Source organism: Siphateles boraxobius, unplaced genomic scaffold, assembly GCF_051911475.1.
Source record: "Siphateles boraxobius isolate OS27281-9 unplaced genomic scaffold, OSU_SipBor_1 46, whole genome shotgun sequence".
Classification (NCBI taxonomy): domain Eukaryota; kingdom Metazoa; phylum Chordata; class Actinopteri; order Cypriniformes; family Leuciscidae; genus Siphateles; species Siphateles boraxobius.
The window spans coordinates 6,503,386-6,630,416 of NW_027509097.1; the positions used below are offsets into that span (position 1 = coordinate 6,503,386).

Here is a 127,031-nt window from a genome sequence, read left to right on the forward strand (position 1 = left end):
TGGCATAAAACTGTGTTTGTAGGCATCCAGTGTGAAATGTTGACTACAAACAAGTTTTTCAGATTTTCTGTAGCGGTGTTCTCTCCATATTTACAATTCTCTGTAGCCTTTCAGCCACGTTAAGTAACTTTTATTTACAAGTACAAAGTGCTGGATCCTTCACTGCGAACAAAAACTAACGCATTCCCGCTAAAATTTTAGACCGGGAACCAGTCGACACCACTATGACTTAAAAGTTAAGAAGTAAAGACTTAAAATAAGAATTAGCCTATTTCCTACCAAAACAAAGTGCGATTTGACTCCGGGTGCAACATGGGTGTTGGAAGTTCCCTTTCGAGAGGTCTCTCCTATTGCGTAAGTAGCTTACGCTATGGGAAAACTCCTTTTCTCGAGAATATTGAAGTCTTTATGTAAAACGCATTGCAGCTGCACAGCTGACAGCAATGAACGAAGGAAGCTCGGTCAATGGCTGTGCTGCGGCAACTTGCTCGAACCAATGACGGGGTGACTCTGAATGCGCGACCAATGTGCACGCGTCAGAGCCCGCCAAGATGGGCGTGGCCAAGAGCTATTTATTGGGCGCCCCGTCATGAGAGTTCTTTAGATTTAGTCTCCTTCAGCGAACACCTTCTTCGCTGGATCCTTCGGATTATTGAAGCCTTCGCCGCCCTCGAAAAGCATACCAGCGGGATTGCTACGAGGACGTCGGCACCTTCAGCCGCCTTCGAACGCCATCCTACTGAGACATCCGGCGTGCCACACACGCAAGTATCTTTACATCTGTTCGCCCCGTGACACTTGTAAAAGAGCAATTTTCTGAGGCGTTGTTTCAAATGCCTTCCTGTGCGTCGTGCAGAGACCTTCTCCCGGACGGGGATCGTCACATCATCTGCGCTCGCTGCCTGGGCCGGGACCACGCAGAAGCTGCTTTGACCAAGGGCGGATGCCCGGAATGTGATGACCTGGGTCTCTCCGCACTGCGGGCTCGCCTCGCCGCTTTCGCCGTGAGCGAGCCCATCGCCGCCACCCCTCTGTTTGAGCCGCGCACTAAGAAAAAGCGCCGCTCACAGAGGCTTCCTGAACCGGAGCTCAGTGACGTCACGCCGAGCCAGTCTCCGCGTGCTTCACCGCCGCTCTTGCCTTCCCCACCGCCGGTTCAGTTCACCCAGCCGGACCCACACCCCTCTAGCAGAGCGGTGGGCCTTGTGACTTTCGGCGCGTCCGAGGACGATGGGGGAATGGATGACAGCTTGTCCATCGACGCTGCATCGGACGACTGGCCGGGCTCCACTCTCTACCCCGCCCCGTCGACGCTAGCTAGCACGAGCGGGGGCTCCACCATGGATACGGAGATTATCCGCGTCCTCTCGAAGGCCGTAGAGGACCTCGGGCTCGATTGGTCTTCTCCCGAAGAACCAACCCGAAGCCGACTGGATGAGTGGTTTCTGCAGGGGCGCCAGCAGGCCCCTCGGCAAAGGCCTTCTCCCTTCTTCCCGGAAGTTCATGACGAACTCACCAAGTCATGGAAAGCCCCCCACTCTGCGCGTCTGAAGCCTTCTTTTTCTTCGTCGCTCTCCTCTGTGGACGGCGCGAAGGAAAGAGGCTACGAAGGAACGCCGCCCCTCGAGGAGGCCGTGGCCAATCATCTCTGCCCGCCCTCCACCACCGGATGGAAAGCCAAAGCTTCCCACCCCTCGAAACCCTGCCGCACTACTTCTGCTCTCGCAGGTCGCGCCTACGCCGCCGCCGGCCAAGCTGCATCAGCGCTTCACTCAATGGCGGTACTTCAAGTGTTCCAAGCTAAGCTTCTCCGCTCTATGGACGAGTCTGGCCCCGAACCCGAAGCCTTTAAGGACCTACGCAGCGCAACTAATATAGCTCTGCGAGCCACGAAGGCCACCGCCCAGTTAGCCATGGCTAATTTGACTGTTCTCGAGCGCCATCTGTGGCTGACTCTGACGGAGATGAAGGACGCGGATAAGGCGCCGTTTCTCGACGCGCCTATCTCCACCAGCGGGCTGTTTGGACCGGCGGTTAAAGGTTTCGCCGAACGCTTCACTGAGGCCCAGAACGCTTCACAAGCTATGCGCCATTTCCTGCCCAAGCGCTCCAGCTCATTGCAGAGCAGACAGAGACTGCCACAGCCGCAGCGGGCTAGAACAGCTCCCACCGCCTCTCACCCCGCACCTCAGGCTGACGCTCGACGCTGCTCACGCTCCCACAACCGCAAGCCGCCTCCTGAGCGACGGGGTCCTCGGCCCAAGATTGGGCTGAACCCTGAGCCTCGAAAGCCATCCTAGCCACAGGAATGAGAAGAGAGAGTGCGTGTCTCGCAAAGCCGGACCACTCTGCAAACGCTCAAACATTACCCAGTCCCCTTACAGGCGGCTGGAAATGTCCATACAGCAGTCAATGGGCCAGTCACAGAGCTCGCTCACCTGCAAACAAACACCGTTTTTACGGCGACGCACAGAAAACACAAAAAGAGTCTTTTTCTGCCTGTGTCACTAAGGGTTCACATGTCCACAAAGTGTGCATTCCCAGATACTGTCAAAACAGTGCCAAATTCATTCCCAGCTCAGGCTGCGCGCCCCATGAATGTAGATCACGTGCCTACGGTCATGTACGCACCACTACACACAAGCACTGTTCACACAGTTATGAATTCATCCCCAGTAAAAGCGGGAAACATTATAAAAGTGACACGTGTGCCTACCACTGTTTATGCACCCCCACTTATAAACACTGTCCTTACAGTGTCAAACACAACCCCAGCTCAGGCTGCGAGTTTTACAGACATAGCGCCCGCTGTTGTAAGCACACACGCGCCCATTCACTCAGCTGCTCAGCGCGCGCCCGCGCCTCTGAGAGCTACGAGCTCAGGCGATTCGCTGGCCGGGTCCCTACGTCAGAGCGGCCCGCCCCTAGCCTGTATTCAGCCCATATCTGTACACGCAGCGGCATGGGAAAACATTCCAGATATGCCAAAATGGGTATTGAATATAGTAAAGCACGGATACTTGCTCCAGTTCGCTCGCAGACCACCACGTTTTACGACTGTGGTCGAGACGAAAGTGAGAAAGGAGTGTTCACATGTTCTACGCACCGAGGTGCGCAAACTAATAGAAAAGGGCGCTGTGGAAACTGTTCCCCCCTCTATGAGCGAGGCAGGTTTTTACAGCCACTATTTTCTCGTCCCGAAAAAGGATGGCGGTCTCCGCCCCATCCTAGATCTCAGACACCTGAACAAAGCACTAATGATTCGCTCGTTCAGAATGTTAACAACCAAGCATATCCTCGTGCAAGTACGCCCAGGAGATTGGTTTCTCTCAGTGGATCTGAAAGATGCTTACTTTTGCTTACTTACATTCAAATAGCGCCTCATCACAGGCCGTTTCTGAGATTCGCTTTCGAGGGACAGTCTTACCAGTACACAGTACTTCCGTTCGGCCTGTCCCTGGCTCCCCGTACATTCACGAAATGTATGGACGCAGCACTTTCCCCCTTGAGACGAAGGGGAGTGCGAATACTGAATTATCTCGACGATTGGCTGGTCCTAGCACAATCAGAGAGTCAGTTAATAACACACAGATCTTGGATTATCAGCCATTTAGAATGCCTGGGTCTAAGAATCAATTTTAGAAAAAGCATACTATCTCCCAGCCAGAGGATTTCTTTCCTGGGAATAGTTCTAGACTCGATGCAAATGACAGCGCGTCTCTCATCAGAGCGCGCGCTCACCATCCGGCGCCTTGCAACATCATTCAGGGCGTCAAGCGGTTTCAGAGGATGCTCGGTCTCATGGCCTCAGCATCGGCCGTACTCCAGCTAGGATTGTTGCATATGCGCCCTCTCCAACGCTGGCTCAAGAGCCGCGGCCCTACTCACGCGTGGCGTTCGGGCCACTTTTTAATCAGAGCGAACCACGGCTGTATAAAAGCCCTGACGCACTGGAAAGCCGCCGACTGGTACCAGTCAGGCGTGAGTCTGGGTGTGAACACAAGGAGAAAGATAACGACAGATGCCTCCAAAATAGGTTGGGGGGGCCCTTTACGAGGGCAGGCCTGTCTCCGGCTTTTGGTCAAACCCGGAGAAGCGCCCACACATAAACTGTCTGGAGATGAAAGCGGTCGCTTTGGCTCTCAGAGCCCTGCTTCCACATCTAAAAAACGAACACGTCCTGGTCCGAACGGACAACATGACGGTAGTGTCGTACATAAATCGCCAGGGTGGACTCAGGTCGAGCTCCATGCATTCAATGGCCAGGAGACTCATTTTATGGTCCCAGCACAACTTGCGCTCGCTGAGAGCAGCGCATGTGCCAGGCGCCCTGAACCAGGGGGCAGACATGCTATCCAGAGACAAGATTCTCCCAGGAGAATGGGCTCTCAACCCGCTGACGATTCAGTGGTTATGGAAAACCTTTGGCAAAGCGGAGATCGACCTCTTCGCCTCCAAGGAGAACGCGCACTGCTCTCTTTTCTTCACGAAGAGCACGGACGCGCTCGCCCAGAGCTGGCCGAGCCGCCCCTTATATGCCTTTCCCCCGATCGCGATGCTGCCACAGGTCATCAGTCGGGTCAGAGAGGAGAAAAACGCATTGCTTCTGATAGCCCCACTCTGGAAGAACCAAACATGGTTTCCAGATCTGATGCAAATGCAATCTGCACCACGGCCGATTCCACTGAGGCCAGACCTCCTCAGTCAGGCCAGCGGGATGATATTTCATCCCCGCCCCGATCTGTGGGCCCTTCATGCATGGCCCCTCAACGGGTTCCCAGGAACCTCACGAGCGGAGCGCTAAAAACCATCGCTGAGGCGCGGGCGCCCTCCACGAGACGCTTATATGCCCAGAAATGGAAAGTGTTCAGTGACTGGTGTAATGCCAAGGGCCTGAACCCTGAGACATGCGAGATTACGAACGTACTCGCTTTTCTACAAGGGCTTCTGGAGGCGGGCCGCACCCCCTCCACGCTCAAAGTATATGTGGCGGCCATCACAGCGTCACACAACCCTGTAATGGAACGTCCATTGGGAAGAAACGACCTAATTATTGTTTCCTAAGGGGCGCTAGGAGGATGAACCCTTCACGCCCCCCCTCAGTGCCGATCTGGGACCTAGCTACTGTCCTAGACGCTCTTAAAGGGCCCCCGTTCGAACCACTCCGAACCGTGCACCTTAAACAGCTCTCGCTCAAGACTGCGCTCTTGCTGGCACTCGCCTCGGTCAAGAGAGTGGGCGACCTGCACGCGCTTTCGACAAGCGCTGCCTGCCTAGAATTCGGACCTAACGACTGCAGGGTCGTCCTTAGACCGAAACATGGGTATATTCCTAAAGTGCTCACCACTCCCTTCAGAGCACAGGTTATCTCCCTAACTGCGCTATCGTCTCCAGCAGACGAACACGACGGTAATCTACTCTGCCCCGTTAGGGCTCTCAGAGTGTATTTGGAGCGTTCTGCCCTATTCAGACAGACAGAACAACTGTTTGTATGCTTTGGCGGCCGTACGAAAGGTTCCGCCGTTTCAAAGCAGAGAATCTCTCACTGGATAGTTGAGGCTATAGCGCTGGCTTATGAAGCTAAGGGACTTCAATGCCCCTGGGGAGTCAAAGCACACTCCACCAGGAGTGTGGCTTCTTCCTGGGCATGGTCGAGCGGGATACCGACCGAGGATATTTGTGCGGCGGCAGGCTGGGCCTCACCGTCCACATTTATCAGGTTCTACAACCTACAGGTCCCGACATTGCATTCCAATGTACTATCAGCATGATACTAGTTGAACTACGAGTTCGTATCTAGATTATGTATGTGCTTGTGTCACACTGAGCGCCTTCTAGCCGCTCTGTATTTTTCCCACATATAAAGCTCGCCTCTGCCGGCTAGTTGGACGATAACTTTGCTTTTCAGCTCAGGCAACTGCCTCTGGCTATCATAAGGCGAAGTTCAGCACGCACAGCGTTTTGCATGGTGTTCCCATAGCGTAAGCTACTTACGCAATAGGAGAGACGTCTCGAAAGGGAACGACTCGGTTACTAACGTAATCTCGGTTCCCTGAGAGGAGGGAACGAGTATTGCGTAAGCTGCCGTGCTTGTGCTTGGTTAGTTCGCTTCAGTCGTTTTAACCTAAAGAACTCTCATGACGGGGCGCCCAATAAATAGCTCTTGGCCACGCCCATCTTGGTGGGCTCTGACGCGCGCGGGCGCGAAGCACGCTCATTGGTCGCGCATTCAGAGTCGCCCCGTCATTGGTTCGAGCAAGTTGCCGCAGCACAGCCAATGACCGAGCTTCCTTCGTTCATTGATGTCAGCTGTGCAGCTGCAATGCGTTTTACATAAAGACTTCAATATTCTCGAGAAAAGGAGTTTTCCCATAGCGTAAGCTACTTAAGCAATACTCGTTCCCTCCTCTCAGGGAACCGAGGTTACGTTAGTAACCGAGTCGTTTTTCCTACCATTTGACAATAGGGAAGACAACAGCCTTTTTTCCCTCTGTTTTCTTTAATCAGGTAGCACAGATTTCGAAGAAGAAAAAGCGAAAAAAGCCTTTCTACTGCATAGGCAGCCAAGTTTTATTGAAAGCCCATTTTGCCAGCGGTGAAGTACCACATTAAGAAACCACACAAATTAAAAGCATGGAGAAATAAAAAAATAATTCATAAAATAAAATTTAAAAAAAAGTTTTTTGTAAAGTAACTTTTTTTATTGTAAGCACAAGGCTACATAGCAATGGTGAAATAAACTTGACAGCTTTAAACCTTTTCGTCACCCTGTTTACTTTAGCACAAAGTATATTTTGACAATAAAAAATAAAACAACCTATATGTTTAAATATTTACAGCATTGATAAATTAGCATTTAAGAGTTATCTCTCAATTATCAGTGCATATAAAGTAAAACAAAAAAAGTTTTTTCGGGGGGGGGGGGGGGGGGGCTTCATGAGTTAATTTAACCAATAAATTTAATGTGGTAAAATACAAAACATAGTAAAAAATAAACTCTCAAGTCAGTAGTTTAATTTTTGACATCATTCCATAAACATGAACCAAACTTGCTGAAATGTTTTTGGATTTCAGTCGTTCAAGGCCACCTATGAGATCAGTGAACAATGGAAATGTCCTGATATTTTAAATAAAACTTTTTAAACTAAATAAACAGCATAAAATAAACAGATATTTTCATTTCATGTTCATGAATAAGAAGGACTCAACTTCAGGTTTTAGGACAGTATTACATGGAGTAGGACTGAAAGACAAACTTTGGCAAAATGTGAAAAAATTTCTAGCCAACAAAAAAATGATAAATATGACAGCAGATCAGAAATTATTAGAAAAACAGAAAGATAGTCTCAAACAAAACAAGGCCAAACTCCAAGATATTTACAGTACATAGCAGTGTAAAAATAGGTGCACAATTAGCATTTTATATGTATCAAAGCACAGAAAGGAACGGTCATGTCTTCAGCAAGCTTAGAAAAGGTCAATAAGACGCCACATTCAGTCAGACCTGCTGATTTGAGATGATAATGTACGTGAGTGCACGGTAGGCTCGTTCGTTCATGAGATTTAAATGTATAAATGCCAGACAACCTCCCAGAAAGCCAACTGCACTGACAACCTTCAAAACTCAAGGTCATTCCTGAGATAAAAATCGCTCCAATCCAGCGTCATGGCTTCCGTTTATCATTCGCCCCTTTTCAGGTCCATGTCTAAACATCCTCTTTGCGGCCTTGAAGCGGAGATCCATCCATGCAGCCTTGAGCGGTTCTACTGTCTCTTCAAAGATGATGCTTTCTTCTTCCTGGCAGCAAGCATGTCATAGAAAGGGTCCCTGCTTATGGCAGCTCTGGAGAGAATGAGAAAGGGAGAAAAGGAACATTTTGGTTAAAGGGTTAGTTCACCCAAAAATGAAAATTCTGTCAGTAATCACTCACCCTCATGTTGTTCCAACCCCGTAAGACCTTCGTTCATCTTCGGAACACGAATTAAGATATTTTTGATTAAAGTTTATCAAGCGACGAGAATACTTTTTGTGCGCAAAAACAAACAAAAATAACAACTTTAATTCAACTATTCATTACCTTCTTTATGGGCCTCTAGTCAGTTAACGTAGTGTGATTGCGTAGAGCTACGTCACACGTAGGCTCACTATTGGCCGACGCTGGTCATGTGTGTGATGCGTGTGACGTACAACAACAGAAGCACTACGCTATTACACTAGTGAACTGACTCAAGGCCCACAGAGAAGGACATGAATAGTTGAAATTAAGTCGTTATTTTTGTTTTTTTTGCGCACAAAAAGAATTCTCGTCGCTTGATAAACTTAAGATTGAGCCACTGTAGTCACTTGGACTATTTTAACAATGTCATTAATAACTTTTCGGGGCTGGCAAGTTTCAATCCCTTAGAAGCCTATGGAAGAGTGATCCAGCTCTCAGATTTCATAAAAAATATCTTAATTCGTGTTCCGAAGATGAACGAAGGTCTTACGGGGTTGGAACAACACGAGGGTGTGTGATTACTGACAGAATTTTCATTTTTGGGTGAACTATCCCTTTAACCTCAAAAAAGCCTGCTCACTACTGCGCTATCTAGGAAATTTCCACCATTACAAACTTTTTGCTATTATATCACGTGCACAAAATTATAAGAATTAAGTGCTATTTTAGTATTATTTATACATTATTATAGTATTTATTAATATTTTGAATTGTTTGTTTTTTTAAGTTTTGTACACTTGTGATTGTTGTTCGTTGTTTTAAATACTTCTTTTTAGCTTTTCATTTTTTTCTTTTTTCTATTTAGCTGTATTTTTAGTTCAGTTTTTTTATATTTTATATTTAGCTGTATTTTTAGATCAGTTTTAGTAACGTTAGTACTTTTATTTCAATTAGTTCAAACAATGTATTCAGGTTTTTCCATCTAATATGTATATCTTATTTTATTTCAGCTTTACTTCAAATAACGAAAGGATTTTAAGTTTAGGTTCAGACCTTGTATCTTTTGTATTTGATGTTCATTATTGATGCACTAAAAATCAATCAATAGATTCAGCTGAAGTATCTGACATAAATGGACAGCAATGTGTTTTATATAGTAACAAAAACAACAACAATATGCACTCATAAAGATAAAAACATGCCACTAAAGATCAGTTTTAGTGTTCAGGAATGTTAACGTTTCTTGAACTTTATTTCAAGCCTTCGAATTTAAGTTGCAACTGGGTTTAGGACCAATCTGTGTCAAAATGATAACCCTGTGCATTTTAAAAACTCTGTCAGAGCAAGATGAGAGGAGGACTTACTTGATGCTTTTGATCCAATCTTCTTTCTCCTCTGTTGTTGGCGCTGAGATGCGGTAGAATGTGTGGTTTCCTTCCACAACCCGTCCATCTGCTTCAGTCTTGCATGCTTTGATGACCTGATCCTTGTTGTCTGGGATGAAGAGTTCAAAGCAGTTCTGTGTGTAGAAAGCTACTTTAGAAGAAGCTTTTATATTTTACTGGAGCAAACCGAGGTTACAAGAACAGTGGCGCCAGTGTATGACAGTGATTTTAGCAACCTGTAACCTTTGTGCTAATTACATACATACATACATACATACATACATACATACGTACGTACGTATATGTGGTTGGTTGTAATTAGCACTATATATATATATATATATATATATATATATATATAGTATAAAAATATTAACATCAAAACAAAATAAAACATACATAAAAAAGCAGATGCTAAACAAAGTGATTCTATTATATAGTTAATACTGTAATTAATGTTAGTAAAAATATTAACAACAAAACAATTTAAAAGTATAGAACAAACTGAATAAAATAAGAAATTAATTGATAAATAAATAACAGAAATAACAATAAAACTTAAAAGGGTTATTGTATTAATCAAAATATAAAATAAATAATAGCACAGCATGCTAATTAAACCACTGTTGCAAAAAATATATAAAATAATTAATAACTACAGTTAATAATAAAACTTAAAAGCAAGAATAAAAATTAAACAAAGTAAAAAAAAAAAAAATGAATACTAGTCAGCCTCACTAATCAACTTCTCCTCCACCATGACTAATACAAAGTAACTTAAACGTGATGAAATATAGATGGAAAAGCAAGTGAAAGCTTACTGGCTTCTTGGAGTCATCCACTTCCCTAATACTGAGATTTTCCAGAGGAATAATCCCTCTTGGCTCTTTATCCTGAACACAGAGGCAGAAGAGGAAACACATGTGACCACAGTAGAGCACAACCGATGAGTTATATTACCACTGGATCATTCAATCATTGAACTTCAGTGAAGCAGGTTTACGTACAGTGGTGTATTCAAAATAATACAGACAGTTGTCAGTCAAGATGAACCATCTCCTTTTCCAAGTCTTCACCCGTCCACCTGTGGATCAAACAGTATATTAAGAATACCGTTGTCACTGAGGTCTGTATGAGTAAAGAATAATTGTGGTGAGCAGCAGAGACACATGGCAAGTTGAGGACTGAGGCACAGCAGACACACACATGAATGGGAACTCACATTAGCAGATGGACAGCTGAAATGGCTCGAAGCCTCATCAAAAATACACAGTTAGCCCAAAACCACTGAATCAGGCACAAGCTTAAGGTGTTAGTGACCAAATTAGTAAGAGAATGTGTTATCAAATGAGCCTTATATAAAATAAATCTCAGAATGTAGGAATGGATGCAAGTCTGTCTTTTCTGAAGCACAGGATCAGACTATGAGGACTAACTTTATGAAAAACCAGAGATCTACAATAGCAGTCATTAATATCATAAATGCTGTAAATAACTAACTTACAATATTTAAAAAAAATTTAAAAAAAGAGTAAACTATTCCTTCAGAATGGTATGTTGGTATGGAATGGAATGGTATAAAATGGCATTCAAATCTAAAACTGGTAATAATCAGAATAATAAAAAAATATATTTTATTCTTATTTCTTATTATCAATAATAATAAAAATTAAAAGTATGGATATAGCAAAACAATATATAAATATAAAAAAATATACAGCATGTTAATCAAAGCTCTAAAATAATAATAATATTAATCAAACTTAAAAAATAATCATATTATTTTTATAATAGAACTTAAAAGTGATAAAACTACAAATAAAAAACAAAAATATGAAAAAGTACAGCATGTTAATCAAACAACTAAATAATAATAATAATAAAACTTAAAAAAATACTAGTAATTAAGTGATAAAACAAAAAATACAAATATAATAAGTACCGCATGTTAATCAAATGTTAATCAAAGCATGTTAACTAAATAATAATAATAAAACTTAAAATAAAAAATGATCTGACTAATGAACTACTCAACCATCATGACTTTTTCTATTTTTATTCTCACTTCCATCATTTTACATGCAATTATAAGCAGCACATATATCAGCTGAAAATCATCTCCTATAATTCCTGTGCTTTCCCTGTTGTAGGCAGACACACAGTGTATGCAGCATGTAGCATTCACACAACAGCATGTGAAGACTGCAGAGCCGGCAGTACTTCAACTGACCACATGCGCGCAGTAGAGACCAATAGACATCTAATGTTTAACAGACAAGTTGATCTCCAAGAAGATGGAGAAAGCTGGCTGAGTCTCACAAGCCCATCATGAGCACGGCACAACACCAGTTTAAACTCAAATAAAGCAAATTACATTTTGATGAAATGAAAAATGAGTTAAATAAAATAAAGACGACAAAAAAGGAGTAAATGAAAGCACAAAGCAAAGCATAGCTTAATGGGCTAGCTAAGAAAACCAGTACATACCTCCTGAAGAAACACAACAAATGTGGAAAGAAAGAAAACAATGAAATTAACCATGAAAATCTGAAAAATATCGTAACAAAAGGCTATAATAAAATACTTGTGTGTTTCAGCCTGGTGTAAAATCCAGGCTGAGCTGAAATATGAGCAGCATGCAGATAAATAAGGAGGTTGCATCAGCTATTTTAGATTAGCTTTGGAATATAATGCATTTGGCCCCGTGCTTCTTGGCTATTACGTTACACAATGGAAGACTTTCAATTCACAGCTCTGATTAAATAAATAAATCTACTTTTGAAGTTCATGAGACACTGGGGCATGACAAAAATACACTGCCTGGCCAAAAAAAAAAAAAAAAAAAAGATTTAGATTTAAATAGAAAAATGCTTAAGAGTCCATGTTTGGATCATCATTGCTGTGATTATAATGTTTCTAGCATGTTATATGTTTGGCAACAGTTCCTCTATTCCTAACTGATGGAGTGTGTAGCTTTTCATTTCTTAAACAACCATGTAGGAAGACACATGATGGCCATATTCCAGGATGACAATGTCAAGATTCATCAGGCTCAAACTGTGAAAGAACGGTTTGGAGAGAGCATGAAGAATCATTTTCACACATGAATCGGCACCTCTGAGTCCATATCTTAAATTCATTGAAAGTCTTTTGGATGTGCTGGAGGTAGGGCTGTAATCTCCCAGTCGACTTATTGGTCGATACGTTCTGGCTCGACCAAAATTCTGATTGGTCGATTTTTTGCCGTCTTAATTTCATCAGGTGAAAAGCACTAATTGCTAATAGGGGTGTTTTCAGAGCACCCCTGTTTCACAGGTAACAGTCTGTCTTCAGAAAACCCCCCTTGTTTTCACTTTTTTTGGATTAGCCCAACCCACTGGAGACAGACTGAAGAAAGTACTAGAAGGCCTTGGTCTGATGGTTTGCTGAATGTTTATTTAATTGTGAGCGCTTCATTTACAGTCAGTCCTCCTTTACCATGTCAAAGACATCAGCAGTGTGGCAGCATTTTACAAAAATAGGTAACGGAAAAAAAGTCGAATGCAAAGTTTGCAAGCAACAGTTTGCATATCACAGCTCGACTACAGACATGGCATCACCTAAAAACGGTAAGCTAACTTGTCTGCGTTAGGTTGCCACGTCTGTTTTGAGTAGGGTATATGAACATATCAGAATATGGCACATGTTTTAGTCTAATACTCGTTTTATAACTGCAGGCGCACCCGCCCGCAACGACGGTAGCATCCCCCAGACACACCCAGGCCACGCTGGATGTTAAGCCCCCTCTATCATCCAAACGCAAAAATAATATCACGGAAGGAATTGTCGACTTTTTTTATTTAAGTGGACGTGCCTTGTGTGTTTAAGAGTAAAAGCTTTAAGTTAATAGTCTATTGATGTCTCAGCCGCGAAGCTGAGTTTCAGCCTGTCCTCGCACAGAGCGTCTGAAATGATAGTGTCTGTCAGTTATTATAACATATGACAAAAACAATTGTCTACGTTGTTGCATATTCCTCAACAGTTCTTGTGCTGATAGCACTAGTTGACATAGTACTATTTTCGGAAATCATAGGCTATGATATTGCGCAGGTGCACGCGAGTCATTTCAGTGCAAAATAATAAACGTTAGGTCAAAAACGATTTAATATACTGCAAATAGCCTCCTAGTTTTTATGTTTATTTATAATTTATTTAGGCGGACAAGGCTACCAAGTACTGCGCAACTAATTAATCTAACGTTTTTTTAATCTAAGCCCCCCAAAGTCGATTTTTAGTCGAAATGTCAGGACTTCAGTTGACCAAGATTTTCTTTGGTTGATTACAGCCCTAGCTGGAGGAGACTATGTGCTTTGTGAAGAGTGCTTGGTTCTTTCATTGTCAATATAAGAACTTGACCAAAAATGAATGCTCCTCTTAATGGATATAACATCAAAACATTTTTTATTTAATTTTTTATCATGAGGTGCATAAATTTTTGGTCAAGATCTTGTAACATAATAATCACTGCAATAATGATACAATCATAGACTCTTAAGCATTTGCCTATTTAAATCCATATAGCCACTTTTTTTTGGCCGAGCAGTGTATATAGGGCCTGTTAAGGGCTATATATCGTTCAGACTTATTTCTTTATCTTCCGGACAGACAAACACACACTCACTCACCCAGTTTTAGCAGCCAGCCCTCGCGGTCTGGGTTAAAGAACGTGTGTGTGAGGTCGTTGCCGTCGTCTTCAGGTATCTTGAAGGGCTCATTCTTAATGCTCTCGTACAGGTTCTGCAGGAGTGTTTAATTTGAGTTCTAGTACTTCAAACACTTCAGCATTACAAGCGTAAATTTTAACAACAAAACATTGAAAAATAAATGCCTTAAATCTGTCAATGATCAGTCAAACAAGCAGTTAAAATAAAATTTGAACACACACACATACATATACATATATACATACATATATACACACATATATATATATATATATATATATATATATATATATATACATATATATATATATATATACATATATGTTATTAAAATAAATCTCTTATGCTCATCAAGCCTGTATTTGATAAAAAATACAGAAACAGTAATATTGTTAAATATTATTGCAATTCAACATCATGGTTTTCTATTTTAATATACTTTGAAATATTATTTATTTCTGTGATGCAAAGCTGAATTTTCATCAGCCATTAATCAGAATGATCTCTGAAGGATCATGTGACACTGAAGACTGGAGTAATGGCTGATGAAAATTCAGCTTTGCACCAGAGATATAAATTATATTTTAAGTACTATTTTAAAATAATGGATTTCTTTTTTAATATAATGATATTTCACAATATATTTGTTTAAATAAATGCAGCCTTGGTGAGCACAAGAGACTTCTTTTAAAAACATAAAGGCAATGTTTCCAAACTTTTGACCAGTACTATATCTATATACACTCACCTAAAGGATTATTAGGAACACCATACTAATACTGTGTTTGACCCCCTTTCGCCTTCAGAACATTTTGAATGATTCGAGCTTTGTGACATGGTGCATTATCCAGCTGGAAGTAGCCATCAGAGAATGGGTACATGGTGGCCATAAAGGGATGGACATGGTCAGAAACAATGCTCAGGTAGGCCGTGGCGTTTAAACGATGCCCAATTGGCACTAAGGGGCCTAAAGTGTGCCAAGAAAACGTCCCCCACACCATTACACCACCACCACCAGCCTGCACAGTGGTAACAAGGCATGATGGATCCATGTTCTCATTCTGTTTACGACAAATTCTGACTCTACCATCTGAATGTCTCAACAGAAATCGAGACTCATCAGACCAGGCAACATTTTTCCAGTCTTCAACTGTCACATTTTGGTGAGCTCTTGCAAATTGTAGCCTCTTTTTCCTATTTGAAGTGGAGATGAGTGGTACCCGGTGGGGTCTTCTGCTGTTGTAGCCCATCCGCCTCAAGGTTGTGCGTGTTGTGGCTTCACAAATGCTTTGCTGTATACCTCAGTTGTAACGAGTGGTTATTTCAGTCAAAGTTGCTCTTCTATCAGCTTGAATCAGTCGGCCCATTCTCCTCTGACCTCTAGCATCAACAAGGCATTTTTTCCCGCAGTACTGCCGCATACTGGATGTTTTTCCCTTTTCACACCATTCTTTGTAAACCCTAGAAATGGTTGTGCGTGAAAATCCCAGTAACTGAGCAGATTGTGAAATACTCAGACCGGCCCGTCTGGCACCAGCAACCATGCCACGCTCAAAATTGCTTAAATCAACTTTTTTTCCGATTCTGATATTCAGTTTGGAGTTCAGGAGATTGTCTTGACCAGGACCACACCCCTAAATGCATTGAAGCAACTGCCATGTGATTGGTTGATTAGATAATTGCATTAATGAGACATTGAACAGGTGTTCCTAATAATCCTTTAGTGGAGCTTTAATTTTTATTGTGCATAGGCGTAATTTATGGGTGGAACATGTCCCCACCACTTTTTCTCAGGGTCGATATTGTCCCCCACCACTTTATGAAACATTTCGAGGCACGGATGTACCTAATACAAATGAATAAAACATCTCCAGCTAACTAGTAGAGCATTAATTTAGTTAGTTTTTAAATAAGAGACAATCTAGCGCAAAAATGTGTTGTTTTTTAAATCAAGCTGAGCGCTCCTTTGCCGCGATCCTTTAGTTCCTAATAGTCCTTGAGTGTATGTGTATATATATATATATATATATATATAAATAAGTTAACAGTATAATAATACTAATAATTATAATAATAATGGAAACCTAAAAGTGAAAAATAATTATATATTTAAAATATGAATATATATTTGATATATAATATTTTATATATTAAAATATATAAAAAGCAACGACAACAACAACAAAAAACCAGGGTGTGGGACACTGACCCTGAGCAGGTCTTCTGGCAGATCTCCTCCATCATTGATGCCTCTGTTCATGCAAAAGAATCGATCTGCAGACGGCTTGTCCTTCACGTTAGGGTTGTGCAGACTCGTGTTCAACATGATGATTGCGAATGAAAGCACATAACATGTATCTGCAAAGGAAATTGAGAAACCTCAGCATTCAAATTTTTAAATGAGGTTTTTTTCTACCAACACTCAAGACAAAAATTCTCAGCTGTTTTGTGACAAACACAAGGCTTGTGTGAGATATATTTAATCTGAATAATAATCAGAGTTTACATGGAGGAACTGGCCCAAATGTAGTGAATTAATTGATGTCCAAATGAAGGAGCTATGCTATTGTTCTTGTACAGACATCATGCTGAGAAACAATTAGCGTCCAAATAGTGCTTGACCAAATGTTGCTTGCATTTCTAATCCTCTCACAGGCCCTAAAAAGTAAGTGGGTGTGGGTGTAGGGAAATTATAGAGGGACTCTGGGGTAAAAAGCAGTTTTGGTTTGAGACAAAGTTGTCATTTTCTGCAATCTGTTATATAGTTGAAAAATAAAAAATAAAATCTATTATTCATGATGACTACGCCAATAATTAAAGTTTTAAGAATTTAAAGAGATTTGCTTAATTGAGAAATACTTGAAGGCTACACCCAAATATTTAATTATTATTATTAATATATAAACAAAACATCATATTATTTTTTGCTTTGGTGTTGAAAATTATGAGAGTTCACAGGTATTTTGGATATTGTTAACACCCTATTGCAAAGCAATCAGATTACCACACACACACACACACACACACACACACACACACACACACACACACACACACACACACACACACACACACACACACCTGTGGATTGAAAGACACCAGGATTGCATTGACAGTAACGCTGGGCAAAAGCCTCCATCATTCGATCAATTTTCTGAGCTTCACCCGGTAACCGGAAACTCCATAAGAACTGTCTGCATGGAGCACGGGAAGAAATGAACTCAATTAATGAGATCACAATGACATGAGGATATCAAATAAATTTGCTGCATAATCTACAGATCTATATTTTGTCACCTGAGTGCCTGAACCAGGTTGAGGTCTGTAAATTCATGAAGCTCCACAAAGGCATGAAGAACCTGAATATTGAATTCATCCCTGGAAAAAAAGATTAAAATTAATGAAATCAACAGGAGATTCATTCTTAGATCAACAGCAATGATGTTACAGTGACATCTATAGAAAAGACTCAATCAGATTTGTATTGAGACGTTTGAGCTAAATTAATTACAGAAATTTGTTAAGAAAAGGCAGATAAAAAGCAGACGTGCCACTGAAAATCATGTCTACTGTTGTAAAACATGCAGTGTTCACAGTGTGAACGGAATTACAGCTGTGATCCTCCTCTCAGACATCTCCAATGGGCATTAAATCCCACAGGGGGATTACGGCTGGGATTACCGTCCGTGTGTAACTAGCTCTTTCTTCAATGAGGAAATGGGACATGTCGATAATATCAATGAGCTGTGAATGCATTAACCCACTTTGGGGGTCTGTCCATTAAGCTCTATACTCTTACACTCCTTCATCCTGCTCTGCACTGCCGTGACCACACTTCAGAGATGAACCATTCATTTTCCTCAGGTGACAGAGAAAATAATGCGTTTGCATTTATGCGAGTGTGCATTTGGAGAAATAGTGTTATTGACTGATTAAAGAATATTGGACTGAGAGCTAAGACAGCTTACAAAACAGATGATGTACAAAAAAACAAAAAAATTTCTCTCAAAATAAAGAATACTTTACCCTAGGGTTGTCAAACATACTGAAACAAACCGCTACAGGTAGTGCCGAGTACTTGGTATATTCAGTACCCGCTTATTGACACTTCTTTCAAACGCTCTTGTTCGTGTTTGTTTGAGCACTCTCTGAGCATCAAAACTTTCTATTTACAGTGTTTTTACAAGCGTTGAGCATTGTAATCAATCATATCTTTTGAGCATGTGAATGCAATTGCCTATCAGAGATGCTAGTCAGCAAGTTAGTCAGAATCTGCTTAACACCGCTGAAAACGCACAAGGGTTTATTTTCTTCAACAAGAGCCTTCTTCAATGCTTGCGAATCCACCATTTTAACCAACAGTGTAAACAAGATGTAAATAAGAGATTCATTAAGCAATTAAGACGGCTTTTTTTATTATAACAGAAGTTTTTGCGAGAGTGCGGAACTCAGCGATTATAATGGGAGGATCTTCTCTTGCTTTCTGTTTATTACCCATTCACAATCTGAATACAAGTTTAGATTTTTCGGTACACTGCAACGTTTCTGGATTGACAATCGTATTAAATGCATGACTTATTTGGAAACTGCATTGATTGACAGTGAAAACAACAGACAAGATTTTTTTTTTAAGTACTTAATTCAACAGTTTTTGCTCTGGTACTGAAATTGGTAGGGAAAACCCACAACATTTTACTGGTATAGGTACAGACTAGAAATGTTGGTTCTGTGACAATCCTAGTTCACCTAAAATATTAAAATTCTATCATTATTATTCATGAAATGAGGATGAGGATGAGTAAATAAATGGCAGAATGTTCATTTTTAGGTGAACTACCCCTCAAATTTTGTGCAATCGTGCATATATATAATTACACTGAGAGAGGAAAATAATCCTCCCCATGCAGACACACACAAACTATATACCTTTCCTTCCTGCTCTGATAGGTCCCTGATGACCTGGCACTGACATTGAATTTCAGTCCATCAATAAATGCGTAAGCTGACCCTTACTGCAAAACAGCACTTTCATATGGGCACAGGCCATCTTGATGCAGTAAATAATGGCCTTTGACAGACTACTGCGGTCAGTGGGGACCAGCTCACGATCGGTGATGTCATCCTCCCTTGAGCTCCGATTAGAGATATAGCAAATTCAGAACCTTAGCCAAAAATCGGTTTAACTTCTGCTAACCTAGTTACGCTCAATGCTAATTATGTCTATTAGGTCTATTAAGGCCATGTAGGTGTATATACAGTGGTTAAATTGGGCCGGGGCTCTCCGGGGCTCAGCCCCGGCACATAAGCCTGCTCGTTTGCAGTCAGTTGCCTACTGGAAATTATGTCACATACAATTTGATGAAAGTGATGCTTTTGAAAACATATTTCTGACAATAAATGAAAGATTTTTGAAATGGCATGTCTATTTTGTCTCGGCGGAGCTGAGATGAGAAAAATCGGAACACGGCCGTATTTTTGTTCAGCTGCTTAATCTCGTTGTCAGTCGACCATGATCGCGCACCGCTCGCGCATGCGCATCTGACACGGATAAATGTACGCAGCAATAATGAATGTTCCTGGGAGACCGTGGTTGCGCGGGATGTGGATGTTCCAGAAATGTCAAAAAAGTGCCCTCGCCTTGAATGACAAGGTAAGAAAAATAAGACTAAATCAAAATTAAATAACCAGGACTAGGTTGACCATGTGATTTTTCTCAGGAGATGTTTTGAGCATTTTACTTCAGATACCGGATTATCAGCAAACTGCCAAGAGAATTGCTAATTTAACGTTAGCTGGCTACTTAAAATAAACTAGCAATCTATTCAGTCAGCATATTTGTATTTGATCTGTGTGAATTACCATCTCTGTTCGAAATCTGCAATTGCAGTTATTCGCGGAATTATCAACTTTACGTGGGTTGTGTAATGATAGCAATGATAGCAATGATATGATAATGCAATGATATAGCAAATATAGCAATGAGGCAACCACTGGAGCCAGAAATCAAAACTTTGCCTTTTTATGTGTGTGTGTGTGTGTGTGTGTGTGTGTGTGTGTGTGTGTGTGTGTGTGTGTTGTCGTAGTAAAGAGAGAGAATGGGAGAAGGAAGTTTGTATGAGGTGGACATGGTCACCACAGACCCAAATCTTCTCAGCTGTTGCTACTGTCATATGCTGCACTGTCTCTCCATGTGGCACATTATGTTTGGCACATTGTATGGGTCACTATATCATAACAAGGTATTACAACGTGTAATCAAGTGATGACTGATTAGCAGTAATGTAAATGCTAAATGTCCTAATACCTGTTGCAAAGTAAATGCTCTTAACCTTGCAGTTTTTCACATATCATGTAATACTCAATTTCTCCATTTCTTTGCACAAAACTCTCCAGAAAGTGCTATTTAATGGTTTATTTTTCAAAAAAAAATTCACGGGGGGCATGCCCCCGGACCCCCCTAGGGAGAGCACCCCCACATAATAAATCCCAATTTAACCCCTGTGTATATATATATATATATATATATGTGTGTGTATATATATATATATATATATAAAATTTAAATTGCTATTTATTATTTTAATATATTACACATTTAGTTTATTCCTGTGATGGCAAAGCTTAATTTTCAGCATTATTACTCCAGTCTTCAGTGTCACATGATCCTTCAGAAATGTGATATGCTGATTTGGTGCTCAAGAAACATATCATATTATCAATGTTGGAAACTGTGATAGAAACTGTGATTCTTTGACAAATAGAAAGTAAAAACAAAACAAACGAAAAAACAGTATTTATTTGAAATTGAAATCTTTTGTAACATTATAAATGTCCCACTTTCGATCGATGCATCAAAAGTAACAGACGTTTAATGCATCCTTGCTGAATAAAAGTATTAATTCCTTTAAAAAATATATATATATAATATATATATACACATCTTCCTGACCCCAGATATCATGGATATCTAGACTTCAGGAGTTCTGTTTTTATGAACCAGCAACATTTTTCAGAGCAGAACCCATCAGCAGAAGTTCTTACCTTTCACCCAGATAATCTCCGATGGCTGTCTTGTTGAGGCCCTCACCCTTGTAGAGGAATTGAGCAATATCTTCACAAGTGTTCTTCAGCAATTCATTCTCTATGAGGAACTGAATACCCTGAGAAAAATACAACATTCAGCATAAAGAACATCCTACATGCACGCATTATAATTGCAGTTTCCTGTTGGTAAAGTACATTAAAAATATCTTTCCTGTACTCTTTTCCTGCTCTCTGAACTTTAGCCTATGAGTTTGGATTCTGCTGGATCTATGGAAATGAATTGGAAATGGTGTGGTTGCATAATGCTTGGTGACAAAACTTGTGTGATTATGATAATTTGTGCATCCACACAAGATCAAAGGTTTAAAAAATGCAAAATGGAAGTGCCTTTTATGTAATGGAGATCATCATCTTTGTCAAAGCATATAAGGTAATCTCTATGATTTAGAAAACTTCAAAATATTTCAATAGACGCTTCATGCATTTCACCCCAATGCTTATTTACCTTTTTGGGATCCATGTTAAATTTCTTGCGGCCCATAGCAATCTGTTTACTCCGCTGCATGTTTATTCTGCAAACACAGAAAGACAAGGGCTTTATTAGGTTCTTTCGACATCTGTAAACTCAAGCTAAATGGAGGGGAATGGAGAATGGGAATGGAGTTGTACAACACCTACAACTCACACGCCGTGTCAGGGCTTCATAATGACATCATTACTATCCACTTAGCCAAATGCACTCTTGGATGGTGGTGTGAAATGCAAAATTAGAAGCCACAGCCTATAAAGGGGCCACACACTACTGTACTTTCCATTGTGGCCACATGACATGACTTAAGGGGGAGGAGGAACAAAGAACGACGAATTTCATAAAAGGAGGGGAACGGCTTTCTTCCATCACAATGGCTCTCATGTGAATCAAAGTGGGCATTCCTGTGAAGTGTTCGGTGGGATCCCAGTGGGATCACGCGTCATCTATTATGAATGGGCCTGAAAGGCTGATTCAGTTTGATGTATATTCTAAGAGCAATTCTGTTTGGTCTGAGAATATGGGTCAATGCAGTCAGAGTATAAGGGGTCATTCACAGAATGCGGTTTTGCATTAAGACAAGGGCAGTGGAATTTCAAGTTCTCAAGACACGTTTTTTAATGTTACCACAAAATCAAAATTGACAAAAAAAAATTATGGAATATTACTGTATTTGTTTTAAATTATTTGTATATGTTGCTAATACAATGCAAAATCAGATATATGTACAATAACAATTTTAGAAAAAAATAACATTACGATGTCTAGAAATCAATTTCGATAGTAACGTTACATTGGGTTTAATTAGTCTTTTAATGAGATCTAGCTACTAATATTGTTAGTACAGAGAATTTTCTCATGAATAAATGCATAGATCAGCGATTTTGGATGTGTGCCTTAATGGTCTTGTGTTTAAAACTTCTGGGTTCTAATCCACCCACATATAGATTTTTTTTTTCTCATCAAAACCGAATATGTTCATGAGTGGTTACAGTAGATATCAAGCAGGGACACGTTTTTGTGCATTTTGTTTTGTGATTTCAGCGGAAGAATAGAGTCTCCGCAGACTGAAGCGCGTGTCCGAGTGAAGACTACGCGAGCCACAAGAGAACACTGTATCCATGCAACTAATAGCACTCAGCTTGAGCGCGGCAACGAGCGCTCAGCTTGATTTAAAAAACAACACATTTTAGCGCTAGATTGTCTCTTATTTAAAAACTAACTAAATTAATGCTCTACTAGTTAACTGGAGATGTTTTATTTATTTGTATTAGGTACATCCGTGCCTCGAAATGTTTCATAAAGTGGTGGGGGACAATATCGACCCTGAGAAAAAGTGGTGGGGACATGTTCCACCCATAAATTACGCCTACGCACAATAAAAATTAAAGCTCCACTTTCACATGAATGCTTTACTTTGCGTGTCAGAATGTTTGAATCCATGTGCTAACACACTATCACTGTAAAAATGCTTCGAGTCAAACAAATCTTTATGGTAAAAAGCGCTACATAAATAAAGGTGACTTGACCATCATATATTCTGCTATAAACAGCATAAAATAAATAGAGCACCATTTACTTGCCTCAAAAAAGTCTGGTACTGTTATTATTATTTATTGCTACACTTCAACATATGTGAATTATTCCATCAGAAAATTAACACTTTTAGCGTTGTCAGATTTTAAAACAACTGAGCTGCGCACTTTTTCGTGTTTTGAAAGGTTTATGATTGATGTTTTGACTCCTAAACAATTTTCCACATTAAAAATTGTCTTTTTATTTGGGCTAGTAAAATTCATTTCGGGCTACCTGTCCCTGCTCTTGCAACGTCATCTCTTCTCTGAGGACGTGTTTACAAGCGTGAGGACGGGACAAACTGTCACTCACATGAGATCATAGCAATAGCAAATGACAATAATCCAATCAATTCCCGATGGACAAAATCAAGTGGCGCTCTACATTTTCTCTCGTTCAAGAAGCCGCTTCACTCTGATATAAGCCACAATAGGGAAGAAAAGACTATCGCAACTTCCATTTTATGCCGACTTTAAAAGTTTAAGTCTTTTAACTTGAGCGCCCCGTTTTTAGGCCAGCATGGTGTGTGAGACCCTGCAAAAGACGCAAACGCAACAGTCAAAACACTAGTGCGTGTTTATATAGAAAAACAATTGAAAAGCAGTGCAACTCAGTCCTCTCAGACTGCATTAAAATGCTTTTCCTTTATGAAGGAAACTCAGTGAACATACTGTATGACCATAATGCACTGTTCAGACATTCTTGCAAAGTGCTGAGCACATCTCAGTCAATTTGCACAAAATTACACCCCCTTTTACCAAAAGAGCCGTACATAATTCACCAGCCTCCCCTCCCGCAGGGGGCACTGTTATTAAATATTCAAACAGGGGGCGGGAGTAAATGGAGAATGTGTGTTTGTGAGTGTCTGTGTGTGTGTGTGTGTGTAAATATGGCAGAATCAGATAGCAAACACCAGTTGAAGGCGGATATTTCCTTTAGCATTAACACAAACCAGCTTTTGCAAACCATTTTTCTTAGATAGTGTAACATATTTCCAAATGAAACAAGATCTGATTGGCAAATTGATCATTATCCATCAAACAAAAATAAAGAAAAAGAAGAGAAAATACATAAAAACACATTTTGATTTAATGTTGACTAAAATAAAATTTTTTAAAAAACCACCCATCTTACCTTTCTTGAGTGGAGCCAAGACTTTCGATCTCATTCGTCACCTTTGCTATCTCATCTTTGAGCCGCTATACAAAAAAAAAAAGAGAGAAGGAAAACATGGTTGAGTTAAAGGAGAACTGAAGGTGGGGCTGCCCTCTGACGGTCCTCTAAAAGTCAGCCTGCCACAGGAAGTGATGGAGAGCCCTGAATCTAATAAAATGAACACACAGAGGATCATAAATATCTAAAATGATTATCAAGAGTATGAAACATTCAATCATAGCACAGTATGACACCTGCATTAGATATCAAGATGAAGTAGCGTTTGTTAGGGGGAAGGGAAGGGGAGAGAGATAAAAGATGACAAAGAGATCAAGAGGGTATATGAGCAATAGTTTGTTGTGGTGTGTGTGTGTGTGTGTGTGTGTGTGTGTGTGTGTGTGTGTGTGTGTGTGTGTGTGTGTGTGTGTGTGTGTGTGTGTGTGTGTGTGTGTGTGTGTGTGTGTGTGTGTGTCTGCGCGCATCTATCTATCCATCCATCTATTCATCCATCTATCTATCCTAAATATACTCGTTCCGGTGATCAGATTCAGGTGACTAATTGGAACAGTGTTTTGAATGCAGGTGAGCCGATGTATTATAGTGAATGCACTTTTTTGTCTTTATGAAGTGAATTATAGTGCACTAGTATCCACATGCAAGACTAAGTGTGTGTACTCTAAGCATATATAGTCAGTGTGTGTCATAACAGTAATCCATCTTCCTGAAGAAGCTCAGGCACAGATCAATAAGACTCATATTACCAGTCCACCAAGGGTACGTGCGTGCACACACACTTGCCCTTTCGATGCATTCTGCATTAACACTTCATCCCTCTCGAGCTATAGCACTTGGTAAGGTCAAGTACGTACGCTTTTAACATCTGACCTTCCTTCGCTATACATTTTCAGAGTGTGTGCATGACCCGAAACCTCACTAAAGGACTGCGGAGCCTGACCCAGATAAGTGCTCTTGGTGCTCCATAAAGCAATGTGTCAAAGGGTTAGATCACGCAAAAACATAAATTCTGTCATTAATTCCTCACCCTCATGTCGTTCCAAACCCGTAAGACTTTCATTCATCTTCGGAACACAAATGTAGATCCTTTTGATGAAATCTGAGAGCTTTCCATCCCTCTATTGACAGCTACACAACTACCATTTTATGCTTCAAAAAGTTCATAAAGACATCTTAAAACTAATCCATATGAATTGAGCAGTTTAGTCCAAATTTTCTGAAAAGACACGATCACTTTATATGATGAACAGATTGAATTTTGGCTTTGTTACATGTAAACATTAATCAACTCACACATCAGTTGTGTTAAACAGAAGCTCAAGCATGTTCGCTTGATGTGCAAGAACCAGTGAGGTTCATTCTCGTGTTACGCAGCACGTTTGAGCTTCAGCAAGAACCAATGAGGTTTGTTCTTGCACGTCAAGCAAGTACGGTTGAGCTTCCGTCTATGTTCACTGATCAATCTTTATATGTGGAAAACTACAGGTCTGTTCATCATATAAAACAATCGTGTCTCTTCAGAAAATTTGGACTAAACCGCTCATATGGATTAGTTTTACGATCTCTTTATGAACTTTTTGAAGCGTCAAAGTGGTAGTTGCATGGAATGTCAATGGAGGGACAGAAATCTCTGAGATTTCATTAAAAATTTCTTAATTTGTCTTCCGAAGATGAACGAGTCTTATAGGTTTGGAACGACATGAGAGTGAGTAAATGATGACTTTTTGGGGGGGGGGGGGGGGGGGGGGGGGTTGAACTAACCCTTTTAGGAAATCACTGAGTTATAGAGAAGACAATCTGGAGACCAAGAAATCATGCTATTAATCTGGTCCACCACAAATCTGTGAAGGGGTGTTTAAGTCATGTAAAAAGTCTAAAAATGTCTCCAGAAAGAGATGGAAAGTCACGACAAATAGTCCAGTGAAATTGACTAAAAGTTTCTCTGAACTCCAACTCAGAGCAGGGAAGATGTCAGTGGGCACAAAGATGGATTAAAGTGGTCATGATAATGATGTTCTATCTGAATGTTGCTAGGCAACAGCTGCCATATAAATGTAACATGTAAACAAATGCCACAAGTTGTCAGCCCACACTTTTCCATTCGTTTTATCCTTATCCAGTGCATTTAATGTCTTCCTCTGTCTCTTGGCAACAGCCAGAATTTTCCAGCTGGACCGAGAGTGAACCAGGATTGTCCTGCATGACTCTATGGAGACAGAGAGGTTGAGCGTGGCATTTGAGTCACTTTAATCGAGCACTTCATCTCCATTAGACAAATATTACATGAGCAATTTACTTATTGTCCCACTGGTATAAGGGAGGACTCCTGGGACCATTTGGTTAATCACTACATTTTATTTAGTATATTAAATACCTTTTTATACCCATTATCATATCCAATTTTTAATAGACACAAAGTTATACACATCTCCCACCACTTGCGGTTTCATTTACAAAATATTTTGGCGAATGCCTTCATGCTTTTAATAAGAGTGTAATACTCTTAGGTCTGTTTAACACATTACTTTTTTTCCATATTTTCTCCCCTAAAAAAACTGTAGGAAAATGTAAAAATAAATAAATAAATAATAAAAATAATAATAATAATAATCAGAAGATTCTGCTGGGCCTATAAAGCGCAACAATTAAGCCAAACTGTATTAGGAAAAATCATAATACAAACATAAATGGTTTAAAAAAGACAACAACATAAGATCGCTATGTCATTGAGTCAAATTGTATTAGGAAAAAATATATAAAATCTGTTTAAAAAAAGATCACAATAGAGTTAACTGAATCAAATTATATAAAAATGTGTTTCAAAAAAAAAAATGTGATCACTAAAAAGGGTGTTGGTAACCAGACAGTTGACGGTAGCCATTGAATTCCATAGTAAAAAAAATAAAATACTGTGGCGGTCAATGGCTACCGTGAATTGTTTGGTTACCAACATTCTTCAAAATATCTTCTTTTGTGTTCAACAGAAGAAAGGAACTCATACAGATTTGGAACGACTTGAGGGTGAGTAAATGATGACAAAAAAGCCTTGCAGTACAAGTGGATCAGCTAATGTATACGTTTGCTCGTTTTTTTTTTTTTTTTTCAGTTTGTTTGCTGGATTCCATTGCTCTCCACTAACTGGCAAACCGGGGTGTCGAAATACTATTGTATAATCAACTGGCAGTGGGCGGAGTCACAAAGTCCAAAACAAAAACAGACATTTCAAATTAGAATAACTGGCTATAGTATTATTTTTCAGAGAAACAAGAATTTGAACTTAGCATGTTTCCTACAACTTTGCAAGCATCCAGTATTATGGTATTTTTATGCTTTAATTCAGTCGAAATAAAATACACAGCTTTCAACAGAGCCAAACTGTAATAAGAAAAAAATACATAAAAAGTGTTTTTTTGTTGCTGTTGTTGTTGTTGTTTTAACACCTTAAATAAATGAAAATGACATGAACAGAAAAGAACAAACCACTAATATTTCTAACCACTGCTTTTAACCTTATTTCCCAACAGCCAATACTCCAAATTCAAGAGCTGCAAACGTCAGACAACCTTAAAATCCCGAGACGTGCTATCACACACACACAGCATCGATCAGCTCCAGCTAACCCTAATTGGACTGACATAGACGACAGTATCATCAATAACCGCACAAGGCCTTCGGTGCCGAACACGAAAGACAGAGCCAGATTGGATCTGCTGAATGTCTGAACACATCTGGTTCAGTGAGCGCGAACAAAAACCATTTAGTTCAGACAGCCTAACATCGATTTTCAAACTCACTGGTTATTGTAGTGAAAATCAGAAGCACTCTGGGAAATAACAGATGTTTACTTATACATGAAAGCTAAAGTTCTGTCTTGTCTCTTTCACTTGAGAGGACTAATAATACTGCATAGCTGACCTGATTCAGATCAGACCATAACTTAGTATGTGAGAGAAAGGGTGTAAACTAATTACTGAAAAAAAGAAGAAAAAATTATTATTACAAAAATTATTATTACATGTTAATCAACAGCATATTCGGTATCTATTCGGATACCATATGCATTGGTATCAAAAACCATGAAATTTCATTTTGGTATTGACTACTGAAATCTTGGTATGGTGACCCATCGTGAATGCTGTACTGCCCCGAAGGAAGACTTGTGTGTTCCAGGTCAGAGGGACGGTCTGCTGGCAGGCAGCATCACATGGCTCCTTCATTAAGAGTGTAAGAGGGTCTAGAGGTGGTCTGCTATATTGAGCTGATTCAATCAGTTCTCTCTGATCATGACCCATCACAACCTCCATTCATGTGAAGGTCTTATAACGCTCCAGTTAACTCATCTTCTACTGTCTGTCTCTCCACACAGGACAAATCCTCTGCTACATGTTCATCATGACACTCCCAGGAATCTTACTCAGCCAGACACATTTTTCAACAATGAAATAAAAAATGAATAAAGCTGAGCTTTTACTGACTCTGTTATGGCACCTCAAATGCTCAGCAGAGAGTGAAACTTATTATTTTGTATAAATACACTACACTACACACACATGCATGTTTATATTTAAGAAATGTTTTTTATTTATATATAAAATATTTATATATATAATATAAATTATAAATATATATACAGTATATACATGCAAATATTTCTTAAATGTATAAATGCATGTGTGTGTATTTATATACACAAAATAATTATACACACACATATGTAAACACAAATTTTGGATGCGAGTAATCGTTGCACAGCCCTACTTTAAAATATAATAATAAAAAAAAGGTTTTGAACAGTACTTTTCACAAATATGTTGACAAAATACTGTTCAATAGTTTGGGGTCATTAAGATTTCTTTTAAATGAATACTTTAATTTAGCAAAGATGCATTACACTGATCAAAAGTGAGAATAAAGACATTTATAACGTTACAAAAGATTTCGGTTTCAAATAAATGCTGTTCTTTTGAACTTTCTATCCATCAAATAATCAGGAAAAAATATATAAGCAGCACAACCGTTTTCAACACTGATAATAAGAAGAAATGTTTCTTGAACACCAAATCAGCATATAAGAATAATTTCAGAAGTATCATGTGACACTGAAGACTGGAGTAATGATGCTGAAAATTCAGCTTTGCATCACGGGAATAAATTACATTTTAAAATATATTACAATAGAGAACATTTATTTTAAATTGTAATAATATTTCAAAATATAAGTGCGTTACTGTATGTTTGATGTAAAAAAAATGCAGCCTTGGTTATAATAAAATGTTTTTTTCAAAAGACCCAAAACTTTTGAACGGTAGAGTGTATAATGTAGTAGACTAAGCAAAAATAAAGATAGTGTCAGAAATGTGTTACTTTGTTTTATTGCCAAAAATGATGGCATTCTTGATTCTAAGTAAAGAAAAAAACACACAAAATAGAACAAACAAAATAAAATCCTAATTTTAGAAAATAAATACACGTCTAATTTGAGAAGAGTAAAGATATGACTATTCTAAAAGAGAGAGACTGTTCCTCTTCTGATGGCAGTCATGCTGTTCAAGGGCAATCAGGAAATAGCAGGGGACTGGAATGGAACTGGCAGTTAGTAGCAAAGATGAATGCCAAATATATGCCAACAAACTTCATTTGAAGGTTTACATGATTGATTAAGTCATTTAGGACAGTGTTTGGCAGGAGGGGCATCAATGGTTGATATTCCAATTGCGTAATAGAATCAGCATAATTGAATTCGGTAAACTTGGCTTGCACCATCTGCTCCAAAGCGTACCGCCCCTTCACGAGCCAGCTGTTACAGTCTATATCCCAGGGTGGGACATCCCATCAATCCTGTACTCTAGAACTGTACAGCCAGGGTCATGGAAGCCCTTTCCCTGATCCAATTCCTATTCTCTACAGATCCACCTCATTCCAGCTGCCTTGCCCAGGGCCAAGAGAGAGGGGCATAAGGTTGATTTGGTAGTATTAATTAGTATAATTAATGAGACATCAGGCAGTTCAAAGAGCAAACTCACTCAAAACTACATTGGATTCAAATTACTTTTGAGGCAGAAAAAGGAGCCGCTTCAGAGAAATGATCTGAAGTTATTACCTGTATGTCCTCTAGCAGCTCCTGTTTACGTCTCCTAATGTTCTCCAGCTCCTGCTTCTCCTCTGGCGTCAGGTCGTCCGGTACTTTGTAAGGAAACAAAAAAGGCAAACAATGAGCATTCAGATGAACAAAAGTGAAAAAAACACAAATATGCAAATGGTCAAGCTGCGTTCTCTTTACTCAAACATTTTTGTAAATTTCTAAAAGGTTACATGGGCTAACAAAAAAAAAATGCTTTTCCCTTAAACTAAAAGCCATTTAGAAGAATTTGTAGTTGCCAGCCAGGACACGTCACACAAACTAACCATTTCAGTCTATATTTGCCAAATGGGTTATGGGAAAAATAAAATAGTTATCTCCACATACTCTCACACCAAGAACTAATATCTTTAGTTACATTTTCACATATTACATATTATAAAATGTATTATTTAAATATTTTCTTTCTATTTTTATTTTTATTAACAAAAAAGTTCAGTGTACAAAGAAGTCCAATTCAGAATCAAAAGAAACATGTCAGTAAACGATTGCAATATATACATTATTTTTATTTAATGCAATACTTTCATAACATGACCCAGATATTGATATAATATATTGCCAGGACTCTGCTGATTCCCAACCTTGGCAAACCAGCCAAAGACCATCAGAAAAAAGCCATTCGGCTCAGCAGTTCTGATGCGCTCTAGAGAGGTCTGATGTTGAAATTTGCAGACCTCAAAAAATTAATATGAACCTTGCATCCATAAACCTAAAGATTTCTCTGAAGCAATTGAGTTTAAGTGCTTTGTTCAAGAGCACTAAAGTCAGTCAGTTCAATACCGGGCTGAGGGCCAACATCCCCCTGATTCTGCTTGGTTGAATCTGCTGATGCCAGTCAGAGAAAGACTGCTTTATCTGTGTGCATTATATTAATACAACATACATGAACTTAGGGGTTAGGTTAAATTGAAGTACTTCTCAAAAGTGACTTTTTTTTTTAATACTTGGGTTAATGAAGGAAATTTAATTTAGAATAAATAAATAAAACCCAATAGTAAAAATGTGTTAGATTGTTAGCTATATGCCACCAAAAAAATATATGGTGAAAATTTACATTAGTTTTCATATTTTTAAAAGTATTAAACTATATTACATTTTTGATATAAAAGGTATTGAGGTATTTTTAAATTGTGCATTATTCATTATTATCATTATCAGTGTAATGCATTACAACCTTGCGTTACTCCCTAAAAACTAACTAATTGCGTTACTTTTTATCGAACGTAATTAGTTACACTACTTTTGCATTACTTTTTCTCATCTGGGCTGGGCTTGTTTTTTGATAAAAAAAAGTTCTATTTTTGGTCACACCAAAAGTGAAATGACTAAGCTTCAGGCTGAAAGAAATGCAGATCCACACCTGTACAGTAAAGGGCGCTTCTCAAACAAACCTTTCAGCTGCGATTATAGAAGAATGAGGGAGGGGAACTAAGTAACAAATGTGATGTTTTTCTAAAGTCATTTTTGCTAATTAGTATGGTTGAATTGGATCATCAAAGGTCAGCAACAAAGACATTAAATAGAGTGATATTTATGTATGAACAGTACATAAAGTATACTTGCAAAGGAAAAAGTAATCCAATTACATAACTCACGTTACCTGTAATGCGTTACCCCAACACTGATTATCATTATTATCACTACATAATTTTTTAGAATATACAGTGAATCAGTCCCTGCATGACAAATTTCTGTTATCGATAACGTGTGAAAAATAATTGGCAGTGGAGATGAATGGCCTCATGTCATTTTTAGACAGAGGTCATTTGTCAAGATACAGCCTCTTTAATGGACGGGAGTCTAAAAACAACATGGGGCATTTAAGGCCATAAAAACAACACCACAAAATTCCTTTGGTATTGAAAAACTTATATATAACAAAAGTATGTTAAGACAAAGGCATTTAAAAAGTCAACCCTGACCTTACCTAGCCATATGATCAGCTGACCTCCCAGTAAAAATAAAGACACTCAGTTATATGATATGACGACCCTCACCTTTCATGTGACCTCATTAAATCCCTTCCTGGTGGCCCGTATGGCAGCCTGACCCTGCAGGGGACCTACAGAGACCCTACTAGTGGCCCGTGGAGATCTGGAGGACTAATTGATTCCTTGTTCCATTTACACCGTCACATAAAAGTGAGGTTGTCATGGTTATCTCATGCTGCCATAGCAACAGTTCCCAAACCACCAGGTCCTGACATTACAGCACCATTAGCAGATGAGAACATCACCATTGTGATAGACACCTCCTCCTCCAAACCTACAGCCTGCCCACCGATCGCCCTCACTGATCACATGGATAGCCATGTTTCTGAACGACTTTTTGTTGCCATAGTAATGCACTGCATGCATTTCCTTGCTAAACTCCAGCTGGGATGTTTGACAGGCAGTCTGGGAGCAGAAATCCCATCCAGAAAGCAGCCCACCCCCTCATTTTGTAGAAATTGGTATTGCAACCTCCAGAAGAAATCCATTAGTCACGCCTCAGGTGAGGCTGGAGTTTACACACAATACATGTGTTCCTGGAGTCGATATCACATTCGGGAAAAGTTCACTCAGGAGAGGAGAAGTAGGAGTGTGTGGGCAGCTGTATTAGTGGACATTTATTTCAGAGGAACTCAGATAAGACGTCACACACATTAATCACATGGACTGCGTGGAGTTTCAACACACAGCCAACTACATAAGCTAAATTTGCATTACAAGCATTTTTCCCAGAATAAATGAGCATCACTTGTTTGGATATGGATTTACATCTATGGAAAAAGTAGCCCAGAGGACAAGGCTAACTTACAGAGTCTTAAAGAGACAGGAAAGCCAAAACAAATAAATAATACTCACCTTTATGTAATTACAAACCTATGTGACTTCTGTCGAAAGACATGATTGTGAGGAAATAATAACTACACTTAAATTTAGGGATGAACTATTTCTGGAGGGGCGGATGGACCGTTCAAAAGTTTGGGGTCATTAAGACTTTTCAATGTTTTTGAAAGGAGTCTCATGCTCACCAAGACTGCATTTATTTGATCAAATGCATCCATTACTCCAGTCTTCAGCGTCACAACCTTCAGAAATCATTCTAATATGCTGATTTGCTGCTCGAGAAAAAAATCTGATTATCAATGTTGAAAACAGTTTTACTGCTTAATATTTTGTGGAAACAGTTTTCAAGATTTTTTTAATAAATAGGAAGATCAAAAGAACCACATATATTTGATATTATTAAAGTTTTTACTGTCACTTTTGAAAAAAAACATGACACATATTTCATATACCACAGGCCCAAAATCAACTCCCATCTGAATAGGAAAAGGTTAACTGTGACTTTCTAGCTGGAACTGCACATGCTGAATCATATGAATACAGAAAGAATGTCTTGAATGACTTGGTATTTAGGGCATCCAAACTGAACAGACAACACAAGACAGTGAAGTTTAAATCACCAACCAAAGCTAAAATATCATTTCTAAATCATAGCTGGCTGCTTAAATTGTGTAGCTCGGGGGCCACTTATTAAAATGAGGGGTGAACGAGGTCCGTTCAATTAAATTAATGACACTTCATTTTCATTTGGCTTTGTAATGTGCGGTAACCAATGACAACGACTGTTTTAGACCTGATTTATATTTTCAATCATCTTACTATTTAAAGGCTAGTCAAGTGCACAGAACTCAGGGTTAATATTATTTACACACAAATTCATTTGTAGCTTCTCAACACAAACCATTGCTGCTAAATAGAACGTTAACAGTTGTAGGTTTGACAAACTGTTACTTCCTATCAAGCGCTGACTTGAATATTTTGATGTATTTCTTTTAAATAATTGTGAAGCAAAGCAACAATGATTTATGAATTTTTTTCTGAATAATTCAGATAACTCTACCAATTACTGTATATGTAAACTAAACATGTTTACGCCCTGTCTGCACTGAAGCTATGTGACATGCTGCGTGACAAAGCTGGAGGAGCCCAATTATAATAAACAAATCTGTTGTTTATATGGCATTATAATCGACAGTTGCTTGCAGCATAGACTGCATTATTAACAGGATCTTTTTGGTTTGTCGCAAGTAGTACTCTCAAATAAAATGTGGTCAGCGGGCTACCGATAAACACAGATCATTTCACAGCAAGTCGAAGTTTGAGTATCTTCATGCATACACATGATCCTACAAATTGTACACACCGTGAGGCTCCTTATGCATCTGCACACGTTCAGGCAGTTATTAGCTTAATGCTCCCTCATCTGCTTCCCATTGAAAAGACAAAGCGCTCATGTTAAAGCTGCATTAGCATTTCACATTAGCACATTTCTAATGAATCACTAAAAGCCAAAATCCTAGTTTAAAGTCAGCATGAAACAAAAGTTGCTATTGTCTTTTCTTCGCTATTGTGCCGTAAAAATCTTCTCGAACAAGAAAAACGGTCATCAGAGATGTCAGATTACGTTGAATTAGATTACAGGGGCACACAAATTAAAAAGAAATGATGTCACTTTTGATTTTATTTGAATTCTTATGATGTTCATGTGTGCTGAGAGAACAAGTGAGATGGAGCTAATTAAAGATTTAGCGGCATAATTTGGGTGTAGAACATTCTCATGCTAAACTACAGATTGTATAAAAAAATCTGTAGTTTATGATGAGTCGATATTTTTAAGAAAGAAAGACTGCAAATTTTAAACATATCAGCTAAACCATGTCGACATTTAGGAGCATAAGCATATTAAGTATAAATGGCTTCAAAGCTAACAGACATAAACTTAAGACACAAAAATCACAATTGTCAAAATGATTAACGCACGTCAAACAGAGCAAAAGCATTCGATGAATGTAAATTAAGAGAGTGAATAAAAGCAGGCTGTAGCCAGGAAACATCACACCAGTTGCCAGTAGCTGGTTGGACACAAACATGTTTATTATAAATTCAATATTGCAGCTTCTTGCCTGGCTTTACTTAATCAAATTCATAAGCTGAAGCTGGATGTCAATGGTTCTATGTTGGGCCATGGCAACAAGGCAGTCGCACTGTTTTTATCCAAGCTGGAATGCCCTCAACCACGTGCAAGTTACCATTAATTTCCAAGTCAAATGTTGGTCCGAACTCGCAGGCAAGTGCCACAATAGTAGAGACACATGTCTGCCTTTGACATTGATATGAGCATACATCTTTATGGAGAAGGCACTCTAAATTGATGTCAAAGTGTCTGCCAGTCACGTGGCTGGAAGGTTGAGTTTTCTGGGACGTGGGGTGTCTCTTGTGAGCAACATTACTGTACAGGATTAATGCATAATGGTTTCTTTTCCATTAAGATCATTTAAATCTTGGTTGGCGCCTTATGATTGTGTAGCAATGTATAAAGGGGTTACATTATGAGGTCTAGGGCTATAACGATTCCTTGATTAAATTCGAGGGCCCAATTTTAAAAATGGCCAATATAGTGTATCAGAATCAGATGAAATGAAAGAAAGTACTTAAAAGTATATATGTCCAAGTACTTATAGTGTTAAATGAATCACTATATGGATTCTTAGCTGTATCATCACAGCCTTTAAGTGCCAGCTAAAACGAGATATAAAACTAGGGCGAGCTCTCCTGGGTAATGTGATCCAGCTCTGACTTAATGTCACCAGCGGTGGCACTTCTTGGCACACTCACAGAAGTGCATCACCCTGCAGTTATCTCACAGCGCAACCATGTGACTGTCAGAGCACAGAAGTTCTGGCAGGCTGTAATCACGCGAACTGTGAGCACGTTGTCACTGAATGACCATTCCGCAGAGTAAATGCTTGGTTTTTGTACACTTTATGAAAAAAACAGAAGACAGTCTATAAATGCCCATTTCCACACTAGGGATGGGACGATTACCGGTTTCACTATAAACCACGATAAAATGTACTGACGGTTAGTAATATCTTTTAAAATTCAATTATCATTAAAACCGTGTTTGATTATCGCGATTTTAATAACTCACTATAAATCCTGTCCAGCCAGCAACAGTCTGACGCAGGCGCGCAATGTTGGGGTTTTACTTTTTATTAGAGAAGGAATGGCGGAAGGCGGTGACCGTGTTCGGGAGATTTTTCAGCCTTTTAAGAGGAGCAAATCTGGGGTGTGGTCATATTTTGGCATTTACAAAAATCCTGAGGGAAACTTAATCGAGGATGGTCACTCTGTCTGCAGAACATGCACAAAAAAAGTCACTGCGATAGGGGTAAACACTTAATATCTGCCAAACCGTCCTGTGTGACCATCATCCACTGTTGTAGTGAACGCAAGGCAACGCAAGGAACGCAACTTTGATCTCAATACTAAAACTACGTCTGGGAAATAATTGGGCACAAAATGTTGTTTTGAGTTCAAATGTTTTATCTCACTCATTTGAAATAAACTTGAAGCTTCCGCGAAGAAAAGTTCGCAGCAAGTGGCTTTGAGCCAAAGACGAACGAACAAGTTCAAGGAAGACTATTAAGAAGAGTGACATTTAAGAGATAATAATGTATATTCATTGTACACTTATTACACCGATTTTTTTTACCACATAATTACGGGGACATATTGAATAGAGATTATGTCTCTATTCTTACCTGTTAAACCCATTTTGTACAGCGTACAAAACTCGTCCAGACAAGATGATCACGACAATATTATCAAATTCTGTAAACAATAAATCAACTCTGATTTCATTTTCAATACAATCAAAAACGGAGACGCAAGATGACAAGTTGTATTTGAATGAAATGAGAGCGCGCATCTGTGGTGATATACATAAATGTGCGCTGAGTTATAATGCGTTGCTATTGACGACGGTCATTATAAGGAACGAAATGCCACAGTACAGTAGGGCTGCAACTAACGATTATTTTGATAATCGATTAATCGGACGATTATTTTTTCGATTAATCGATTAATCGGATAGAAATTAAATTAGATTTTTTTTTTATTATAACTAAATAAAACCGTAAATCAGGGTATTTATGTGTAAAAGTGTACTTTAAAAAGTGCAAAAGCCACACATTGAGTTTTACTAATATCAATATTTGCATTGTTTTTAATGATAATTGCTGATGGCAAGTTGACAAACATGATTATTGTTAAAAAAAATGATATCCAACATATTATGTTTTAACACAATTTTTGTTAAAACAAATTTACACAGACATGTTGTTCAGATGTGAATATCTGAACTAAAAACAAACTAAAAACATCTAAAATATATAATTCATTTAATTTTTATTTAAAATTAATTATATATAAGGAATATAAGGATAAAGAATATAATATATATTATATATAATATATAAAAGAATAATATAAGGATAAATTGATTAAATAAATATAGAAAGACTGAAAACAATTGTGTGAACGTAGAGCCGCAGTAGATCGCGTTTGAAAAACAATTAAAACTTAGTAGACAAATGCTATAAAAAGAGAACGGAATGGAGGTAACATTACCCAGCAAGCTAACAGGCTTGAGTAAAGGACAGGAGAAATTATGCATTAGTGCACAAGCATTCGCTGAAAACCACTGAGTACAGTGACTAAAAAAACAATATTTTACTGCTGCTGTTATTAACTGCCTTTATATTTAGTGCTTCGCTTTGTAAAGACCGTTTTAATTTAACCTATTTCTGCGGTAGCGCTATTTTAATCCATCACTTACGTTGCGAGCGAACTGATTGCGCAACCTGATGCTCGAGACAAAATACAGACATCCCAAGATCCCGTAAGTCCCGGGAGTCTCCCGCATATTGATTGCGGCTCCCTGATGCCCGCGAATTAGTTCAAACTCCCGAAATCTTGAGCGCGCAAGCAAGAGCGCGCATGCGAGACTGCTCCAAACCGTGTAGCGCGCGCGCTCGGCAGAGCGCCTGAGGGAGAGAGACCTTGCGTGTGTGTGCGTACCAGTAAACGCTCCCCGTGACGTAAGCAGACCAACTAATCGATAATGACATTCGTTGACAACGATTTTCATAATCGATTATAATCGATTTTATCGATTAGTTGTTGCAGCCCTACAGTACAGAATCTTACTTTAAAAGGTGCATAGAGGCAGAGCTGCTCGTTTTATTTGTTGTTTGTTGATTCTCAAATATAAAACTTGTTGAAATGTTTTCAGTGTGAGCATCAGTTCTTTTTTAACACTTTCGTCTTGATTTAACAAAACCGTGATAATATTGATAATCACGATAATTTCGGTCACTATAATCGTGATATGAAATTTTCATACCGTCCCATCCCTATTCCACACTTAAAGTTGTAATAGCAGAAAAACATTCAAGAAACAAAATGGTGTTATGGTTGCTATTCAGTTGCTAAGGTGTTCTGAATGGCTTTTTGAACACAATCTCTATGATGTGTTAGTCCCTAGATATGGCCCAGGTCCCTCCAAAGCAACTCTATGGGATGTTATTTGCCCATTCTATCGTTATGCTGACATCAAGAGAACCACAGAGATTTTAAAAGACAGTTTTAATACTTCAAGAACTTTTCCACAGTGACCCACAGCGTGAGCAGGACACCATGCCTAACATACTCTCTCTGCTGACCAGGTCAATTCAACACCCTCACTAAATACCAGACACGTCACCCCTACAAACAAACACCACAGGGGCAGAAGAATGTGCCATCATCAATCAAGTCACTGGCTACATGCTGTCATTTGGACATTATAAAGGGCTGAAGAAAACGTGGAACCCAGAGGTTGTTTTCCAGAGAAAACGCTAACCAAACATTTCTCATTTGGCATGTCTGTATCCTTTGTGGAGCAGGCAATCCCATAAATACATTGTAACAAGTGAAAGAAAATGTATCCAAGATGGTGGATGGGACCAGAAAAATGTCAACTTTAAATTCATTATACATTCATTCAACATTGAAACATGCTTTAAAAGCAGTTATTTTCGCTATATAACTCGCTATAAAGATAATTAGCATAAACTATTACTGGACTATTAACTTTTAGCTCATCTACTGTCATGGCAGAGCAACAGTTGAATATAATTTTTCTAGTAAAGTTAACTATATATATATAAACATTCATTAACGCACATAAATTGAGCTCATCAAACATGTCCAACAGATGCTCAAAAGCACTTGCTTGACAAGCGAGAACCAAACTCATTGGTTGTCATGCATCAAGCAAGCATATTTGAGCTTCCGTTTATCATATTTGATGATATCTAGGTATTAGGGCTGCACAATATTGAAAAAAAAATGACATTGGGATATCTAGTTTTTCTGCGATATGAAAACAGTTTTACCAGATGAATAACTATTTGGGGGGGAAAAATGGAAAAATTCTAGAATGATTGGAGTCAGGGTCCGAAATTAGCACCCGCCAAGCGCCAAATGCGGGTAGATTTTCTGTTTGGCGAGTAAATCTCAAAAGGCTATCCGCCACACTGGCGGGTGGATGTTCCAGACATCCAAAGTCTTGCGGAAGTTTCGGGAGTCTCCCGCATATTGATAGCGGCTGCCTGATGCCCGCAAATTAGTTCAAATCTCCAGGAATCTAGAGCGAGCGAGAAAGAAAGAGCGCGCTCATACTGTGCTCCAAACCGTGTAGCGCGCGCACTGCAGAGAGCGAGAGACCTTGTGTGTGTGTGTGTGTGTGCCTCAAGAAGCGTGTGTGAACCTTCTCCACACCCAAAATAGACCAACACTAAATATATTATTTTAACTTAAAGAATTAACAAATTAAGATGACAAAAAGAAAACACTGAATCAGTTTGAAGCTTTGAAAAAACCGCTTTTTTTCATCAGACTACGTTTTTTCGTCAAATAAAAATAGCAGGCCTACCTCAATCCACAGCTTGTCTAGTTTTTACTTAAAAAAGTAATATGTCTACATGATGTGGGGTGAGTCTGGATCTCCGATGGCACAGATGTCCCGGGAATACAGAGATGACGTCTCGCTAGAGTGGCCAATTTCGGAAAGCGCCTTTCATTTGCTTGTGGATGTTTGCTTCGCCAGTGATATTGCATTGTACTTGCACTAGGCCTACTGCTATTTTAATACCACGTAGCATATTTTGCAAGTAACTTCGTCGCCCTTTCTGTCAAAATGGTCCCACACAGTAGCTACTTCTTTTCGCTTGCCTTGCTTCATTGTGCTTGCTCAGCGAAATATGTCTTTAGGCGCGTGTGGTTGCGCGTGTCGACGCACCCCATGATTTAACAAATACAGGGTATATATACTGTTGTTTTTTTTTACCATGCAGCAAACAAACAAAAAAGCTAAATGTGTGTGTGTGTGTGTGTGTGTGTGTGTGTGTATATATATATAATTTTAAAACATAATTTTATGTTTACTTTCGGTAAAGTATCTGATTTACAAAACCTTCAAATGTACTGTTATGAGCACTAGTTCCATGCTCACATCTTCCATGTCTTATATTTGTTGCTCTGATTTGACTTCTATGTACTCTTATTCATTCAACATAATACTTATCTCAATTAAATGTACTGAAATGAATGTATATGTGACACAAAAAGGCTGTTTATTATTTTGGCCGGTAAAAAATATGCTTGGCTGGTGGATTTTTTCATCTACCAGTCCCCGTGGCAGGTGAGCCAAAAAGTTAATTTCGGACCCTGATTGGAGTGATTTTGTAGGAGAGTGAATCTGCATAGAAAATAATAAACGAATTACAAACTTGTTACAAACAAAAATACAATAGAACAAAGATACAAATGAAGTGAACAGTGCCTTAGCCTATGTTTTTAATGTAAGTCTAACAATATTCAGGTACAGAAAGTGAATAATCAAAAATAACATTGCAAAGTCTTTACTGTACAAATTAAATATAATTAATCTACAAAAGTGATTTTCTCTTAAAATTTTGTGTGTGTGTTTGATTAACATGAATGACTCAGACAGTAGCGGGTATATTAGGCTGCTGTCACTTTAAGACCGAAGGCACAAATTCAATATAATGATATGCACCTGTTTTCTTTCTCAATTAATTACGTTCACGTAAGCAACTGTATTTACTGTGGACACTCTTTGACATAATTTTGCGTCTGTTCAAGCACAAATAGACGAGAAAGAGAAGCGTTTTAAGAGAATAGAGTTCTTTTCCACGTCTTTGTGCGCACAAATGGTTTAAAAAACCTAAAACACGTGCAAATTATAAACTTTCACTCTATGATGGTTAAGCACGTGCCTTTCGAACTGTGGTGCCTGTTACGTACGGATCCCGTATCAACTACAATCCCTATACAACCTGACATTGCACATCCTGCGATGTGACGGACGTGGATGCAATATTATGATTTTTGTTTCGAACAATGGAAAGACATTAGAGTGAGAATTATTAAATGAACTTACCCTTAAAACTATCAACATTTTTATAGCTACAACTAGCTATACCTGAACAAAAACATTCTGTTTAATGATGCTTCTGAAGCGAACTCTATCGCCTCGTATACACACTTGTGTACTTGCATAGCTCACTACCTTATAAGCCAATATACAGTACTATATCATGTTAATATGTGCACAAATGAAGAAAAAACTGCAGGAAAAAGGACAAAGCTGCAACAATCATCAAGTATCTTAGCTGAAACATCAGTTGATACAAGAACACCCACCACTTGCTCCTCCTAAGCATTGTCTCTGCAAACACACTGATAAGAAAGGCAGCTGAAGAACACAAGCCACAGATCAGAATTACAGCGTAATTAAGTCATCCTAGAAGCACATACAAAGCCTCCATCTATACAGGCTATATGTCCTGTGGCTGCCATGAGTTTCCTGATGTCATACTGACGCTCATTCTACAATGACTAGTGAAGGGAAAAGTCATCCACAAGCCTGCAAAAAAAAACTGTCATTGTGTTTGTCAAAGTGTGCAAACGATTTATTAGATGTAGATGTGACACACTGCTACATTTAGAAATAAGTGATGAATAATGACTATAAATGCATTAAAAAAAGGACAATGTACCTGAGTAAAATAATCCTGTCGCGCTGAATGACAGCTCTATGCCTTTACAATTCCAGCTTTCCAATTTTTGTTTCGATCCACTTAGCCAGATAAATACACATTCATGCGTTATTGCTACCCAGAAAAAGCAGCAGAAGCCAAACTCCCAAGATCTTCCAGTAATCTCCAGCGCTCCATATGTAAGTGGAAGTAATGCTACAGGGAAATGAGGCGGCCAGTTTGAGATCTCGACTGCTCTGCTCTCAACACAAACTCTGCTGTATCTGAAAATGACCCCTTCCTCTCTCCTTCATGTTCCTTCTCTTTATGGCTCTCCGTAACCCTCTCCTCTTGTCTCCTCCCCCGGCACACACACACTTATTTCAGCACACTCAAGCGCTCCACCCTGTGGCTGCACAGAATTTTGCCCCGTGGTATTTGTTAATATACAGTAACGCTCAAAAGTTTGGGGTCAGTACTAAGATTTTCTTTTTAAAGAAATTAAAACTTCTATTCAACAAGGACGAATTAAAATGAATCAAAATTGACAGTAAAGACATGCTTTAAAAGATTTGAGTCTAATAAATGCTGTTCTTTTGATGAACTTTCTATTCATCAAAAAATCCTGAAAATAAATGTATCACAGTTTTGACAAAAATATTAAGCAGCCCAAATTTTTTCAACACTGAGATAAGAAATGTTTCTTGAGCACCAAATCAGCATATTATAATGATTTCTGAAGGATCATGTGACATTGAAGAATTGAGTAATGAAGCCAAAAATCAAAGGGATTTCATGCAGACAAAAAAATATACATCGTGGCTATGAATTAAGAATTGTTTCACTTGTTTTATTTGAATCGTGGCCACGAACTAATAATTCTTTTGGAACACGTTGAACTTATTCATTCCCTGACCAACATTGCTACTGAACAAATTATTATAACTGACTTAAAACGAGGTAATAAAACAGTGTGACATATCAGTAAGTCGTGGGAACGAATTGTTAATTTGGGGCCACGATATATATATTTTTTGTCCGCATCTTGTGCAGGCATCCGTAGAAATTTATTATAATTTAAAATATACTGAACAAAATTATAAACGCAATACTTTTTTTTGCCCCTATTTTTCATGAGCTGAACTTAGACTTTTTCTATGTACACAAAAGGCCTATTTCTCTCAAATATTGTTCACAAATCTGCCTAAATTGTGTTAGTGAGCACTTCTTTGCCGAAATAATCCATCCACCTCATAGGTGTGACATATCAAGATGCTGATTAGACAATATGATTATTGCACAGGTGTGCCTTAGGCTGGCCACAATAAAAGGCCACTGTGCAGTTTTACTGTATTGGGGGGGTCCGAAAACCAGTCAGTATCTGGTGTGACCATTTGCCTCGCACAGTACAACACATCTCCTTCGCATAGAGTTGATCAGGTTGTTGATTGTGGCCTGTGGAATGTTGGTCCACTCCTCTTCAATGGCTGTGCAAAGTTCCTGGATATTGGCAGGACCTGGAACACGCTGACGTATACGCCGATCCAGAGCATCGCAAACATGCTCAATGGGTGACATGTCCAGTGAGTATGCAACAACTGGGATGTTTTCAGCTTCCAGGAATTGTGTACAGATCCTTGCAACATGGGCATTATCATGCTGCAACATGAGGTGATGGTCATGGAAGAATGGCACAACAATGGGCCTCAGGATCTTGCCACGGTATCTCTGTGCATTCAAAATACCATCAATAAAACGCACCTGTGTTCGTTGTCCATAACATACGCCTGCCCATACCATAACCCAACCGCCACCATGGGCCACTCGATCAACAACGTTGACATCATCAAACCTCTCACCCACACAACGCCATACACGCTGTCTGCCATCTGCCCTGTACAACCGGGATTCATCCGTGAAGAGAACACCTCTCCAAAGTGCCAGACGCCATAGAATGTGAGCATTTGCCCACTCAAGTCGGTTACAACAACGAACTGCAGTCAGGTCGAGACGCCGATGAGGACGACGAGCATGCAGATGAGCTTCCCTGAGATGGTTTCTGACAGTGTGTGCAGAAATTCTTTGGTTATGCTAACCGATTGTTGCAGCAGCTGTCCGGGTGGCTGGTCTCAGACGATCTTGGAGGTGAAGATGCTGGATGTGGAGGTCCTGGGCTGGTGTGGTTACACGTGGTCTGCAGTTGTGAGGCCGGTTGGATGTACTGTCAAATTCTCTGAAACGCCTTTGGAGGCGGCTTATGGTAGAGAAATTAATATTCAATTCATGGGCAACAGCTCTGGTGGACATTCCTGCAGTCAGCATGCCAATTGCACTCTCCCTCAAAACTTGCAACATCTGTGGCATTGTGCTGTGTGATAAAACTGCACATTTTAGAGTGGTCTTTTATTGTGGCCAGCCTAAGGCACACCTGTGCAATAATCATGTCTAATCAGCATCTTGATATGCCACACCTGTGAGGTGGATGGATTATCTCGGCTGCTCACTAACACAGATTTAGACAGATTTGTGAACAATATTTGAGAGAAATAGGCTAGGCCTTTTGTGTACATAGAAAAAGTCTTAGATCTTTGAGTTTAGCTCATGAAAAATGGGGGCAAAACAACAGTGTTGCGTTTATATCATTTTGTTCAGTTTATATTACAAAACAGTTATAGCCTATAGCCTACTTTAAACTGCAAAAATATTTCACAACTTCAGTAACTGAAACTACACATAAATCAATATCAGAAGCGTTAAAGACAAAACAAATACAGAAAGAGATGATTAAAAAGAGAGGAACAAAAAAGATAAAAGTGTACATGAAGGTGACCTTCCATTCTTCTGCTCAGTTTTTGTATTATTCTTATTCCATCCACAATAAAAAAGACAAAACAAACATACCTCTCGCGCACGGATGAGTTTGTATTTAGGCATGTTGCGGTTTTTGTCCTATACTGTCTGGGTTTCCCAACACAGTACTGGCTCAGTCCAGTTTAGCCTGTTTTCATAGCTCAAAAAATCAGGAAGGCATAAGCTTTGGTACTCTGACAAGAAAAAACATCTGATCTAGACGTGACCTGAATTCAGTCAGAATGTCATTAATGGGGGAAAAAAATCACTCGATCATACAGCAAAAACCTCTGAGCACATGGTTTACTTTGAGTAATAAAAATGCAGATCTTAAAAGAGAACCGGCTTGAGACAGGCCTTTCTTAATCTAGAGAACTTGATTTGGGGTCGCACCAAGTAAAGCCACTGCTGACATGGATATCCAGTGTAAGGAGGGTACGGATGGAAAGAGGATTGGTCTTAAACCACCCATTGCTAAATGCCCAGAGCCACAATGTAAGGACTTTAGGTCAACTAAAAAACATCACTAAACAACATTGCAATGGAGCTTTTGAAAGTCTAAATCCATGTAAATCCCACCCAAAAAAATCACCCCGAACTCCTAAAAAAAATTTTTTTTTTAAATAAATAAGTAAATAAATAAATAATGTTTCTTGTTCTTCTGTAACTGTCTGGCATTTGTTAAGACAAAAAAAAAATGTTTTACTAAAATTTATTTATTCAATGAAAATGTGACTAATACTGAGCAAACTATGTAACTAGATGGAAATAAAGTTGTATGGAAAACTGCAGCTGAAATGAAGCCCCCTTTAATTACTTCCATTCTTATCCAGAAATACTATACATTGGAATAGGAATAAAACATATATAAATGTATGATTAAAATGCTAAAGATAAAAATAAAGCAACGATTCCTGTAACAAACTGTTTTAGTTTGGGAGGCGACATATCAGGACAAGTTTTCATTTATCTCAAATTAGTCTATTACAGCAGTCAGTGGTGTCACTGTGCTATTTTCAGAACGGTCTATCTTATACGAGACTGAGGGGCTCTGTCTCAAAACATGCTTAACTCATCTGAATGAAAAAGGGGAGAGAAGCAAAGAGTAAAAACACATTTTAATCAAGCCTTATTAATCCCCTTTGCTATGGATGGATGGATGGACGGATGGACGGACGCCTATACCTAAAGTCGCTACTTCAAACTTTTATGAGCCCCTCCAGAAGCTTGCGCTCTGCACGTGAACTGCGCCTTGTGGTGTCATCCCAAAGAGACACAAAATCACTTTCAAGTGTTAATTATATACAAATATAGAAATGTTATCCATTTTACAGAAATATAAAATTCCTATAACTTCAAATGAATATGCTATTGTTTTCAATGCCATTCCCTTTGGAGTGTCTTCACTGTTGCAAGGGAATACATTTCCATAGCTAGTTTGCCAACAGAAACAATGCTCAGAAACGTATGCTTTTCTGTAGAGCAACAAAAAAATAACAATAAAATCAGAGCTCTCTTTCAGAGAGAGATAAAAAAATGTCTTGTGTAATAGCCTACAATATTGGAAGAATATTGCAGAGAATTTACCCTGGGAGAAAGTATGGTCTGTCACTTATGAGGCAAAACCAATAAAGTAATAGAAATAACATTTAAATGAATTAAATTAAATTTAAATTAACACAAATGTTACCCAACCAAAGCCTTTGACATTAATATGACATTTAAGTGAATTGCTGTTTATGTCACTCTTCTGAGGAAGAAGTCATTCACTTGTTTTGGCAATGCACACACACAGATAAATTATGGTCCGATTTATTACTGTTCATCCGATCTTATTTTTTAAGTGCCATTTCCTTCTGTTTTAAAGAGGTTTTCTTTGGATTGTTTGACAACTCAAAAGAAAATATAGGGAAATATTAAATAATAAATTTATAAACTAAATTTCACATACATTCATGTTTATAAACGTGTTTATTTGTTTATATGCTTGTAAACAAAAATGTACTGGCTATAAACCTCTCTTCTCTCTATTCATAGATAATCTAGACAAGTAACTAATTTCCATTTCCATCCCTTGTGTCTTCTGAAGGTGTAAATATATTAGTGTTATTGTTTTGTTTGTTACCCTGCCAATCCCTAATCTGTATCTGTGAATCTTACGGTCTTTTGTTTTTTTGTTTGTTACAGATATTATTGCCTTCATGCTTTTACGTATTGTACTGATTAATAAAAGCTGTTGACTCGAAAAACGCTAGGTCCGATTCAGCCCGATACGTAAACAAATCGTTCAGATTGGTTTTGTGAAACGGTTCAATCGATTCACTGATAAGTTCCGACTAAAACGAATGATTCGTTTACAAATTGGACATCCTTCCCTTCAGCTTCAGACAGCATGGATGGACCTGTTGCATATCGACCGTAACGGTTTCCATTCATATTCAACAATTCATATTCAACAATTCAAAAAGCAGGAGACAAAAACAAAGCCAAACCGATGATATTTTTAGACATCATTGGCCACAGCAAATGTGAAAACTTATTAGATCGACTCACCGATTCCATCTTCTGATTTCAGCACCATGATTGCAACGATTTACATATGCGCTGATCTTGTGATTCGGAGATATTACCTGCTGGTTGTTTGACAAAACCCAACACTTTAAGCTGTCAACTTGAAATTTAAAATGTACCGAAAACCACGTCTAAAAAATGAAACTGGAAAGAGTGTTTGAAAGTATTCGCGCAGTAACAGAAGAGACCGGATATCACTGCATGAAAACCTCATGCTCTGCAGACGGGGCGTGTCCTAAAGATGACTAACAACCAATCAGCGTGAAGCCTTGATTTTAGTTTTTTTAGTGTGCGTGCAGATACCCACAAACACACTTGTACATCTTACAAAGGAATGAGAATAGAGGCTAAAAAAAGTTTCAATATAACTACCACTCATGTGGCTTTTTTGATCGTTCTGAGAGCAGCTCATTCAGGGTGGTGGCAGCTAGGCTTGACTGACACTTGTGGGAGGAAAGTTTTATGCATTGGAAAAAAGAACTGCAAACCCATAAATTTGTCCTTTCTAAGTAACAGTAAAAACACTTCCCTACTCTATAAATAGCAAAACATTCATAATGGTATAAGTTTGTATTGCTTGGTTTCAGCTTGGCAGTCAACTGGCAAAACTCTCAAAATGCAATTATGCATATTTATTTTGCAGTTTGTGACAGTAAAGGCTTTTATACTGTTATAATATATATATATATATATATATATATATATATATATATATATATATATATATATATTATAACAGTATAACAGTAAAACATTTTTTTTAAATAAATGCTGCTCTTTGAAATTTTTATTCCTCAAAGAGTTAAATAAAAACTGTATCAGTTTCCACGAAACATATTAAGCAGCACAGCTGTTTTCAACATTGATTAGAAGATATGTCAGTGCAAGTTGTTTACAGTTAAGACAGCTCAAACATGGATTTTAGTAAGGGACTAGCTTAAGCCTGTGACACCAGCCAATGGGGTTTCATTAATAATCCAAACAAAAAACAACGATCAGGAATAAAGGGAGCACAGAAGGCAGGTACACACAAGAAACAACAAACATTGACTGACAAGGCCCAAGAGAAGCGCAAGGGCTATATACTGTATACACAAGGTGTAATAACTTATTGTTATTTATTACTAATAAGGCTAACAAGATAACGAGTTAAAAAGACACACATGGGAAAGACACTTAAGGGGGAAAACTATATACTACAAACATGGCAGAGAAACAGGAAATACCACAAAAGTCCAAACAAGTCAGAGAACACATAACAATTTAGTCCAAAACAGGAAATAATTTCCATACAAACTGCCTGAAAACTAAAAAGTGATACAGCTATTTAAAACTTTGCATGCAGCTTTGCACTGATATGAATTCTTGCAACCTAAAATAATCTGAAAGATAGAAAGCACACAGACAGAATACACTTAGAGCCTTATATGATGATCAAGGGGACATTATAATCAGCCTTCCATCTACTTTTATAAACAGAGGCTTCTTTTTTTCTTCTCGCCCCCAGGAGAATAGTAGTCACATCTCAACCGTGACCAATGGCTGATTATCCTCAACAGGGGATGACCGAGCATATGTGCACAAGTTCTTTGTTTGGGTGTTTACTGAACCTTTAAGATGGTTAAAGAACAAATGTGGAACCATCCTGATATTATAAAGGGCCAAGAAAAATACATCAAAGTTTTTTTTAATAAGTGTGAATCTAAGTTGAGCATCAGGCACAGTGTGATGGCAGCACCTGGAGTTGTGAAACCGATTCATTTTTAAGTTGTTATGGGAAACAGCACACATTTCTCTAAAACATCTCTTTCGGTATTCAAAATACATAAATCTGTTGCAAATATAGCCAGTGTCAACAGTGTTAGAAGCAGAAGGAATACACTGCGCGGCTCATGACGGTTTGTTTGTGTGTTATAAGAGAAGAGGGTGTGGATGGCAAACGGCACAGCATAGTGTTGAAATGACATAAAGCAGACTAAAAACCATAGAACAAACAAGGCGTCTTGCTCAAAGATAATCAACCAAAAAAATTAAGTAATTTTAAAATAAAATAAGTGGGAAAACACTGACGCTGCAGTCACACTCTTTGTGTCAGCAAGACATTTCCATGTTCAAAAGGTTTCGACTTGCTGACTTTTAGACATTTGTATGGTATGTCAAGGCAAACCAACAAGAGAAAACTGCAAGAGATATAGAGTATACACGAGTTTCTGAGATATATAGAAGTATGTTTCTTGACACTTTCTGTGACAAATCAAGACATATTCACAAGACAGCACTTGAGGAAATATCTTGCTGTTCTCAACCAGACTGACATAATGACACTCTTGTGCTTTCTTTGCTTCACCCAGTCACAACTCAATATGTTATTACTTAAATGTCAACGTACTGATGATTAACTGCAACAAGTCAGGGCCATTTTGATCTAACCATTGTTCAATGTTCAAATGAAAGTTTTTTATTTTATTATATTTTTAAGATCTGATGTACAAGAGAATCAAAGAGACTCATTTAAATGGAAATAAACAGTTTCTGGATTTAAAAAATAGATTATAAAATTCCTTTGCCATCACAGGAATAAATTACATTTAAATATGAAAATAGAATACAGCTTTTTTTTTTAAATTGTAATAATATTTCACAATATTAAAATAAATGTAGCCTTGTTAAGATTAAGATACTTGTTTAGTGATTGCAAGACTGAAAAATGTCTGATATTCAATACTGAGATGCTTTGATACATTTTGTAAAAAGTTTCAGTTGTCATGGCAATGAGTGCTTATTAAGTTTCCAATTCTATGCAAGATAATTTAGATGTGTGGGTAGATTCATAACTATACCAAGATCATGTACACACACACACACACACACACACACAAATATAAATGCCATAAAATCCTTCTAATAAAACAATATTACAATAGAAGCAAAATACCCAAGTGCATATTGAATAGAAGTCAAACAAAGTGTTTAAAGTTTGAATTTTAACTGTTTCTATGGCCTTCACTGGGAAGGGATTTCAAGATTTGAAGCATTTCCATAGGAACAATGGCTTCACTTTGGATTTCCTCTCTTACTTATTATTGTTTTATAGTGTGTGTGTGTGTGTGTGTGTGTGTGTGTGTGTGTGTGTGTGTGTGTGTGTGTGTGTGTGTGTGTGTGTGTGTGTGTGTGTGTGTGTGTGTGTGTGTGTGTGTGTGTGTGTGTGTGTGGAAGGGAATAGAATATACAGTTTATACAGTATAAAAATCATTATGTCAATGGAAAGTCCCCATAGAACATGAAAGCACAACCTGTCACGTTTGTGTTTGTATTCATGTCTCAAAACTTCCAAGTTGCCATTACTCTTGTGACCGCACTATAACTTATGTAAATATTTAATAATAAGCTTTCCTAATTAAACCTGTTAATAATTAATAGGCTAATTAAAGTATATTATAATGTGTACATTAATTTGTCACAGTTTCAATATTTGATCATGACACTGAAATGGTCCTTGCCAGCAATGTAGTCTAGAGCAAAGAGTTTCAGAAGAACTGGCCCTTAGCATGCTCTCACCTTTCCAAATAAATAAAGTGTCTCGGAAAAGTTTCCCTGCAGCGACTCCTGTAATTTCACCTTCATATGCACTTCTGGAGACAAATCGCGTACTCTACTGTTGAGCTAATACAGTACACACGTTTGACACACACATGCTCCCGTAATGTGTCACATCAGCATATGGTACAAAAACCATTACACTCTCTCTGACATCAGTGAGGGAGAACCCAAGCAAGTGATTGTGGAAGATGCAATATCTACAAATATCCCAAATATTACTGTGGCATGGAAAATTATTAAATATCTACCATGCAATGCAAGTCACAGATAAGATTTGTGGAATACTTTAAAATAGAAGAAATATTTCCCCAAATGTTGTCCAAACCAGCCAAAAAGAGCTGTTACAAACATTTCCATAATTAACCATTTTTTCTGACTTAAGGCTTTGTGAGCTCCTGCAGCATTAATAAATTATGCGTTTACTGTTATACGATTATTGTTTTGCATGTTTGTTGACCATTTTGTTGTTTTGGTCATCACCATTATTGAGGTCCATTTTCATCTATAAGACTGTTGCACATTTTATCTCTGCATTGCAAGACGTTTTCTTCCTCAGAAGAAATATTAGCAGAATATGCATTGTACTAACAAATGAAAATTTGATTATTTATTAAACAAGAAACTTTAGCTGCCCCAAATTTTTTAGCTGAGGAATATATTTTTGCATTTACAGAACAAACCAAACTCAAAATGGCTAAACAAAGCAGCATTTTTAGGACAAAAAAAATGCATCATGCATGATAGTGTACAACATAATAAGCAAGTCGTAGCATAATCATTCCACTAGAAGGCACTGCAATTAAACTTAACAACATTTTATTAGCCAATATTTTATCTGCATTTTAACCCAAAAAGCAGTACTGCTGTATAGTCCTTAAAGCGCAGCTGCTGACCGCAATTGTAAGCACTGAAAAATGACACACACAAAAAAAACTTTAATTGTATTCAGTAAACCTGGTGTTGGATTATAAAATAAGTAATTGTTTTTCTCGATGCTGGATTTTTATAGTGGCTAATGGCCAAATAATAATCTCTATAAATGTGCCGTTATCTTTTAATAAAGCTATTTTGGTAGAAAAGAATAGGAGAGAGAAAGTCAGGAGAGAGAAATAGAGAGTTGCTCATTCACAACCTAATTCAGAATAGAAACAGTAATGTTCTCTTCTCCCTCTCTGCACTGGAAAGCAGGGCAAAAAACAATACCAAACAAAAATAACACAATAACTGACTGTGGTAACATTAGTGCTCGTGCCATGTCATTTTTCAAAGGCCTCACATTTCCAGCAAATTCGGTTCATTCTCTTTTCCTCTGTAATTTTCTGTCACCTTATGTACTCTCTCCTCCTTCATGCTTTACAGAAACAGCAAACGGCTGATACTGAAAGACAGTGCAGAAGGAGACGGGGGAAACACATGAAAACGTGCAGATTATATTTATCGCATGGTCAAAAAGATAAGGCCGTGTTTAGGGTATAAACTAATAAGAGAAAAAATTAATTTACAAGCTTTATAAACAAATCAGCCAATACTATAACAGCACTCTCCATGTATGCCATTGGTCAATCAAACAGCTAGCCACGCCCCAAATCCACAGCACTGGTTGAGTCAGGCTCCGGAATCATATCTCTTGTGTTCTATATATTATGAATGTGAGTAGTTTGAGTGTAATCTGGACGTACTACATTAGCCATGCTGTCATTATCATGTGACCTACCAGCGTCAGTTACGTCGCTTCCCCGCCATTAATAAATCCTCTCCCGTGGCCTCATTGAACAGTAAAGTGTCTCAGAATCTCACCGGAAGAAATACTTCATCCGGGGACTTTTCGCCAACTCTTTTATGAGTACTGTGAATTCAGACATACTTCTTTTGTCACATATATAGGCCACTATTTTTCGCCCTACTCTAAAGTAGGGAAGTGGGTGATTTCAGATACAGCCTCTGTGTTTCACAGGTTGGGATGCTCAGTCAAACGGACCAATGTTTTGATTTCGCCACAGGGTTCATACTTTTTGGGGAAATCTTGGCTTTCTCATAGTTGTTTGCATTTAACTGGCAAAGGAGAAAGTATTTATCATGAAGAAAACCTGAGGATTTAACATTCAGGTGTTAAATCAATGATTGCAAAAATGATTATAGACTATAACTCTGCGACCCAGAAGAGAGATGGGAGAGTTCAGTACAACAGGTGCACTGAAAAGATTAAAAGTGTAGACATTTTTATTAAGATATGAAGTTAAAATATGTGTTTGTTGTTGGATCTGTGTACATAAGCAAAATAAATGTTGCCTTTGAGGTGAAAATATGTATTATCTGAGCTCTGATGTAGAACCACTACTCGCCGAAACTGCAGAAAACACATCTTCCGAACAAGAGACCAGTCGGGAGAAATGAAATGAGATGAGACTCCTCTGGGAAATGCAGGGCCTTTACTTGATACTGCTTTACCCAGCAGACACAGCTAAAATTCAGACAAGACTCCTCCGATTGACTATGCTGATTCTGTATTCTGATGTGTGTGTGTGTGTGTGTGTGTGTGTGTGTGTGTGTGTGTGTGTGTGTGTGTGTGTGTGTGTGTGTGTGTGTGTGTGTGTGTGTGTGTGTGTGTGTGTGTGTGTGTGTGTGTGAGCCAGTTCTAGCACACAGAGTCTTCTGTTTAACGCGAAGCAGATGTGAGACTTAATCACAATCCGTATAGCGAGATAGTCTGAATATATTTAAATATCATTTCCACCTTAAAACCTAACCCCTAAAATCACCCTGGCTAACTCTGTAATCCCGTAACTTTATCCCTAACAGATCTCTGTGCTGTGAATGAATTACATCAAAATACACAAAATATCAAAAGTAAGAAAACAACTGAAACAATGTATATCTATGGGCTTTTGATCAAAACAGTTTCTGCAAAACTGAAATGATCCATCAAAGAAGCCAATATTATCAGCCAAAGCAGAAACAATTGTAAAACCCAAAAAATGTTAACCACAGTTATAGAAATGAATAATTAGTTCTGGATGCTGATTGCTCTGGGATTTTCAGTGATTCTTACATAGTTTGGCCAGTAGGTGGTGACAAGTGACTGTCTTTATCAATTAGTCAATGAATCATTCATTCAAGCGATTCACTTAGAAAAGTATGGCTGGATCCGAAATCGCATACTTCCCTACTATATAGTAGGCAAAAAACAGTACAGTATGTGACAAAATAAGTATGTCTGAATTCACAGTACTCAGGCAAAAAGTACCCGGATGAACTACTTTTTCCGTTGAGATTCTGAAGTGTTCTTTCTCAGATGGCTGCCTATAAATTACTAAGCACCAGGGTTGAGCAAACAACGCAAGCTTTTATCTTTTAAAAGCTGTATTTAAATGTCAAATGAGACAGCCATCAGAGCATCTTATTAAAACTGCACAGTATTCAAGAATTGTGGGGTCAGTTCACATAGCTGTAGCTCAAAGTGTCAAGATGCTATATTCAATACATTCCTTTAAGGAGGATGTCGAGGGGGCAGAACACCAGGTGTTACTGCAGAGGAAGTGTTGCAAAGGCTGTGGTTGTAGAAACAAAAAGGTCATTCCATTTCAAACCATATTCTAACCCTAACCCCACTGTGTAGAGGTTATGACACATTCACAAACCTTTGAGTCCCCTATATCATTACACAATAATGTGATCAAGAAAGGCAATGTTTGAGAATGAAACAGAGGTGGTTTTTAAAACTCATTCACACAATACAATTTCAATAAAGTTTGGCATTAGCATGTTGCAAAGCTACTAATGTGATACTTAAATGTAAAAAACACACATTACACACTAAAACAGGGCAAAACAGTCCATTTTAATTAGATTCAGATATTTTAATTGATCAATGAAACATAAGTACTGACAGATCTTTTGTTCCATATTGTTGACATACATCAGAGTGAGGCGAAAAGAAAAAAAACGTAGGACTCTGCTTAATCCACCGGTTGTTGATTTGACAGAGGCAGATATGAATATGAGCTTGTAGTCGATTGGAAGAAAGGGGAGGAGTTTAAGCAGGCTAAATGATTGAAGAAGTCCGTCACACTTCACCAGAGAGAAGTCTGTCGTTTCACAAGAAGATCGAGTTATGACATTTTGATATAAAATATAGACCTAAAAACTAATTAGGTTAAAACAAATTTTTATGAAATAACACGCATTTAAGGAAAATATATATTTCATGCCTTCTTTAAGTATGAGAGTAATGTAAATTCACTCATTTCATCTGCCATTTCAGATGGATCTTTTTTCACTAAGCTTGTTACAGTGCATTATGGGATTGCATTCTCAGAAAAGGATACTTGCAATGCTACCTTTGAATCTGTCCAAAAAGTGTAGGCCTATGCCTAAAATGCTTTAAAGTGCCCCTATTATGCAATTTTAAAGGTTCTTAACGAATCAAACTCTTCCCGGCCTAAGCTACAACTACAGTGTTTGAAGGCGGGTCAAAGCAGACACTGTTCACGGGCAGCCGATGAACAGCATAGGGCTGGCATAATGCAAATGTGTTACAAACTCGCATAGGACTTTGCTGGAAGTAAGACTGGAATTACTGTCAAATCATTTCAGCTAGTTCACAATCGGTTCTTTCTTTTTGGGAGAAAATAACCGCATTTGTAGTGCACTTTGGTCTTTAAAACTTTGCAATTTTTTTACATTCACAGACAGTTATATTACACACTGCATGAAAGGTAATATCCGAAAAAGCCAAATAGGGACACTTTAAAACACTGCGGTTGCCAGCTCAATTTATAGTGGTTTTGGAGTTTTTGCTATATCCAAAATGCCTTTCCTGACTGTATAAAAGCTAACATACATCAAGGTTAAAGTCTGAAACGTTTTTGTAAATATTTCTGTACTAAACTAACCACTTTTAAAAAAAAATAGATTGCAGGGCTGCATGGATTGATATATATTTTAAGAATGAATTAGCAGTGTTGTCGCCAAGTGGTTTGAGTTCAAGGCATTTCAAGACTCTCTCTCTCTTTCTCTCTACACATCTCTGATTCCTTCGTTCCTTCTCTCACTTCTGTTTTCCCAGAACACGCTGTACTATGCAAAAGACACTCATTATCACCGCACACCTGTTTTAAAGCTGACAGAGAGAGGGAGCAGGTGAGTTGGTGCCGTAGAGGGCAAAGCAAAGATAATGATAAACTGCAGCAAAACTAAAATATGTGGTGTTTGTGAAGAGAGGCATTATCCTAATCTCTGTATATAGCCTATTGTTTATTTAATGGCTGATATGCGTATATTTAGACAGAAGAGCGGCTGATGGCCGATATAATGCAGATATACATTAAATAATACAATTTAATGAAAGCAAATGAGACGTACACACAAATTATCAAATTAAATCCAATTAAACTTAAATTCTCTCAAAAACATTTTTAATTCAGTAAATGTGCATTATGCAGGTTTCCAACAACTTTTGACTAATGCATTTTTATAAATTTTCAAGTTAGTTTATGATTAATGGACAATGAATTTTAAACATTTTATAGAAATATAACTCACAGAGAGCAATCAATTGCAAGTTAAATATTTTAGAGCCGAACATAATTAGAAAACAATCTTTATTCACCACAGAAATTTTTGATTTTAGACAGTTTTAAATTTTGATCCTTTCCATGAGTTGCAGTTCCATGATCACTATACCAAAATGATCTGGTATTTTTCATGACCAAAGTTTTTATCTAATGTTTTCTATGACTCTGTTTGTCATTGTCAGTACATTTAGTCTCTATCACAATGGAAATCTAGCATTCTATTACTTGGCTAAATGGACACAGTTCTCAAATGACCAAATACTTTAATATAATCAAATAATTGACCTGGTTTAGGCTGGCTGATATTTATCAGTTAAGACTAGTGTCCTTTTATTTTGTATCTGATTGTAAAGCTTTATAGTTAACTTAATCAGAAGCTCTTTAACCTTCAGCACATGAAACATGCAAGACAGGAATCTCTCACTCTACTGGTGTGAACGTACGGTTAACCAATTAAACACCACCATTCTGTGACACTACCAACTGAGAACAAACCACATTGGCTAGACAATCATCGTCAGCATCTAAGCTGTCCATGCGACACTATCTCTGAGAAGTGTCCAGTGAAGACCGAGGTCAGCGCAGTCATTTGCATCACGAGGGCCTGGTGGGCTGTTCTGTTTTCAGCACAGAATTAAAAGTCAGAGCAGCAGCTGCACGATTAAATAAGAAACCTGTTAAAATAGCCCTCTCAAAGAATTATGCTAATGCTCTCCATGTCATGATGAATGATTCAGAGCAAAATCCATTTCTATGGACACAGTATATGAAAGGAAATAACAGAAGCATAAATGTTGCTGAACAACTAGAGCCAAGCCGAGTCTGTCAACTGTGAAACTGAGGGGAAGACAATCGTATATAAATACATACGCATTAGAGGGTGTGTGTGTGGTAGATGGGATATAGAAATATGTAATTGTATTTTTTAAAAGAAGTGTCTTATGCTCATGAACGCTGCATTTATTTGATCGAACATTTAATTAAAAAAAATGTAATATTGTTAAACATTATTACAATTTAAAATATACATTTGTATATTTATATTTTTTCTGGATTTAACAGAAAGTTCAAAAGGACAGCATTTATTTGAAACAGAAATCTTTTGTTACATTATAAATCTCTTACTGTCACTTTTGATCACTTTAGTTTGGGGACCAATTCTCACTATAGAGTTGCTTATTATTGCACAAATGAATGCCTTATTCTGTATGTCCACATTCTACTTCTCTTAATCCTTCCTTTATACCTAAACTTAACCACTGCAACAATTACCTTACTAACTATTAATAAGCAGTAAATGAAGAGTTTGAGGCTAAAGGTAATAGAGAATATGTGTTCCCCAAACTAAAGTGTGACCAAACGTGTTAATTTTGTTTGTCTTTCTGGGATTTTGATAACTGCGATTCTAATTTTCTTCAATGCTACTGGCTCATTACAGTCTATGTGATGACATTTTAATAAAATAGGGGGAAAAAAACAGAAAAAAAACAATCTGAGGTTTTAAACATCGGCATAAGAGCAAAGTCAACAGTGAAGCTCCAAAAGCCATGGCAATAAATTCTTCTGAACTTACTTGGGAGTCTGATGTAACACTGCAATATATCTGTGACAGGGTGATGCATAAAACATCTCCCACATCTAATAAAACAGTATTATGAATAGTCTGTGTCAAAGTTTAGATACATTGACTTACATGTGGGAGACTGTATTCGCCCTCATTTTAAACATAATACAGTCATTGCCTGCAGGGCTATCGCAAGAACATACAGAATGACAAACCGAACTCGTATTTATTATAACTGATGTAGACCAAGTTCTATATTAAAACAACACTAAAACACAAGATAGTCCATCCTACAACTACACCCAAACTCATTTGCATTATGCCTACACTTAATAAACATGAGTCACAAAACCTCATCAATTCCACCAACAACACAATTAAAAAAAACTTAAGGATGAACCAATACCAGGCTAAGGTTAAGATGATGTGCTTCCCCTTTAAAAACACATTTCCTTGAAATACTTTCAAGTTTTGAGTCACCGCACGACCTACACATCTCAGCATAAACGCTCCCGATAAATGATTCATTATTAAAGTGTCTACGTTCACAAATCACTGTTAATTTGAACAGAAAAGCAAGCACAATGTATGCTGAATTTGGCATGGCAGAAAGCGTGTAAGAACCACTAAAAACCTGTCACTCATCGAAGTTCATTGCAATCTCACATAGTTCCGTTATAACCAATTAAGCTGACTGCACAATGAATTTCTTATTTACATAATTATTTGTTATAATGAGAGGATTTGCGAGCAAGCAGAACTTCAGAACCCACTCATCGCTCAAAACGCAGGAGTTTTTGTTAAACGCCTCTGATTGGCCACTGCTTGGGATGCTGACAGCCTGTTCCAATAAAGCCCATGTCTGGAGCAGAGCAGAGAAAGCATCAGACAGTGGCAGAAACCCCAGAGGCAGCCTCGGTTTATGATGTCATTACTCATTGCTTTGAAAGATGCAGCTCCAGAACTCAACTCCACATATTAGGGCACAAATGCACCATAGTCCTATGGCCTCTATAGCAGAAGTGGAAAGTGCTGATCCATTCAGGAGGGTGAATGAACTCAAACCAAAAACTAAAATTGACTCACAAGTATGAGTTTCTTTCTTCTGCGGAACGCAACAGGTTCATCTGAATAATATCCTGGCCACTCTTTAAAACGTATTTTCAATATAATGAAAATTAATCAGGATTGAGGTGTCAAGGTCCAAAAATTACAATAAAGCACCATAAACATATGACAAATATCAAGAGGTCAATTAAAGTACCGTATTCAAAGTTTGAAGCCATGAAAACCAAAACAGAAGTGTAAGTCTGATTGTTAAATGATTTTAAATTGTTTGATTCAGTTTACATAACCGGACTGAATTATTTTTTTGCCTAATGAAGTGAAAGATTATTACATAAACTAAATTCCAGTCCGTTTTTTTTTTTTTTTTTTTTACACAAAGCTTACTGTATAACTTAAAGCAATCAGAAGGCTTTGAAATTAAATGATGGAAGTGAATAATGACACAATTACACAATTTACACTTTATTTTAAGGTGAACTACTCCTTTAAGACTCTGAGAGAAGAGGCAACTTGTTAGGTGAAATTACTGCGTGTAGGTTTCCACTCTCCTCTGCTCATCCCTGATGGAGATCTGAGATGAGAGGATGTGAAAATGAGGGACCGATTTTAGGACAGGAGTTGGATATTAAGCAGATGCAATAAATGAGAGAGCCCAGGGATAATAGATTTAGGAGAGGCAATAACAGGCTCTGGAGAACTATTAAGAAAATGAAATTTAAGGATATAGAGATAAAAGCCCTGTTCCAAAACCTAGCAAATTGTAATCTCAACACAAACTCTATTTTGAAATCGATCTTGGAGTTGAGTCACCCAAACGCTCCAGAATAGATGCAAAATGCTATTTGTATGAATCCCTGAAAAGTGTCAAAACTCGCTCAGCTGAGGTCTCATTCTGCTGTCACAGAAAGCAGCTGCCTGTGTAGGCAGATAGCTCATTAGGTTCTGGAAAAGAGCTAGAAAGAGAGATGTAAATAAGATTTGTTTTGTCCTTCACTGTTTATAATCACAGACGGTGACTCCCTCAGAAGAACTGGTGGGCCACCACACCAACATCATGGGAGATCCATGAGTGGGCAGCACTGACTTGCTTCCAGCATGATAATATGGGCTCACAGTCCAAAAATGAGTCACATCACTCATATCACACCTCTATCCGCTCACACACTCCTTCAAATGGTAATTTCACACACATTTCAAACTCCTTAGTTACACAATTTTAGACACATAATGAAAAAGTTTCTCATGACCAAAGACAGTTTTTCCTGCTGTCTATATAAATGGAAATGTTGATTTCTCATTATATGACATTTATAATGACATATGACATTGTATAATAATTTTGTGGTATACACACAAATACATGCATATGATATAATTAATTGTATTTTAAAAAGTTGTATGCATTTATTTTTAAAATTAAATTATTGTGAGTGTTAATTTTGGACCTTGTATGCATTTATTATGGGATTTTACCTCCAAATTTCAAGACATTTTAATAGTTTTCCAGCATTAATAATTAGTCATAACTCAACAATTCAACCAACACTGTGCTGTGTGTGTATGAAAAAGAAGAGTTTTTACAAATGTGCATAGAAAGGTTGCATTAGGCAAAACTGGCAGGTCAAATTTGGTTCAAGTGTAGAGGCTTGTTGTGAGCCTCATTCTGAGAGCAGCTCAATATAGCTCTTTATCAATATAAAGGTGAAGTGTTTCATTTTTGTGGTGTTAAAGGTTGTATCAGCGACTGTAGGTGAAGTCACTTCTGTTTGTGTTTTGAACCAAGTTAGCTCGCCCCTCCCTCAACGAATTCCAATTCGTCAGAATCAACTCGCTCACTAGCATGCCAATCTCACACACTAACGTTAAATCCCTAAAATCTGATATTCGCTAGATCTATCCAAGTTTAGTCGAGCTTCACTCATATTTTTTAAAGAATTATATTTTCACACACAGTTCACATACAAAAAAGTCAGCACTAGAAGCTACTCACCTGTCCAGAAGAAACAGTGCAACCTCGGCATCCAATTTAAGATTTTTCAATTCTTTGAGTTCTCTCCACCGTTCAAAAGCCTTCCCGATTATTATTCGTTTCTTTGACGAAAAACGACGGTATTCCCTCGCCCTAATCCTCCTTCTCTACTTGGGGATTGCCTCTTCCATGTTAAATATCTGCTCCGTTGATAGCATAGGGTTGATAGACGCTGGCTTATTCTTCAGCTCCGACTTCGCGTGAAGGCGCCGTGCACGAGCGCAAAAACAAACAACACCCGCCCCTGTCGGTGATTGGTTAGAACACTGTTTATTTTGATTTTGAGTGGTGGTTGTACCCATTTGTTTTTGTGTGCAGATCTCAGAGCCTAGGCTGCCTACAGAGACGCGTTTTTTTGACAGCCTGCTTATGGGGCGGCGGATCATTAGGAAAGATTAGATGAATGTGATCATTTTTGTTTGGGCCTGAAATCGCTGATACAACCTTTAAAATACTTACTACTATCTCAGCCTAATATGCAGCAATAACTATGAGTAAGCTATGCTTAGGCTGATTCCAGCAACATTGGATAGATGTTATGCCAGATTGATTTCACACATTGTTGCATTACAGAATGTATCGGAATGCAATTCATAATGCAACGCAAGTACGCATTATCATGTTGCAGTTTCTTACGGCCAAGAACCTGCATACGTATACACACAAGTATATAATATAATATAATAACAATAATACTAATTATTACTATTATTTTACAGCTACATCTGTAAATAATAACATATATCTACTAATTTTGGCCAAATTGTGCAGCCCTACAAACAAGCACATTAAACTTTGAATTATAAAATAATTTTAATTTGCAATCACAATTTTTAATCAAGAAAAAAAAAACGCAATTAAAAATGTTTCCCCCAAATCATGACACCCCTAAATAACAGTATGAATATATTTTGAGAAAAATAAATCACAATTCCTGCATTAATGGCATTTTTTGGGGGATTGTTTGTTTACAGGAAATCAGCTTTTCTAAGGGAACTTCATGTCAGAAACGCACTAAAATTGTGCAGCACAAATCTATCAGACATTAAATTCCTCTTTAAAAGTACTTCATTAGCCACATGTGAATTTGGAGGTGTCGACAATAAAACACTACTCATTCTGAGAAAGCTTGATTGACTTATTGGCTCATTACGATTAGAATTCATTGAGTCGCCCGTGGCGTCTGACTCACAGTGTGTGTGCGTATGAACAGATGAAACTCAATCTCTTATACGCAATCTACTTCCTCTTCACTGAGCAACAGTTCAAATTATCCCTCTCCATTCTCATATTCCCACGTTCATACTTCCTGGCCTATTTCTTTTGATTATTCCTTTGTACCATTCTTATTTCTGACTTGGAGTGACTTTTAAGTGAAGTTAGAATCTGAGACTTTTTTGCACAGTGTGTAATCTCTCAGTCTCTCAATACACACAGACCAGCACTTTTACAGTAAAAAAGCTTTAGGGAGGAATGGGCCTCTCAATTGCACTTTTCTCCGAAGAAAAAAATACAGCTGTGTTCCTAAGGACTGGTCACTTTTTTTACATTATAGACTCTTCTATCGTGTAAAAAAAAAAAAAAAATTGCTTAGAAATAAATCTTGATCAATCTTGATGTTTTGCATTTTCACTACTAATGATAACACAACAATCACAGTGATGCCAATAGGCTGTATTTAAAATAATGAGCCAAGAGTGAAATGTCTATGATGGATTCAGTGCAGAACAGGAGAGCAGCTTTCCACACATAAAGTATTTGTCTATTTGGGCTCAGTGTCATTATGGGAACAGCCCTTAATACACTCAAAGTAAATGACTTCCCATTTCACAGGATTCAAAAATGCTGTAGTTTGCCAAACTCTGGAGAAATGAAAGAGCATACAAAAGGAGGCATTGAATTTCCTGTCCATGTGATTTGGTAATGATTCATGACAAATTACTTCCTAAAATGGATTCACAGCATCCATATACATACTAAGAAACTATTAGTATGTCACTATTTCCGCATGAAAGATCCTTAACTCTCTTGCCTTGCAAAAAAAAAAAAAATTTAAATCCTTTATGTATAATAAAGAAACAAGGACACAGCGCCAGCCGGCAATGAACCCATGTACATAATACATAAATATTTTCAGTTATTGAATCATTATCCAATATGCATGCAATATAGCGCAAAATAGCTTTTCAATAGTTCAATATGCAAGGCATAAATACTGATCACTTACATTTTAGGCACAATATTCCCAGTTACTTCATCTGTTTCTGCTCCGTCAACTAAAATAATTTCAAATATCAAAGCAGTCTCCAAACAATGCACAGCATGGATTCCGAAAGAATCAGCGTTTTAAATGATTTGGTTGAGTGGATGATTCACTGACACTCATAAACCCATTTGCTGCCAAGTGCCAACTACTACCACAACTAAGTAACCTGCAGAAAGAGTCTGAAACATCTTTTCTAGTACTTGTCACGGTTGAGGAATTCATTGACGCTCCCTTGCACTGTGTGTGTGTTTATTTGTGAATGAATGTATGTGTGTATCGGCGTGGTCCAGCGGGGGCGGGGTTCTTTTTTGTGGGGAAGAAGGAGTGCGTATGGATCCTGACAAGGTTAAGGCTGTGGTGGATTGGCCAAGTCCAGATTCCCGTAAGGCCCTACAGAGGTTCTGGGGTTTGCTAATTTTTACCGACGTTTCATTCGTAATTACAGCCAACTAACCGCGTCTCTGACTGCCTTGACCTCCCCCAGAACGACGTTCAGGTGGTCTGAAACAGCCGAAGCTGTATTCGCCAACCTGAAGAGCCGCTTCGTTTCGGCTCCCATTCTAACGACCCCTGATCTGTCACGTCAGTTCGTGGTGGAGGTCGATGCGTCAGAGGTGGGGGTAGGCGCAGTGCTCTCGCAGCGCTCTTCTTCAGACGACAAGATGCATCCTTGCGCGTTTTTTTCTCATCGCTTGTCGCCTACCGAACGTAACTATGACATTGTTCTAAAAACATCAAACCCGATTCCTTATCTCGTATTTTTGATCCATCCGAACGCCTGTCTACTCCCGAGTGCATTTTACCGGAGACTCGATTCGTCTCCACACTCCGATGGGAGGTCGAATCGAAGGTCAAGACGGCCTTAGAAGGGGTAACGCCTCCGTCCCGGTGCCCACCGAACCGATTGTTTGTGCCGGAGGGATTACGGACCGACGTTATTCAATGGGGTCATTGTTCCAATGTAGCCTGTCACCCAGGAGTAAACCGAACTAGATTTCTAGTTAAGCAACGATTCTGGTGCCACGCAAACCTGCGCTGCCTTGCCACCACCACCACTATCGGAGATTACCACCGCATTGAGAAGGATCTTATGAACTACAGCTACGATTCTCCTATACCACTGAGAACTTGTCTGCTTCTCTATTCTCTGAGACTGGTTATACTTACTCTAATAAAGATCTATTTTACTTGCTATTGTCCCCTCTATCCATTCGTTACAGTACTTTTCTCAATTTTTTATTTCTCCCAAGTCATAGGAGAAACATCTGAGACAAAGAACTTGCAGGAAACACAAGAGAGACCTCCATTAAGAGCAATGAAGAGCAACCATTAAGTAAAAAACATTTTTGCGATTTACAATTGTTAAGTAAATTAGGGAAAGCTCTATAAAATAATAAGAGATTCTGTCCAAAACCAAGAAGTTGCTGTGTTTTCTGATGTGCTTTCTTTTGGGACCATAAGGGGATTTTATCACAGAGTTTTGACAGATGGCATGAAAAAAAAAAAGAAGAAGAGAAAATCCATCTAAAATAAAAAGCCACAGATCTAGTCCCTTAATTTATTTTCTCTCTTATTATGATGCCTAAAAAAAAAAATCAACCAAGAATCAAATCTTCATCAATCCCACCCCTTCATCTGTCTCTCTGTCTCACCCTGATTTAGAGTTTCTCCTCTTCATTCTCCCCAAGTGATTCTCTCAGCAGCTTCAACACTTAATTCACACAAATCGCACTGATGAGCAACAAGCACGCACAAACCCACCGCGAGTGTTAAAACAAACAAATAAACACACACAAACAGAGGAATGCAGGACTAAGTACATTAAAAACAGAGCAGACAAAGTCCACAATGCAACCTGATCATATTTAGATATAGGACATGACTGAAGGTCAGTGGGCAACAGGTGGACGTTTCAAGTCTCATAATCATCACACGGAGACACTATTATTAGTATTGCAACCGTATCTTAAACACCATTTCTGACAACCCAGCAACTTTCCATCAACACAACAAACGATTTGTCTCACATTGCACGAGCATGACGGCAGCTCCGTCTCTCCATCCGACACTTTCATGATCCAGGGATACTTTTTATCACCACGGCAACAACACTAATATAACATGCAGTTGCACGCTACTTCCAGCTCTATGAATGCATCACAAAGGGGTCATGAAATAGAAAATCCAAATGTCCTTGACATTTACACACAAGAGGTTACTATCAAGAAGGTGTGCTCTTAATAACTCATGTCTATCAGTCAGAAGAGTGGTACTGCTATGGGAGAATGTCGAGAAAGACTGCCAAACGGTATTCTGTCCCTGAATGTAGACAAATTAGTACACCTCCAAAACTGGCATACTGTTCTGAAACTATTACGAATAAATGACTGAAGTTTATTTTGATGTTCCAGAACAATTGAACAAGAAAGTTAATTAAATTGAGTTATTTCACACCATATTATGCTCAACATGCTGCCTGTTTATCTAAATATATTTTGTTGAAATCTATGGCAGGGCCATGTTTGTCCTCTGAGGCAAACACAGGTAAGTACATTTATTAACAATCTTTAAGAGTGTTTGTAATAAACGTCATCATACAGCCAGCATATAACGCTATCAAGAGACCAAGTGTATCACTGTTAGAATGCTGCTAATAAAACAGTATACATGGATTAACAATGTTTTCTTGAGTTTAATATTAATAAAGTGTGAATAAAGCAAGTATTTTCTGCCTCGGGCTTAAACACATATGTTTCTATTACAGTGCTGGCCATCTCAAGCATCAAAACATGCCAAACATACTGTGGTGAAGGGCATGGTTGCGTTGCAATGAAGCCCTTCGATCACCGTAGTGGGTGACGTCCCCCAAAACAGAGTGTGTTTGAAATAGTGAAAATGAGGGTGGAAAATCATTTTTTAACAAATATTGGAAACTTTTTGGTTACAAAAAAAAACTTTGTTAACTTCATAAGTTAACCTCCAGAAACATAATTTCAAGATCTGAAAAAGCATTTCATGATCCCTTTAAACAGTTTTGGTCAAATCCCAGATTTTTAATGGATGTAATTCCCAAGTACATGCACATGATGACAGACCCACCTGCTGGAGGAGCCGGGCTAACCGTAGGACACAGGAACGCCTGGAAGCTGGACGCACAGAGTTCGCTTACCGTCCCCATAGCTCAACTGTCCCTGTATCACTCTGATGAGTGTGCGATTGAGCGACGAGAGAGAAAACACAAGCTACTTCCCCTTTTGTCCAAAAGCAGAACTGTGAATACTTATATAACGCTCTTCTTTATCATTAATTTTCCTTTGGGTTTTCCTGTGTGACAGATTCCAAAGCAAAGATCCACAGCACTGCTCTCTGCTCTGATGTGTGCTGGTCTTGCAATCTCACTCACTGACTTCTCTCCTTGTACAGTCTCTCCTCCTTCTCTCTCTCTCTCTCTCTCTCTCTCTCTCTCTCTCTCTCTCTCTCTCTCTTCATACTCACCGCCACTTTGTGTTTACCATGCAGGGCTTTGGTAAACCCCCCCCCTGTGTTTCTCTGTGTTTACAACCCTTTCTATTTGAAAGTCTCTGCTGTGGTGCTGAAACAGCTTTGGTAGAGAAGGATTTACATAGACATAAGCACAGATTCATCAACAGCTCCCAGAACACCTCCCCACTCACTCCCACAAGCTCAGAGGGCAGTTTAGTCAGAGCTCAACCATTTCGGGCATCTGAGCCATGCGTGGTTTTGAAGGGCATGTATATGTTTGATTCATGGAGAATCACAAGATCACCCACCCCATCTATAAATGTACGCCTGCAGACACGTGTACATTATGTTAGGTTGAGACCCTCTGAAACCCACTTGCACCCAAATTGGTGCAACAGTTTACATTTTGTTTTGTGTATGGGTTTGTATGGTTGTTTCAACTGTAATTGCTTGTCCGTATAGCGGCAAGTGCATTTTAATGCAATCCTTTACTATTTTATACACTCTTAGAAAGAAAGGTTCAATGGGGTTCTATATAGAAGGTTCTAGACTCAATTTTAATTAACCCTTTATACCAAAAAGGTTCTATACAGGAGAAATGTCTTAAATTACGGTATAATACTTTCATGTTTAGTGGTTATTTAATTTTTTCTAGTGATAAAGTAAGTTCTCATGCAGTTTAATTCATTTAAAATTTAAAAATGAATAAAAATTAATTAAAACTAAATCCATGAAATGACCCCATGATGAGAACCCATTTGAAGTGCCTGACAGAACTCTTTAAGATTATACAGAGAACCTTTTCTTCTAAGGATGTATGATAATAAAAAGGCTTTCATAATGAAAATCACTATATTCTGTAAATATTCACACAGGGCTTTGTAAACTAGAGAAAAATCAGGTTGCAATTGCAATGTTTCTAAAAAAGCATGCATGACTTAAAAGAAACGTTTTTGTGCAATACTGTTAAATCATAAGACCGCTGAATATCGCTGACTTGTGGTCATGTGCCATGAAACAGGAACATAACATTACCCTCAAATAACAATCTCAGCTTTCCAAAAAAAATACATGTTTTTAGAATGAAGAGTAGCCTGATTGTATGCATGAAATTTCACACTAAATAATTAAATTCTTATTATTTTTCCCTTTTGAACATAAAATAAAAGTTTTTTTTGTGAACTATTCCTCCCATATACAACACACTTTCTGCTTTTCAAAGCATAAGTATTAAACCATAATATTTGACAATGTTTTGCACCTGTAAAACCATCCGGGAACATCCCTAAAAGTGATCTCAGAGGGGACACAATTGGGAGATCCTGTTGGAAAGTCCACCCAATACTTTCCAGCTCACTCTCCTCATTTTATCTTCTGACACCCTTCCTCTCCTTCCATTCCACCCATGTATTTATCACACCATTCCAATCAGACCTATCCACAATACTACATTTATTTTGAAATGTACTTATACTAACTACACTATTTGTAACTCTTTCTGATTTGTTTCTTTCCCTTAAATGTATTACTGAAGGTGTTAGATTGTGGTTAGATAGATATTGGAGATTTGGCACTGACGCCTTCCACCAATTGAGTGAGATTAAAGACTTTTATAATGCTCAGAATATAGTTAACATGCAAATTATTAACACGCAAAACATTAGCCATAAAAAGATTGATTTGACATTCAGCTGAAGCTATTATCCACAGTGATTCATAGCACACTTATTACAGGTACAGCGCCTTTAGAACTATTTGGGATAACGTGTCTTTCTCAAGGACAATGGAGATCATTCATAAACCTACAACTTTTTTATCAGCAGACCAAATTGTTAACCAATAGGCTACACCACTCATAAGGAAGTGTGCAGGTTTTGGTGTCCTTCTGTAGTCTGTAGCTTTCATCTAAAAAATAATATGGTCATGGAATCTTTTGTCTCACATTTGATCAGTTTAATGAATCCTGAAGTGCTGAATGAACATTTGCAGTGACTCAGGACTATAGAGAAATAAAAGATTTTTCCTTTCTCTTTTTTCAGTCTTTTCTAATTGAACACTTGAGACTAGGTGGGCACCCGCAGCTAGGGGAAAGAAAAGAACAGAGGAAAATGACAAGTGAGTTGCATTTGAAAGGTTAGTCAGCAGTGCTTTTACCCAAACATCAAGACCTAAGACATTTCATGACATGTCTGTGCCGAAGCCCTCTAACAAGACATAGTAGTACTGCCGTAGCAGCCGTGCTAAAACCAAACTAACAACAAAAAATCTTTTGCACTAACACCCTCAAAACTGACCCCGAAGAAATAAATCAAGGTCAGTTATGAACATACCAGTATGAAAATTACACAGAGCGAAATCAATCAGGATACAGTCACATTTTAAGCATTAGAAAACAAACCGACACACTATCAAATGTGTTGACTATGTTTTTATCTTTGCCACATATGTATTTCTCAAAAATGCTGTGATGTCAGAAAGGGTAGGAGGTGTGAGCTCAGGATTTAGGCACAAATTATGTGTCTGCACAGCTGAAGTGCTAAAGTACCAATAAAGGCCTGGTGTCGTTCATTCGGCCTCTCGCTTTCAAAGGACCACCGAACTGTGAAAATGAAAGGTTGGATTCTGAAGAGAACCACAATGGTCAGAAGCTTGGGTTTCCCATCAAAAATGTATTCCATCATTATGAAACTAACACTTTTTTGGGCATATGTTCCAGTCATGTGCCCCAAATACGTCCAGTTGCTCTGTTGATTAACTGAGACTACAGACACAAGATTTGAGAATGAAGATTAAAGGCTAAATTATGAAAAAAGGACAAAAGAAAAAGAGTGTGTACTAAAGAAATCTAATACTCTTAAACATTTAAGAATGTATACGTGTATGTATATATTTATGTATTTAGTAGATTCAACAATTGCACAAGAGTTTAATCAAAAGCAAGCCTTTGGGAACAACAAGAAACTATTTGGAAGTCAATAACAGTCAATGCCAGCAAGAATGTAAGCTGCTTTCAAGTCAAAAGGATGCCATAAAAAAATATTACGTTTTTTGGTTATTATGTGTGAATAAAGAATATTTAGTCGTTTCAGTTTGTTATTTGCCTCACAACTGACAATTAAGTTTTAGTTTAAAAAGAGTTTTTGACAGATTCCTAAAATATTTCTGTTTTCTCTTTATGACAAGTGGTCTAATAAATGTGTTAAGCACACACACACACACACACACACACACACACACACACACACACACACACACACACACACACACACACACACACACACACACACACACACACACACACACACACACACACACACACACACACACACACACACACACACACACACACACACACACACCCTTTTGTCATAATTTAGCCTCATCTTCATTTTCAAATCTTGTGCATTTGTAGCCTCAGTTAGAGTTATTAACAGAACAGATGGACGTATTTGGAGCACATTTGTATATATAATATAAATTATAATAATTATATGCATTACTTTTTTAAAAAAAAACATTTAAAACCTATGGAATGGGTTGTAATGGTTTAAATATCCAGCAAACAACTTGACACTTGGTACCGATCACTGATGAAAACATTTGCATATTCTGATGCTTTGCATATTTAAAGAAATGGATTTTTAACAAATTGTGAAACATTTTGTTATCACGTTACGTGAGAAGTTTTACACCCCATCTACACTGCAAACAAGCAATGTGACCAAACAACACAATTATAATCAGCGAGGCAGTCTACACTGCACTATAATGGACACGCTCATATGCAGTTTAGACAGATTCATTCATTATAATGGATGGGTTTCTGGTTTCTGGTGTTGTGATGCTCATTTGAAGCTCAAATGAACTGTCCCACAAATCCAGATTGTGATGAGCCAGACTTTGAGTATCCCCGCATTATGGTCATTTCTGTTCCCCGGTGGATACATTAGGTGAAATTACTGATAATATTTATCAAGCAAAACAATACAATGAAAAGTACACACAATACAAATATGGTTCAAAGGAAGATAAGTGTAGAAGAGCAATTTGGCAGTAATGAGATACCATTTCCAAGCCAACTAGCATTATATGCCAGCAGTAAGAGCTTCCATTTAACATCTGTGATATCTGCGGGTTCGTCTTCCATACAGGGATGAACCAGTTTAAAAAATAAATAAGCACATAGACACGCACAGCCCTTATGTGACAACTCTTAAATGAGCATTTCCCAAATTAACATTCTGTCATCATTTACTCACCCTCATGTTGTTCCAAACCTGCATGAATTTCTTCCAAAAAGTTTTATGCCCTGATTCAATGAAGATTTTGACATCTTGATGACTGTGACAGATTGGGTTTTTGGTTCAGAAACCTCCAGTCTCAATTTATTGTACAGTAATAGCATTAAAATGTGATCAGTACATTATTCACAATTCATTCTGTTCTGTAGAAGGAATAAAGTAACACAGGTTTGAAATGACATGAAGGTGAGTAAATGATGACATCTTGAGATATTACTAATCTAGAACTAAACTTTACCAAACTTGTAATGTACAGTACTAACAAAGGTGAAATCTACTTATTGAGTTCCAAAATATAAACTGAATAAACACTTGAGGCTCTATTGAGAAAGCATAAACTTCAGACTCCTCCACCATTAAAGAAGTATTATAGTACATAAGTAACAACAACATTACATTTCAGCAAACAATAGTTCATTAAAATCTTTATCTTTAGGGATGATTCCAGTAGTTGATCATGGCAGATCTAACCCTTTCAAAAACAGGACAAATGGGAGGTTGTCAGGCTGTTGGTTGCTACTGACCTAACGCTCATATTTCGAGCCCCAGTCGTCCCGATCGGAAAAGCTGCTGTTTCATCTTAGTTGATCTTAAAACAGATCAGTCTTTTGAGGATTATTTCTTCTCAGGAGTTTAAGATTAATGAGAGAGTCCTAGAGACTTTAGAAGGGAGAAAAACAGCACTATTTTTTGGATTAAATCAAAGGGTGCATGGAGAAGGAAGGGTGAATGATGGAAGCTATAAGGTGAGATTAATTCAAAGTAAAAAATTTAACAAACACACTGAAGTTTAACTTGTAATATGTGTCTATGAATTAAATCACATTACTGTAGGCGTTTCGTCAACTGAGGGCAACTCTATGACTTTTTATGGGTTGATTTCTATCAAGACAGATTTAAATTTTGCATATGAACATCATATTAAAAAAAGTTTTACTTTCAAATGCCCTTTATATTTAGATCTGATCGTTTTTCCCTTGTCCCTGACCTTTCAGCCTTAATGTGGTAGGATTGGACAGCCCAAAGGATTCACAAAACGAAGAGCCCAGACAGCAACATAGCGTCGGCCCAGATCTGGGCCGACACTATGTTGCTGTCTGGGAGATGACAATGAAATTCCTAAACCTACAGTGTAAAAATATACACCATCTTTTATTCCACAAAATGCATGCAGGTTTTCTATACTGTATGATGATGACACAAAAACCATGTGGTTTGATGAACCTTGTTTTGGTGGCGAGATTCAATCTCAAACCTATAATGGGAGGTGGGTAAACCGGCAGGCAGGCTCTGTAGTTTAATGGCTAGAATCCCAGATGATACTCAATGGACCTGCCTACGTACCAGAAGCACAAGCTACTGCAGCCTCGGTCTCGCGAGCAGAGAGACGCTTAAGCATGAGAGGTGCTTAGGACTTAAATGCACACTCAGTGACCAACAAAACCCAAGCATCATGACACAGAGCGGTCACTATGCCAACCAGGAACAAACTCAGCTCATATAGGCACTATATCTCTCTATTTTCCTCGCTTTTAACCATAACATGCATCCATGCATCAATCCAGCAGAAAAGGATACTGAACTTAGTATTTAAGTGCATTTGCCAATAAATTTAAATGCACATTTTTTAAATACATTTTTTTAATGTTAGAATATCTGCCAAGTCCTCATTAATCGCCATTATATATTAAATGAGTTATACAGAATAAAGAAAATCAAATTCTAGATTGAAATTCTTTCACTTTTTATGCACTTTTATTTTTGAAGGGGGGGGGGTCACTTTCTTTCTGTTATATGACCTTTCACCCCTTTAAAAGCTATTTTAAAAAGTGGCATGACCACATGGTTATTATATCATCTTATGACATGCTTGAATTTTGTGATCATTTGTCTATGTGTAGCCTATATTTATGAGCTGGATATTTTCTGGAAATAGATGCCATCTACTGGTCATTTTGTGTTAGTGCACAATTTGTGGCTTTCAAAACTAACTATTTTACATCAATGGGGTTTGTATTCTTTCCATATACCTTTTTTTTATGATTTAATATTAATGAACACTGAAATGGATGTCTTAGTTGGGAACTTATTTAGAATCTGTTTGTTAATTTAAGCCTGCTCAAGTGGTGGACAGAAAAGTAGGACACAAGAACTTTTAACTTTAGATGAAGCTAAAATTGGATTTTATATGTGCGGTCATCACTGTAAACAGTCTGCTTGATTTGCAGCTAACAAGTAAACCCCAAAATGCACTGACAGCAGAAAGTTTGGCAGAGAGAGTACATCAAAAACAAACCTCTGTTCAAACTCTTGCTGTATCTAATTGGAGCAACAGGCTGCCAGGGAGGAGTTAACATCATTGAGTGACAGCTGAAAGAGGTAAAGCGAGGACACACTCAGAGGTTTCCTGTGGAGCTTTGCTCTTTCCTGGATGTGACAGTTTGCCACGTCTGCAGCTGTAACCGTGGTAATGAGAGATATATATCCCAGTCCCACATACCTGTTCACATTCACAAGTCTGCTCAGTGGATAAAATGAGCTGAACTGGCATTTGGTGTTTCTTCACTGGCAGGGAGGTGTAAAACTAGCATTTGACAATGAATAAATTAACTAACTGAAAATAACACTGCTAAAAATCTGTGCATGATGAAACCTCATCCTCTCACGTTTCGATCCCTCTGCCTCTGAACATGCAGTCAGTCTGAAATATACTCCAGACATTCTTTTTCATTCAAAAAGATTTATATGATTCAATACTGTTATCAGCAATCATTTATCAAGACTGATAAGCTAAAGACAGCGAGAGAAAGGAAACAAAATATAGAGGGAAAGATCAAGAGGTTGAGTTTCAGAACAGACTTTTACAAAAAAAATATCGAACTTTTAAGGAGGACCAGTTATGCCCCTTTACAAAGTCTTGATATTTTTGGGATCTACTACAACAGGTATTCAGGTTTGAAAGTTAGAAAAAAAACATAATTTTTCACATATTTTAACATTGTTGCAGCACCTCTCTTGTCAGTAATGCTCTGTTTAGTTCCTGTCTAAGGCCCCTCCTTCCAAAAAGTGCAATGTGCTCTGATTGGTCAGCTGGACCAGTGTGTTGTGACTGGTCACAAACTCATTTGAGGGTGTTTGGGGAAATGTCATGGCCCTTACCATAATCGCAAGTTTCAACACACTACTAAACGTTTCTCAATATGAGTTCTTGTCTGTACTTGTGTTCTTGTGACACGTCATCAGTCGCTACCCAAGTAGCGACTGTTCCAATTCAAAGTTCACATCTAGCCAAGCACAATTCAAATCCCCAGGTGTGTTCTTGATCCGCCCCTTTTATCGAGGATGCATTGAGAGGTGACTTGTGCGGACTTGAGACAGCCATGTATCCCAGAATGCATCTTGCATCAACCAGCAAGCGTCAATAGCGGATGAGAAAACCAGCGTAACGTAAAAATACTACTGTTATTGTATCGCGAAATGTAGTTTTAAGAGTTTTTGCAAGCGAGAAAGTAGTTTTTTAAAGCTCAAATCTGTGGCTCAAAAAAGCTCAAAGAGGTAGGGTTGCGTTTTATATTTCGTTTAGTTATAAATACATCAATGTACGCGTTGTTGCCTGAACTACATTTGAGTGGCGATTCATTTGTTTAAGATTTTTTTAAATGAAAAGGGCAGAGTGGTGTTATATAACATAGGCCTATTTCATTTTATTGTTCCCTAAAATATACATACAGAGATAACCGGAGAAGGCAGAGCGAGCTGAGTGGCGCTTTCAAGAATACTGCTGCACCATTTGCAGAATCACCAGACTTGCGTCCTCCCGTCCATGGGAGTTTGTTCTCCTGAGTCGAACTTGGCAAGTCCGAACTACCAAGGACGCAAGTCCAAACTTTGTGTACTTGGTATTAAGAAACCCCTCAGGTCTCACTCTTTTTGTGCGTATGCTTAGGGGGGGATTTATTTAAATGAGGAATATTGTGACGTGTTTGTTCCTGGAAGAAAATTAAAGACTACAATCAAGGCGTTTCATGGAATTCAGAAACATTGCGCATTTATATTGAGCATAACTCCCTTTGGAACGGACTTTGTGCTTTGTAACTTTGCAGACCTTTTTCATGCTCAAACAGCAACATTTCACACTAAAGAAAGTTTAAAAAGAAAAAAAGCATTAGAAGTCCTCTTTAAGGTCACTTCTAAAGGTCAAGGGTGATCATGGCCAAGGTTTGTGCCAAGGTTGTAGAATAGCCTATTTCTGTTGGTTAGGTCCTCTACCATCAACACATTCAAACCCATCTCATTTCTCTGGTCGCTGCTGTAATGTGTTCTCTATTTGTTAGGTTTTAATATTTTGCATCCAAATTAGTCTGTGTTTATCGGATCTTAAAGGCATATTTAACCTCAAAAAATTAAATTCTGTCATCATTTACACACTCTTGTCGTTGCAAACCTGTGTGACTTTCTTTATTCTGTAAAACACAAAAGACGACATACTGAAAAATATCTACACAATGAATGTTTTTTGGACCCCACTGACTTTAATTTTTATGGCTAAAAAAAAGTTCTTCAAAATATCTTCTTTTGGGCTCCGCAGAAGAAAGAAAAGAGAGTGGGTAAAAGATGAATGGCTGATATGCTACAGACAAAACAGAATTTAATTATAGCAAATGAGATGTACACAGACCTACTGAAATGATATGAACATTTATTTTTACACAACATATATTAAATCAACTATCTTTAAAATATCCTTTTGTGTTCCGCAAAAAAAATTTGAAAATGTTTGCGTATGTTAATTATTTATTTAAAAGTACTTTAAAAATGCATTTATAAATGTCACTAACTACTATTAAATCAAAACAGAATTAGTCTACTATTTTTTGTTAATAAGCCACTTCAGACACATTCTAATGCTGATCATCTCAAATGACAAAATATTTAACATTTTATCAGACTGGTGGATATATCAGTCTATCACTATTTTATTGTCTGTCTGTCTGACTGATCTGGAAAGTGAAATTTGAGTGACACTCATTACTCATTCACAAAGCCACTACCAAGAAGACAACAAAACACTCACATCATAAAGAGGTGCAATATATAGAGTCTAACGGACAAACAAGCAGTCATTTCTATTATGACTCAAGTTGTTATGGAAATGACAAAATACAGCCCTAAGAGTGTGAATTTAAGGTGGGTGTGGTGTATTTAGTTCCTGCTGCTCGTGAAATCATTTCATTGTCTTCAACAAGACTTCGGGAAACTTTAGGAAAACTGTTTGGAACAAACTTCTAGAACTTCTTTGTTTTCACTGCTTTTAAACAGGTGTCACTTTTGTACAAAAACAGACATTTAACCACCCTTCAAAAGCTCTGTGGTGTGTCTGTTGTTTTCACTCAGGATATCCTGTAACATCATTTCTGCTACTCTGACATTCTACGGAGAGAGAGAAAAAAAAAAGCAATGAAAAAGGCAAAAATATGTTACTGTGGGTGTGGGCACAATATAGAAACATACACACACCATGTAAGAAATAATTCAATTTGAAGATTTTTGTGTTTTAAAAGGTACATTAAACATTAAAAAAACTTTTTTGATATACTGTATAAACAGCAATTAAGTGAATGAGATCAATTTGGGTCATCCTCACATGACAACACAAAAACATATCTGAATTTATGATGACTCTTTCAAAGCACACACAAATCCTTGGCTAGCTTTAAAAAGATACATATGAACAGAAATAGGTGCACACAGACCAAATATTTAGGTCAACAACTTGTCTGTCATGTCAACATGGTGTCCCACAAACTTAGACAAAAAACGTGTTTTAATAAGTCACTGCCAGCATGCAAATGTTTGCTTTATTATTTAGCATCGACCTGTCAGTTTGGTCTCATTTGGATTCCAATTGAACACAAACTTCTATTAATCTGCCATTGTTTTCCACCATAATGCACTTTGACACGCCGCTGTCAGTCTTAACACGTTATTCAGTCATATAAAACTTTAATGACATAAAACTTACCATAATCGTCCGCGTCCATCCTGCAGCGGTGTTTCACACAGACAGCTCTAGTCTTCCTCCGCCAAACACACTCAACATCACTTGTCAGTTGCGCTGCTCTTTTCTCTTCCAGGTTACTCGGTTACTTCTGTTCCACTCACGGTGAACTGTACACACACACTGTGGCCGTGTCTGAAAACCTAGTGAGTCGCCTACATAGACAGCATGCATCATGAGCGCGCAAAAGTGGCCCAAAAGGCTGCCAGGGTTTTTAGACACAGCAAGCCTATTTAATGTTGTGAAAGAAAAAATATCTGTCTCCCATTCAAATGTTTATTTTTATGTTATTTTATTTTATTCAGATTTAGATTTTCTAGTATGTCTTCTGAGCTTTAATCTTTCTTTATTTCCGCCATTTTTAATTCTGTCCAGCAGGAGTCTCCCTAACCTCTTGAAATGCTTGAAGAGATTGAAATAAGGGCTTTTAAATTACACAGATGGTTTGAATGTAACCCTTTAAGTCACTTTTACATTACATTACATTTTACATTACATTACATATTTATTTTTTTATTAAATGATCGTCCATGGGTTTGGAACTTGAATGCTAAACATTATGCTGTTGTCACCCACCAGAAACCATAAATACAATAAGATATTTTTTTTTGCTGTCCTTTTCAAATGTTAAATGATGCTGATGTACTTTTAAAAAATAAAATAATTATTAAAATAAAACATCCATGCATTTGCAATTATGCTATTGTCACCCACCAGATACCATAAATACAATAAGATTTTTTCCTGTCTTTTTTAAATTTAAAATCATGTTGGTGTAGTTTTAAAACATGTAATTTCTCCTACGCATTATTTTGTTAAGCATATAATTTTACTTCCTAGATGGTATTTACCTGTTGCACATTAAATACAGCCTATTTTCAGGATGATACATCTAATTACAGGATTTAGTCTTAATATAAATTAAACAGTGTCCACATAATAAGTGAATAAATGTTCTGCTCTTCTGCTTTTATTCTCATCTCCTGTATGTCTGCAGCCTCACTCTATTGGTAATTGTTTAATGATTGACAGAAGCAGTAATTGTTATTCCAAACACACAGAGCCAGACAATAACCTCGCTATGTTCCTATTAGAAAACCTCTGTTGGAATAATGCAGTCGTATTTTAAGAAGAGCCAGACTGCAATTTCTAAATCATTATGTAAATATTCCATATAGATGCGCATATTAGTTCACTTTTGCCACTGTTTACAAATTGACCATCACAAGAAAGCTTGGTGTTTCATCGTATAGCTCTGTCTGGGTAATTTGCAGTTTTTTTGCAAGGGATGCAAAAAAAAAAACACACAAAAAACGAAAACACTCCTTCTGGGCACCACATACACATTTTTGACATAGTTTCCCTGTTAAGTATTACCACAGACACTAAATTGCTTTTGTCTGTGCACACCATCAAACACGCAACAGCGGACCAAGTCAGAAAGTTTCTTTCCTTCACAAAGGCACCGCATCATACACCAAGCTTTCTTCTAGAACTCAATCAAAACTAGTACAAGAGGTGACTATCTTCTCAGCCCATGAAGTTAATGATGTGTGTCTAGAGATTGAGCCTTATGATAAACTAAGACTCTGTGCTCTTTTAACAAAGCTCTTTAGCCTATTATTAAGAAGAGATTTTTAAAAATGCATAACTGAAATAAAAACAAGGTCATGTGACATTTAAATCAACAGGGGCAGCCACAGCCAGAGTGGTGATGTCATCATAAAGATGGAGTCATTGCCAACAAACTTGCAATGAGATTTTTCCAACCATTGCATTAATTTATTTATTTTACTTCATTCTCTCTCAGAGCAGTACATTGTGGATTTTTGCTTTTCCCTCTAGTCAGAGTGGAAACAATGAGAGTGAGCCAGCTGCAGACGCAGCCTCATGGCAGACGCAGGAGCAAAGAGAGTCTTTTACTGCTGTTCTTCTGAGTGGGAAGAGAAACAATAAAGAGACTTCAGTAGGTTTATGACTACAAGAGAAAATTCCTTGTAGATGTGATAGCAGCTAATGTTCCTTATTCAGCATCTTTGGTGTGCTTTTGTGTGTTAACATGAAGAAATATGTTTCTTTTATTGTAGGATTACGGTTCACAATAAGGGTAAAAAGCTGTTTTAGCAAAAGAGCGTGGATAAAAAAAAAGGAAAGCAGAAAGAAAAAGGAAGTTTTATTCGAGCTACTTTATATAGGGTATACTCACAGAAGGAGAGAAGCACTACAGTAGCCTCCCACATATTTTCATTGTGCTTCATGATGCTTTTTGGAAGCAAAAGGATGAAAAACTATCATAAATCATAAAAGTAGCCAATGTGGCTCTATATTCCAAATCTTCTGAATTCATGTGAGCTTTGTGTGAGATAGCTTTGTGTCGCCGTTTCCGCCTTTGTCGCCTTTGTCGCCATTGACTTTTGGCTTGCTAAGTTGGGGACATTTAATTTTATATTTAACAATATTATTACAACATGTTATCTCTGTAAAGCCGCTTTCAAACAATCTGTAGGCCTATTGTGCGCTATATAAATAAAGGTGACTTGGCTTGACTTGACTAGAAGACTGTAATTTAAATAATTTATAAAATAGCCTGGTCCAATTCATGAGTTAATAATTTAAACAGGATTTGTGAACCGAATCAACGATTCAAAGGTTGGACTCAGAAAAACTATTTGTAAATGAAGCACTACTTCTCTGGTGAACGTGCCAAGAATGACAAGATTATTTATGAATAAAGCCTGTTCAGGAATCTCTTTTTCACACAAAATCACACGGCTTTAGAAGAATTGGAAAATAATCATAATTTAGGCTACTATTCGTTTTTAAATTAACTATCCTTTCTAGTGTGTTGTTATGAGGTCAGTTTGTCACCACGTGATAACCAGCTAGGAACGTTCTTACTTTGGCTAACGTTCTTTCAAGTTACAACAAACGTTCTTCCAGTAAAATTATCAGAATGTCTATTCAAAGTTGTTGGATGTTCATCTAACATTTTTTTTAAATGTTATTTGTTTCAGAATGTTCAAAGAACATTCGAAAGTAACATTCCCTTAATGTTTGCAAAATAATACAATGGAGTGTTTCCTTAACGTTCGCAACAAAAAACGTGCAAACGTTACTACAACAAACGTTATTAGAACATATTTTGGTTAGCTGGGTACACCAGTATTATAAATTATAACACATAAACAAGCAATTACCTTTAATAGGCTATGTAAAGAAGGAAAAGCAGCATATAGTCTATAGCCTACGTTTATTATTATTTTCTAACAAAGACTGTCCTGCTATAATATAATTTAGTCTAGATTTGTTTAATGCTTAAATGTGTATATAAAAAGCCGTGCTGACAGAAAGAGTGAAAGAAATCTTTTGAGGACCTTCGTAAAGCGCCCACCTCTGGTTGAATCTGGTTTAAAAGGGAGGAGTCCACGCGCAGTATTAAGGCATAAACCTGGTCTCTCCATGAGAACACACCCATAGAAGGCAGTGGAAAAGAAAGAAGCCTGGAAAGACCATTAGATAGAGCAGCAGTCCACTTCCTTTATTACCAACAAGCCCGTTCGGCTCTGAGGAATTTAACAGCAATAGTCATACTAAAACTCAGCGTGTGGGCATCCTGAACGGCGGTGGACATTGTAGGCTACTTTTCGGCTGTGTGAGGGACTGGGTCATTGTTGTCATTGCAGAAGATCGTCTACCTGCCTCTACATTTGCTGTCAGATATTAAAGTGCAGCAAAGATGAAGAGCTGTATTGGCACACTTGTGGTGCTGGTACTGTTTCGGTTGGGAGAGATCGCAGAAGCGTGCAGTTGTTCCCCCGTTCATCCTCAACAGGCGTTCTGCAATGCTGATGTTGGTAAGTGCGTGTCAACAATCTAAACGGTGCTACGTCACAATGCAAATTTGTTACTACAGCGAATTGACCAGCATTAAAGTTAAGGCGTCTTTTCACCGCAAAGCCTGCACTTATAGCCTTTTGTTTAATGCTGTATGAATGCAAAGTAATTGTGAAGATAGAAACCTGAAACTATCCATGATTAATTAAATATATCCTCTGTCATTACAACAACAAAGTTCTCTCTGCTCAGATGCTGCTTTGTTGATGAATGAATCGTCACAACCACAGGGGCTGAGGTGGATCAGAGCTAGATATTTTAGTAAAGCTTTACACACCAAAAATGCCGCATAAAAGCAGTACTAAAACATGCCAACTCTGATCCACCTCTGACCTTAGTATCAGAGGCAGCTCTTATGCCACTTTACTTGTGTGTGAAGGAAATTCAGCTTCAGAATTATATTGAATATTTATTTTAAAAAAAATATATATATATATATATTTACTTATATTTTATTATATTATAATTCTTTAAAATATATTTTTATTCAGATATTTATATTTTCATAATTTTAGTTATTCCATATTCACATTTTCATAACATCATTAAAAAAAATCTGCTGTTGCTGTGCAGCATTAACAGCCTGTGCATCTGAACTGCACTGAATCAGTTTATGCACATTCAGTGGCACCTCTGTGAGGTTTTGGGTTATGAAAATTAAAAAAAATTACTATCCTTTTTTTTTGGTTGTACTTGTATCTGGATGTGTTCATCTCATCAGTGTTGTTATTAGGGTCTGAGCACAGATGGTGCGAGGACCCTATTGGAATTGCTCCATTTATTATTATTCCATCTTTTGCTTCTGTTATATTATTTAGTGCCCAGGATAACAGTAGATAACGTGTTCTGTCTGTTATCTTCGGCACACACCTACAGTCCTGGTGCTTGAGCTGAATGACGTTTTGAGGCCTGCTTATATCTATTTATATCTGGCTTCTCTATTTCATTCCTCAAAAACAACTTCTTATGTCTGAGTTTCACAGAAATCGTTCAGCTGCCCTGAACACAGAGCCAAAACATTTAGGATACAAAATAAGATTGATTCTGCCAAGTATTTGCCTGTTGCATGGGAAAATGATGGTGAGATATTGTTTAGAAAACAACGGAGGTGACACTGATGTCTGCTGGGAAAAGATTGAAACCCGAACAGCATGATGCATTCACACTATTCTTATTGACCTGTAGATTTACACTGATTCACTGTCCAGCTGCAAGCCTCCAAATCATCTGCACTTATAGTGACTCTAATATATGTATTTTCTTTATAAAAATGTCTAGAAATATTTTACAACAAAATATCTACAATTACATTTGTGATAACTATGGAAAACTTCACAACTATCATGTGGCTCTATCTGAAAATGATCATTAATTATTATTTTCAGCCCTGATACTTCCAACCACATCCATGTCAGTCAGCTAGATAGCTTACATCACACAAAGCCACATGTAAACGTTTTAAGTCATATATCAAATATCTTAATGCATGATAGAATAAAAATAAAGGTTTCAGAAGGGGATTTTCACAGTGACTCCATAGAAGAACCATTTTGGTTCCCGAAAGAACCTTTCAGTGAACAGTGAATCTAAAAATCTTTTTCCACCATAAAGAAAACTAAGCGTATTAAACTTTTGTTGTATGAGGGTTCCGTGGATGTTAAAGGTTATTCATGAAACTATAGATGCTAATAAAGAACCTTTATTTTTAAAATTGTAGGGTAAGAGACTGGTACAAAACACTCTAACACTGACTCTGGACCATCTTATTGTTTTGCCCTGACTAGTGTGTCACTAAGTGCATCTTAGTGAACACATTTAGATATTTTTGTCTTCAAAAATAATAATAAAGATGAAAAATTGAGGGAGAGAATGAAGTATAGAAAAGAGAAAGGGAGGACAGGATTGCTGCTGACTAAGGCCTTGATTTCCTGTGCAACTGGTCTCTATCCATATTTCTCTCAGATGGATAGAGACATAAAAAATTGCAAGAATGTTTTGCATCCCAGTGATCCCACTGGGGCTTTCCCTCCCAGTTCATGCTTAATTCAAGAGTTTGTCCAGAGACGATTATCTTGGTGCGCCCGCCGCTGGAACAGAACCCAAGCCCTGTCTTATGCTGCTAATAGAAGAAAAGACAAATGCACACTCTTAAAGTGCTTTAGAGGGCTTACAGTTTGATTTTAACCTGCAGAAACCATCGGAGAGCGTGCATCCGACATCTGGCCGAAAGATGAGGAAAAAGCAATGAAAGTCAAGGACCTTTAAGAAATATGCATGGCATTCTTCAAGCAGTGAGAAAAGCGCAGTCTTTGGCTGCACTGCACGCCCTTGCCTCAGCTCACTGGCTTTGAACCAGTGCTTCTTGGATCAAGGGAGAAGGATTTTTTCCATCTATTTGTGAAAAGTTAACTTTGGTGGCTGTTCCGTGAGGCTTGCGTCTTTCCTGACTTGCAGTAGGAAATTAATTTAGTGCTCGTATTTCATGACAGAACGGGATGTCTGTATATTAATAAAATACTCAAAATGCGGTCATTTGCCCTTTGCGGTCTGTAAGTTGAACTTGCCAGTATTCTTTTTGAATCTGTACTTGGTATTAATAAGGTTTCTACGTGTCATATATAAAACTCTTAGCCTTAGTCATCTGGATCCAGTCTTCCGTTCCCTATGGGAGTGACACAGCCCCATTATTTACCTCGCAGTTCACTGTTATTGAGTCATAGACGAGCACAACATGCTTTTACAGAGTCTGAACAGTGACAGGATTGTTTCAAGACTGAAAACTGTAACATGAGCTGTGCCACTAGATTTTTTCCCCCCTTGAGCTTTTAAAGTCTGTTGTCCAGAATGCATTCCAAAGCTCAAAATATTTGTTTGCCTGCAGAACCACTGAAAAAGATTGTAGGAATGAATCTAATTTGTTTTTCGTAGCAGCCAGTAGAACCTGTGAGAAGTCAACATGAAATCTAAATCAACCCTCTCAAATTTCTTAGTGCGCTTTCCTGATCTTACTGTGAATGATTCATGTGTGCATGTACTGTAATTCAAAATAAAAACTGTTTTCATAATCTTTAATTGGTTACTGATGGATAAAATTAAGTCTGGACCTACACTGAATATTAGGGGTGCATCAATATTACAAATATAGATACAGATAAGCCAATAATTATGTTCATGCTATGGCCAACAACAGGGTCGATATTGAAATTCGAAACTATTTTGTCTAATTAAACTATAAATAAAATATTAAAAACTAAAATTAGTCATTTTAAATACCCCAAGAGAATTTAGGCATCACAACATTATAATGTACAGTATGGAAAATTGATATTCATTTTTTGAGATTGGCTAAAGATTAACTTTAAGTGAGTGTTAGATGATGGCTAAGGTAATCTAAATGTAAAAATAGAGTAAATGAATTAAATATCTAATAAAAATAAGACAAAATCTCCAATAGCAACTGATAGCTAATATGGTACTGAGATACTGTATATCCTGTTTTACCTGGAAATGTCAATTTATGCAGATAAAATGGGTTACAATTCATGCTGACTCTACGGGCTTTGAGGATTTAAACCGCCCCATTTTCTTTGGTGTACCACCAACGGTTGTTTATACTGTATAAACTTCCCAACTTAAGGCCCAATTATATTGGTCATCTGGTCAAAATATTTATCTTTTCAAATGCACTCAGGCTGGAATCGTAGTCTAGCCTGATCCTTTTTGGCAAACTGTCTAGTGACAAGCCTGGTTTCATGTCAAGGGTGTATAGACTGTAAGGGTCACAAGTGTCAGAGAGCGGGCCGGGGTGTGGTGCTGAACATTCCTGAATACAGAAGTGGTGAGGATTCCTTTGGTGGAGGGTGAGGAAGTTATAAATTGGGGTGGGGGGGATTACCAGTGGAGGATGCCAAATGTACAAACATTTCTCACAGGTAGCCCTTTGAAAAGGTTTAGTGAAGGACCAAATAAATTTTTTTTTTGACCGCAGTACTTGGACAAACAATGGTGGTCATTCATGTAGAGTAACAAGGAAACAATAATATAAATGAGCAGAGAGACTAACGTTGCATCTGAAATCGCATACTACAATACAAATACATACAAATCTACATCTGCCATGATGTTACTGTTACCTACCAGCATCAGTTGCGTTACTTCACTGCCATTCGTAAAAGGCCTCTCCCGTGGGCTCATGGGATAGTAAAGTGTCCATCGAATACACACTCCAGAATGACAGCGGAAGTAGTAGGTCATCCATGTACTTTTCGGTTACTATTTTTCCGAATACTATGTATTCGGACTAGTGCTGTCAAATCGATTAATCAGGGAACGTTCTCAGACCTTTGTTTAAAGTCCACCGAAGGAGAGTAGTCGCAAACCCATGCACAGTTTATTAAAGCAAACGTGAACAAATACAAATAAACAAAACCACACAATGACTTGACTTAAACTTGACTTGAACAGACCTGACCTAAACTGACCTACAATGGGTTATACGAACAAAGCTAAACGAGAAACTAGAGATGCACGATTAATCGTTAAAATATTGTGATTGGATTCAAACACCCACATGATCATATTCCTAAATGATAACAAGTCTGTCTAATAAACCTTTAAAAAAAATCACACCGGAACATTCTGATCTGCGTGTTTGCGCTGCTGATGACTCAGCGAATGCACTTAGGCTATCTATAAAACAGCTTCACAAACAGTCTTTTCAACCACACACTTAGTATCGTTATTTCCGTGTGTGAATATTTAAATTATCACAGAAGTACTGGGATGAAAGTTTATAGTTTGAATATTAACGCTTGATGTCTACTAAAGCAATCAAAAAAGAGCAAATCACCATTTAAAAGTAACCCTGCGCTTCAAATTGCGATTGTATCGATTTCATCGTTACGCCACTAGGTGGCGACCAGAGACTGTTAAAATATGTATTTGTCATTGAATCGTTCATTCAAGAGGTTTATTCAGAAACGATGATTCACCCAGTAATGAAACAAGTGAAGTATTTCTGATTGAGTCATTCATTCAAACCGATTTTTTAAAAATAGTTATTCAAATTAAGTAAACATTTTAAATAGACTTCAGCAAATTATATTTTGTCAGACGCTCTATTAAATTACATGTTATTTTGTTTAGTTGTCTAAGAAAAGACATAAAATTACATTTCTAAAATTAGAAGAAACATGACTAAGATAAATTTCAAAATGAAAGACACGAAAACAAAAATGTGACCTTCTGGCATGGTTCTCTCAAAGTTATGAACAAACATTATTCCAGTAACGTTAATATAATGTTTGTTCAAAAAGTTACCTGGTATTTCAATAATGTTCTTAAAATATTATTACAAAAACATTATTAATATATCGTTCATGGAAAAACGCTTTAGTTAACGTTAATGCAAACTTTTTTAGAAAGCCATAATGTTCAGACAACATTAAAACCATTTACAAAAAAATAATCTGATGCGTCACAGTGACAGGTCTTCGCAGTAAATTATAAGATGGTTCGTTTTTTTACTCACAAAAAACATATTTTTACAATTATTAGCTGTAAAATTAATATAAATATAAACTAAATATGACAAATTTAAAGTGAAAATTATTGTGTAATAATTCATACTTCCATAAACCATACATTTTTGCTGTAAAATTAAGTTAACCAATGTAATGTAAAGAATTGTGTGAATTTCAGTGAACAATTTTTTAAAATAACCATTTTTTTATAAGCGTTTGTGCAATGGAAAAGTTTCATGATTTTTTCATGGAATCTTAGATGTCAATAAAGAAACTTTATATTAAGAGTGAGAATTTTAGCAAACTTTTTACACAAAATTCCAAACATTATTTGAAGTATAACATTTGTTTCTTCTGTACTATTATCAACATACATTTGTCTGTACAAATTCAATGATGTGTCCCAAGAGAACAGAGTTATTAACTTGCTTATTCAATTCAAACATACTTTGTTCTCAACTAGAAAATTGCTGCTTTGATGTCATAACCAAACCCAATCAGTTCCCACTGCTATAGTATAAAGATCTCATCTTGTCTGGAAACTATCATCTTCCCTGTCTCAGTAAAATATGATAGAGCTCATTGACACATTTAATAGTCCCAGACATAAGCAACAAACAGAAGAACTCATACTGCTTTTCTTTGAATTTACTAAAGCTAAAACAGCATTTGAGCGTTGTTTGTATGTCCAAGCCAAGCACTTGTTTCATAAAGAAAGAGAAGAGCAGTTATCAAAAACAGATAGTTAGATAGCTAAAAATATTTAAATATGTTCGTCAGTTCCAGGAAATCTTCAACCTCCCACCATCCCACGAGCATGATATGTATATTGCAATCACCTTGTGCGTCACATTTGTTTACCTGAACCTCATATTTTGGGTCACACACAGCATGCTGCAGTTTACGTCAGATTGTCGTGAGGATGTGACTTTTAAAAGCTTAATGTCAGACGATCTTCCCTCTTATGTGGTTGTTCCTCCTCACAGCAACTGCTGGAAATTTCTGACAAAAAACTTCCAAATAGGATATCTTTCCCCATGTGTATTTTGATAAAATGGGGAATGAATGGCATTTAAATGCAGTCAGCAAACCTCACACAAACCAGCCTTTCTCCACATCCTGCCATGCCCGCTCTGCCTGTTTATATACCCAGGCCTGAAGCAGTGGGCAGCATCCAACCAACCAATTCTGACCTTTTCCATGTTGGTAAACCTCAGAATCTTAGAACATTTGCACTGGCTTTCTTGTGCAAGCAACAATTATGATGATGCACGTGAATCCAACAAATGCTGTGTCCCCCATATCTGAGACACTCATTTCTTGGTGATGTACAGTACAAACCCCATTTCCCCGTTGGGACATTTTGAAAAGTGCAGTAAATCATTTTGAAGTTATTTTTTAATTCTCTTGAACCTTTATTTAACTGACAAAAGTACAACGAAAAGATTACCAATGTTTTCATTGACCAACTTAATTGTATTTTTTACAATATAAACAAAAAAGTTTGGTCAGAGGCATGTTTACCACTGTGTCACATCACCTTTTTTTTTAATTACGCTTTTTAATTGAGAAAACTAATTGTTGCGGTTTTGGAATTTTTACATCTGCTCAACAGTCCGTGGTCATCGTTGTCTGATTCTCCTTTTCATGATGGGTCATACATTTTCAAAAAGAGACAATAAATCAATGAGAACATCCTCTCTATGGTGTCTACGAAACCACTCTGTTGTAGCACGAGCAGAATGAGGCCTGGCATTAGGGCCTTTCACACCGGAGGAACCTTATAATAGTTCCTAGAACTATTGGCGGAAGTTCACAGTTTTTGGCGTGTTTGCACCGCAGGAACTAGGAATGATTTTAGGTCTAGGAACTCCTTTTGGAGAAACTAATTTAGCTTCTACTTCAGAGTAGGATCTAAACCAGCACTATAGGAACTATCCGTGACGTAAGTATACACTGATTGGCCGAACGCATGCGAAACACCACAAAACCCGCCATTTAAAGGACAATTCCGGCCAAAAATGAACCTAGGGCTAAATAACACATCGGTACCGAGTCGACCGTTCTCTGGGATGCGTTTTCATGATAATCGAATGTACCCAGTTTTAACGTTAGTTTTAGTTTAACCACAGATTAGCTTATAACGCTAGTGTATGGGGCATCGAATAAGTAAAAATAAAAATCGCTAGTTAATACCACTAACAAGGCTCAAAATAGCCCCACACTAACATGGTACCATAATGAGGGTCTGTACCTGCAAACCGAAGCATTGAGAACTACAGACAGTTTAATAAGATTTGATAGATTTGAGTTGCATTTCTTGATGCAGCATCAGACTGTGTTAAGTGAAGACGGTTTTCCAAAGTACTCGTGACGTCGTGAGCACATGTGGCTATATTTAACACAGTAGCATGATGGTTTCTCATGCAGTGCCATCTGAGGGCTCAAACGTCATGCACATTCAACGTCTCCTACTTTGCACCACACAGACTGAGATTTCTCTGGATTCCATGAATCTTTTCACAATATGATGTATGGTAGATGGTGAAAGACATACATTCTTTGCAATCTTGCATTGAGAAATGTGATTTTTGAATTGTTTGACAATTCTCTGATGAAATTTGGCTCAAAGTGTTAGCCTTGACCCATCTTTGCTTGCAAAGACAGAAGCTCCTGCAATCACAATACCCTCACCTATTACCAATTCACCCGCTCGTTGTGGACTGTTGCAAAAGAGTTTAACTTGGATGTTTTATAATTTTTTCAACTTTATTTAGCCTCTGTCCCAACTTTTCTGAAGTGTGTTGCAGCCATCAAAATGTGTTTATACTTACAAAAGACAATCATGTTGGTCAGTGAAAACTGGAAATCTTTTCTACTTTTGTCAGTTAAAAAACAGGTTCAAGAGAAAGTAATCACAGATTGTGGTTTTTATTGCATTTTACAAAATGTCCCAACTTTTCTGGAAACAGGGTTGTAATATTTTAACTGTATAAAGCATTAAAATAGCATTTAATGTCTGCAGATATTTAGGAAACATGCTAAGTTCACACACTCGTTTCTCTGAAAAACAATTCTACAGCCAGTTATTCTACTTTTAAATGTGAGTTCGTTGTTGGAGTGTCTGTTTTTGTTTTGGTCTGTGTGACTCCGCCCACTGCCCGTTTACCCTTCGCTAAGCCACGCCTGATAACCGCCACTAGCCAATGGTGTCTTAGCAACCGTAACTAGGCGCGGGAGGTCTGGCAAGCTTTCGAGCGAGGGAAACATGCCATTGTGCAAATCTGATACCCGGTATCCTAAAAGTTTGGACGGGGGAGTGGAATTTTTTTCCTTCCCGAAAATCTAAAAGCCATGGGGAGAAATGATGGGTGTGGATCAAGCAGTGTGGGAGACCCCATTCACATCTAAATGTCTATTGCTTGGAAGTTGGAAATAATGACGGTTCTTTGTTTATAATGCATATATTTTAACGTAAAATAAGACGATTAAAGACAAGACGGAGACTCACTGACATACTTTAAAATTTATTTCAGCATTTTGTTAATCGACGGCCTACTACCCCTAACTTTAACCCAATCCGATCGCGCTCTCCCAGTGTTAGTGTTATTCCACAAGATTTATGGATAAACTGTTTGATTTATAATTATTAGATTATTTTCACATTTCACTTACCCTGCTGTGCACGAACATAGCTGTTCCTCAATTTCTGTGTTTCCCATTTGAATGGTCAGCGTATGAGGCGGCTGCTGCTTGCGCTGGGACTAGGCTTTAGCTTCATTTTTTATGAAATTATTCGCTAATCGGTTGCATATTATGTCGTGTATACAGGTCCTTCTCAAAAAATTAGCATATTGTGATAAAGTTCATTATTTTCCATAATGTAATGATAAAAATTTAACTTTCATATATTTTAGATTCATTGCACACCAACTGAAATATTTCAGGTCTTTTATTGTTTTAATACTGATGATTTTGGCATACAACTCATGAAAACCCCAAATTCCTATCTCAAAAAAATAGCATATCATGAAAAGGGTCTCTAAACGAGCTATTAACCTAATCATCTGAATCAACTAATTAACTCTAAACACCTGCAAAAGATTCCTGAGGCTTTTAAAAACTCCCAGCCTGTTTCATTACTCAAAACCGCAATCATGGGTAAGACTGCCAAACTGACTGCTGTCCAGAAGGCCATCATTGACACCCTCAAGCAAGAGGGTAAGACACAGAAAGAAATTGCGGCGTGGCATGGAGGCAATCAGCCTGTGGCACTGCTGAGGTGTTATGGAGGCCCAGGATGCTTCGATAGCGGCCTTAAGCTCATCCAGAGTGTTGGGTCTTGTGTCTCTCAACTTTCTCTTCACAATACCCCACAGATTCTCTATGGGGTTCAGGTCAGGAGAGTTGGCTGGCCAATTGAGCACAGTAATACCATGGTCAGTAAACCATTTACCAGTGGTTTTGGCACTGTGAGCAGGTGCCAGGTCATGCTGAAAAATGAAATCTTCATCTCCATAAAGCTTTTCAGCAGATGGAAGCATGAAGTGCCCCAAAATCTCCTGATAGCTAGCTGCATTGACCCTGCCCTTGATAAAACACAGTGGACCAACACCAGCAGCTGACATGGCACCCCAGACCATCACTGACTGTGGGTACTCCAGTGCTGCTTATCTGTAGCCCAGGTCAGGCGGTTCTGCTGCTGTTTCTGGTTCAAAAGTGGCTTGACCTGGGGAATGCGGCACCTGTAGCCCATTTCCTGCACACGCCTGTGCACGGTGGCTCTTGATGTTTCTACTCTAGACTCAGTCCACTGCTTCCGCAGGTTCCCCAAGGTCTGGAATCGGTCCATCTCCACAATGTTCCTCAGGGTCCGGTCACCTCTTCTCGTTGTGCAGCGTTTTTTGCCACACTTTTTCCTTCCCACAGACTTCCCACTGAGGTGCCTTGATACAGCACTCTGGGAACAGCCTATTTGTTCAGAAATTTCTTTCTGTGTCTTACCCTCTTGCTTGAGGGTGTCAATGATGGCCTTCTGGACAGCAGTCAGGTCGGCAGTCTTACCCATGATTGCGGTTTTGAGTAATGAAACAGGCTGGGAGTTTTTAAAAGCCTCAGGAATCTTTTGCAGGTGTTTAGAGTTAATTAGTTGATTCAGATGATTAGGTTAATAGCTCGTTTAGAGACCCTTTTCATGATATGCTATTTTTTTGAGATAGGAATTTTGGATTTTCATGAGCTGTATGCCAAAATCATCAGTATTAAAACAATAAAAGACCTGAAATATTTCAGTTGGTGTGCAATGAATCTAAAATATATGAAAATTAAATTTTTATCATTACATTATGGAAAATAATGAACTTTATCACAATATGCTAATTTTTTGAGAAGGACCTGTATATCCCTCAAATGCATACTGCAGTCCCTTTTGTCTTGCTTTCTCAGATATTTCACATGTTCGCCAAAAATGACTAATTATCTCATTGGAAATGTCTGACACCGGTGCATACACACTGTAATAGACGTGCCATGCGCGAAAGCTTGACGGGCGTAGCAACAGTAACTAGGGAGGGCGGGGCTTAGCGAAGGGTCAATTGTGCTTGTTCCTGTTTTCCCCGTTCATTGTCTTAGGCTCATCAATATAGGTTCTAAGCAATGAAAATTGCATTTAAGTTATTTTAGGAAGGACTCTAAACTTCCAAACACTGTAAATGACATAATCTGAAATTGAATCATATTATGGTACAATATAAATCTATTGGTTTATTATAGTCATTGATTTTTGTTTTAAATAAATTGTAAAAAATATAGAGAAAATATATTATAAAGTGTACAATTACTCTTTTCAGGATTTTCAGCCGTGGAATTTAAAAAAAAGTTTTAAAAATAAATAAATAAATCCAAAATCTTCTAGAGGAGCATATGCTATCGCTTAACAACCTCAGAGCTCCTAGAAGGTTTATACATTATCGTTAAAAAGCAGTTCCTATATGGAGAAAATGAATGGGATTTTAACTTCTGTAACCCAACTGTTATTCTTTATTACAGTGAGGAATTGTGTCGGGAGTTCAAAAAGAAAGAAATGAGTTCAAAGAAACCACAGGCAGAGAGTATTCAGAGTGGAAGGAGAACCGCTCCATTCTCCTGTTCAGTTTTTACCCCGGTGGTGTAAGAGATCCAGTTTACACAATTACTTGCCATGTGGTCGTTCCATATTCATTTAGTTTAAATGTTTTGTAAAGCATATATTTTCCTTCTCATCGAATCTTTTGTTAATTATTAGAATGTATAATGCTTGGTAAGAATTTCACAATTAGCGAATTATATAAATTTATGTCGCGTGCTTGGAAGAACTTTATCATAGAGGGGAAAAAAATTCTGGGATGATTGCTGAAAAATATTTGGTTCCTTGGTATTTTAAATATACATATACATATACCAAGGAGCTAAATGTGTGTGTGTGTATATAATATATATATATATATATATATATATATATAACGACCACATGGCAAGTAATTGTAAATATAAATAAATAAATAAATATATATATATATATATATATATAATATATATATATATATTTAAAATATTTATATGTTAATTATAATGTTTAATTTTCTGCATTTTAGGGACATTTTTTAGGTCTGTCTTTAGGTTTTTTTTAAAAAAAAGGTAAAAACAACCAAATAGCCTTTGTAATACTTACAATAATGTTGTGTTTGATACCTGTGAGGTGGAATATATTCTGGTTGTCGTGGCCTTCTGTAAAGTCAGTGAGTGCTGTCTGTAAAGGTAGGAGTGGAAGAGGAGTTTGGGGACTTTTGGTGCAGTGGTCTGCCTGGGCTCCGAGCTGGTCATGATTGCTAAAAGCTGTGCAGGCATACGGAAACTCAGGATGTGGCTAGTATTTGTGGTGGGTATGTTTTCATGGAAACTATGACATTTTGATTATGATATGTGCATATGTAAGAGTGTGTAAGTCATCTATGGATGGAGCAGGCGTTGTGGGATATGCATGATTATCGGGCAACAGGAATGTGGGTCAGGCAGGAAAAATGAAGCAGTGGGAATAAAGCTCGACAGACACGACAGAACATCACTCCATTTGAACTGTGAGATATATTTACCTTCTGATGCTTGAATTATTCAATCACAAAGAAAAATAAAATCTTGATGAAACACAATGGGAACAATTGACTACAACAGTGACTCTCACAGAAACTTACCTTTCACCGTTCACTGAAGAAATATTGACAATATATTTTATAGGATAAATATCATCAGCACAAAAACATCAGACTGACGCGGGTGAGCATCTGGACATCTCGGGAAACAAATTATATATATATATATATATATATGAATATGAATTTGCAATTAATGATTTGTTTGTGTTAAGTGTGAGGAATCCCGGGGACAAATTGCATTTAATTAAAAGTTTTTATTTATTTATGTAAATACAAATCAGTAATTGAAGATGAATGTCGCTCCAAACTTGTATGCAAAACAGAAAAGATATTTTGAAGGTCAATGAGGTTTAAAACAACAAAGGACCCCAATAACTTTCATTTTATGGAGAAATATACAACACTTTTTTGTGTGTATTCCGCAGAAAAAAGAAAGTCGGTTACACATTATTTTGATGGTCCCCTTTAAACATTCTGTTGACTATAAGGAACGTTGCACCTACATGTCAACCAACTCTCATTAGTATATTCCATTAACACTTTATTTAGATGCACCCCAACAGACAATCTATTGACTAGAAGTAACTTTGCAACTTCATGTCAACTTACTCTACTAACCAACCCTACCCCTAACAGTCTATTAATACTAAACTAATACACTAATGAGAGAGTTATGGCGCTTTTTTCCACTGCATGGTACGGTTCGGTTCGGTACGGCACGCTTTGGCGCTTTTCCACTGCATGGTACGGCACGGCTCGGCTCGGCACGGCTCACTTGTGGCGCTTTTCCACTGCATGGTACGGTACGGCTCGGCTCGGCACGGCTCACTTGTGGCATTTTTCCACTGCATGGTACGGTATGGCTCGGCTCACTTGTGGCGCTTTTCCACTGCATGGTACGGTACGGTACGGCTCGCTTTAAATGGTACCACCTCTGTTGAGGTTCCAAGCGTACCGTACCGATACTAAAATGTGACGTGGAAACACTGTAGATCACTGATTGGTCAGACAGACAGTATCGTCACTACCAGTGTCATTGTATTTGCGAGACATCAAACCCGCTAGATTTAAATAGCCAGTAACAGCCTCCAATGTTTTAAAACTACTTGCTTGACTTGCTTGAAGAAAAAAAACTTCCAAAAAAGAAATGGCTGAATCGCGGTCAGTGGACGAGAAGTGCAGACGTTCCTCTTGTTAGTTGCCGAGGAGCGGATAAACTATAACGATCAGTTATAATTCCACCTACTTTGAAGCGGTACTAACTGCAGTGGAAAAGCAACCGAGCTAAAGCGAACCGAGCCGTGCCGCGCCGAGCCGAGTCGTACCACGCAGTGGAAAAGCGAAGCGAGCCGAAACGTGCCGCGCCGAGCCGAACCGTACTGAGCCGTACCATGCAGTGGAAAAGCGTCATTAGTTGACCTGTAGTTGCAACGTCACTTATAGTCAACAAAATGTCTAAAGGGGACCATCAAAATAAAGTGTTACCAGAAAGCCATACAGTTTTGAATAACTGAAGGGTAGCAAACAATGACAGAATTTTCATTTTAAACAGAACTATCCCTTGAAAGGTTCTCGACCACGACTCTTCTACATGTGACGCTTAAATAACCAATAATCCATCAGTGAAAGATTTTATTGATTTCTATTGGATTAGCAGACACCATGCAGCCTTTTGGGTTAGTCACACCCCTGGCTGGTCCTCACCAGTCTTGTGATGTTGATAACAGAATGCTCTCTCGATGAGTGACGTCTTCAGAGTCAGGCAGTTGCCATTGTGTTTCTGCTCCTCACTGCAGGATGCTCCCAGAATCCTATGGAGACTTGCTTGATTACTTCACCAGGAGAAGCGAGGCCTCCTTGCCCTCAAAACTGTTTTAGGCATCTGGAATTTTAGGTGCAAAACAGCTCATGACTTGGCCTACTTTAACAATGGAACAACAATAAATTGGTTTTATAATAAGATTATACTGATCTTTAATTCTGACACCAAGCTGGCACGGTGTTAGCGTGCCCTATAGCTCAGGTTCCCCGGATAAACACAAGAAGCCTTTACGTACACAGAAAAGCATGCAACTTGGACAGGAGGAAGGAGGGGGCTATCGTTAACTTTAAGAGCAATGAACCCTTCATATTTGCGTCTATTCCAGCCCATAAAGTGAACCCATGGGTGTATAATAATGGCTGTAAGTGTGTGTATGCGTGTGCGTTTTCCTTTTTCTAGTTATTTTATGTCCCTGCATCCTATATCCTGGGCTCATATTTTCCATGGTGAGCAAGTGGCTCAAAAACTGCAACAGTTACACTTTGTGTGTTTTTCCATTTCTATCTCTGACTGTCCTGTGATATCATTCATCTATTTTTCATTCTCACATTTGAAGAAGTTCTGTCATCATTTACTCACCCTCATGTCTTTTCGAAACACGTTTGATTTTCCGTGGAGCACAAAAGGACATATTTTTACCCAAGCTCCTCTTTTCTATACCAGTAAAATAAATGGTGTCCATTGCAGACAAGTAATATTTTCAATTTGATGCATTTATCATGCTTTTGCTTGGAGCTTGATGAGCACATCCACTTTCATTATATGGAAGAGAGCAGCAGTAACATCCTTCGAAACGTTTACTTTTTGGTTACACAGAAGAAAATAAAGTAATTAATACGTATGTCTAAAGTGGACCATCTAAATATAAGTAACTTTGCAGCTATTTTTGAACTCTTAGAGTATTAATACCTGCTAACACTTTATTTTGATGCTCCTCCAAAAGACATTCTACTGAGTAGAAGTAACTTTGCAACTTACAACTCATTCTACTAACCAGAACACTAACACATACCCCTAAACAATCTACTAATGAGAGTTAGTTGACATGCAGTTGCAAAGTTACTTATAGTAAGTAGTCTAAAGTGGACCATCAAAATAAAGAGTAACCAAAAAGTCAAATGGGTTTGGAACAACATGAGGTCGAGTAAATGATGACAGATTTTTTAATTTTGCGTGAACTATCCCTTTAACCTCAATTAGCCCTGAGAGTTTAAGCAGCGAGTCTAATTCAACTTGTAAAATCCAGTTTGTCTCATAAACTGTGCTCCATTTGTATAAGTAGTTTTGCAGAAATGTTCCTGAGCATACCACGATTAAAACAAGCTGTCCTAACAAAATACACAGCAGATCCAAACAGCTGGCAAAGCAAATCGATGCTACGGAAAGACTGCCTGTTTATGAAAGGACAGGGTGGGGTTAAGGAGGAGCAGCCCTGGCTAATATGTTAATGCTTCAGACCTCTTTGAATATGTGTTTTCTGATTCGGAGCAGAGGTGGTGTTATTGCTTTGGGTAGGCCGTAACTTCAGCAGCTGTAAATGGAGGTCGGCTTTACAAGACAGCTGCTGCTGATGAAGCCCTACTTGAGAAGCTGTCTCAATTCATTTTCATCTGCAGCTGATTAACATCAAACTTTGCGCAGTAAATCTTTTCTCCTTTTTTAGAGCTGTTGTTATTTTTCCTGGGTTCAGTCAACGGGGCAGCTTTCAGACACTCATAAGCTGTCTTTGGGTGTATTTCCAATTACTGAACAGGAGTAGGATTGCCATTTGCTCAAAAATGGGTCGCTGATTCACATCCGTTCTGAAAGAGATGCAGACAGAAGGGGAGAAAAAAACAATGATAAAGTGAATAATAAAATGCAGCTGATTGTGTATAGTTAGAATATCAAAAATAAATGGGCTTTACCTTTTAAAAGGGAGATGAAAATGCTTAATGTATCTTTTGTTACTGACATCAAAGTTGTATACCCAATCAAACTTTTTAAATCACTCAAAAACTATTTCTTGCTAAAGTAATATTTAAACAAATTTAAATATGCTTATCTTTGCATATTAGGTCAAATGTGTTCAGTTATTGTGAAAGTGAATGTAGGGACCAAACTGTAGTGTTTGAAAGTGGTGTTTCCTGATATTTAAAAAGTTCATACTTGTGATTAATTTTAATCAAATACTTTTAACACAATTATTTTGAATTCAAAATATGTACACTATCGTTTAAAAGTTTACCGTTCGTTCATTTGATTAATAATACAGTAAATTTAAATATATTTAAAAAAAATCTAATTTATTCCTGTAATATCAAAGCAGACTTTTTAGCATCAGTTCTCCGGTCTTCAGTGTCACATCATCCTTCATAAATCATTCTATTATTATTTGCTGTCCATGAAACATTTCTGATTATCATCAATGCTGAAAACTGCCGTTTACCTTTTTTGTGGAAAACCGTAGATTGTTTGAAGGGGTGTGTGTGTGTGGGTGTGGGGGGGGGGGGGGGGGGGGGGTTTATCTTTGATAAACAGCGTTTATTTAACAGTCTTGTAAAAAGGTCTTTACTGTAACTTTTGATCAAATTCAATCATCCTTGCTGGATAAAAATAAGATCTTACGGACCCCAAACTTTAGAATGTTAGTGTACACCATTTAAAAATGTGTTCAGTTTGATGGAAATTTGTCATATATTTGTAAGGTTTAAATAAAAAAAGACTTTTCAGTATCTCTGCTGAAAATACCCACATATGCTGTGTTTTGGATGCTGGCATCCCCACCAGGCTTAAACAGCAGTTATGATTGTCCACCAGCTACACCAGCAACAAACCTGCACTAACTTGCATAACAGACCAATTCATGGTCTAGCCAACATGGGCAGGTTGTGTGATATTCCCTTCATCCAAGAACGTTTTGAACAATAGAAAATAAAACACATTAAATATGGGTTTGGTTCTGTGTTGGGTCATCACTTTTTTTTAATAAAATGTAGAGAACAACTCCAGTAGACCATGCATTAATAAAGGGTAACAGAACTCTGTGAAGCCGGTTGATTTTGTGCAGTGGGCATCTGACTTTCACATGAAATACCCTAGAAACTTAAAATATCTGTTCCCCTTTTTTGATCTTGCCAGAGGCACTGCCAACACAAATAAATGTTGCATATTGACACTGTTCCTCATTTTAAGTCACCAAATGGCTACACTGTGGACATGGAAAGGACTGGTTATTTTTGGGTGAATACATCGCAAAAAGTGTGACTTCCAGTATATTTCTGGACATCTTAATAAACCGTTTGCCAAGCGGCAAAGTGATCAACCCGTTTACTGAGACAAGTTTAGCCTTGATGTGGACATTAGCCTGTAATTGCTTCCTCATTGGTTTCCTAGGCAAATGCAGACAAGACCAACAGGTAAACAACAACAACAACTTCATTTTATAGCGGTAGCTCATAAGAAGCACATTTCACAGACCATTGGTGAAGTGTGTTTGGTTAAATTGATTTTAGATATGTCATGTAAATCATAAATTATGAATAATATTATCACAAAACCTAAATAGAATACATTAATATAAACATAACATTAAACATAAAATCATTAATATAAAAAGGTTTCCACAAACATTTAACAACTAATGTTAAAGTGTCTAAATACTTGAAAAGAATATTTATGGTTCTATAATGTAAAAAACAAACAAATTTATTTTAAATGTTTTGCTTGAAGTCTGTGTATGTGCAATATTTCTTTAAAATAAATAGCACCTGGTTTGATAGTTTGTTATATTACACAGCTCTCTGGAATACTTGAATCTAATAGGTCAAATCACAGCATTCAGATAATTTTGTATAATGACAGATGAACTGACCATTGTCCAAGGTGATATCTTTCACTGTGGTAGTTACATACTCATTAATGCTATTAATATCAATATTTAATGTCCTTTTATTTTATTTTAAGTGGGAAAATGCATATTCATCTGGTCATTATTGCAAAATAAACCCTTTTAGAATTACCTAATCACCCAATCATTGATTTGCAATAATAGCCGTTGATTACATACATAGTCCTTTACAAATACATGCAAAGACCTACATTTTTTTTGGTGTGGCTTAAAGGGATAGTTTACCCAAAAATGAAAATAATTTTCTCTCCCTCACATCGTTCCAAATCTGTATGACTTTTTGGGTAGCACAAAAGAAGACATTTTGATCAGAGTTGTGTTTTTTGTCCATACAATAGAAGGCAATAGGGTCCAGTGTTGTTTTGGACCCTTAAGGCCCGTTCACACCATGGAAGATAACTATGACGATAAACATATAGTTCTAAAAATAGTTCTCAATATTAAAGAATAGCAGAGTTCACACCACAACTATAACAATAACGGCACAGAGAAACAATATAGTTGGAATAATTTTTAGAGCGATTTTGTTCAGCTGATGAACGATAAAAACACTGACAGCCAATCAGAATCAATCGTGCAATAACGAGCTTGAGCATTTAAAGCGGCAGACAAGCACGAAGACCGAAGATCTTGTCACACACATCAATCAGAAATCTCACATGACCTTTGACTAATGCTCAAGTTCTCGTGTAGTCCCCCCCCCCCCCCCCCAATAACAAACAGAATGTATTCTGCTTGACCTCATTAATTACAGAAATCATATAGCCCATTTAAGCCAATGACGATAGATAATAAATATATAGTTATATAAAAAATGTTTTTAAAATAGCAACTATAGATAACGGCCCAGAGGAACGATAGACGTTATAATCACTATCAATGCGGGGGGGTTTTCAGCTGATGAATGACAAAAACACAGTGAGCAAATCAGAATCGATCCTGCTTTAAATAGCTTAAGCATTTAAACTTGCAGACGAAACTGCAGCTTGCAATAACAAACAGAACATTATCATGGATTGATGTGGATGCTAATATAGTTATCGTTCTTGGTGTGAATGGGGCTTAAATCTATAAATGTACAATCTCTTCGTAGACCTCTCCTTGAAATCTCAGTAGGCCTGCATTTAACGGATGAAATATCTGTAAAATAGAAATTATTTCAACTTATCGCAAACAATAAAGCATGAAATCATTGTTTAAAAATGTGCTTCAATAGTGTAAGCAGCAAAGTTTATATAAATGTGATGCACAGTTTATGTTCGATGGTTTGCAGCTCTGTTTACACTTCTGTCAAAGTAAAGCTGTTTGTATGAGGAGGACAGGGAAGAAGTTTGGGGAGAGTAAAGGGCTTTCGTGTGGTAGTGGTTGAAATGCTTATTTTTGTCCTCTTAACTTCCATATGTTTCCGTGCAGTACTTTAGTGAAAAAATAACAGCCATCTAAAAATGATTAAGGAAAATAAGGGTGAGTATAAAAGGCACGAGATTGAATGAGTCAGCGCAAGGTTGTCATGTGTCAGCTTCTCTAGGAGAGGCGTCTCTGCCGCATGTTGGCTGACCTGACAAAGAGAGCTACAGAGAAGCTGGACAGCTGCAAACGCTCAACTTGCAGGAAATGGGATTTGGGTTTGGGGGCATGACTCTCTTTATATGAGAGTGATCGCTCCATGGTGTTTAGACAAGGCCTCAGATGAGAGGTGGCATGGAGAAAGTACAGTACAAGAGAGTCATGCGCCTTTTCATCTTTTCATGATGATGCTACAGAATCTCTACTGGCCTTTTGCTGTAGCTTGTATATTCTACTGAGTCCAAGTAGCGGTGGAAAAACATTGAGAAGATTCCAAATTCAAAAAATGATTCTTTGGCTGAACTTAATTTAGTTGTTGACAGTGGTTTCAAACTTTGGAAATGGGTTTTCTTAAAGGGATAGTTCACCCAAGAATAAAAATGTCATCATTTACTCACCCTCATGTTGTTCCAAACCTCTATGAGTTTCTTTGTTCTGTTGAACACAAAATAATATATTAAAGAATACTGGTAACCAGACAATATTCTAGTTGTCAGAACTATATTTAACATTTTAAGGCCACTTGAACACTTAATTTTTTTAAGTTGGAACAACAATTTTTACACTCATGATATATAGTAAAAGAGATTAATTGCATAAAGACACAGATGCGCATAATGCACAGAGCTCAGAGATTTTTGAGGATGATTCACTAACTGTTCATTAATTAGGTTAAGAACAAATTAATGTGCATACACACGTGTTGTGAATTAGGCAGATTTTTTTTCATGAGAAGTTCTCCTGTGCGTTTTAACACAAATAATCCATGCAATTATTAACTCATGAAATTCACCTTTTCATTAACCTTTTCCCTGCAGTAATCAGGGCCAAGGTGGTTGGGAAAAAAGAGGTGGATTCTGGGAATGATATTTATGGGAACCCTATCAAGCGGATCCAATATGAGATCAAGCAGATCAAGGTAAGGGATGACCGTTGTGTTTCACATGTAACCTACAATGAAAATGTCTTGCATTGATTTAAAAGAGAATCTGTTGTTCTCCATCAGATGTTCAAAGGCCCAGACCACCACATTGACGTGATCTTCACCGCACCCTCATCTGCAGTGTGTGGGGTGACGAATTTGGACACTAACGGCAAAAAGGAGTACCTCATCTCAGGTAAAAGCTTGTCATTTCTCTGCAGCTCTTGTTTTTTGGTCAAATAAATGTGCAGTTTAGCCTTCACAGCAAAGCATTTGCCAGTTGGCACATGCTCCACTCAAGGTGACCCTTTTTCAAACTGGACAGAAGTTTACAAACTGTGACTTAGTGATGTACAGTGTGCTGAATTTACAGCTGGGTTTCAATACTCTTCTCTTCTCTCTAATGAACTTGCTGAGCAGGCAACTTTGAAGGGAAAAAACACAGAATATAAAAGAACGTCAAAAGATGAACACAGACAACTTCTGGTTTCCCCATCTCGGATCATTCCAGCAGAGCCCAAATTACAGAGTTGACAAGGCAGAGGTCTGTGGAGGGTAGCAATTGCCTTTAAAGCTGAAGTTTTAGAGGAGGAGGGGAGGTAAAATAATGAGAGCGCTGATCCTGTAGTGCGGAGTAACTGCTGAGGTTGTGTTTTCAAGGCACACATTCTCTTCTCCACACAGAGCAGAAACTACCCAGGTTTCAGGTTGAACCAGAGCAGACTTTTAGAGACCTTTGCTTTGAGCAAAAATAGAAACCATCTTGAGGTTGTTTATGCCGGTGTATGTCCCCTCCCATTCTGTGAAGTCCGCGGTCCACCGTCAGGGTTCACAAGCTTTTTGCATGTAGTGTTTTCCACCAAATTTAGGCTTTGACTCCGCAGTGACCTCCATAACGTGGGACAGCACAATAGATGACGAACAGGCGGGTACAGTTTAGTCCTGAACAAAACGACATTTGGTAATCGTGGCAACTTATCATTGTGTTCTTGTGTGCTGTTATTTTGTCTGTTGGACCTCACTGTGCCCGTGACTATCAGATGTGCGACGGTTCAGATTGTTTTGTCTGCACATTGTGTTTCCAGGCAAGGCGGAGGCCAACGGCAAGATGCATGTGATTCTGTGTGATCTCATCATGCCCTGGGAATCCATGAGTGCCACCCAGAAGAAGAGCCTCAGTCAGCGCTACCAGATGGGGTGTGACTGCAAGGCGAGTATATTTCTCCTGTACACATAATAATCATTATTGTCAAACATGCTGTAAACCAGGGTTGTTTAAAATTCAGAATTGGAAGAACTGGCCGTGTTTTAATTCACGGGTTTAATCTGAATTGAATTAGTCACGACTCACAGAAAGTTGAATGGATTTGAATTAGAATGACTGGAGGAGGAATCTATCTATCACTCTATTCAATTGTCTATCTATCCATCCATCCATCCATTGTATCTATCATTCCATCCTTCCATTGTATCTATCTATCCATCACCACTCCATCCATTCATTTGTCTATTTATCTATCATCTATCACCATCATATCATCATTCCATCCATCCATTGTATCTATCTATCTATCTATCTTTCTATCTATCCATATATTCATATATATATATATCCATCCAGCATTTAAACCTTCAAACCTCAAAGCTTTTAAAACTTTTATACCTCAAGAATAAGTTAGATGAAATTGGTGTAACTTGTTCATGCTACTGGCAGAAATGATACCCCAAATTTTGCAGCTGAGTACTCATAGTGTTAACACACTACTTTATACTACACTATCTTTATACCACTATTTATACTACAAAATTGTGTATAATATCACAGAAGTAAGCAAAAACGCACTTATAGAGACTTGGGTGTACTCATGAGTTGAGTCCCTAAGCACCTACTGTAGCTATTATTTAATAATAAAATAAAATAAAATAAAACAATAAAATGTAGCTTATATTTAGCGCTTGCATATTTAACCAACTCAAAGCCAACCTAACATACTTTGTTAAAAAAAAATACTTTCAGTAACACCCTGTTAACAAACATTGTTTTTGCTACACCCAGATCACACGCTGTGCGACCTTTCCATGCGAGATCAACGCCCCAGAGGAGTGTCTGTGGACAGATTGGGTGACGGAGAAGATCATTCACGGCCGCCAGTCCGACCACTATGCCTGCATCAAGAGAGGAGACGGATCCTGCGCCTGGTACCGTGGAGTCGCGCCACCCAAGAAAGAGTTTCTGGACGTCGAAGACCCTTAAAGTGTCTCTCTCTCCCACTCCACATCACCCAATCTGAGATTCTTACAAATATCACAGATAAGGTGTAAGTTAATATCGACATAAAGACAAAACTTTACCAAATTGAAATTTAAACGTCTTAAGGCTAGTTTAGTGTACAGTCTTCATTAGATATCGCAACATGAGATAGAATGGAGCGAAAGTAATGACCCCACCTAAGTCATCATGTGAGGGACAATCTTTAAAACGAGAGCACTTTCTGCCCCCCAAAACAGCGCTTAGGCTTCTCTCTGCAAAAAGGACTGAACAATCTCCACAATCTCACAAAACTGCAGTCTCTCAGCTCATTTCGCATTTTCAATTTCTGGTATTCTGGTCCAAACCCACCCGGTGTGGTAGTGAAAGTATTACTTTTGAAGGCAGTGTAATTTCCCAAAGCCATGCCAATTGGTCCACGCAGATAAATGGTGAGGCAGGACTTCCCAGATAGTTTAAGATGTGCAGGGACCTGGAAAGAACTTAAGACAGCTGGGGTTTGGGAAAAAAACAAAAACATGTCGTTAGACATGAATTTGTGATGGAAACAAAATTTTGCTGCTGACCAAATTTTCACCTCCACTGCTTTTCATCATCATTTCATGGTGCATCCTTCGTATATATATGACAAATGAAGGAATAACAATGTTAAAATCTATTATTCTGACGACAGTTCATAATTAATTAGCAATATACAATAAGTTCCTCTAATTCGATTTTTTTATGAATCAATCATCCCTAATTTGTTTTATTAGTATGTTTGTTTACCTTTTTGAACCTTTAACTTGTCTCAAACACCTACGATGAGTCAGTTTTATGCATTTATTCCTCCGTTAATAGTTCAGTGATGATACTATTTAAACTTGTTGCACTTTTTAAAGACAAAACCAAGAGGACTGTCTCCTCTTTTTTGTAACTCTCATTTTCAATGCTTCCGTTCTTGTTTTGTAAATGCTTTAGCTTTAAGCATTACAGCATCAGTTATCTAAGATCCTAGTGAGCTCTTTTACCTTCTGTATTGTTCTTTTATGTGTCATTAGATTATATACCCGAAGAGGTATGTAAGACTTTAGTTGCCATGGCAATGGGAAGACCCTTCGTTTTGCCCTAGAGTAAAACAAGGCTGATTGGATTGGCATGCAAAGACACAGGCCTATAGCATGCGCTGAGAAAGAAGAAGCAAAGAGCGAGGTTCCTTCCTTCTGTGATGTCAATAAACTCAGGAGTTTATTGGCAGCTTGAGAAGGCACAGAGTTGGGTTGTTGCATCTGTCCCCTGATTGGGCGTTGCCAAGTCACGTGATTGACTGAGGGTGAGGCGTTTGAATACTAGTTGCTAGGCGCTTCGTCAGGGTGAACCATGTGGCCCGATGTGGTCATAGTGTTAGAGAGGAAGAAAAAAAAGGGAGAGAGGGAGTAGACAGACCGCTAATGAACTGACGAAAGCAACAAAAGTGTTGATCGATTTGGACGATATAATGCATCACAATCATTGTATAAAATCAACACAGAGATCATTTGTATTGACAAAGGGAGCATTCTTATGGGTAATCGTTCTATTCATGCCTTTCTATTTTGGCTATCAGTGTTCCAGCATAAATGTATGAAGCTTTTTTTTTTTTTTGCTTAAGTGTAATTTAAATTAAGATTTTTTGTTTCAATATCCTCGCTTCTTTCTTCATACCAGAAGCATTGTCATAAACAAGCTTGAACTCTTACGAATAGGCTATATAAATCTACAAGGTAAATGTTTAATATGCATCGAGCTATAACTACTTAAACTGCTTTGTATTAATTGTTATTGAACTTTAATGGCGTAAGTTAAATGATTTTGTTTCCACGTTTCTACTTTTTTTAAATGTGTTATTACCTTTGATTTATATGATCATTGTGTCATTTTTACCAGTCTTTGTCTTTCTCTTTTATGATTTGCTGAAAAGAGCAGGAATGTGAGACCTTGTGTCTGAACCACATGATAAAAGTTGTGGTAGAAGAACCAGACTATGCATGTCTTTGATGCTTTTTGTAATTCCCATGTGGATGTTCACTTGACGGATAAATATACAGTATTACCAAATAAAACATTAAACTATAACAGCTCGTCCCATTCATTTTTTTTAAGTCTGAGTATTTATACATGTGTGCTTAAGAAATATTTCATCATAAAGTAATATAATGGCCTTGTTGTATGTTTTTGCCCATCATGGTGAACATTTGACAAGTGCTGCATACTGTATGGACCTTCACAAAACTTTAATGATCAGATACTGCCCTCATGTGGCAGGAATGAATAGTGAGCGCAAAGTCCTAGATAAAATAAACACAAGGTCCCATGAGTTATCACAGGCCGGGGGTTTATTTCGACAGCTGTCTGTTTATTTTATCATCTTATGATGAAAACAAGTACATAACTCAGATAGTTCACAGTGAGGGCAGGATTTTTGTTCTTCCAAATTAAAAGGCACACTAACTGTGAAATCTGTGACTTTGACTCTTCTTTCCCCCACTTTATGCTCATAACTGGTATTTCAAACATTAATGTTTATTATATGACTGTATATTCCTGAATGTCTGACAGTTTAAGATATACCTGATAACTTCACTGTTGGCTTTAGAGGGTGTTAAAGCGTTAAACTTGAAGAAAAAAAATTCCTGAGACATGTTTGTTGTAAATTATGGAATTTGCCATCAGATGGAAACAGTTCTCAGCCATTACAATATGTTTCCAAATATTCAGGTCATATACAACAGGAACAGATAATAGGGCAACTGGATCAGGTTTATCCAATTTCCATAAACTTTCTGTAACTCATCTATATAAATCTAAATGATTCTTTGCAGCAATCAGGGCCAAATGTTCAAAAACTGTCCATGAATTATGCTTTAGTGCATTACTTTCTTTATGCGTCATGAAACAAAACCTCAATTCAAAAAGCTTATTTTTAGCAAAAAAAAAAAAGTGCTTCTGATTGGGTGATGGCTCATGCATCCAGTCTGGATAGGACAGTGTGATTGGCTGGCACTCACAGGCCCTTGTTGAAGTAGATGTAACTGACACGGTCCCCGTATTGAGAAATGATGGACTCTCTGAGCTCAGGTTCCAGCTTGGTAACAGCCATAGAACTGCAAATCAATGTGCAAATGACTGATTAGTCTGATATGGCACAGAGAGCACAGTTACGGCGATTACACTTGAAATTAGCTTTATTGCGAAAGTTAATGGATTAAGCAGGTGCAACAAAAAAAGTTGTGTGAATAAGCTTCATGCCATAATGAATATGTGAAGTTCCAAAATTGTGTGCTCTAGTCACTTCTGGTAATTCAAACTGCCTTGGAGAGTGGTGAATATACATTTAAAAAATCACAAAGGTTTGGGGTCAGTAAGACATTAAGGCCTGGTTTCACAGACAGGGATAGGTTAAGCCAGGAGTAGGCAAAAACAATACTGGTGTGCATCTTGTGACAAAACAACAGCACTGACATTTTAAGACTTGTCAGTGCAAGTTCCTTAAATAGAAGTCCGCTCAAATGCATTTTTTTATGCATAAGCCTAAGCTTTGTCTGTGAAACCGGGCATAATACTTTCATTCAGCCAGTATGCATTAAAATGATTTAAAGTGACAGTAAATTATGTCTTTCAACAAAAGATTGATATTTTAAATAAATGCTGATATTTTGAACTTTATAAAACAATTGATTGATAATAATAAGAAATGTTTCTTGAGCACCGAATCAGCATATTACAAGGATTTCTGAAGGACTGGAGGGATGATGCTGACAATTCAGCTTTTCCATCACAAGAATGAAATCCATCTAAATATCTATTAAAATAAAAAATAGTTCTTTAAGATTGTAATAATATTTCACACTATCATTGTTTATACTGAATTATGTTTTAAAAAAATGGAGCCTTGCCGAGCACAAGAGACTAATGTAAAAAACATCTTTTTAAATCTTACCGACCCCAAACTTTTGAAAGGTAGTGTATATTTGAGGAGCTACTTTAAAGAGATACTATCCCTCTAAAAAAAGATGCTTTGTATGCAAACTTTACCATCTCTGAGGAAACAGTGAACACGCTGCAGGCACCATGAAGATCAGACTGTGAAGCAGAGTAAGGCATGTTGTCATTTCTTCTGCTAAAATAAGATACCACATATTTGCCATGTAAATCGTTGCTATTTTCATAATAAGTAATGTGATCACTTACAATACGCCAACCATCATGACTTGCAGTGGCCCATGAAGAAATGTGATTTTCTGCGACAAATTTAAAGAAACAAACAAATACAAAGATGTTATATATAAAACCATACATCTATAGGCGTTTCTAGCCTTTACAGACCCAGGAATCCTAATATAAAATAATGAATGACAACAAATAAGACTGTCTTTGTAACACTTTATAATCATTTTATTTGAAAACATTATTATGCTACACATTGCACCATTTGTTCATTCATTTGGACATTAAGCTAATGTTCATTCAAATAGTTAGAAGAGTCATTAAATTCTTTGGATCAACAGTAACAATTATTGACCTGTATGCATTTTATGCATTGATGATAACTGACAGTTATATGAGATCAACTCAACAGTCGTTGAGGGCAGAGAGAGTGAATTTATAACAGAAACACCTGCAGATTATAAACTGGCTATTTTATCGCCTCATTGCGTGCTCCTTGGACACAAAACACCTTAAAACTCACCTGCATGAATCTGTATTTTTCCAGCCTTTGCATAATAATAGGGAGTATGACTGGAAAGAACATAGAAAACGGCTCAGGATTCAACATTGACTGCTGGGTGATGGCTGGTTTATTTTAGCACTGAGATCTGATAACACTGGCCAAACTCTCTGCACTTACTCATGCCTGGCGCTGCCATGGTAACTCGAGAGATGACCACCTGTGTGATGCCCTTGACAGCTGCTTTCTATGACAAACACAGACAGTATACAGTATTTATTTTGTAACTTAAGAACAGAGAAATGCGTATAGTGTAGAAAGACATCTGATCATTAAACTGATTTTTATAATCACTTAACACATCTGTTTAAACAGATGGTTCTGCTCATAAGTTTACATACATGTATAGTTGCATGTACAGTATGATGCAGTGGCTATAAATTATTATAATAATAAAGTATTAAGGACATGATGTAAAAACTATGTAGGCATTGAAACGGGCATTTTTGGGGCAATTTTCTGTTATTAATTTCCGATTCAATTTTATCTTCTGGAATATATGCAGCTTCTTCAGGGCAGTACTAAATAAAAAATAAAATGTTTTATGATATATCATTTTGTAGAAATGATAAACAGCTTACAGATTCTGCCAGGGGAATGTTAAGAGCAGAAATGTAACTACTTTCATCATGGGATGTTAGTTCATGATAATAATAATAATAATAATAATAATAATAATAATAATGTTACCTTAATAAAGTGCTTTTCTCAGCACTCAAAGCGCTTTACATATGGAGGGGGGGAATCTCCTCAATCACCACTAATGTGCAGCATCCACCTGGATGATGTGACGGCAGCCATATTGCGCCAGAACGCCCACAACACACCAGCTTATTGGTGGAGAGCAGACAGAGTGATGAAGCCAATCCGTATATACAGTATATGGGGATGATTAGGAGGCCATTTTGATGGATAGAGGCCAAATTTGGCCAGGATGTCAGGGTTACACGCCTGCTCTTTTTCAAAAAACTTCCTGTTTTTTTTTAATGACCAAAGAGAGTCAGGACCTCAGTTTAACGTCTCATCCGAAGGATGGTGTTTTTTGACAGTATAGTGTCCCATCATAGATATGTATACATAGATGTCACATCCCAGACGTGTCGGCGTGTTGCCATCTTGGAACGGTCTGCGTGTCGTCACTCACAGTGACAATCAATAATGCCACAACATTGTGCAGCTTCTGGTTGTGAAACCGGCGACATTTAAATTGTTGAAAAAATGGGATAACCTTTCACAGGTGAGAATGCGTTGGTTTGTGTTTCTATATGTATTAACTCAATATTACAGGTTTTTACTATGGTACTTTTTAATGTTTTTACTTTTACTATGGTAACTTTTTAATGCTGTGTTAGCTGACGCTTTCGTCTTGTTGTATTGTGTAAGTTTAGCAAAATCATCTGCTGAATTCTATTGCAGATATAAGTAGATATTCTACATGCGTCTAACTACAGTTGCGGAGCTCAGTCAACCTGCAATGTTCACGGACTGGCTTTGACTGTTCCAATATGGCGGATGGCTTACATATAGCGGCCCATAGAATTAACGTTAATAAGGCATTTATATATATCACCATCACTATACTGGGGCATTAGGACCACATAGACCACAGGATGAGCACCCCTGGGTGGCCTCACTAATACCTCTTCCAGCAGAAACCAAATTTCCCAGGAGGTCTCTCATCCAGGTACTGACCAGGCTCAGGTTCAACCCTGCTTAGCTTCAGTGGGTGACCATGCGAGAGCTGCAGAGTGATAGCTCCTGGTTGAATAATCCTGATACAACCAATAAATGTCCCTCACCCTTGAGTGGCCCAGTTTATTTCCATCTTCATCAGTCACAGCAATGCCGTTCAAAATCTCCCTATATACGAAAGAATAAACCTGAATATACTAATATCTACACATGTGAAACTACTGAGTAAGGCCCACCAAAACAACTAGAAATTGAAAAAGAGGGTCTTACTGTTGTCTCATCATTGGAATGTTCACACAATTAGCAGCGGCCACGGCAGCGAACGGCACCCAGCGGGCCACCAGTGGAGGGGCTTTCTGAGGAGATAAAGGTGAAAGATGCTGAATTAGAAATGAATGATGTATTACCACAGCAGATAAGACTGTAAAAACTGATTAGACAGATAAAACTGATGATGAAAAAAAAACGTTTAAATTATTTTTACTTTCATTTGGTATTTAATACCAACTTATTTTTTTGGTGTGAAATACAGTTACAATTTACTGATACAACTGGTTTCTTTTTAATATATTTTAAAATGCAATTTATTCCTGTGATGAAAAGCTGATTTTTCAGCAGCCATTAGTCCAGTCTTCAGTGTCACATGATGCTTCCCTTAAAACTCCAGTAGGTAACTTTTGTAAAGATATATTTGTTAAAACTATCATTATGTCCTGACAGTAGAATATGAGACAGATAATCTGTGAAAAAATCAAGCTCCTCTGGCTCCTCCCTGTGGTCCTATTGCCATTTGCAGAAATACACCGCTCCCGGTCAGAAACAACCAATCAGAGCCAGGAGGAATGTCTTAGCAGTGTCAATCACGCTCGTGTACGCGCTGATCACCCCTCTCTTGCACAGCGCGAGCGCGTACCGTCGTTCGTGACTCTCCTGTTCGAACTCGTTCATCCAAACGAACAAATCTTTTTTCGAGTCATTCGTTCATTCAACGAACGAAATGACTCGAAAAAAGATTTGTTCATTTTGCATGAACGAGTTCGAACAGGATCACGAACGTGCATCACAGAACAGAGCAAGGCGAGCATTTGTGCTTATAAAACTTAACGTTTTTTTTTTTTTTTTTTTTAATGACCGATCGTTTCGCTAGATAAGACCCTTATTCATCGTCTGGTATCGTTTAAAACCCTTTGAAGCTGCACTGAAACTGTCATTTGGTCCTTGAAACGTTTGTGTCCTATTGAAGTCCATTATATGGAGAAAAAGCCTGGAATGTTTTCATCAAAAACCTTAATTTCTTTTCGACTGAAGAAGGAAAGACATGGACATCTTGGATGACATGGGGGTGAGTAAATTATCAGCAGAAGTTTTTTTTAAAGTGAACTAATCCTCTCTTAGTCTCTAAGTTATCTTATTAGCTATTTATAACTTATAGAAAGAGTGCAACGTTATTAAGTTACATGTATTGCAAAATACATAATGATTTGAGGACCAAGTTTGTAGTCAAAGTATGGGCAGGCCATAGTCAATGTAAAGCATATTGTTGATGTTTCGTCCCTATTAGTGAATGTTCCATAACTGTTTATAATCCGCCGTCATCGGTGGTCCTGCTTACTAGCCTGCGCGTTCACGGCAGGCTCCGCTGTGGGGGAGGAGCTGTGGAGGGACGGCTGTAGCGCAGCAGAGAGCAAGGGGGTTGGACCTGTAAGTTGTGCTTGTTCAAATTTTCAGGCTAAGTCAACATTTTCTCAAAACTCCCTACTGCAGCTTTAAGTGTTCATTTAAGGCCGAGAAATACCTTTGTGTAGAGGTTCAGCCCCACTGCAGTGGCCAGCGCTGTGCTTGTTGCAGTCACATAAGCTACTCCAATCTGTCTGGGCAAAGAAGATACACACAACACAACCAAAACCCATTTCTGTTACTGAAGCTTATCTGTTATTTGAAGCTCCTTTCCAGACATCGGTTAATAAATCGCTAGATATCATGGGACAGTCACATTTTAAGTGGTATACACTTTGCATACCTACCATATGACCCAATTCTTCTTATAAGAGAGCAAAGTTCATGGAAAGAAAGAAGTCAAAGGAACTTAACGTACTTTTGTGTGATGGGGGAGGCAGCATTGCGATTGGTGTAGTTGACCAGAGCGTTGAAAGACTGGTTAACCCACTGCCAGAACACTACAGCAGGAACTGTCCTACAAGACCATACAAAATGATTGGTTAATCTTTATAATATATGATACCTAAAATAAATATTAGATTTTTAATTATAATAAAAACAAAAACATTTTAAATGCTAACCTGTAAAACTGAAGCATGAACCCTGTGATGGCCATACCCCCAGGCACTTGAAATGACATTCTCCCTATTAGGTTCATCCTGTCACCCGTGTCGGGGTGAAATGCAGAGTCATACAGCTTCTTAGCATAGTGTAGCTGCTCCTCGGTTGTGCCTGGAGGAATAGAGCCAGCTCTGAGGGAAGAAGGAAGGGACAGAAAGTAAAAGACAGGAAGAAAAGCATAAAGGTAACCTCATCAAATCAGTCTGTTTCTTCACCTGCAGCTCTCCACTAACACTTTGGCTTCATCTAGTCTGGAGTCTGGTAGCAGAGCAGTGCGCCAGTCAGTGATGTTGAAAAAGTGTTTGAGACGACCCATGAATGTGGATTGATCCCAGCGTGGGGCGTCGATATCAAAGCCCTTCATAGCTTCCATGGTTCTCTCTCTCCTTCCAAAGAGCCAGGGTAAAAACAAAACAAAACATAAAACAACAAATATTCAATACATCAATGGTTTCCAGTTCCAGTCCACAGAGAACAGATCAAACTAAGGTCCATAGAACAAAACAAATGTGATGTTTTGAATGAAAATCATGTGACTAAAGTCATGTGATCACACTAAAGTGTGTTCAGCACAAATCAAATGCATTTTTTTTATTCACAAAAGATACATTTATATTATTGGGTGACCTAAAAAATGTGTGCTCATTTCCACTCCCAATTGTGTAATATTATTTTGTATCTAACTGGGTTCTCATCTAACAGACCAGGGTATCTCCAAATGCTATGAGAAAAGCCAAAAATCATAGCTCTCACGGCGAGGCCAGCTATGCAAGTATGGATATCCGGCAAAAAAGACCAGGGCTGTATTTCCCAAAAGGTCCAAGATCAATTACCATCAATCGTCGGTCTCTACGATAAACTAATGCTTACAATGCTTTTGGGAAATGTATTGACTAGTAAAATCAAAAGCTGGACTCCTGAGTGTCTGACCAACTTATCATCAGTTTGGTTCAAAATGAAACTTTTCACAAACAATATGGCAGTTTAAAAAACAATTTGAGGATACTATAAATATCCTTACACTGCAACATTAAGTGTACTTTGCATTAAACATGTAATATGCAGATTGCAATTGTAATGATTGTAATTATCAAATGTAAAGCAATGCATGTGCAAAGCAGGTGATGGTGGACCAGATTTGACATTTGTAACATCACTATTTATTTACAGCAGTGAATTGAAAGCACAAGTGCACAAAAGGCAATGCACAAAAGGACAAAACAAGCAGGCAAAGACTGATTTTCAATAGGTCCAAACATGTCAAGACAATTTTCATTCTGGTCATTTGTTTGCTTACTGGTTTAACCTGATTTACTGGTATTTTAACAGAAATATGTTTAAAACATACAGTCTAATTAAAATAAAATATCACCAAACTAATACAACTATGGGCAGCTTACTATACCAACTAGGTTGTTTCCAACTAGCTTAAAGGAAAACAGACCACCTCGCCATGTCAAAAAGTACTAAAGTAGCATAACAAATTATGCGTGCGCTTTTAAAACATTAACATAATTCTCAAACATTAAGAAGTTTTAATTTTCATAAAACCAGCCCTCCATTAAAATGCAATTAGAATCATGCAAAGTAGAAAGGCTGTAAGTTGTCTGGCAGCTTGCATCAGTTCATGTTCACTTGTAACACTCTCAATATTAGCAGTGCACAAACACCCGGATATGCGCTGCCAAAACAAATCAGACAAAACCATAAATATCAAACATGCCACATTAAAATACCTTTATTTAGCGACTTGCTACTCTTGTTTATCTCGTGGCGCTGCAGCAGTAATAAAAAACAATGAAGTGATGATGTGGGCTTGCAACAGTAGACGAGCACGTGGCATTCTATCTTCCAATCCCTGAAGAGAAGAATTTCCCTCCCCCTTACACCAGTGATACGCGGACGTCTGGTCTGGCTCATTTCCGCAAATCGGTTACAGTTGCTGTTTCATGCTCTAAAATATTTCCAGCATAGCATTTCTAATGTGTGTGCACAAATTACGTGTATTATACATTTTACTGTGATAGTTTTATTAATGCATTTTCGTGCAGACGAAAAAAGCATTTGAAAATCGGACTTGTTAGCTGAAATCTGAATAGCATATTGCTTTTATATTTTCCAGTATATTTATATTAACGTTATTTACGAAATAAAAAACTATAGAAATTGTAAATTTTGTAAATGCTTGCCTTTTGGAAGTAAATTATTTGAGGAATCGGATCAGATTAGCGAACAGGCGTTCAGAGCAGGTTCAACCGATAGATTGATTCAAAAGTGTATATTTCTATACATCATTAATACAGTACATCATCACATTAATCTGTATGTAAACATAAACCCCCTCATATGGATTTGGTCACCGAGTTAGTATTAGCTTTCAAAATATGTCTTTATTTCTTTATCAACATGTATAATTTATAACGATATTAATTAACACTAAAAGTTATATTTTGTTAGTTTAAATCATAGGTTTAAAACAGTTAGCAAAACTATAATTTTTTTCCGTGCACTACGTCAATTTGCGCCCTTTGGAATTGCACGTAGGTATTGCGTACTACGTCATCCTCTCTTCCCCCTAGTAACCCTCCGCGGCGTCTCAGGGAGGCAGAATCACAAGATGGTGAGTTAAAGCGCTTACAATAAACGAATTATTCCCTTCAGACGTTTTTGTTTGAGATGCAACATTGTACTCCCCGTCACAATGTGAAATAGAGTCATGTTAGCCGTGTTGTCCGAGGAGAATTGTGGATTTTTTTTTGTAATCGAGAGTGGTAGCGTTATTAAAGATGAGCAGCGGTTCTCGGTCGTGGATGAGATTAGCTTGCACTTGCAGGACTGTTTAAGTGTCACGGCTGTTCGAGAATCGCTTAAGCAAATGCTGTCTCTTTTTTGCCTATTTTCTGGGGAAACTAACTAACATCAATATCTATTTTCTACATCGGTTGAGTAATAATTATCTCTTGAAAATCTGTTTGTTTTTTTATGCTCGTGCGTATGACGTCATGGAGCACGCATTGCAAAAAACTCAGAGCATTGTATAATCTGCGCTACTTACTTGATTTTTAGGGTTTGTTATCAATTTTACGGAAACTGAAAAGTACCCCCGACCAGGAGGTGCGGATATTGCTTCTAGGGTTGGACAACGGTGGCAAGACCACCTTACTGAAACAGTTGGCATCTGAAGACATCACTCATATTACGCCAACACAGGTGACACGGTTACTCTAACCAATGCATTCACATCTCAGAAGAAAGCCAATTAGATTTAATGCATATGCAAAGCAAATTACAGGATCAGCTGTGTTTTATTACCATCGCAACTTTCTTTTTTTGTTCTAGGGTTTCAATATCAAGAGCGTACAATCTCAAGGATTCAAATTAAATGTGTGGGATATTGGTGGTCAACGAAAGATCAGGCCCTACTGGAGGAACTACTTTGAGAACACAGATGTACTGGTGAGATCATCCGTTCGATTAACAGTCATACCGCTATCCACTTTAATTCCAAACACTTGTTTAATTGGATCTTTTTTGATTTCAGATTTATGTCATTGATAGTGCAGATCGCAAAAGATTTGAGGAAACGGGACAGGTGATGCTTTGTTGATATGATTGATTTGCTATTCCAAACTATTTCTGCTCTCAGTGTTTAAATAAGAGAATTGATCTGCATGCAGGAGTTGGCTGAATTACTTGATGAAGAAAAGCTGAGCGGTGTCCCAGTCCTGGTGTTTGCAAATAAGCAAGACCTGCTCACAGCAGCTCCTGCATCCGAGATAGCCGAGGGTTTGAATTTGCACACTATCCGAGACCGAGTGTGGCAGATCCAGTCGTGTTCTGCTCTCACCGGAGAAGGAGTCCAGGTGACTTTAGTACACATATTGACTGCAAAATTTAACATTAGTCCATTTTTACAATTTAGACTAAATGACTCACATGTTGTGTTTCAGGATGGCATGAACTGGGTCTGCAAGAGTGTGAACGCTAAGAGGAAATAGAGATACTGTGGCTTTCACCCTGGATGCGCAGAGGGAATGTAAAAGTTCATGACTTTGAAAAAACTGTCAGTAGGTACAGAAAATGAAGGCACCCCTTCAAAACTATTTAAACTCACTTTTGCCTCTCCTAATTGGTCTGCTATGGTCCTGTATTCGTACAACGAGTTCAAGATAATAGTATCCTTTCTTTTAAACTCAAAATTAAGAATGTACATCCATGTGATTTCACATTGTAGTCAACCATGATTTGACTTGGTTTCTTTAGTACATTTCAGATCTTAATTCATTCTGCCTTCGTTTCTTGAGATGAATGACTTGTTTTTATAATAAATGTTATTGTTATTTAGTGGAATTTGTTAATGAGACATTTGTAGAAGTGGCAGCCTTCATCATTCAGTTCAACTGCTGTCTCTTGTTAGTCAATCTAAGGTCATTTCTCCTGAGAGTAACAGAGATACGAATGAATTTACAGTACGCAAATTCAGAAACATCAGTATGTACAGAAGAATCGGGGACCATCGGCAGGATATGAAATACATTTTTGATAATTAAATGTAAATAATGTTCCACATAGCAAATTATTTTCTGCATATATATATACTGTTGAATTTTACAAATCCAGCATTTAAGGATTTCTTAGAGCTCTATACTGTAAGTGGCCTGTACAGCTGTAATCTATACACTGACAAGTACAAGAGGAAGTTTGTGATCATCACACCAAGATTATTTCTGTAGTGTCTACGAATGTCATGTTGTGTGTGAAATTGCTGAAGCATACTAAGTAAAACACTGAAAATATGTGCAAGTGTGAAGTTTTATTGGCTGAGAATTGTTTTAGAGTAAGTAATCATACAATTATGTTTCTGTTTTATTTGTTTTCTTTATTTGATTTGAAATGGAGTCACCGCACCAATGCTTATACATTAGGATATCTGTCAGACACACCCTCACAACATATGGTGTTGACACAGGCACAACGACTCGCCAAGACACTTCACATACACCTACACTCACATGATATTGCTTCTTATCCAATACCATTCTGAAACCATATGGTGTATTGTGTGCTATTGTATTACCAGTTGAAGGCAAATTTTAATTTAAAAAAAACTTTGATCTTTCAGAATACATAAATGTGGTATAGGTGGCACTATTGACCATGTTTACCATCCTGGTATTATTTTGGTTGTTCATTTCCTGATTTTCTATTATTCACTGGATTTGCAAGGGTAAATAAACAGTACTGTGCAAAAATCTTAGTCCACCATTAGATTTGATGTTTTAGCAATGGTATATAATACCATATATAATTATTTCTCTGTCTCTTTATTAGAATACAACCAGAAAGTACAGGGTTCATGTTCAAATTTATTTGTATAGCACATTTAAAAACAACTACAGTTGACCAAAGTGCTTAACAATGTCAGGATACACAAAAAAACACAGTAAAGAATGTCACAGTATCAAAACTCAACTCAAAATCAAAGCTAAGGTTGTGGTTGGGTATTAATATGGGGGAAATCAGAAAAATAACTGCTTCTATGGGCTAAAGGATAAAATATTTAGTGTGACCTCCCCTTACACTTGAGAAATAGCAGGACCCCAGCTCTCTTAAACCTAAATGGAATGGAACCCTAATTAATGTAATTGTTAACACCTGTATTTGTCCCACTATTTCATGTCAAAATGACTGCTGGGAAAAAGGTCTATTACACAAGGTTTGTGCAAGACATGCTTGAGTATTGCATACACATGTTGTTGGAGTTTAATTAATTGGAAGCTTGCCAACTTTTAACCATGTCATTCAATTCAAAATACCAAAGATCACAGAATTTGATGGACAAAATCATAGTTTTGCATCATCAAGGCCACTCTGAAAGGGCAAACCAACTGGATTCTCAAAATATTGTATTCAAGCTGATATAAAGAAATGCGAGGAATTAGGAGATGTCAAGGACAAAAAAAAGGACTGATGAGAAGTTTCTCAAGAGTTTCTTCTTTGAGAGACCGGAAGAAGTCCAGCAAGGACCTGGCTCAGCATCTGGCAGCTTCGTCGGGATACCAAGTTGACCCATCTACTGTCCGAAAAAGCTTGATCAGGAATGGTCTTTGTGGAAGGCTAGCAGCCAAGAAACCACTTTTTTAAAACAGTGAAAACACTAAGATATGCTAAAGCTCACAAAGATTGGAATCAGTGAAAAAGAGTATTATGGAGTGACGAATCCAAGTTTGACAATCTTGGTTCTAATAATTAACAATATGTGAGAAGAAGAGTTGGAAGAATGATTGGTTGCAGTCGTCAGTGAAACATGGAGGGTTTTTTTCCTGGTGGGCTGCATTTCTGTAATAGTTTTGGTGATATTGTCTGAATTGATGGGATCACGAATGCTGAAAAGTACAGACAGGTTTTAATTCATCATGCCATTCATTCTGGAAAGTGCATGAGTGTGAATGGTTTTATTTTTCAGCATGATAACTATCCCAAGCACACTGCTAATGCAGTGAAATCATATTTGGAGAGAAAAACAGCTGATAAAACACTGAAAGTCATGAACTGGCTTCCATAGAGTCTAGACCTGAATATTATAGAGGCAGTATGGGATCACCTTGACAGAGAAATAAATAAAAGACAGCCTAAATCTAAAGAAGAACTCCGGGAAATACTGAATGAACCCTGGTGCAATATACCAGAAGATAACTTCATAACTTAAGGAAAGTCTCCCTAAAGAGTTCAAGATGTGCTTAGTGTCAAGGGAGGTCACACTAAATACTGACTTTTGCCTGAAGAAGCCGTTTTGTTATATTTTTTGTGTGTGTGGGTACATATTTCCTGTATTTTCGACTTGCATCTTAATAAAGAGACCGAAAAATAAATATGTATGGTAATTAAAACCTTGCTAAAACAACACACTCTCTCTCTCTATTTTTCTTATTATTCAATTTGATGTTAATTGCTATTTGCTGCCACTGACAACAAATGTATGTATTAATTAAAAAAATTCACAAACCGTGATTACAAATCTGCCAGTCGTCAGTACATTTTCTTTTGCATTTACATTTTTAATGGCCCAAAAGCAAGCCTTAATCTTAATTGAATCAATTCCAGTTAATTAAATCAAAATGAGTTGATCAGAGTGCGTTTGATCTTTAATGAAGAAAACAGGCTCTGTCCCTTAAAGAGAAGAATCTCATTTTGTCTTTAATGTTTGTGTAAAAAGCAGCCAATGACAAGCAGAAACATTTGTAACACCCCCGCCCCCCCCCTCCTCCTCCTCGCCGCGTACTTTTTTTAGGCTGAGAGAGCTGTGAGTGGCGGCCATGCTAGCTGAATAGCTAACAGCCTGTGTGCTTGAATGAGAACACACCCGACCACTCCCTCCGGTTCCTGCACTCGGCATCTTTGAGTGACATTCACAAGCTGACACGTGCGCCAACAGTGAAACGAGCCGGCTCTATTAAGCCTGAATAAATCCTCCGGCAGCCAGCTCTTTGAGACAGGCAATTAGACAGGCCTCCATACCTCCTTCTGCATCCTAGTGTGAAGGACCCAGCCCTCATCCAGCATTCTTATCCACAGGCTTTTCCTTCCATCTGGCCCTTAGACAAGCCAGAGTAGAAAGACAGTGGGTTTTTGAATTCTGCTTATTGAACTGAGAGGCGCCTTTCTCTCTGATTTAAATTGGTAGTCTTGAAGTGTGGGCGTTTTTGATGGAGGCAGCCAGATATCTTCGTGATGGGTAACAAAGTTCTGGGAGAATGGGTTATCATGGAGAGTAAAGCAAAATGTCAGGGAAAGGGGCATAATTAGCATTATGTTGGTCTGTTTGGTTCCTTTTAATTAAATATGGCTTCAGATAGAGACAGAAAAGAAATGTGCAGCCGTTCCAAGCAGCGTCTTTCAAAAGAGGGCACAGTTGTGCCTGTATTATAGTTTTGCAATTTGATGTATATAACCATACTTGCCAACTATTCTAACTCAATTAGAACTAGAAAAAATATTATATTAAAGCAAATTGTCTTCACAAAATATGACAGAATTGTAATATAACAATATAATATGCAACGATAAAGCTTCTTAATTAATTAAAAACATTAAAAGTAAAACACATCTGATGCTCATCCTTTGTTTTTCATTTTATAGAAGTATAGAATGTATTTTTTACTTGAACGCACGTAAACACGACTTCCCAACTCCTAAATACGAACTTCCCTGGAGGAAGCACTCCTTCTGTAGGTGGGATGATTTTTCCTACATAAGTCATATGATACATGTTCACCCAAAAATGATTTATTTATATTTATCATTAATTTATTGTAGTACTTTTGCCTCTGTTTTGTTTAATATTTCGTTTCAATAATTGTATTTAATTTTTTATTTAATTTTAGTTCTGTTTTTTAAATCACTGTTTTTCAAATGAATATTTTTGTCTAGTTTTGTTTTAGAGTACAATATTATCCCTTACTTAAACTAAATTCTGTTCTGTTCTAAATTCCTCAAATAGCATTAGCTGGTTGGTTCTCCTCAGCATCTGTGTTCATATGACAGCAATGCAATAGTCCAGGGTTGGATTAGCGGTCGATCACACCTTATCTAAGATCAAGAGGCTCAGACCAGCTTTCTTGCAATAAAATCCTGCAGTCTATGTAACCATAGCAACTCAGAGGGACCTGATTGTGCCTTTAAAGTTGCACAAATAAAAGGGCAACATTGATTTTTATCTCCTTGATGGGATATAGTCTTCTCATTTGGCTTCATTTATTGCTATTCGGACCATGCTAGATTTATTCACACTGAGATATTATCAGTGAAATACTTGGATTCATTCCTTTGTAGTTTCACAGATTGCCTCCATACTTGAAAACCTAAATGTATAAAATGACTTTACATTTCAGTGCGTTGCTATCTATTTATATCTATATCTATTCCATGTAGATATATATATGGATTTGTGGACAGAGATTTGTTGCATGGCCTTATCAGCACAGTCACAGACTCAAATGCTCACAGTGGTTTAATCATCAGTTCAGGCTGTAGCACCTCTGTTATTGAGTGCCATTAAAATACTGGCTGTCAGAGGGGTGCAGTGAAGGAGACATAATTATGCACCTCAGCCAGACACAAAAGGCCCAACACCCACACAGATCTCTTCTTCCTGCACAGTGCAGTCAAGCTTTGCCACACGGGACACGGTACCGTAGATCATCGGGATCATCTCAGCAGGTTCAGATGTGCACCTAATGACAGCGTTATCATTCTGGAAACACATGGAATGTTCTTTAAGTCTACACTGTTCTGGATGTGCAGGGTAAGAGGGTCGATAGCTGTTTTTCCTGACCGTGTGCCACCATACACAAGTGTGTGTGGGGTGCGGGGGAGGAGTTAGCACAGTCATTTTTTTTTTACTATGCATTTTGATGGGAATCTGGCAGCTGTTTTGCAGCTGCTGCATGAATAGAACCACCCCGAGGCCTTATAGGAGTATTCACACAGAGCGCCTTCTCTCATTCAAAAACCGCTAGATGCAGCGGAAGGTGATAGAATGCAGAGATCTGAACTGATTTTAACTTAACCGAAAAAAGAAGCAATGAAATCAAAATTAGAGTTTTGTGTCCAAATATATGGTTTTAAAAAGTTCAGTCAGAGCATCTATATTGATGACTAATGTAGCACTGCACAGATTTTTGTCCAATCAAATGTTCTACAGCTTATTTTTGCAATATTTTGCAATTACCTATTTATTTATTGATATAATCAACAACTTTTAAGGAATAGTTTTATATTTTGATTTTCATTTGCAATGCTTCATGGGACTTGAGTTCTTTCCCTATCTAAAATCGTTAAGTTTACAGTCTTACCATTGTGTTTTTGTTAAATTTTCAAATACTTTTTTGCTTCAAAAAAAAGTTTGTAATGTTGTGATTCACCTCATTTGTTTTAAATGATGTTCTCGTGAATGTATTATTTTATAAAGGTTGTATCGCATACTGTATTCCCTATGCGGAAAATGAATGGAAAAAATACTTCCGGAACCAATGCCATTGAAAAAGCATTGCGCTGGGTATGCCCACTGGCCTGATAGAGTGCTGCAGGGATGACATATTTTTGTAGGCCAAAACCCAGAAATGAGTTAGCAATTTAGGACTTCTAGGTTCATTGTCCAGAAGTGAATTATTTGAATGCGATTTTGGTTAGGCCAGAAATAAGGTATGAGGTTAACACAAGCTCAAGATATATTCATGTTTTATTCTACAACATAAAATTCATCAGTAATACCCTTTTTGTGATGTTTTTTTAAAGCTTTTATTTGTCTTGAAAAAGACAGTTGTTAACACATTGGCTAAATGGGAGAGTTTGTGGGACATTAAATGCCATCAGCCGAACAGGTAAACTCATCGGCAGTATCCAAAATCGCATATGGAATACTGAATTGTCAGTATTCATAAAAGAGCAGGCACAAAGTGCCCGGATGACTAACTACTTCTAGCAAAATTCTGAAGTGTGCATACGATGGACATTTTACTATCCCATGAGGCCACGGGAGAGGATTTGTGAATGGTTTTTTGTACTTTTTTAGCGGTCGCTAAGTAATTACTTGTTCAAAATAACTCAAGGGAGTAGGTGATTTCAGACACAGCCATCTACTCACCAGTCCGCTTTCACAGCCTTCTTGTGTTTATAATATGTGAAGTTGAAGTCATGCTAGTGTAATTTGTTTATATCCTACATTTAGCTTTTGCCGATTGCATTTGGGTTTCAAAATTCATTAAAAAACATTATTTGGGAAGATTATCATCAACATGAACAAAACATGTAAGAATCATTAACTTTTGTTAGTCACAGAACTTATTTTCTACAATAATCCAAAAGCCAATGGAAAAATCCTACTGGGTTTTTGTCGAGGGAACCAGGGTGATGCTAACTTCTGGGTTGGCCAACAAAAACACATCATCCCTTCAGTACTCTATTGTATGTTAAACATCAAATATGTACTGATCCGCTGTAACTGCTTCACACTGCACATTGCTTTCAAATTTCGTGTAGACGGCCGAATTGCGTATCACTGGAAACTTGTTTAATCGTGCCTACTTAGGACACTGCGGAAAAGCTCATTCCCACAAAACCTGTTGTGTCACGCAATGCCAACAATTTTAGGCCTACAGACCATGCATCTTTAACCTGAACAACATGCAAAAGTGTTTGAGTTCACTTTTTCTTTCTCTTAGTTTTCTGGCTAGTTCACCCCCTTTAGCATCACTGAGGCTGTCAAACTGACAGAGGGAGAGGAATGATGAAAGAGATGCGGGGGGAGGAGAGGCTGGAGGGAGAAAGAAATTAAAGCAACGCCAGGAGAGACACACAGGTGTCTGTGTCAGATCATTGGGCCCAGTGAGGGTAGGCAGAGGAGAGGAGGAGTGAGAATGGCTGGTGTTAAATTACAGTGGGCCTGTGTGGAGGGATGATCTGGGTCACAGGGTTCCCAGCATCTCCACTGACACACACAAGGGAGTGAAGCTCATCACCACCATCCTGCTGTTCATTCTATCGAAATACTGGAGAAAATAGAGGAAACAGCACCGGCACACAGGTACGATATGAATAGAGCTCACTTACAAAGCCCGGGGAAAATGTATGAGCCACAAATATATTTTAAAAACATCTCCAGTGACATAAGTGAGAAATTAAATGGAAAATTGCAGTACAAGTCACTAATAGGCTAAAATGCATGTAGCTCAAAGTATAAAAACGTCCAATCCCTTTTGGAAATCTGTAAAATAGTGCAACCCTTCCGTGTGCTGGAAATAACTAATCCCTGTCTGTTCAAATCAAACAACAGTCACATTTATTACCATCTGAGAGGGAAAACAGCCTCCGTAAGCAGTAGCCAGGACATTAATCCAGCCAGGGTCACTGACAAAAAGCAGAGATCTATTAAGTATTAATGACAGATTGAGCATTGCCAAATCCCTTCCTCCCAAAATGAGGCAATAACAACGGGCATTCTTCTATTTTCAACTGAAGCTGTAAAACGCTAGTATTAATTGAGTCTTAAAGTCAATGTGAAATCAAAATGGACTCTATTTGCATTTTTAATATATGATTCATCTTTGCATGTTTTTTTCATTATATTTCATCAAAATTTAATAACTCACTCCACCTCTGAAACGACTTTCCCTGGCCCTGTACCAAACGCGGTTCTCAGCCCTGTGGTCCTCCTTCGAGTCCACACTTATTTGACGTAATGCTGCACATACTATTGGGTAGCAGTCGGTTGTGGAGCCCTTATGTTGTACAGGCAAAAGAATTTTAAGGAAAAAATATGGATTTTTAGGGATGTCAAAGTTAATGCTTAAAACAATAATGCAATATTGTATGTTTCACGTTGTGTTAACAGTCACAGGATTGGTCAAAGTCATAAGATTAATTGCAATTATCTTGTGACAGCGCTATTTTGATTTTTTTTTTTTTTTTAAATGTGCACATGGATTTGTGAAAAAACTTTATGAAAAGTAAATGTTTTCATAATAATATTTAGTTGTTATTGTTAACTAAAACAAAAACGATTACAAATAATTTTCATTAATTGAAATAAATCTGAAATAAAATTAAATATAAATATTAGATGAAAAACTTAATCTTAAAAAATATTAGAAAAAATTAAATTGACAACTAGCGGAAATAAAAGAAGTTGAAATATATTCAAATGACTAAAATAAATGAAAGCTAACTAGAAATATAAAAAAACTTTTAAAAAAATGACAAGCACATAAAATTATAGTAGAATTACATTATAAAAGTTATTTTGGAAACAATTATTTAATTTTGTTGTCTTTATGTGGAAGATATATATATATATATATATATATATATATCACATGTGTGTGTGTGTGTATTATTTAGTTTGGAAATAAAATGGCTTGTGAATGCTGGGTTCATAAAACAGTCAAAATGGTGCACTGAGTTTCATCTCCCATTCCTTTCCGTTGTTGGCCCCCTCCCTGCAGTAATGTTCAGCATTTTAACATTGCAGTATCATCACTGCACATTTATGACAAACATCTTTTTGATTAATGTCCTTTCTATTAAATAATGTCTTAAATCATTAGCTTCAATGGCTTAGACATCTGTCCTGGAGCTAGCAAATCACCAGTTAAGACATCTGGCAAACTCACTTTCATCATATCCGCTGTCACGTCCGTGAGACATCAGAGCGGCTTTCTCAGCCTCTCTTGTCATGACGACCATCTCCCCCGTCATTCTTCCAGACTCCCATCAACACATTCCCAGCGTAAGTGGGCAGACGGCAGACGTGGTGGCATGACAAGTTTGATCGCTCAGAAGGAAGCAACCAGCCTCTAACTAGCTTTTTTTTTTTCCGGGAAACAAAAGTTGACA

The 127,031-nt window shown here is 37.9% G+C and overlaps 4 protein-coding genes across 8 annotated transcripts; 2 read left to right on the forward strand and 2 right to left on the reverse strand.

Annotated features, from left to right (window-relative positions):
• Positions 1-6,542: 6,542 nt before the first annotated feature.
• On the reverse strand, positions 6,543-77,909 carry cyth1b (cytohesin 1b). Of its 4 annotated transcripts, none has more exons than XM_077200477.1 (13): positions 77,751-77,909; positions 30,444-30,526; positions 24,308-24,372; positions 21,575-21,641; positions 21,067-21,185; positions 17,323-17,403; positions 17,107-17,219; positions 16,235-16,383; positions 13,987-14,098; positions 10,330-10,406; positions 10,144-10,215; positions 9,302-9,456; positions 6,543-7,843 (listed from the first exon to the last, which is right to left on the reverse strand). In XM_077200477.1, the coding sequence occupies exons 1-13, from the start codon at positions 77,767-77,769 to the stop codon at positions 7,765-7,767; spliced, it is 1,191 nt and encodes a 396-aa protein (XP_077056592.1). In that variant the 5' UTR covers positions 77,770-77,909; the 3' UTR covers positions 6,543-7,764. The 4 variants fall into 4 exon arrangements, with proteins under 4 accessions (XP_077056592.1, XP_077056590.1, XP_077056591.1 ...); XM_077200475.1 differs by lacking the exon at positions 77,751-77,909 and adding an exon at positions 67,044-67,517; XM_077200476.1 differs by lacking the exon at positions 77,751-77,909 and adding an exon at positions 47,827-48,061.
• Positions 77,910-81,171: 3,262 nt separating this feature from the next.
• On the forward strand, positions 81,172-106,954 carry timp2a (TIMP metallopeptidase inhibitor 2a). Its single transcript, XM_077200482.1, has 5 exons — positions 81,172-81,640; positions 102,488-102,588; positions 102,676-102,787; positions 103,677-103,801; positions 104,648-106,954. The coding sequence occupies exons 1-5, from the start codon at positions 81,523-81,525 to the stop codon at positions 104,843-104,845; spliced, it is 654 nt and encodes a 217-aa protein (XP_077056597.1). The 5' UTR covers positions 81,172-81,522; the 3' UTR covers positions 104,846-106,954.
• A 245-nt stretch (positions 106,955-107,199) lies between these two features.
• sfxn2 (sideroflexin 2) lies at positions 107,200-115,499 on the reverse strand. Of its 2 annotated transcripts, none has more exons than XM_077200480.1 (12): positions 115,376-115,499; positions 113,855-114,025; positions 113,600-113,770; positions 113,395-113,493; positions 113,095-113,170; positions 111,570-111,655; positions 111,407-111,467; positions 109,728-109,794; positions 109,569-109,618; positions 109,070-109,119; positions 108,914-108,961; positions 107,200-107,982 (listed from the first exon to the last, which is right to left on the reverse strand). In XM_077200480.1, exons 2-12 carry the CDS (start codon positions 114,010-114,012, stop codon positions 107,883-107,885), a joined length of 966 nt encoding a protein of 321 aa, XP_077056595.1. In that variant the 5' UTR covers positions 114,013-114,025; positions 115,376-115,499; the 3' UTR covers positions 107,200-107,882. The 2 variants fall into 2 exon arrangements, with proteins under 2 accessions (XP_077056595.1, XP_077056596.1); XM_077200481.1 differs by having other exon boundaries at positions 113,855-114,020; positions 115,376-115,442.
• A 30-nt stretch (positions 115,500-115,529) lies between these two features.
• arl3b (ADP ribosylation factor like GTPase 3b) lies at positions 115,530-118,437 on the forward strand. The gene is made up of 6 exons (XM_077200485.1): positions 115,530-116,259; positions 116,706-116,849; positions 116,979-117,095; positions 117,181-117,231; positions 117,317-117,502; positions 117,590-118,437. The coding sequence occupies exons 1-6, from the start codon at positions 116,257-116,259 to the stop codon at positions 117,635-117,637; spliced, it is 549 nt and encodes a 182-aa protein (XP_077056600.1). The 5' UTR covers positions 115,530-116,256; the 3' UTR covers positions 117,638-118,437.
• The last annotated feature ends 8,594 nt before the right edge of the window (positions 118,438-127,031 follow it).

Bases quoted from the DNA above. Each gene is read 5' to 3' on its own strand.
- cyth1b (XM_077200475.1), bottom strand. From the start codon at position 67,122: ATGGGGACGGTAAGCGAACTCTGTGCGTCCAGCTTCCAGGCGTTCCTG. The intron at 21,186-21,574 runs GTAAATAAGCAT...TATTTTTCTCAG, and splicing joins TTAACATGGATCCCAAAAAG to GGTATTCAGTTCCTCATAGA. The intron at 10,407-13,986 runs GTGAGTGAGTGT...TTTGATCCACAG, and splicing joins GGGCTGGCTGCTAAAACTGG to GTGGACGGGTGAAGACTTGG.
- timp2a (XM_077200482.1), top strand. From the start codon at position 81,523: ATGAAGAGCTGTATTGGCACACTTGTGGTGCTGGTACTGTTTCGGTTG. The intron at 81,641-102,487 runs GTAAGTGCGTGT...TTTTCCCTGCAG, and splicing joins GTTCTGCAATGCTGATGTTG to TAATCAGGGCCAAGGTGGTT. The intron at 103,802-104,647 runs GCGAGTATATTT...TGCTACACCCAG, and splicing joins AGATGGGGTGTGACTGCAAG to ATCACACGCTGTGCGACCTT.
- sfxn2 (XM_077200480.1), bottom strand. From the start codon at position 114,012: ATGGAAGCTATGAAGGGCTTTGATATCGACGCCCCACGCTGGGATCAA. The intron at 113,171-113,394 runs GTACGTTAAGTT...TTCTTTGCCCAG, and splicing joins GCCTCCCCCATCACACAAAA to ACAGATTGGAGTAGCTTATG. The intron at 109,619-109,727 runs GTAAGTGCAGAG...TGTTCTTTCCAG, and splicing joins CATGGCAGCGCCAGGCATGA to TCATACTCCCTATTATTATG.
- arl3b (XM_077200485.1), top strand. The intron at 117,232-117,316 runs GTGATGCTTTGT...ATCTGCATGCAG, and splicing joins GATTTGAGGAAACGGGACAG to GAGTTGGCTGAATTACTTGA. The intron at 117,503-117,589 runs GTGACTTTAGTA...GTTGTGTTTCAG, and splicing joins TCACCGGAGAAGGAGTCCAG to GATGGCATGAACTGGGTCTG.